The sequence below is a fragment of the Pelobates fuscus genome, chromosome 8 (assembly GCF_036172605.1).
Source record: "Pelobates fuscus isolate aPelFus1 chromosome 8, aPelFus1.pri, whole genome shotgun sequence".
NCBI classification, from domain to species: Eukaryota; Metazoa; Chordata; class Amphibia; order Anura; family Pelobatidae; genus Pelobates; species Pelobates fuscus.
The window spans coordinates 176,964,924-177,070,175 of record NC_086324.1 but is presented as its reverse complement, the minus strand read 5'-3'; the positions used below and the strand labels follow the sequence as shown (position 1 = coordinate 177,070,175).

The 105,252-nt window shown below is 43.6% G+C and overlaps 3 protein-coding genes across 5 annotated transcripts; 1 reads left to right on the top strand and 2 right to left on the bottom strand.

Annotated features, from left to right (window-relative positions):
- Positions 1-11,823: 11,823 nt before the first annotated feature.
- Positions 11,824-31,034, bottom strand: LOC134571065 (uncharacterized). 2 transcript variants are annotated; one of them, XM_063429113.1, is made up of 8 exons: positions 30,955-31,034; positions 28,692-28,751; positions 27,722-27,805; positions 25,949-26,035; positions 23,896-23,979; positions 16,079-16,168; positions 12,799-13,132; positions 11,824-12,416 (listed from the first exon to the last, which is right to left on the bottom strand). In XM_063429113.1, the coding sequence occupies exons 2-8, from the start codon at positions 28,710-28,712 to the stop codon at positions 12,229-12,231; spliced, it is 888 nt and encodes a 295-aa protein (XP_063285183.1). In that variant the 5' UTR covers positions 28,713-28,751; positions 30,955-31,034; the 3' UTR covers positions 11,824-12,228. The 2 variants fall into 2 exon arrangements, with proteins under 2 accessions (XP_063285183.1, XP_063285184.1); XM_063429114.1 differs by lacking the exon at positions 30,955-31,034 and adding an exon at positions 30,818-30,938.
- Positions 31,035-39,817: 8,783 nt separating this feature from the next.
- Positions 39,818-65,012, bottom strand: LOC134571064 (uncharacterized). Of its 2 annotated transcripts, XM_063429110.1 has the most exons (11): positions 64,896-65,012; positions 57,437-57,537; positions 56,469-56,497; positions 54,494-54,559; positions 49,747-49,824; positions 49,474-49,560; positions 48,001-48,072; positions 42,288-42,338; positions 41,187-41,463; positions 40,433-40,621; positions 39,818-39,967 (listed from the first exon to the last, which is right to left on the bottom strand). In XM_063429110.1, the coding sequence occupies exons 2-10, from the start codon at positions 57,456-57,458 to the stop codon at positions 40,434-40,436; spliced, it is 870 nt and encodes a 289-aa protein (XP_063285180.1). In that variant the 5' UTR covers positions 57,459-57,537; positions 64,896-65,012; the 3' UTR covers positions 39,818-39,967; position 40,433. The 2 variants fall into 2 exon arrangements, with proteins under 2 accessions (XP_063285180.1, XP_063285181.1); XM_063429111.1 differs by lacking the exon at positions 42,288-42,338.
- Positions 65,013-69,853: 4,841 nt separating this feature from the next.
- Positions 69,854-96,567, top strand: LOC134571063 (3-oxoacyl-[acyl-carrier-protein] reductase FabG-like). The gene is made up of 8 exons (XM_063429109.1): positions 69,854-69,891; positions 73,617-73,787; positions 75,177-75,355; positions 76,937-77,030; positions 93,274-93,343; positions 93,610-93,646; positions 95,720-95,783; positions 96,318-96,567. The coding sequence occupies exons 1-8, from the start codon at positions 69,871-69,873 to the stop codon at positions 96,474-96,476; spliced, it is 795 nt and encodes a 264-aa protein (XP_063285179.1). The 5' UTR covers positions 69,854-69,870; the 3' UTR covers positions 96,477-96,567.
- The last annotated feature ends 8,685 nt before the right edge of the window (positions 96,568-105,252 follow it).

The following is a 105,252-nucleotide window of genomic DNA, read 5'->3' as shown; positions in this document are numbered from 1 at the left end:
TGTTAGAAATGTGATTGAACAGCTTAATTTTGTTGAGTATGTGGATTTATGTTTGATTTGATTTGTAAAGAGTCGCGTTCTCTGTATTTTAAGCTGCCAAAAGAAGTAAAGATATTAAAATTTTAAAATTTATAAAATGAAAGACTCCGCAGGAAAATACTTTTGCTGTTTAGGTAATCGGTTTATATTTGGTGTTTATTATAATGGTGTTTGGTTTTTGAGTCATGTGATCAATTTTAATTTTTGTATCAGTACCTTGTTTTTTGCCTAAAGTTTTGTTAATCCTTCTTACAATCTTGTTTGTGTAGCTATTTTTCTATATAATCTGTAAGCTCTCCCAAATTAAAGCAGAAGTACAATTGGATTCACAAACTATTTATGTGTGTGTCCTATTGCTTCTCGAAGGAGCGCTCGAACTTACAATCTGGTTTCCCTTGAACGTATCGTTGGGTTATTTATCCATGTCACATCCCTGTTAGGTCCATGTTACATTTCTGTTTCATTCCTCTCACATCCTTGTTACGTCCCCATTTGTGAGGATATTTATGGGGTAATAAATATAAAAAATAATATTTTCATAAAAATTATTAAAAAATTATTTAATAATTTTTATTCTATCAAAAATGTATATTTTGGCACTGTTCCCCGAATAATGATATAAAGCTGAGAATTACCCACGATTTTAATCTTAGATCCTAGAGGAAGTTTCCCTAGAGGATTTAACTCCACAGTAATCACAAATTAATTATACAAATATAATTTATGGTGACAACAATAATAAAATAATATATGTAACACGCGTGACAATAATCAGTGAATATTTAGGTTTAACATAAGTATACAATATGGCAGTGGTTTAACACAACATAGACAGCTAAAAGCAACGGTTATATGCGCAGTTGTCAACAGTTTAAGATTTACGACAGGATACTCCACTTAGAAACTAAATTCACAGAGAAGACAGAACTCCACAGAAGTACACAGCAGTGCAGCATAAAGCAACAAAAACTTTGGCTGACAGTCAAATCTCACTGAATTAACTCTTCTACTGCTGACTACAATCCTCATAGGCAAGATATCCTTTTATATTGCAATTTTACAATTAAAGTAATGCTCATACCAGATCATTTGACCATTCCTCTCTCCATCCAATAAGAATAATTCTACCAGATTTTACGTTTGCAGAATTTTAACTTTCCTAAATAAGATTCACTATCTAATATCAGAACAAGTCAATACCTCTGGATAAAAAATTAGTATGCTAACATTTGGCAAATTTACTGTTAATATATCGTTATCTTTATTCCACCTGCGGGAATGGAATTTTTATAACCATATATTCCTTAGCTAATTATGATTTCTGATAATTGAAATTTGACCAAGATTTATCCAGATATATATTCCTGCTATTAGTAAAAACTAATTAATTTGATTAAATAAAACCAGCATAATTACCAGTTAGGTTGTAGATATGTCCCAGGAATTTTGAATGCAAGTATGATGACAATTGTGGAAAATAGAAACGTTTTCAGAGTTCTGAAGTTGTGATAGTTGGAAAAGATAATGAATTAGGTGTGTCCAAGAGAGTGTTTGAGAGTCTAGATGTGGGGGGCGGGGCCGGGCCGCCGAGCTGAGCGGTAGCCATCTTTGCCAGCTACAGCATGTAGCCCTTAAAAACAAATACCTGCCACAATTAGAGCCCACAAACAACAGTGAAATATCGACCGCAAGAGGGGTAGACCCCCAGGAATGAACGGAACCAGCTACCGATGCGCTCACGGCATACCCCGGGCACGGCAAGCCCTTGCGGCCTTGTGGCCTTGCGAGCAAGGAAGCACAACCTCGTGCCCATTACAACAGAAAGCCTCTATATCACGCCCGGAACTCAGGTAGGCGACATGTGCCCTTGAAATGACATGGAGAGACTTACATGCCCCTGGGAGTGACCACGCCAAGACACCCCAGCCTCTTTCGGTGACGGATCCGCGAATGCCTTCTTTCGGGTGCCCAGCGAGTTGGCGAGGAGCCTGACCCTCTGGATTTGGTGGTGGTCCGGAGGACTATGCCCCTGACTTTGTGAGCCCTGTGGGACCAGGATGCGTGGGCCCTCCGGCAGGCCGGTGGCTGGGGGGGTGCGCTCTGGCGCCATGTATGTGACCAGAACCAGTAGTGGCATGGTCGAGCTGGAGCTCCAAGGGGATTCGGGAGGAGCCGGGGAGGTGCAGGGGATGGATGGCCTGCGGATTCTACATGAAGGGGGTCTCCTGGACTGCCCATACCCCTGAGTGTCCATGGCACTTTGGAACTCTCCACCGACAGCCTGGAATCCGCCCTGGGCGATGTAATGCCATATACAGTGAAGTGACTCACTTTCTTATCCGATGCCTACGAAGAGCGGATGGACTACTATTTCTATTTTTAGTCTATGTCTCCAATGGAAAATTGAAAATTGATTTTAGTTCTCCCTTAATTTGTGTATAATGTGATAACAAGTGTATATTCACTATTTGGCATACTTTCAAGCACGCATCTGTGCATTAACAACATTCCAGAGCATGCCGATTACTGTTATTGTCTTTGTTAGTAAATTGCCGTTAACTAGCTAGATCACAGCATGTTGGGGTGGTCGGTAATATTTGCCTGTTCAGCCGCATAATATCTGACAGACGACTTATATATAGCGCCTTTTGTCATAATACATGCGGTATCGCCAACTTCTGATCCACAGCACGATAGACGAATACACGCTGCTTGCACTCATAGTATCCACAAGATACGTTAAGCTTAAAACCCCTAGCGCTTAAGTTTAGTCCAAGTAGCGCACGATTAATACCCGCAGGCCTGAACTTACCCGCGCTTTTATAGGATTTTACTATCTACCTTACAAGTTTGTATTTTTATATTTTTTACTTCACTTTTTACTTTAAAAAAATACATATATTTATTTATTTCTTTTTTATATACTTTTTTTTCTCCCCTTTCTCTCTTTCCCTCTTCCTTTTATAATTTAAATTTGTGTGTCTTGCAACGCCCAGCTGCGCGTGCATGGCACAAGGCCCTTTGGAGCACAGGGACACACTCCCACTGGTGCTTAACAGGGGACTTCGCGTAGGCCCATTTTTTTTATTACTTGTCTCCCCTTCCTGGAAGGCTGGGGCAATTTGTTTTTATTTTTCTTTTCTTATTTGACATAACTTTGCTGTGGTAATCTCTATGCTATTACTGATAAGCTGGATAAGCCTCTCTATGCATTAAGCCAGGGGACAGGCAGTGACAGACCTATCGGTCTCACTGCCACTGGTAACCTGGGCCATGTGTGACTACCATGATTTACATAATACCTATCAATTAATTCGTTGCCTATAGCCTTAGACTGGGGTCTGGAATACTGGCCCACTCTACTTTACGGTACTTAATGTAGAAATAGACATCTGTTGCTACATCTCAACATGCTGTTTTATTCTATTGTGCTACTATTGTCTGGCGAATGAACTCTGATCACACTTTAACCTATTGTTTCAACCTGCGATAAAATTAATTCTATCAACGCCAGACACGTTCGATACATACAGATACCTAATTAATATAACGCCTCGATTTTTTTCCTTCTTTATTTCTTTTTATTCCGGAAATCCAGACAGGCACAGGACACAATAGATAGTACAATCGAACAGTGTATCGGCACTATGGTTTGTTACAGTGATTGCATACATTCTTTACAGTAACGTTACATTATTATACGGTTATGCAGTTGTGTGTACATATTCGCTGCCTTCTGTGGGCCTCCAGCCAGTTTAGCCCCTACACCGTTAGACTTCTAGTTTGTTGGTTGCTGGCCCCCTAGCCTGTGTGTCGCTCCATACATGTAAGGTCTCTAGAGACTGCGGTAGCGTCACATATGGGTGCCTTTGGTCCCCTGTGGTGTGTCTGACTGTGTGGACCCCAGGTGTTTTTAGGGAAGTTCCAGCTTAGGGCTGGTTGTGAGGACTCCTATAGAGAGGAGAGAGAGAGAGAGGGGAAACTAGAGAAAGAATAGCGAGAGGAGGGTTAGTTTTAGGCATGTGTGGTATCATCGTGGGTCTTCGTGGGGCGGGGTGAGGGAGAGCGGGCAGTGGTGGTTGTCTCTGTGGGTTCTGCTATTTCAAGTGGTGTGATTGAAAAGGTTCCTGGTGTGGATACCGTATCCCTTTGTCACCTGGATGTTGCGTCTTGAGCCGCAGCACTTAGGTTCGTCTTCCCTTTCAACCATTCATTCCATTTTTCCCATGTATCTAGGTTTTTATTATGTCTATCAGAGCTCTCATGGGCCATCTTTTCGTACCGGCCATTGATAGATACCTGTTGTATCACTACGCCTATGGGAGGGGCAGTGGTGGATTTCCACTTCCTAGCTATAAGCAAGTTCGCTGATATCAATATGTGGAATGCCAGAGTCCCTTTTTGTTTTGGAGGAGGTTGGGGAATATGAACAGTAGGAAGAATTCCGCTGATTCCCATATCGGTTTGTGTATTACTTCCCCAATTAGCTTGGCGATCCTCGCCCAGAAGGGTTTGATTATCGGACATTCCCACCAGATATGTAACATTGTTCCTTTGTCAGTGTTGCATCTCCAACATTTGTCAAAGGTGTTTGGGAACATGTGCGCTAGCCTCGCTGGTATTAGGGACCATCTGGTGGCTATTTTCCTTATTAGTTCTACGTGGGAGTTGCATCTTGTGTATTTTTTGTGTATCTTAAAGGCCCCAGACCAGGCGGCGTCAGGTATCCTATGTCCTAGGTCTTCCTCCCAGTCTTTGATGTATTTAGGCATAGGGCGTCTATCATCCCTCAAAACTACTTCGTAGCAAGTCGTTATTACCTTTTTCTTTGGTAGTAGTCCTGCGCACATTTTTTCTATATTGGTCATGTTTTGTATTGTGGGTGGGTGGAGGGATCTTGTTTGGTTAGTGGTTTTTAGTAGGGCTTGTAGCTGTAGGTATGACAGGCCACTTATTTGGGGTGTGCTCAGCGGCAGGTTGAGTTGGGGGAAAGGGATCAAACCCTCTCCGCTCCATGCTTGGTGTAGAAAGTGTGCTCCCCTGCTCTCCCATCCCCTGCTGTCAAAGGTGGGAATGTAATATTTGAAGCATTTAATTGGAGTAGCTAACGACATTGGACTCCAGGAGGAGAACCTATCTTTTTTATTATCCCATGTCCTTAGCATTAGGGCTGTGGTGGGTAGCATGTTGTGCATTTGTGGTCTTAGGGGCTTAGGTATCCAAATTCGTTACTAATGTCTCCTGGGGAGAGTATCTTTTCATTTGTGTCTGAGTGTATATATGGAATTCTGGAGCGAGTTTGTAGTTCTTTTAGTGTGGAGGCTAGTTGTTTACCGGCTCTATTGCCTTGAGTGTAGTGGGAATGTTTCAGTTTTTTCAGCATGAAGCTGGTGCGGTGCAGGTGTACCTCTTGGATGTTGGATTGGCACTGCAGTATCTGTTTCTTAAGGTGTTTGGAGGGTTTTGTTTGATTTTGTTTATTTAATTGTTTGAGTTTTTTGCTCTATTCTAGGAGTTTAGCTTGGGAGGTTCTTTTTGTGTGGGCAGCCTGTTTTATAAAGAGGCCTCGTACTACTGCTTTGTGGGCTTGCCACAGTGTTTCTGTGGACATCGTGGGCGTCACATTAACATTAAAGTATTGGTCTATTTCTGCCTGCATGTTTTCTGCAAAGTGGGGAGTCTGGAGGAGCAATTTGTTGAGTCGCCATGGGGGTTTGTTTTTGAAGGCAAATTTATCTGCTATCGTGAGGATGACCGGAGCGTGGTCTGACCACTCGATGTTTCCAGTCTCGCATTCCGTGACCTGTGTTATTTGTGTGCCTTTTACGTAGTACCTATCTATTCTTGTGTAGCAGTTGTGTACAGATGAGTATTATGTGTATGCTCTGCCTGAGGGGTTTTTGGTCCTCCATACATCATAAAGATTGTAGGAGTGCAAAAGTGTGGTTAGTTGTTTGGCTAATTTCGATAGTGCTTTAATCGTATGGGTGTTTTGTCGGAGGTAGAGTCCAGTATTGGGTCTTGGATACAGTTGAAATCTCCCCCTAGGACAAGGAAACCTTTTTGTATTTTGTCGATTTTGGCTAGGATTTTAATTAAGAAGTCTCTTTGGTGGTCATTTGGGGCATATATGTTGCCTCTCGTGTACTTAACGTCGTTGATCAGGGCTATTATTATTAAGAATCGTCCCTTAGTGTCAGCTACTTTTTTGATTAAGGAGAAAGATACTTGGCCGCTGATAAGGGTGGACACCCCTTTGGATTTGGTATCTGAAGTAGCGTGGAATTGGTATGGGAATTGTTTTATGCCGAAGCGGCATGGGTCAGATTTGCGGAAGTGTGTCTCCTGCAAACATATAATGTCGCCCTGTAGCTGTCTTATTTCTTTGTAGAAAGCATGTCGTTTTGATGGGGTGTTCAACCCTTTAACATTATGTGAGATTATGCGCAGAGTGTATGTACAGTGTGGTGCGATAACATACCCGTATATCTGCGTGTTCCCCACCTCCCCTCACCCGTTGTACCTCCTGTGGAGAAAAGGGAAAGGAGAAAAGAAGATGAAAAGCTAGAAAAGGAAAGGTATCTTGTCGAGTGTCGCATAGGCGAACACTCAGGAATAACTCGTGGCTGTCCCCCATTGAGTTAAAATAAGTCGCCCTCCGGCAAACAGAGTTGGATTCGGCTGTACTGAGCTTGTCACCCAGTTCCCTTCGGGGTCAAGGTTAAGCTTTATGGGTTCGGGTACCCACGCTCCGTACAGGCGGATCTATGCACTTCTAGACATTGTGGGATGAACCCCAACTTGACATATAATATTTTAACACATGTAACAGGTATATAATATAACACATTGGTTTCCACTAACATGAGGATAGAAACATAAACAATCCCGACAGAAACTGCAAGGGTTTGCTGCTCGTTAAGACTAAGTCTCCCCTAACTTCCTCCCCTCGTCGCAACCTAGGTGGCAGGCCATGGGTGTTAATTTCGCCCTTTCCCTTGTCGTAAATCCCCCAGTGTAAGACCGTCCCCTTATTGTGGTCGTTACGTCTTAGATGTGTTCACACTGTTTTGTCGGAGTAATCGGGGTATAGCGCTGTTTGAGGGGGATTTTTAGGGTTCGTTCCCTGGCTTCAAATTGTCGGTTGAGAAGCCCCCTGGTGGTGGGAGGAGACCTCTCGTCTCTGGTCGTTGGGAGATCGGTGGCAGGGTTGGAGTGGGAGAGCTATGCTTGGGGCTTGTGCGTGTCCTACCGTGTTTGCCCCCCCCCACCCTCAGCTCCCGCTAACTCCCGTGGCCTTGCGCTACACTGTCACTCCAGTCTCTGAATCGGTCTAACAGAACCTGAGAGTGCGCCAGTCAGGTGTCTTGGGTAGTGCTTCTCTCTGTTGGTAGTCCCGGATAGAGTCTGTGGTTTCTTGTGTGGATTTGTGTCTTTTGGGATCATTTCTGCCAGGAGGTGATCTTAGCATGTGACAGCGTTGGGTAATGGATAGACCTTGTTTGATGCCGCTTGGTTTTGGCATAGTGGAGTTCATTAAGGTTTCTGTAACCACCTCAGCAGACCTGAGGAAGTTGATTGTAGCTGCCTGCGGTGTCCGCGGGGTCTGTGGCGTGGTTGTGCCTAGTCCTATGTGGAGACATTTGGGGAAGAAATTAAAGTCCGTGGAGATCTGTGAAGCATGGTAGGTAAAGACAGCAATAGCTTGCAGTGAGGTGTTGTTAGCGACGGTTAACGTTTCGCCCGTTTCCACTCAGGAGGTAGGGTGCTGAATGCTTGGGGTGCCGGTTGTATATTCCATTTGTTCAGGAGTTGTATGCCGTCGTCTGGGTTGAGCACCGCAGTGGCCTGTCCATTTCGTATGACTATCAGTTTGGTGGGGAAACCCCATCTGCATTGAATCTGGTGTTTTCTCAGGGCGGTTGTCACTGGGGTGAAGAGTCGCCGTGTGGCTAATGTTGCTGATCCCCATCAAATATCAGCGAATATTTGAATGTCTTTGTAGGCTTCAGCCAGAGATTTGTTTGTTCTGCTGGCTCTGAGTATCTCCTCCTTGATGTGGTGGTAGTGTGCGCGGAGTAGCACATCTCTGGGAGCAGATACTGGTGCTGCTCTTGCTTTGGCCACCCTGTGTATGCGGTCTAGGAGAAGCATTTGGGCGGGCAAGTCAGGACAGAGGTTCTGGAACAGGTTTGTGGCGAATGCTTGCAGATCTCCCACTGCCACAGATTCTGGAATGCCCCTGATTATTCCGGCGAGACCTGTCTTCGAGGTCTGCCAGTTTATTATCATGGGAGGATATGTGTGCTTCTAGTTGTTGAATTTTAGTGAGCATGGTGTTGTGTGCAGCCGCATGGGTTTCCAATTTGTTTTCTAGGTGCTCTGTCCTGTCTCCAATTGCTTGGATTTCTTTTTTCAGGTCAGATATGGATGTATGGAAATGTGCCATTAGCTTGTGTGATTGGGCATCCAGCATGTTTTGAAGGATTGCTGGGGTGACTTTTTCCTCTCCCTCTTGTGTGGTGGGTAAGGGGAGGCTGGAGTCCTGACTTTCCCCTGAGTCATTTTCGCCATCTTGGAGGCCTACCTAATCGGCCGACGGCTTTTGCTGGTTTCTTGTGGCGAAAAACGATGAGCGGTCGCCTTTCCCCTTTCCTTTGTGGTGTGACATGTTCCCTGCAGGGATTGTGCCTGGTTATATGAGGTGAGTGGTCAAGTTGGGCCGGTTTTTATCGTCGCCATGCACGGAGCTCCGGACTCACGCGGCCATCTTGGTCGGCGTTCGGCTCTGCCCCCTATAATGCCTCGATTTTAACGTGACACCTATGCATACTTAGACTAAGTTTCATGATACCGGCTTACGTAATATTTTATGTTATTAATTTACCATATAGAGTTAGTCCTTAGTGTTACACTTTTTACTCAGCAATACACCATATAATGGTACACGCTTTCAAGCTTAACTTAAGATGTACGACTTACTACGCTGTAGCAAGTTTGCAATATGCTCCCACAATGTTGTCCACTCTCCTTAAACCTCAATAAGTGTGCTGTTTGTGTCCCTTAGAGATAGAATGAAGCAAACGCCCTTTACACAACCCCATGCAAAAGCTAATCCTAGCCAGCTTGAACGTTATTCTATAGTAATCAAATATGCCCATCTAACTTGACAACACAATGTTCCTCATATCATAAAAAGCTTGAATAATGCCTTCACATGTTGATCTACAATAGGCACCTATCTCTTATTAGCAATTTGACCCAGACATGTTTGTTTAGCCTGTTTACTGTATACTTTAAAAATGTGCAGATTTATCGCATGCCATGTACAGATTCAACTTTTTGTGTTACCACGCATGTCGTTGCTGTCGTGGCACTACAAGTTAAAATGTATCCTACTATATGCACAACAAAAATAAAGAATTAAAAAAAAAAGAGAGTAGTGAGCCTTGAGCCTTGAGTCCAGTCCAAGAGTCAGAATATGTAAGTTACAGAGAGTTTGAGTGTGTCCAATGGTCCGAATGTTCCTCTTTTCCCTTTGTCCTTACTTTTTAAAACAGAAATTCTCTGCACGTCACTAGTTGATAGGACCAATAGGGAACTGTGGGTGTGTCTTCCCTACAGACTATAATTTAGATTTTGGTCAGTAGGTGGTGCAATTACATCACCAAAAATTCTTGTCAGGGGGTCCATTTACCTTTTTGTATAATAGGTTAACTAAATTGTGTGATGCGTTTGACGTAATTTTGTTGTCTTTTTATGGCCACTATATATCAAAGAACCTGTCAACTTCAAAGCATTTTCCCAGTCTGGGTGTCTGCAATTTCGGTCGTAAAATTAGATTTGACACCTCCTAACCTTAATTTCACCCTTTCTCTTACAATGGAACTAGTCATGTTCCGTTAATTTTTTTAGAAAGTAAAATTAATTACTTAGTGTTATTTGGTGTCTGTATGGTTTTCTTGTCTTGTTTATATAATTTGCATTCCTTAGCTGAGACTTGAATGAATAGAGTGATAGAGAGAGAAATCTTGTGTCTGTCTTAGCCTTGTAATACAAAAAATGGAGTCACCTCTGTTCTGAGGGTGACTGGCAGTATACACCTTTAATTTCTGTCTTAACACAAAATGTCTGCCAGTATAACTAAACTGACACATTCCAGCTGCTGCATGTTCTATCAGCTCAATCCTGGATACATTCTGTTTGTCCCATTATTCTTTCTGTAAGTACCTGATGTATCCCTAAATGTTAGCCTTGTTGTTACACAATAATAAACCATTCATTTATATTAAAGAAGCACCTTCTCCTTATTGTCTGAATAACAAGGATATAAAGATTTCACTCCTAGATAAAGGTGTATTGGCAGCTTGGAGCCATCATTTGTTCCACCACTAGCATCCCAGCTCAGGCACCAATTGTTATTGAAGAGGTAGGTAATTACCAGTGGTGCGTTCCTCCCCTCCAACAAAGCCCCAGACCCTGATGGTTTTCCAAATGTTTATTAGAGAAAATATATGGATATCTTAAGACCCAAACTGATTTTTGAACAAGCTAAAATCTCAAGAGAATGTTCCACTGGAGATATTGTTGGCAACTGTGGTTACTTCTCCGATGCTCAGCAAAGCACCGACTAGGTCAGAATTGTCTACTTATTTCATTATTGAACACTGATATTCCTTTAAGCAGTGTTGGAAAAAAATTGCCTTCCCGCAGAAATGTATACTTTTTTTGTAAAAGCTTTGTATAATCAACCTGTAGCCAACATTTTAAACTCTGGATTTTTATCAGACCTTATTTGATCAGATCCCATTTCACATGGAATAAGCCAGGTGTATTTATTGCTTGTATCATTGGAATATCTTTCTAATCGGTGTTCTGACAATAATTAATGATGGTGTAAGGAGGGTATAATTAACTGACCTCTCAATTAACAACTGAACAGCAACTTGCAGCCACAGCAGGAGGTGACAATTCCCCCATCTATGTACAAATACTTCCTATGGGTATCTCAGAATATCCTATTAATAGTAAATTATCAATAATTGATGTTCCCAAACTATAGTAAATCATGTCCATTCCTGGATAAGCATTGTATATCAACTTGGGTTTCCTCCATGCTGTTTGTAATATATATGATATACACAGTCACAAAGAGCAAAAAGACCCAATAGGCCAGACCCTTGTGACCCCCTAGAACTTGCCTGATTGTACAATAGGATAATCTGGCCTTGATCTAGTAAGAACAGATATCTATAAGCATATTGGCTCCCTTGGGAAATTTGGGGGCTTGGTTAGAGTCAGGTAGATTAGAGTTAATTTATCTGTGTAGCGTGCTGTTAGTGTAGGAGTGATTGGCAGTAGTACGGGAGTGTAATTTGCAGTCATCTGGTGGACCAGCTAAGGAAGCCCCCACTTTCCCTCTCTTTCTTTGTTTATAATTTGTCGTGGCCTTTTTGCGGGGATACGAGTCAGACTTCCTGTCAGTTAGACAGAGGGGTGGATATCGGTGGTAATTAAGTGAATGTTCAGGTTTTGGGGCAGAACTTATTGGTAAAAGATGTGGCATATGTTAAGAGAGTTATGTAAAGGAGTTATGATATGGTTTGGTGGTTTTTATGGTTTTGTTATTAACGGTTAACCCTTACCCCTTTTCACTAAAGATCATGGCCTTTCCCCAACATATTTGCTGGTGTTTGTTTTTAGTTATATATTATATGCACCATACAATTCCCAAGGCTATGGTATGGTTATAGCAAATGTTCAGGACAATAAACAAAGCAGTAATCCAGATAATTAGATGTTTATCTCTGCTATAACAAAGACAGGCATCGTGTTGGTCTAAGCATAGATTTATGTCAAACTTTATTCATTTAATTGTACATGTGGTCAAGCTCAGCTTCAAATAGGAAATCCAATAAAGGGGTCTTCGGAATGCAGGTGGGATTCAATGTCTTGTCCAAGCCATCACCAGTCATTATCATGGAAAGAGTTCATAATGAGTCACTTGTATTCACAATGATTATGAGACCCTGTTCCATCCGTTTTGGGTGTTTGTGAGATTATGGCTATGAATTTAGTGCACAATTGTTTAGACCCAATGTTTGAATATGTAAAAGTGTCCAAACGTTTCTAGAATAGATGAGACATTTGTATGCTTTTCTTTGTTTGTTACAACATATAAGTATAATGTTAGAAATGCTGTACTATTTGCACGACTTTCTCTGTCATCGTTTCATCGTTTCTCTTGTCTTCTCTGCTGAAGAGGAAGACGTCTCCGGCCAGCAAGTGGATACTGGGCTGATTCTGTAGGATGCTCTGCTTAGTATTAATACTGCTGTCATCCAGATCGTCAACCACCACAAAGACCTTCTTCTTCCCTAAATGATTAACAGTAACGAGAGCCAGTTAGCAGCCGGACATTACTGGGTGAGACAAATAAGCTTATCATACAAGATTGAAAAAACTGAAACATACGGCTAAAATATTCTGTAATGATTAGTAAGGGCTGCGTCACACTTAATAGAACAACTAAAAACTCAGAGGTTAAATATATATATAGTGTGTAAGCGCTCCTGATAAAAGTAAATATGTAACTTGAAGTGGTTCAGAGATCCAAGCAACCAGAGAGCTCAATAACCGGGCTCTCAACACAATACTGCCAGATAAGATGCCACTAGCAATAAAGAGTTTGATGGAAAAAAACAACTATTCCCTGCGCCAAGACAACACTACTCCGGGTCAGGGAAATAATATCCTTACCGCGTGTTCTTGCCATGAATTCCAGCTCCGTATCGTACAAAGAATCCGTCACATCAGTAATGTTGACGCGTCCCCGGGTTTTCGAATGGTATAATATGGCGATATGGCAGTTACTGACAGACTCTCTAAACGCCTGATGGTTTGTGTTTGAAATAAAGAAGGATTGGACTTTATATTTCTTTCCAAGCCTGCGAGTTAACCAGTTATACTCGTCCTCTGCAGATCTGGAGAATATCCCAATGGTGGTCGCCACATATTGTTGGGGTTGGAAACGTGAGTCAGGTGAGTCGGGTGGATTATGTGGGTCAGGTGAGTCCTGTGGGTCATCGTTAATCTAATATTAAACAGAAATTGCAATAAATCTCTTCAGAACGTTCTTTATTATTTAACCCCAACAGAATGAAAATATAGAAGAAGAATAAGAAAAAGTGCAAAAAAAAATAAGTTTGCTTTTAAAGTGGAATTCAGGAGTGAGAAATAAAGAGTTTAGTTATTTAAATATGTAAAAATTAGATAACAAGAAACCACCAGCTAAACGTTACTCTCATATTAAGCGTTGTAATAAAGCCTGTGTTTATTTTACTGGTTTATTCTTCAGCAATTTCATACTGTGACCTCATAGTGACAGCCATCATTACAGTGACCTTATAACAGCTCTGCAATTATTTCAACATCATTATTCCACTGCCTGCAATGGGACACAACGTTACTGCATGCGGCTCTTTACTGTCAGATTCACATGGCGTATCTCCTAAACTATGTGGAATGCTTTCAGCCAGTGGGAGTTACAATCCGCACTGCTCACATTCAGCCAGTGGGAGTTACAATCCGCACTGCTCACATTCAGCCAGTGGGAGTTACAATCCGCACTGTTCACGTTCAGCCAGTGGGAGTTACAATCCGCACTGCTCACATTCAGCCAGTGGGAGTTACAATCCGCACTGCTCACGTTCAGCCAGTGGGAGTTACAATCCACACCGCTCACATTCAGCCAGTGGGAGTTACAATCTGCACTGCTCACATTCAGCCAGTGGGAGTTACAATCCGCACTGCTCACGTTCAGCCAGTGGGAGCTACAATCCGCACTGCTCACGTTCAGCCATTGGGAGTTACAATCTGCACTGCTCACGTTCAGCCAGTGGGAGTTACAATCCGCACTGCTCACGTTCAGCCAGTGGGAGTTACAATTCGCACTGCTCACGTTCAGCCAGTGGGAGTTACAATCTGCACTGCTCACGTTCAGCCAATGGGAGTTACAATCCGCACTGCTCACGTTCAGCCAGTGGGAGTTACAATCCGCACTGCTCACGTTCAGCCAGTGGGAGTTACAATCCGCACTGCTCACGTTCAGCCAGTGGGAGTTAAAATCCTCACTGCTCACGTTCAGCCAGTGGGAGTTACAATCCGCACTGCTCACGTTCAGCCAGTGGGAGTTACAATCCGCACTGCTCACGTTCATCCAGTGGGAGTTACAATCCGCACTGCTCACGTTCAGCCAGTGGGAGTTACAATCCGCACTGCTCACGTTCATCCAGTGGGAGTTACAATCCACACCGCTCACATTCAGCCAGTGGGAGTTACAATCTGCACTGCTCACATTCAGCCAGTGGGAGTTACAATCCGCACTGCTCACGTTCAGCCAGTGGGAGCTACAATCCGCACTGCTCACGTTCAGCCAGTGGGAGTTACAATCTGCACTGCTCACGTTCAGCCAGTGGGAGTTACAATCCGCACTGCTCACGTTCCGCCAGTGGGAGTTACAATTCGCACTGCTCACGTTCAGCCAGTGGGAGTTACAATCTGCACTGCTCACGTTCAGCCAATGGGGGTTACAATCCGCACTGCTCACGTTCAGCCAGTGGGAGTTACAATCCGCACTGCTCACGTTCAGCCAGTGGGAGTTACAATCCGCACTGCACACGTTCAGCCAGTGGGAGTTAAAATCCGCACTGCTCACGTTCAGCCAGTGGGAGTTACAATCCGCACTGCTCACGTTCAGCCAGTGGGAGTTAAAATCCGCACTGCTCACGTTCAGCCAGTGGGAGTTACAATCCGCACTGCTCACGTTCAGCCAGTGGGAGTTAAAATCCGCACTGCTCACGTTCAGCCAGTGGGAGTTACAATCCGCACTGCTCACGTTCAGCCAGTGGGAGTTACAATCCGCACTGCTCACGTTCAGCCAGTGGGAGTTACAATCCGCACTGCTCACGTTCAGCCAGTGGGAGTTACAATCCGCACTGCTCACGTTCAGCCAGTGGGAGTTACAATCCGCGCTGCTCACGTTCAGCCAGTGGGAGTTACAATCCGCACTGCTCACGTTCAGCCAGTGGGAGATAAAATCTGCACTGCTCACGTTCAGCCAGTGGGAGTTAAAATCCGCACTGCTCACGTTCAGCCAGTGGGAGTTACAATCCGCACTGCTCACGTTCAGCCAGTGGGAGTTAAAATACGCACTGCTCACGTTCAGCTAGTGGGAGTTACAATCCGCACTGCTCACGTTCAGCCAGTGGGAGTTAAAATCCGCACTGCTCACGTTCAGCCAGTGGGAGTTACAATCCGCACTGCTCACGTTCAGCCAGTGGGAGTTACAATCCGCACTGCTCACGTTCATCCAGTGGGAGTTACAATCCGCACTGCTCACATTCAGCCAGTGGGAGTTACAATCCGCACTGCTCACGTTCAGCCAGTGGGAGTTACAATCCGCACTGCTCACGTTCAGCCAGTGGGAGTTACAATCCGCGCTGCTCACGTTCAGCCAGTGGGAGTTACAATCCGCACTGCTCACATTCAGCCAGTGGGAGTTAAAATCCGCACTGCTCACGTTCAGCCAGTGGCAGTTACAGTCCGCACTGCTCACGTTCAGCCAGGGGGAGTTACAATCTGCACTGCTCACGTTTAGCAAGTGGGAGTTAAAATCCGCACTGCTCACGTTCAGCCAGTGGGAGTTACAATCCGCACTGCTCACGTTCAGCCAGTGGGAGTTACAATCCGCACTGCTCACGTTCAGCCAGTGGGAGTTACAATCTGCACTGCTCACGTTCAGCCAGTGGGAGTTAAAATCCGCACTGCTCACGTTCAGCCAGTGGGAGTTACAATCCACACTGCTCACGTTCAGCCAGTGGGAGTTACAATCCGCACTGCTCACGTTCAGCCAGTGGGAGTTACAACCTGCGGCATTACAATTGAAGCACATGGAAAGCCTCAACCTGTGAGACATGAAGCCTCCAGGTCAATACGTGACTGCTTGAAATAGATTGAAATAGAAATGAACAATACTTACTGGAAGTCCTGGAGGCCTCGGATGGCTTGATCTTCGGTCACAAAGTAATTTTGTTATGGAAACACATGAGAGGCAAATCAGGGGAAACCCCTGTGGAAGGAACAAGAACATTGTAACACATTCCATATAATTAGACATTGACATCATTATGTTATTGTGATCCTATTAGAACACACATCAATATTACATAGGGTGAAAATGTCAGAATTCCACCTGGAATGGCAATTCTCCTATTTACTAAAGCGAATTCCGGTCGGAATTTCATGAACAGACTGAATCTGTATCATCAGGATTAAAACCGAATCCCACAATTTGGTACACAATTTGGAATATCTGCAAAGCACCGATTTTAATCATTACAAGCAGACAGCGAGCAAATAGTAAAAACAAACAAACAAACAAAAAAAAACCCTCTGTGCTGTCAGGGTTAATCATGTGATGACTGACCAGCACTTGGTAGCCAGTCACCACATTAAAATGTGTCAATATAGAGGTCAATATGGTGCCATATTACTATAAAGGACAATTTTATAACATGACAGGAGGCTTCATATTTGCTTAAATCTCTCTTTACTAGAACTCCACAGCAGCACATTAACAGAGAGATAAACACCAAAGACAAAAACATAAGGTATCTATATAAGGTTCCTCCTAAGCCACCATTTCCTCTTTCTTTGCTGCTCCGCGGACAGTACAGGTCAGAGTACCTCTGCCTCCTGGTTTTTCTAGGTGGCTGTGGGTTTTTTACATGTGACATTTTGAAATGCAAATTATTCATATGTGTATTTTATTCCTATGTATAATCTGTTCCTCCGTTTTTCTGTGAGGTATTTGAACTTTGTTTCTTTTCTTAGTCCCTTGTTTCATATTATTCAGCATTTATTTTCTAGTTTGAGTTTTTCCCCTTTGTTTTCCTGCTTGGTTTGCTTTACGGTCACCGGGAAGCGGTCTTCTGACCGCCTCCCTGCCGACCGTCGGGACCGCGGAGAAAGACTCCAGCGGTCCCTCGTGTGCCGTGCATTGATTCCCGCCTGCCGGCTTTGTCTGCCGAGCGGGAATCCCCTACCTGCTCCCCTGTCCATCCCTCGCCTCGCTCGCATCCTGGCTATACACGGGCGGCATGGGAAGGGTACAGGGAGCCTCTCTGTTGCCGCGGGTTGCGGCTTAACTGCGCCCTCTTCCCCGTGACCGCGTGGCCGGGTCCGGGGGTGCGCGGTTTTGTTTTCTGCTATGCCGGCCGCGTGTGCGCCCTTCTTTTAAGGGCGCAGGACACCACCTTTTTCTTTTCTTTTCTGTGTTAATATCTACTTGAGATTACAGTCTGTGATACACTTCTTACTAAAGCTAGTCAAATTATAGCTCAGTTCATTAACATATGATCTGTAGATTCTACTCAACCCTCAGAGTTGCAGGTTCAGTTCCCTGCAGGGTTATCTCACCCTTTCAGCTCTCACAATCGGAAGGGTTCATTGATAACAACTTCCACATGTTAACTATATATCTCTCAGGTGTGATTTGAGGTTTGCTATGTGCATGTGTTTTCCCTGTCTCACTGCATGTGGCAGTGCAATGCGTGTTTGCTTAGATCTCTGCTGATTGCAGTTGCTCTCTATGCATCGATTCTCTGCCCTTGCTGCTGACATCTGCATATTACCTACATTGGACCCTACTGGGGACACTATCCCTCACACTGTTCTGAGCTGGTTCTGGGGACCCTGGTACATCTCTACCCTACACGCTCCTGTGTCAAGATTTGCCTGCCTGTCATCCGTAAGGATTTACGTTTTGCCTCTATACACCTCTGGCCGGTGCTACCCGTGCCCAGATACTGGCCAGCTGTTGTCTGTGCCCCTATGATTGGCCTGCTTTGTCTGTGCCCCTTGATTGGCCAGCTTTGTCTGTGCCCCATGATTTGGCCTGCGTTGTCTGTGCCATTTTACGCATGCTACTGGCCTGCGGCTCCGCTCCTGGACCCCTGTTTGTTGAGCCGGCATGCGTATAATACTTGCCTCTGCCAACTATAGGGCTGCGGCCCTTGCTGCCTTGTAGTGATACCTGTTCTCTATCTCCTTAGGTGTCACATACCATCATCTCGGATATTATGGAGGCCTCTGCACAGGAGCAGAGTTTGCAGGCATTGTTTGATGCGGCGGGGTCCGCCTCTGTGGAGACAGCCCTGGCTAGGGCCCTCCCTCTATCACAACCGGACAGAGGCGCGAGTGGAACCCCCCGCTTGGCAGACGACTCGGCTGAGTCAAACTCTCATGGGAGAGAGCAGGCAAGTGCGCAAATGCGCTATTGGAAGGGCGAAGTCTCTAAACCATGCTCCCGGTAGGGCAAGGCTCTGGCGAAGCGACATGGTTCGAGGTTGTTAACCTCGCCGGCCTCGCGCCGCCGTCTATCGGGCGCAGGGGAGGAGGCCTCCTTGCTCCCCCCTATCATAGGCCGTACTGGATGAGTGGCGGGCAGACCAACTCCCTTCAATGGTAGAAGATGATTGGGACTAGGACCGTAGGTTTGGCCCAGGTTGGCGCTAGGAGGATGAAGACGCGCCGGGAACAGGGGCCCCCACGGTGGTGCCGGGAGACAACATCTTTCTAGATGCTAAAGGTGTACCTCTGTCTGACCCTCGCTCTATCTGGCACCCCAGGTCCTCATATTGGTCGCGGCCCGACCACTTAGCACAATTCGTGCGCTACTGGGTCCGTAGACCCCTGGAAAGGGAGGCCCGCGAGTAACTTCGGGCAGAATGCCCCTGGCCGTCCTGCCGGACAAGGTGGCGGGGGACCCGGATTTTGACCCCCTGGTGGCCTCGTACATGAATCGTACGTCTCGGGACCCCACGTACGGGGTCGAGCATCACCACCGCCCGGGGCAAGATGAACAGCCGGATAGGATGGGTCCTTTGTGCAGGATGTTGGCCCTGACGGACGGGGCCTGCACAGATGGTACGAGCCTGGACCCGGCCATCATGCGGGATTGGACACTACGCCCCAGTTGCCTTCTTGGCAATGCTAATGTGGTTCTGCACCAACCGCAGGTACACGGCTCTGTTCCGTATGGACACCAAGCTATCGGAACTAGGATCCGAAGAATTGGGCCCCCCTGGCAATAAGTCCTACTGTTCCGGGAACCTTTTCTTTAAGGAGCTAGAGAAACGCATCAATTTATTTGCTTCCCGGGATAAAGCACAGTCCTCTATACAGAAGGTGTTTCGCTCACTGTTATCCCGGCTGGTCTTCGGTCCCCACAGATCTCGTGGCCCATCCTCTTTTCCACCATACCAGCCCAGACCTCCCTGCACCCGAAGGGCGGGTAGAGGTCGTGGAGACCGTGCCGGAGGACGAGTGAGACTTTCTACGGGTGTGTACATCTCCTGCCACTTTCAATCCCCCTCTATTGCATACAGACAGATTGTTTCACTGCAGAGACAGGTGGCAGGAAGTGTCTTCAAATGCATGGGTCCATCAGTCGGTACGAGGCTATGTCATGGACTTCGCCTCCCCACCGACGCAGGTTGGACCTCCGAGTGTCTCCTTCATCGCGAGAGTTCAACGTTCCTTGATAGCTTCGGAGGTTTGGACTCTGCTCGCCTTTGGCGCTACCCAGCGAGCCCCGGATTTGGGGGGCTTCCTCAGCTTGTTTTTCTAATGAAGATGAAGTCGGGGGAGCTCCGCCCGGTGGTCGATTTTCGGGAATTGAACACCTTCGTTGTCTGCGACCGCTTCAAGTTGGAGGGCATTCATCTCCTTCGGTACCTTCCCCAGCCGGGGGACTTGTTTGTGTGACTGGACCTGAAGGATGCTTACCTCTCCGTCCTGGGGGACAAGAGTGGTCGCGGGTTGCTTCGCTTCACCTGGAATGGCACCCCTCGCCAATTCACATGCCTCCCGTTCGGTCTCAACTCGACCCCTTGGTGATTCATCGAGCTGCTGACGCCTGTGATCGCCCATTTCTGGTCGGAGGGCGTCCGTTTCCTGTTGTTTCTGAATGATTTGCTGGTCCTCTGTGAAGATCCCTCCAGGCTCAGATGTCACACACGTTCGGCGATCTCCTTCTTGGAGCTCCTGGGATTCGTAGTTCATCTGAAGAAATCATCTTTGGGACCTTCCCAGACGGTGGAGTTTTTTAGTGTCGGGGTCAATGCGACGGCATGCGTTCTCCGTCTGCCTTTGGCACCGGTGGCATCCGCCCAGGAGGTGATGAGAAGGATATTGAGGCAAGTTCGGTTTCCCCTTCAATTGTTTGCTCATGTGGTGGGCCTCCTCTCAGCCTCGATACAGGCAATAAACCCAGGCCCACTACATTACAGGACCTTGCAACGGCTGAAGACCCCTGTTATACGCATGTGACCTTCCTCAGACCGGATGGTTTTCTCAGTTCCCGGACGTGACAGCCGGACTGCGCTGGTGGCTTCTGCACATGGCCGCATGGAACGGCGAGGCGATATTCGGACCAACCCCGGATTTCGTGCTGGAATCGACTGCAAGCCTCTTAGACTCCCACATCACACTCTTTCCCAGTCAATCACATTTTCTTTTATCTGCCGTGGGAGTCAAACCTGACGACGGATTGGTTCTCCAGACATTGGAAGGATGCCAGCGACTAGGCGCTCTCTCGACCCATCTTCATCGTACTCGTGCGTCGCTAGGTTTTTGTTCATGGTGGGTGTATTCGCCTCAGGGACGACCATCGGATTTGGACGTGCTTTGGTTGGTTCCCGGATCCAGCGTGCGCGGTGGTGGTCGCGATTCGACAGGTGCGGTTGTTTTCTCAGGAAGCATAGGTGTTTCCTCCGTTCGCCTCTATCCTCCGGGTGTTACTTCTAGTTTGTGGTCGACGTTTGTCCTTAGTGTTGTTGGCTCCGCTATGGCGAGTTCGGTCGGGTTCACGGAGCTTCTGGATTTTTCCTGTCGGGATCCTCTTCTCTTACCGTCCTCTCGAATACTCCTCTTGGACTCTTTCGGGAGTGCCTGGTAGGTCGAGGCGTCGTCACTATCGGCCAGGGACCTTCTCTGGGATCCCTGAGCTCCCGGGATGAGGAGATGTTTACCTCTCAGCATGGATTTCATAGCGTCGTTGGTGCTTTGGACAGGATGCTGAACCCTTTTTCCGGCCCGTGACCTACTTGTTGAGTGTCTTGTCCCTCCTCGATGTTTTGGGACGGTTGTGCTGTCTGGTTCTTGTGCTTAGTCATTTATTTAGGTGGCGCCTGTTCCGTTTGGAGTTTTTTTCCCATCGGTCAGGACCCGCTGGTCTGCAGATTTCTACGTGGGATGAGGCTGGCACGTCCTCTGGCGCCTAAATACCCTTCCCTCTCGGAGGTAAGTATGGTTTTAGCGTTTTTCTTCGGGATTCGGCCGGAGTTTCTCCTCGGGACGTTTTTTTGTATGTGGCGGTCCGGTCCCGTGAGAAGTTTGTGCCAGTTTATTTTGGACCGTCGGACTTTGTTTCTTTTGCTTTGCTGTCGGAGCGTTAAAACAGCAAATATGAAGCCTCCTGTCATGCTATAAAATTGTAGATTATGCTAGCTTTAGTGTAACTATAATCTTAATTTTATTAATGACAGGAGGCGAATATTTCCCACCCAGTTTGGTTTCTCCCCCCCTTGTTTTGGATGGATTGCATTGATTGTATTTCTGTTGATTTGTCTGATTATCTGGGCTAGGTTTGGTAGTCTGGGGTGATGTTGTGGGAAGTGCATGTTATACTGTATTGACGGTCATTAGTATGGATTTCGTGTCTTTTTTCTGTCAGTACTGGATCGTGGGATTTATGTTTTATCAGTACATTTCGTTCACTAATCAGTGTTTTCGACTCTGTTTATTTCGTTTCAGTTTAATGGTTCGACTTCAGTTCATAGAATCGGCTGTTTGGCAGGATGAAGATCAAGTTCATCCATTATCCAAAGTTTTTCCAGATGGCATTCATTGTTATGTTGGAAATTTTTCTTTATTTAGTTATTGTCATTGTTGTGTATGTTACGTTGTCGCAGCGTGAAAGAGGAAATGGTGGCTTAGGAGGAGCCTTATATAGATACCTTATGTTTTTGTCTTTGGTGTTTATCTCTCTGTTAACGTGCTGCTGTGGAGTTCTAGTAAAGAGAGACTTAAGCAAATATTCGCCTCCTGTCATTAATAAAATTAAGATTATAGTTACACTAAAGCGAGTATAATCTACAATTTTAGTCTTCATATTCCCCACCTGCCATGCCCTGGGTGGGAACATATCTATTACACAGTAAACAGCCAGTGGTTGGACAGATATTGCTGCCCTGTCGCTATAAAGGGCCATGGGGATGGGACATAGAAACATAGAAACATAGAATGTGACGGCAGATAAGAACCATTCGGCCCATCTAGTCTGCCCAGTTTTCTAAATACTTTCATTAGTCCCTGGCCTTATCTTATAGTTAGGATAGCCTTATGCCTATCCCACGCATGCTTAAACTCCTTTACTGTGTTAACCTCCACCACTTCAGCTGGAAGGCTATTCCATGCATCCACTACCCTCTCAGTAAAGTAATACTTCCTGATATTATTTTTAAACCTTTGTCCCTCTAATTTAAGACTATGTCCTCTTGTTGTGGTAGTTTTTCTTCTTTTAAATATAGTCTCCACCTTTACTGTGTTGATTCCCTTTATGTATTTAAATGTTTCTATCATATCCCCCCTGTCTCGTCTTTCCTCCAAGCTATACATGTTAAGATCCTTTAACCTTTCATGGTAAGTTTTATCCTGCAATCCATGAACCAGTTTAGTAGCCCTTCTCTGAACTCTCTCTAAGGTATCAATATCCTTCTGAAGATACGGTCTCCAGTACTGCATACAATACTCCAAGTGAGGTCCCACCAGTGTTCTGTACAATGGCATGAGCACTTCCCTCTTTCTACTGCTAATACCTCTCCCTATACAACCACACATTCTGCAAAAAGAGTGAAGAGGAAACTGATTCCCTCCTATTCCCTCACCCATGGGCATCATTTATGACCAATAGGTGAAATGTGTGGTGGACACATCACTATGCATCCCCTGCCCTGCCAGGTGGGGGTTGTTAAATAAAAATATTGGGGTACCATAAGTGGGGTTTATTTATTAAACAGAGGGGAAGAAGTATCCAACTATCACTTACCTTTTAAAAAATTATAACCTGGGGGCACCTAATGCTCCCGACAACATCCCCAAGGGCAGTGGTGGGGGATAAAAATTAAATATGCAAGAGAGGTGGACATGCTACTGTTCACTCCCTCCACCACACACACATCAGTGGACTTATGATGATGGGTGTATTAAAAGTGAGAGGGCGGTGGACATACTTCCCCCCCCCCACCTCCCCCCCACCCCCACCCCCACCCCCAAACCCAAAGACCAAGTCAAACCCCCTGCAATACCTCACCCAATGGCTAGGAGTTCCCAAGCCCCTAGCTCCCCCAATCAAAAATTGCCTACCTACCCCCTCACACTGATACAGTGCGTTCATGGATATATTGGAAACACCCATTCGGGGGCCAGGATTAGCTGAGTAAACCTTTTTAAATTTTCAATGTGTTTCCTAAATCATAGAAAGTTCACATTAAGGTATAACTGACACTTTATTTAATTCTATCTCTTGGTTCCCTGTATAAATAAAAGTCTTACTAAAACATATCTATGATGAATAAAAGAGTCACCAAGGATTATGGGACTTGCAGTTAATGTATTTATTCATTTAAGTGTCGTTATATGTAAACAAAAGCATCAGGTGATGTACATTTCTTGCATGACCATAAAGTAATATTATTGCGTGGGTTAAGGAATTTCCTCTATAAATATACTCACATTTCCATGGTTGGCTTTGTAATAATATTGAACCGCAAGGTATAAATTAAGAGCGTATATGGCAGGCCATTTGTATCTGAGTATCTAAAACACAGAGAAAGATGCTTCAAATAGGTGTAACAGTATCACACTATTTATATACCTTTACATTTTCTATTCCAATTTACACATTATTTTCTAATGAATATTGCTCCATCAACTCATTATATTGAAGGGATTGCACTATATAACAAACGGGATTCAAACAGAAACAAAACATTATCCCTTATTCACTAAACTCTGACTGGGGAAAAAACATCCGGCCACATACAATGCCATTCGGACTGCACTGTTTTCATGCAGGCTGTGTCAGTCACAGCCAGGGGAGGGGAGGCTAGGGCTGCATATACAGAAACAAACGTTTTAACTCCTAAATGGCAGAGACCTGAGCAGCGAGACTGGGAGTTTGCCAAGGTGTTTAATACGGTTCCACACCATAGGTTAATGTTCAAACTAAAAGAATTGGTCTAGATGAATATTCTTGTTCTTGGGTAGAACATTGGCTTAAGGATAGAGTACAACGAGTTGTCATTAATAGTAAATTTTCAGGCTGGACTAAAGTGGTAAGTGGTGTCCCTCAGGGTTCTGTTTTGGGACCGCTTCTATTTAACATATTTATACATGATCTTGAAATGGGCATTGAAAGCCATGTTTTATTGTTTGCAGATGACACAAAACTTTGTAAAGTAATAAAATGTGAGCAGGATATTGCTTTGCTGCAGAGGGATTTGGATAGATTGGGGGACTGCGCACTAAAATGGCAGATGAAATTTAATGTTGAAAAAATGTAAAGTTATGCACTTCGGGGTCAAGAATGCACAAGCAATTTACACCCTAAATGGTAGTGAATTAGGGATAACCACACACGAGAAGGATTTGTGAATTGTTATAGACAACAAATTAGGCAGCAATATGCAATGTCAATCTGCCGTTGCTAAGGCCAGTGAGGTTTTGTCATGTATAAATAGGGGCATCAATTCTCAAAATGAGAATATCATTTTTATAAATCACTGGTAAGACCACATATTGAATATGCTATGCAATTTTGGGCACCTGTTCTGAAGAAGGATATCATGGCACTAGAAAAAGTGCAGAGGCGGGCTACAAAATTAATAAAAGAATGGAAGATTTTAGTTGTGAAGAAAGGGTAACAATTTTAAACCTGGTTAGTTTTAAAAAAATGACGCCTCAGATGGGACATGATAACATTATACAACTATATTTGTGGCCAATAAAAATAAAATTGTCTTGAAATCTATTCATAAACAGGACATACATAGGACACAAGATCACATATTTAGAGAGAAGAGAGGAGATTTAGTCTAAGGCAAAGGAACGTTTTTTTACTGTAAGAACAATAAGGATGTGGAATTCTCTGCATGAAGAGGTGGTTTATCAGAGTCTATACAGATGTTTAAACAGCAACTTGATACTTGCAGAAACATAATATTCCGGATACTCATTTTGAATTAGTGGGGTGATAGCTGTTAGAGCTAGCAGGTAATCTGACTGACATTCTGGGGTCAAGATGGACGTTTTTCTAGTTTGTAGCAAAATTGGAAGTGCTTCAAACTGGGCTTTTTGCCTTCTTTTGGATGAATCTTGATATGGTTTAGATGTCAGTCAGACTGTCTGATTTTTCTTGAGACTCACCATGGGAATATTCCCAAGCACCTTATGTGAATATTACTCAGAAACCCAAATATCACAGCAACCATGGTGATCTGGAAACGGCATGATGACCTCATATTCAAACAGCTAATCCGAAGGTCACCATGTGCTAGTGTTTCTTTAAGTAAATGGCTTTGTTCACGGGTGCACAATGTGATGCTTCGTCATCATGTTGTCTCATGTGTTGCTTCCTGCTGTCACCCATGAGACATAAAGCTTCTAGCCCAAAACCTGACTGCTCTCATATTATGCAGCCAATGGCTTATTCAGTCTGCTGCTAGCCCCGATGGCTCATCTCAGAAGAAGCACTGTCTAGATTGAAAAAGAAATGATCAATACTTACTGGAAGTCTTGGAGGTCTCGGAGATTTTGATCGGTCACTAAGTAATTTCAGCATGGAAAGAGATGTAAAGCAAATAAGGAGAGTATCCTGTGAATTGAAGAAGAACATTGTAACACATCCTGGATAATTCATCCCTAAAAGATCATCTGAGCTATATCTCCTGTCTAATTAATTATCTATTTAATGATCTATTGAATATCTTCCAAGATGATCCATGTTCAGGCCTCACCAAGATGAACAATGTCTGTCCGGTTTCCCCTCTGCACTGCATGCTTTTCATTCACTCGTTCGGGATATATCTTTATAACGGTATGTTTAATATAAATAGTTATTGACGTCACTATGTCCTGTGTTCCTATTAGAAATCACAGCATAATTTCCTCACCTTTACAGGGTATTCACTATAGTCCGGATTTTGTCTCAAAGGACAATATTCACTAAAAAAGGTCAAATTCTTGAATGGAATGGCAATTCTTATATTTACTAACGCCAATTCCTGTCGAACCAATTTTCGACTGATACATTACCCACCGGCTGCTAGCCCTGCAAAAAGAAAAAAGACACTCGGTGCTGAGAGGGTTAATCAAGAAGTAGCCTTAAAGAGTGTAAGGAAGCTTCGTATTCACCTGCCATGCTGAGTGTAGGGGCATATTTACTAAATAGTTTGCAGCCAATTACTAAAAACTAGTCAGAACGGCCTCGATCCATGGGGTGGGGCCTGCAAAATTACAGATGGGATCTGGTTGTTCTCGATCAGGTGATAACTATAAATTAATGTGTGGTGGACATGTCACTGTCTTCTCCAGTGCCCCACCGATGCAGGAAGCTATTAAATACATTTAAGAAAAATACAACAAAAAAAGGGATTACATCCTAATGTCCCCCAAACCCACAATTGGCCTGTTTGGGCTATTTATTTAGTATTGGCCTTGTCCACGCCTCCAAACAAAGAATGTGACGGCAGATAAGAACCATTCGGCCCATCTAGTCTGCCCAGTTTTCTAAATACTTTCATTAGTCCCTGGCCTTATCTTATAGTTAGGATAGCCTTATGCCTATCCCACGCATGCTTAAACTCCTTTACTGTGTTAACCTCTACCACTTCAGCTGGAAGGCTATTCCATGCATCCACTACCCTCTCAGTAAAGTAATACTTCCTGATATTATTTTTAAACCTTTGTCCTTCTAATTTTAGACTATGTCCTCTTGTTGTGGTAGTTTTTCTTCTTTTAAACATAGTCTCCTCCTTTACTGTGTTGATTCCCTTTATGTATTTAAATGTTTCTATCATATCCCCCTACAAATATAGGGCCAATTCCCCCTCATAACCCTCCCCCTCCTGGAGGCTAGGGATCCACAAATCACCTCGCTACCTCCCCAATAAAAAAATACCCTACCTACCCTGTCACCCTAATAATAGTGATGGTGGTCAATAAATCGAATACATGTAAGAGAAAAAATATAAAGTCTTCTAGAGTTATCTTTTCTTCAGCTCCAAAAGGCCAAAAATATAACCATCACATCCCAACGCAAGTATTAAAAATAAAATAAGACTGCATTGTTAAAAACAACAACATGTGACGCAGCAAAAAATACTTCCATGTAGGTCCATCGGGGGCTCATCACAGAGTGGACTTTCCACCGCTTTGATATCTCAGTAGTGCGCTTTGATTGGTTAGCGTGTAAACCAATCAGAGCACTCACACAGACAAATCTTAGCTCTCTTGAGACTTTCCATGGGAAATCGTGTGTTTCTTACAGAAATATACTCACATGTATGTGGTTGGGTTTGTAATAAGATTGAATTCCAAGGTATATATTTATACTGTGTATGACAGGCCATCTGTATCTGTATACCTAAAGACAGAGAAAAATGTTTCAAATATGTGTGACGGAATCACACCATCTAACTTTCTATTTTCTATTGCAATATGTGGATTATTTTGTTTTACCGAGTCCCAAATAATATTTCACCCATTAACTGAAGTGGTTATAGTGTTGGAGCAAGCCTCTTACCGAATGTAATTTTATGTGCGTGAGTAAGCGTGTATACTAATGATACCGTGATATACGCACCTTACGTGAAAACTAGTTACAAACATGAATAGTACGGCAATCACGGTGGCATGATGACCTCGTAAACAAAGCTGATCTAAAGGCCACCAGGAGCTCTGTAGCTGTAGGTAAATGGCTTTGTTTACGGGACACACAATGTGAAGCCCCACTTTGTTTGTCATGGTGTTGTCTCTGTGTTGTTGTCTTTATCACAGAGCCTGAGGGAGATCTCGGACCCCTGAGATGTTTGCTCCTAACTCATTGAAATGTATAAATTGTTTAGATATTTGGAGGCAAAATTATCTTATTACATTATATGCCTCTGAAAATACAGTTTGATATATCTCTATCTAGTATCAGTCAAGCTGCTTTTTAATCAGTACTGAGTATCTTTTGTAGGGAGAATTTGCCACAATGTGTGTGTCTGAAATCCCATTCTGCAGAAAATAAATCAACAATATGTTAACAGAAAGGAATATTCAGCTACAGATGGGACAGGGAAATTCTACTGAAGGTTCTGGAGAATTACAATTTTTTGGCTGAGATAAATGATTTGTAAATGCTCCGACTTTGTTAATTCTCCAGATCGGCCTAAAACATGCAATTCCCAGATACTTCCTCCGTAATTCCCAGTTCACTGAACCATTGTGTACATTCTTTGATGTTTACGTTTCCCCAATTATTTTACCGTGCTCAGATATTGACCCATCCTGAAGATTTGAAACTAGGGGACTGAATCACCATCAATCTGGAAGCAGAAAAAGAATGATAAAAATGTTATTTATTAGCACAATCCATACAATTGTCACTATCATGAAATCATATATTTCTAACCGAGTTTGTCTGGCAGTGTGTGTCAGTGTGCTACTGCCATTATGTATATACAAATTAAAACACACAATAAATTAAAATGATTAAAGTGCATATATAAAAACCTTCAAAGTTTACCTACAAATGTGTAATAATAGTAATAATAAAAGCACTAAAGTGCACTGTGTAAAAACACACTATTCTGTGTAACATTGTGCAAAATGTGCAGTGCTACCACAAGAACGTGCTAAAGCGATTGAATACTGTGCTCACACAGGAGTATTCCACTTATAATGCCATAGAGTCTCAATGTAAATTCTTATATTGGAAAATAAAAACGAGAAAACTCGTTGGGCAATATGTATGTAAGAAATAACATTATAAGTGAAATATGGGCACACTCACTAGTGGAGAGAGGTAAAGTCAGCTCTAAACTATAGTAACTCCATGCTGTGTATGAAGGCTGGAGACTGTGATGTAGATAAATAACTGAAATTCACAAACTGTTAAAACCAGCACGCAGGTAAGATCCCGCTGGGGCCACTCCGGATCAGCACCTCACTGGTCCTTTCATCATACATTTACTTGTATCTTTTGTGCCATTGTGTATTTGCCTGACAGTGTGTCTGGCTGTGAGTATCCTTATATGTTTTGACCTGTGTGTGTTTGAAATATATATCTGTGTGTGTGTCTGTTCATGTGTATCTGTGTCTGTGCACAAGCTATTCTGGGTCAGGGAGTTTGTGTGTGTGGAGGAAGTTACTTGTGTTGTGTTGTGTGTATAATCATTTTGCTGTGTGCTTGGTAATTGTGGAGGCGCTGTGTAACTGTGTGTGTGAGTCTAACTGTGTGTGTAAGACTGACTTCATGTGTGAGGCTGAGTGTCTGTGAGACTGACTGTGTGACTGAGTGTGACTGTGTGTGTGAGGCTGACTGCATGACAGTGTGACTGTGTGTGTGAGTCTGAATGTGTGTGTGAGGCTGACTGTGTGCGTGAGGCTGACTGCATGACAGAGTGTGACTGTGTGTGTGTGTATGTGTGTGTGTGTGTCTGACTGTGTGTATGAGGCTGACTGCATGACAGAGTGTGACTGTGTGTGTGACTGTGTGTGTGAGTCTGAATGTGTGTGTGAGGCTGACTGTGTGTGAGACTGACTGTGTGATTAAGTGTGACTGTGTGTGTGTGTCTGACTGTGTGTGTAAGACTGACTGCGTGTGTGAGGCTGAGTGTCTGTGAGACTGACTGTGTGACTGAGTGTGACTGTGTGTGTGTGACTGTGTGTATGACTGTGTGTGTGATACTGACTGTGTGTGAGTCTGAATGTGTGTGTGTGATACTGACTGTGTGTGAGTCTGAAGGTGTGTGTGTGAGGCTGACTGTGTGGGGGAGCTAACTCAGGAGGGGAACGGAGACTGTGGCAGGGTTTATGCACAGATGAATGTGGCAGGGTGACTATGGGGGGATGACTGTGACATGTCCCCCTTTAGATATTTAATTAGAACCCCCATTCACCCCATAACCATTCATTTGTGGAGGCCAGGGGGACACAAGGATGTACCTCCACACACTTTTTTAATACAGTTGCCCAACCCACTGGAAACATCACAGCATAGGGGTGGTAATAAACCTCCCTTAAACTAATGTGGGAGTCAAATTGACCACCCAAAACCTTTTATTAAAGAGTTACTTCAACCACCATAACCACTTCAGTGACTTGTGAGTTTGGATGTGAAATGCTGCACATATTGAGATATTAGCTACACCCCCTACACACATGACTTAGGCAAACCCCTCCTTCCCACTGTGTGCTTCCTCCTACCTCCTTCCGTTCTGTGAGTTTTGAACTTGGTGTTTAGTGAGTGCGCTGCATCTCGCATGTTATATGTAAATACTTTGCTTAATTAGAATTCCAATTATTTATATAGCACCGACATGTTCTGCGGTGCTGTACAATAGGTAAAGCAAGTCAAACAACTGATTCTAACAAAGCACGTTTGACGTACAGGAGCAGTATAAGAAGATCAGTTTATAAAGCACGCCCGTACAATGTATCAATGCATTCTTCCAATTAGAACATTTTGAAAGAAGCGATTAATATCCAGTTGCAGCTCGCACTGAGGTCACATTTACGCCATCTTACCCAAACTGTCTGCTCCTTCCCCGTTTCTCCCCTCTGTCCCTGAGCTCTGCTTCCTGGTTCTGTCTCCTCCTTTCAGCATGTCCAGCACAGTCAGAACGAAAGTGAAAGTGATTGTAACACGGAGAGGGGAACAATATACAGGCTCTGCTCGCAGTTTCATGTTTTTTAATTAGTGAACCCTTTTCAGTGGCCCTCCTCTGACAATGTAATGTCTAAATGTAGACGAGTATTTCCTGCAATTTCCTAAAACCGTCCGATGTTTAAATCTCTTGCCTTACTCGGGCCCCAATGCTTATATTTGAATGTGGACTATTTTGTCAGCAATTCCACATATGTATGACTTTTTCTCCAACAAATAATTGTGCCGTGTTTTTTTTTCTTCCATCAATAAACATTTTGCATTCTTCTAAAATGTACTAGGGTTCTAACGAGTGGACCCTAGAACATAGTTTGGATATCTGTAGAGATTGGTCTAAATACGATATAATGAAAACTAGAAAAGCTACAATTTCTGAGGAAATTGTGTGAAGTGTTCTTGCCTCCACCAGTAGTCTACAACTGGAGTGGGCGGAGTAACTGTTATTATTTATTTATATAGCACATTTAATTTCAACGTTGTTGCCCAAAGTGCTTCACAGTTACATTAAAACATACAGTTATAAAAACATTAGCAGGTGCAAAAGGCCCTGTCTATGACATCACTTGCTGCTGCAGCCTGGCACGGGCCAGAGTATTTTTGCGGTTGCCATCTTCAAACGGTCGTATTTTAAAAACTATAAATCCTACAGTGAAGAGCTTTATATTGTGAGAATCACAAGACCCATACCTACATTTCGATGTATAGTATGTCTCTGAGATATTAACAATGAAGGCACAGTCGCAGTTTAGAAAGTGCCCTTCAAATGTGAGCTTTGCAGAGTGGAGTTTCAATGAATGTCAATGGACTGCGTGAGTTGCAAACAAATGGTCATATTGTGAAAACGATATAATGAAAACTAGAAAAGCTACAATTTCTGAGGAAATTGTGTGAAGTGTTCTTGCCTCCACCAGTAGTCTACAACTGGAGTGGGCGGAGTAACTGTTATTATTTATTTATATAGCACATTTAATTTCAACGTTGTTGCCCAAAGTGCTTCACAGTTACATTAAAACATACAGTTATAAAAACATTAGCAGGTGCAAAAGGCCCTGTCTATGACATCACTTGCTGCTGCAGCCTGGCACGGGCCAGAGTATTTTTGCGGTTGCCATCTTCAAACGGTCGTATTTTAAAAACTATAAATCCTACAGTGAAGAGCTTTATATTGTGAGAATCACAAGACCCATACCTACATTTCGATGTATAGTATGTCTCTGAGATATTAACAATGAAGGCACAGTCGCAGTTTAGAAAGTGCCCTTCAAATGTGAGCTTTGCAGAGTGGAGTTTCAATGAATGTCAATGGACTGCGTGAGTTGCAAACAAATGGTCATATTGTGAAAACTATCAGGACTATGGCTCTAGCTTTGCCATTCATTCCTAAGGGACAAATTTCACCACAAGAACGACGATATTCCGTGAACCATTCGGCGAAACGTTCCACAAAGTAATAGCAATCCGATCGGGAACAATCTGCACGTTTTGGTATATTTTTGTCTATGTAGTGTAAAAACTGTGGGAGGAGTTAGGGTGGTAAATTTGGCTATAATAATAATAATAATAATAATATATATATGTGAGATAACATTAAGTGGTCTTGCTATGCAAGAACACTTAATACAAAATAGCTTTATTGAATAAACAAACTCCTAACTACTAATTAAACACATAAAAGTGAATCCCAGAGGGGAGCTGAAAAAAAGCTCAAATTGCCAAAATAGACCTGTGCAGCCATAAACAGTGGAAAGTATATGCCTAAGAAAGCTTGTGGCTCATCCCATCTAGAGGGTATCAAACCCTTCTAATAAGGCATAAATACAAATTTGCAGAATATCTTCTAAACAGGGTAACAAGGGATGGCCAGTATAACAACTTTAGCGCTTGCATAAGGATTGCAACAATTGCAAAAAAGAGAAAAAAACGCTCAAAATAAATGAAGGACTGGACTTGTGAATTGTGTACCCTGGTAGGGGTGTACACTGAGGATATACCAAATGAAATCTAGCTAAGTAAGCAAAATAGCGAAATCCTCAGTTTTCCACTGTTTATGGCTGCACAGGTCTATTTTGGCAATTTGAGCTTTTTTTCAGCTCCCCTCTGGGATTCACTTTTATGTGTTTAATTAGTAGTTAGGAGTTTGTTTATTCAATAAAGCTATTTTTTATTTTCATTATATCGTATTTAGACCAATCTCTGCAGATATCCAAACTATGTTCTAGGGTCTACTCGTTAGAACCCTAGTACATCCTTTTTTTCTTCTCTCAAGTTTATCAGGGTTACCCCCTATTTTGGATATCTGGTAGACACCACACATTCACCTTAATCGGGAGTTTGTGATTTTTTGTTTTCTATTCTTCTAAAATGAAATTTCTGTAAAAAAAAAAAAAAAAAAATGAACAATAAAATGTCACTTTATTGGATCACTTGGATACATAGCCGACATTTTTACATAGTTAAACATAATGATAGATTTTACGTTTTCCTGCATTCTATTTCACATTGATGAGATAATGACCCAATTTATCATTCAGTATTGCTGTGTGTAAATGTACTGGTTACTATCTCTGATTGCACAGCGCTGTAACATATGTTGGCACTTCTTCCAAACCAATAAAATAATCAATCAACAGCGTACAATGTACACAGCAAAAAACAAAACAGCAAGAACCTGCACAGGCCAAGTTTATCTTCTGAATATAATAATTTGGAGTCAAGCTGTCTCCGTCTGTTAAGATATCACTTCATAAGCCAGCAGTGCTTTCTTCATATTGTAATGTGAAATACCAGCAAAGCTTAGTAAATGTTAAAGGGACACTCAAGGCACCATAACAGTTTCACCTCGATCACGGATCCCGGATACCAGACAGTTTATACAATTTTCATATATATGGTATACAAGACGCCTGACTGCCCTCAGGAACCAACAAAAATTGAGCGAGTGCGTGTCTTAAGTAGGATATTAAAATTAAAAACTGATAATATTTTTGAAAAAGCTTTTCGAATTATTTTAGATTCAGGATAAACTTTTAAATATATCTGTTTATAAATATGGAAATATGAAAATATATACCGGTATCTAATAAAGAAAAAAATATCAATATATCAAACATATTAAAATCTTTATCAAATATTCGATAATTTAAGAAGCTTATGCAACGCTATGAAATCATGGCCTATATGCTTAAATGTCTTAATTAACTTTCTAGAAACTGGTATAACTTACTCCAATCATGTAAAGTGATATCACAGGACAAGTTGCTGCTGATTTGGACACGAGGATATAGTCAGATAATGACATTCCCTTTAGCAGAACTCACAAGTTACGACACAGAAACCAAAACACTGACATGTATTCCCTTATCCCACCGCATCGTAAGGATAACTCTTCATTCTCAGCCGTCATAAAATGATATCCTCCAAGAGGGTAGATCACGTGCAAGTTCATTAGACGGCCATATCTATAATGTAATAATTGATATGCTAGATATGACATATTTTGGTTGGTTATATATAATGTATGTCTAATGTAATAATTGATATGCTATATATGACATATGTATAATGTAATAATTGATATGCTAGATATGCCATATTTTGGTTGGTTATATATAATGTATGTATAATGTAATAATTGATATGCTAGATATGCCATATTTTGGTTGGTTATATATAATGTATGTCTAATGTAATAATTGATATGCTATATATGACATATGTATAATGTAATAATTGATATGCTAGATATGCCATATTTTGGTTGGTTATATATAATGTATGTCTAATGTAATAATTGATATGCTATATATGACATATGTATAATGTAATAATTGATATGCTAGATATGCCATATTTTGGTTGGTTATATATAATGTATGTCTAATGTAATAATTGATATGCTATATATATTACATATTTTGGTTGGTTATATATAATGTATGTATAATGTAATAATTGATATACTATATATGACATAGGAGGGAAGCGAGTTCCACAGGAACGGTGCAGCCCTCAAGAAATCTTGAAGGCGAGCATCAGAGGTGGGAGTACGGACAGAAGATAGACGTAAGTCTTCAGCAGATCGTAATATATAATGTATTATAATGTAATAATTGATATGCTATATATTACATATTTTGGTTTGCTATTGTGGTGAAAGTAACCTCGGCACTGGATTTTGGAGGGGCCTGTTTGCCAGCCTCATACCCTGGGACGATGGGCCCTGTGATAACCTATGTTGAAAAGTACTGTTTCTGCCCCTTGGACTTTTAACTGGAACAGATTCAAACATGTGGCGGCGGCCATCTTAAATTTTCCAGCAGTGTTTTGCCGTCGAGTGTATGGAACTGTTTTGGGCATGGGACCATGTGCACGGTGGGGCAAAAATAAGACTTCCAGGAAATTCCTGAATCCCTTAACCGATCTGGGTGATTTTTGGATGTGTTGTTCACCCAGATCAGGGCTCTTAGGGGATGTGACTTGTGTGGGGATATGTTGTATTTTGGGATACTTTTTGGGGTTTTGTAAAAATGTATGTTTTTCTGCTTAGAGTTAATTGAGTTAGTCCATTGTCTTTGTTTATTATATCACAGGCAGAGGGGAGGGATTGTGGGAGTGACTGTATGTAAAACTATGTTTTTATTGGCTGTGTGACTTTGTGTCCTGTGCCCCACAAGGTCCACATGGGTGGGAACCTTGTGGGGAAAACTGTATAAAATACAATAAACCCTCAGATCTGCTGAGTTCCTGTTTTACCCTCAAAAAAGAGCCTTGTCTCATGTGTGGGGGGGGAAAGGCTGCATCTACCCTGGGGATTGCTATATCACTATACTCCCCAGGGATTATAATCACTAAGCTCTTTTAAGAGCTTGTTCCTGTTACTCTCTCTTGGAGGAAAGGTTCACCCATTGGAAACTGGAGCCTTGTTGTAGGTCCAGGGTGGGTAGAGGACGGCGAGTTCCCAGCCAAGCTGTAACGCTGGATGTGGGGACTGCGGTGCTGATGGTGTCTGGTGGAGTGCTTGGAGTCCTTGGTGAGCACTAGGAGCATCCCTCGGCGGAGGTACCCAACCGGGGTACTGGAAGCTCTGTTACAGCTACATATAATGTATGGATAATGTAATAATTGATATACTATAAATTACATATTTTGGTTGGCTATGTATAATGTAATAATTGATATGCTATATATATTACATATTTTGGTTGTTATATATAATGTATGTATAATGTAATAATTGATATGCTATATATGACATATTTTGGTTGGCTATATTAATGTATTATTAACGTAATAATTGATATGCTAAATATTACATATATTGGTTGTTATATATTGGGTATGTATAATACAAAAATTGATATGCTATATATGACATATTTTGGTTGGCTATATATAATGTATGCATAATGTAATAATTGATTTGCTATATATCACATATTTTTGTTGGTGTCATGGAGTAACACTTCCGGGTTCGGCACTCAGCCGTGAGGAGCCGGACCCCGCCCCCCTCTGACACAGCTCTGACGGTATTTAGGGAGACTGGGCCAGAGGGAGGGGGCTTGGTGATTGATTGTTTGAGCTAACGTGTGAGCTGCCTCCGCGAGACCGCGGGCTCCACAGGCTCAGCTACTGGGAACTACTTCCACCAGACTTACCTCTCCACAAGCTGAGATAAACCGTTCCAGCCTTTGAGCAAATGCAAGGATTGCTGCATGCCATAAAGGATTACTGGAGAATGGATACTTTGCTACTTTACAAGTGGACCATATCTCTGAACTATTGGAGGACTACCCATATTAACCTTAAGTATATCTTTCAGCTATTTGTCCACAATATCATTTATTAATGAACTATCGCTTGTTTACTCTAATCTTCATTGCTACAAACTACTAATCTCATGAAGGACAACTCCCATCATGCTTATTCACTATGAACTGTTTCTTGCTTTGCAATTACATTCCGTGCTTCAAGTTACTAATCTCATGAAGGACAACTCCCATCATGCTTATTCACTACGAACTGTTCTTGCTTTGCAAATATCCCCAGCTACTTGATTATTGTTCCTATTGAAGATTAATCTCATGAACTTAAAGAATGTTACTTAATGCATTTCTGAAAAAATACTAAATAATTAACTTTGTGTTGTTGATTACTTGCCCTTCTTCCTATTGGATTATTGCCTAAATGCAATTCATTTAAGTTTAACACTTATTAAAACTTCGGTTGAATCAAGTTACCAGTGATTCTCTCTTTCTTAAAACTACAGTATTAATACTTAAGGATTCTCCATTTCTTCACTATTGTAATTAGAGATGTCGCGAACTGTCCGCCGAACTGTTCGTGAACAATAGCGTGTTCGTGGCGAACGAACATACACGATTTCCAGCCAATCAGCAGCAGACCCTCCCTCCCAGGATGTGTCTGCTGACTGTGAGGTTCCGGGCCAAAGTTCACTCAATGATGACGAATAGGTGGCGGACCGGAAATCGCGTATGTCCGTTCGCCGCGAACACGCTATTGTTCGATGGCGAACAGTTCGCGAACGGTTCGGTGGACAGTTCGCGACATCACTAATTGTAATTAGGGAGTTTACAAGCTGCAGTTGAGTTCCAACCCAAATCACCCCCAACAGTTGGTTATATATTTATATATATATATAAATAATATTTATTAATTGTAACGGCACGCCGGGTATAGAAGAGGTTAACGCTGCCAAGCTGTTCCCTTTCTCGAATACAAAGTCAGCTACCGAATACTCCTAAGCGCCGAACAGGAAACACACAAATAATGTCCCCAAGTACGAGACGAGGCTCTGTATTGAGGGTCAAGCAGGATCTGTTTAATGTTTGCTACATGCCAGCCTTTTATGCAGGTCTTCCAGCAAGGGACACTCCCATAGGAACCTTGTGGAAGACTGAGACAGTTTTGTACAGCAACCAATCACACACATTTACAGTAATAAGCACTCCCACATGAACATTACAACTCCTCCTTTCTATCCTGGAGATAATTGGGTTAAGTGCTAGAGGTAACTCAATTACCTCCAGGGATAGAGAATATCCTCCATTTTTATGAACAGTAAAAACACATAAAAAACACGTATCCCCAGATAGCTTAGATCTGAGCGCTCAATATAACCAAACAGCGCTCAAATCCCATACATGTAGTTGAATCGCCATGGAGCTAAAGTCTTGTACAGGGTGCTTTCGACGAAACGAATGAGCTCCATGCGATGGCTATCTGGGTAGTTCTGTTCGTGCATTGTCAATTTACCGACCAGCACAGCGTTCGCATGAACCTTGAACATAATGATGAAGGGTCGGTGATTTCAGCAGTGTTCATGGGAAGTAGTATCCGAAATTAGTTCCACGAGTTTTTTGACGAACACCGCTGGGCGTTCGACTGTCCAAGATGGCCGCCGCCATGTGTTTGTTCATACGAACGACGACCACCCAGCAGACTGTTCGGGAGTTGAAAGTGTCTGCGGTTAACCACAATGTTAATGAGGGCAGAAAGGTTAACGAGCAGCACACTTCCCTGCTGGGTGACCTGCCATTCGGTAGTTCATTCGTATTTAGGTGAATGAAAGCAGAACAACCGGCAAATACCGAGCAAACAGATGAAACTGTAATAATCCAAAGGCAGAGAGGTCTGCCACATTAATTAATGGATACAAGTGTAGAGTTTACTAAAAGATATAACAAAAAAATCAAGTAATGACATTACCTTGGATAGGCATACAGACATTAAGAGGAACGCAGACAGAATTCAGGGGGACCTCACTAGTAGTAGAACTTCTCCTAGTAAGGGTATGCCCAGACTTGTTTAATCAGCTTCGTGTAGGCAGCTAGAGATACCTAGATATATCCTCGATTTAAAAATTTTTGATACGCTTTTCAAATTATATATTTTTTTATATATTTTTTTAATTAAGGATTTAAAATACTTTTAAAAACATGTACCAATTAATGCTCCTTTCAGCCCAGTCACATCTGTTCCTGTCTACTTATAGGCGTCCTCCTTCCTCTCTCTATGGGTGTAGTGGAATAAAGGGAAAATATTACAAATTAATTCATAGCTATTACTTTATAACTGTAAAACATTTTATTAAATGAACTTGCATCACTTAACAGTTTCATTTTTAAACCTGCAATCAATTACTTTTAAGCTTTTATAAACCTTAAATAAACTTGGTCAGTTTCCATTGTGAGGCACACCTCTCAGCTTGGGGAATTTCTTCAGCAACCAACTTATCCACCCATCTCGGTTCCAGATCAGTCCAATAATAATAGAAACAGGGCATCATTGTTCAGCAGCAGGAGAGAGAAACCTGACACTGGTTCCTGCCCTGCACGATCACACTGGTCAAACTCCCTTTCACCCCTGTCAGGATTTTATGAGGTGTAAAGATCTTCCAACTGCACATGTGTAAATCTATTAGGAACACCCAATGCACTTTTCCAGCATTCCTAGGAATAGGACACTGATTGGCTATATCGGTGTTCTGCCAGGAAAGAATGTGGAAAAGAGAAGGTAAACGTACTGTATGGTATTACTATTTAGACGTAAGTGATAGTTTGGTGTTTGTGATCTTTCTCCAGTTTTCATGTTCCGGTTTTCAATTTTTTATTCTTCTTTGTAGCTACATTTTAAGTCATAATTTACAAGGGGTCAGTTATTACATGTTTAATTAATTTGCCAAAACAAACAGAAAAACACTTCAAATTATGAGATCAAAGGGTAACTTTATTACATAACTAAAAAGAGTTGTGAGAAGTAAATGCAGCATTCAGTCTGTTCATTACAGATCTTGGCAACTTCTGGAATGTCATCATTGAGACTGGAACCCTAGCTAACGTTCCGACACAATTCAGACTGCAAGAAAAAAAATACAATATGACATTAACCAGTTACTTTCAGTGTCCCCCCCCCCATATTTAATTATATGCTAACTGCTATTGTAGACCTCAAGGATTTTCAGGTGGATTCAGGCAAGGATTGGATAGAACTGGACCGCAAATAGGAAATGTATGGGTCAAGCTAGCTAATTAATGCTTCCTATCAATGTTTCTACTAAGAGTCTGATCAAAGTATAATAGAAATAGCTAATTGCTACCATAAGTAGTGATTGTAATCCTAGGTGGTTTCATTAAAGCATTTCGACCCTTGTTACAGTAAAAATAAAGTGGCATAATGTTGGTATAGTTCTAAAGCCCTCAACTATCATATTAAACCCTTGGTAAATTCAGTATTCAGTAAAATGACATGCTCTGCCTACTTTGCACCATATTGACTTCTAGTCATGCATTGATCATTCGATCAGAGAGGGTTTATGTTTACCTTATCGAATTAATGCAATTATAGGTTCCACTTTGTTCCACAGTTTCCCACTCTGCTTATCTGCACTTGTAAACAAGAACACATCCTTGGCTAAACGAGAAAGGCTTGGCTGGTGCTCCAAGATTCTGCACTTTGTTTCAAAACCACTGTCCTCCAGGTCATCGATCACCACCACCACTCGATTTTTACCTGCAGGACGGACACACAATCATATCATACACACAGACACTCCTTGTTATACTGACTACTGGATGTAAATAGGGAGAAGAAAATAAAAGTTACAATAGGCACTATGTACCCTCTAGCAAAAAATCCAAACCAAGTATTATTTTATCAAGCTATAATGTATCAGTATATTATTAATCTACCAGGTCTATCACAGTGAAGGGACAAAGCATTTATTTTGTGTCATATTTTGGATACAGAGCTGTTTGAACATATTTTTTGCCTTTGCATTGTAAACCAACAAATTTGGGGGCTAAATATTTAAATTAAAAAATAAAACCAGAAAGAGATGTCTTTGTTATTTTATTATTAATGGGGGCTCACCACAACCACTAGAGCACAAAGACCAGCACTCTCAGACAAGGAAGAGAGAGAACACAAAATGTTTGAGAAAAATTAAACTGTGGGATGGCACCTACAGGCTATTTACACTATAACCACTACCCAGAGCTGTAGAGCAAGTAATGCTTAGTCATGACACGTTATGATGATGTGTTAAGGAACAGAAATTGTGGGTGCTTTTTCTTACCTACAGAACGTGATAAATACTCTAACTCCTTGTCATAGAGAGAATCTTTTACATCAGTAATGTTCAGCCTCCCTCTCGTCTTCGAGTGATACAATATGGCGAATGTACAGCGAGAGGCTGCCTCGCGGAAGTTAGAGAAATTATTGTTGCTGATGAAGAATGGAGAGACATTTCCAGTTTTTTGTAGACTGTTAGTAAGCCAACAATATTCTTCTTCTCCCGATCTGGAGAATATCTTTGTCGTTGATGGAATCACAACTTGTTGTGGGTGATCAACCTGAAAGGAAACAGAAGGACAGACCTCAATTAAAATGTTCTTCTGGCATATCCTGAACATATCTCCTGCACCCAGAATTTGCCATCCTATGGGAGAATTCTTTTTACTGAGACTCTTCCCTGTATGATAATAGAATGGATGACATGAATATGTATCCATGTGGTAATACGTGTAGGTAAGGTAGGCTATATATTTTTAAAGGGACTAGTGGAAGAACATTTGCAGGAAGCAATTATTCTAAATTATTCATTAACTTTGTCTTCCTGCACATGGCCAGATCCTTCACTCCCAGCACTACAGGCAGCCGGTGTTATCCCACCGTATGTGGATAAGGCATTGGAACACATGAAGGAGCAGTGGAGGCAAAATGTGTGCTATTACATCCGCAGTGATTCTGTTATCAATTCAATCGGAATAACTGTTAGTTTTATAATTGTAGATCATTCATCACTCAAACATCTACAAAACAATACATCGCATTGGCTGGTCAGCATCTAACCAGACTATAAATAATATCATTAAAAAGGATGAATACATTTCAGGAACCAGTCAAATTATTGTCATATCCCTTCTTTTACAGCACATTTGTGGAGGTGGAGTCTTACAGTAGTATTAATTTTGCTTTGTCCTGGACTGACAGATAGAGTTTGATGATTATTTATTGCAGTCCCTGGGAATACGACCTTCTGTGCGGTAATATAGTCCTACCATGCCGTAAGACAGTCTGTACTAGCCACGTTATTAAAGATATACAAACATCTCCTAGTGCAGTCATAAATACATTCTGGCCCTGATCATCAACCATTTATAGTTAGGTGAATTACCATTTCAGGCGATAATTTGGACTCCGGGTCATTATGCTGCTCTTTTGAAACCTGACAAATTTAATACAATTCTGTTCAGTAGATTTAGAGGATCAAAAAATGAATAAATAAAACAATGCAGATATCTGTATATACAAAACACACACAGTGTCTCTCTAACGGAGTAGTGACGAATGTTCTGTCTGACTTCGAACATATTACACAGGTCAATCCCGGATTCCTTATATATATATTGATGGGATTGTTAGTGAGGCAGAAGGACATGGTCACGGAATGAAGTGTGAAGGACATCTGGAATATAGTTACTCATCCTCCGCTATCTAGGAATTGGTGTCATTCACTAAACAATGAGTTTGGTAAATTATCACACAGCCTGGAACATATAAATAGTTTGCCAGAGATAGTTTCCACTAATGACAATTGTGACGGTCTGAATAGGTATCATCGTCTAGTATTCCCTTACCCCAATAAAGTACTATCACCAATAATCCACAGAGTAAAATATCGCCAGTATCGCATAATAATCCACACATGAGCCAAAGCTTAATGTTGGAACAAGACTGGTTTAATGGAAGCAAGGGCATTCCATTTATACAACACCAGACTCCTCCTCTGAACCAGCGAGATAATTGAGTTTTAGAAACATACTAAACTCAATTATCTGCTGGCCAGAAAAGTTATCAATTTTCACAATTTTTAGAAATATACTTTATGCATATCAAAACGACATAAAACCATATCCCTGGGTAGCTGAGGATGACGTGAGTAAAATATCTCGAAAATCCGTTCGGCACGTTCCGAACGGCACCGTGTGAAAGTTTGACCGACTCGCCACGAGGTTGTATCCAACCAAGAGTTCAACAGAATTGTCAGCAAGAGCCGGTCTCCGTTCGGATGGATTTGCACGAAAACCGCCATTGATAGAGTAAAGATGATTCATGGAGAATGCTCCTCCCATTCGTCTGTTTGAAACTCCCGAATGCTGTTCTTCTATCGTATGTGGAAATAGTTTATATGGGACTTCCATAGAGGCCAGGTGTTCGTGCGAATGCCATGCCCAAAACATGCTAAGGCATTTATTATAATTTTTCTTTCCGTTTTTTCTTTCGATGAGCCCATGCCCAAAACAGTTCCAGGCACTCGACGACCAAGTCCCGCTGGCCGCGTTCGAGAGTTAAGATGGCCACCGTCCATTGTTCTCACATGCATTCGTATGCACGAAATGGCGGCCACCTAGGAGCATTCAATTAACTTGCGGTTTATGTAGTTACACAACATTCTATGTTCTAATTGGTACCCAGGGTGGTCTCTGTTCAGTAAAACAAATATTTTACTGAACAATGAAAAATAACAAAATGATCCAAGTAAATAAAACAGCACGGAGTGGAAACAACCAAACGGGTTGTGGGAAATCCTTCACAACAATATGTTTGGCTTTTAAAAGAGTTGGCTGAATACATTGTAGTCACCAGAACACAGTTTAAGGTACAATATACATCTTAATGTAGTTGTTCTGGTGAGTATAGCAAGTCCCTGCAGAGAAAAGGCAGTATTTACACTACAGCCTAGGAACACCTCCTAGGTGCTGTCACTCAGACTGGAGGTGCTTCCTGAATGTGTAGTGTTACGGTTGCCTCCAGGCTGGCTGGAAGTTGGGCCGTAGAAAGGATGCTCCTAGCGCTCACCAAAGGACCATCAGTACCGTAGCCACCATAAGCACTGCGGACTCCACGAACCACCGCTGCTGGGCTGGTATCTCGCCATCTGTTCTGCGCCCTGGACCTACGACCAGGCTCCAGGTTCCAATAGGCGAACCTCTTCCTTCTGTAGAGCGAAGCAGGATCAGGAACAAGAGCTCTTACAAGAGCTCAGTAGCTAAGGGAGTATGAAGAGCATAGCAATCCCTGTAGTGATTATAGCTGTCCCCTCCAAACGCGAGTCAAGGCTGCGAGTTAGAGGGTCAGAAGAGGTCTGAGATGCTGGAACACCCAGCCTGGCTTTTATTGAGGTTACATGCAAACAGGACACTCCCAGGGGGAGGCATAAAATCACCAATAACACATCTGGTGCAACCCACACATCCCCTCCCCTCAGATAAACAGTTAAACCAATTATTACATACAATAAAAATACAGTTTTCACACACATACTGTAACTTTAAAACCATACATTCAATTTCCATAAAAGTTACATATTCAGACTCAGCATACATCAAACATAAACACTTCCAAAAATCAGCCAAATCCCTCCAGTGGATCAAAAGTTAGCTGGAAGTCCTTTATGACCGACCGCAAGCACATTTCCTGCCCAAAACAGTTCCATGGATTTGGGCTGTGCGGTCGGTCAATTTCTGGCATAAAAACGGCTAAGTCCCATTCGAAGTGTGGCCGGTATTCGAAGTGTCGAAGTGGAGTTGATGTTAAGGGTTGGCGGTGTTCGAAGTTAAAATGGCCGCCGCCACGTGGTCCTTTGTCCGATGCCGGCCACTTCGACGACTTCGACAACTTTGGTAACTTTGGTAACTTCGACAGCTTCGACTGTGTCCGGAGTGTCATATACAAAAGTACCAATCCTTCCCCAAAGTATTTAAAGAGCTAGGGACAGTATAAAACAATCCACCTGCCAAAAAGTAGTTCTTAAAGGGTCAGTACATTATGGTAGCAGTCCATAAGCCCCAATTCAGTCCCTTAAAGGGCAATATCTCCCAGGGGCCATAGTCATAAGGAAGGAGGCTGGCAAATAGGCTTCTCCACAATCCAGGGAAGCAGGGCAATTTTCCATTTAAAGGGCCAGTTACAAATAGCAGTTTGTAACATGTAGCACCTACGTACATCATCTCCACACGCTGCATGGAGGCACTGAATGCTCCCCATAGAGATCCATTGATTAAATGAATATCTATTAGGAGATGCTGATTGGCACAGTGTTTTGACACAGGTGCACATTAGCCCCCCAATGCTTTCCTATGGAAAAGCACTGGATTGGCTAAGATCATCAATATTGAATATCTCAGCCATGGAGGCAGATCATGGGAGGGGGTCAGTGCCTGCGACCCCACACAGCACTGGAATAAAGGTAAGTTTTTACCATATTTAAGAGGGGCAAGGGGTGGCCAACAACTTAAATAGTGATTTAACACTAAAGGGTCAGAAATACACATTTGTATTCCTAACCTTAAAGTGTTCATTTAAATAAAGGAGTACTATAGGGTCAGAAACACAAACATGTATTCCTGACCTTATTGTGTAAAACCACCGTCCAACCCCCCTGCTCTCCCGCCCTCCGCCTCCCTAAATATAGCAAAACCAAAGTCTGCAGCTGCTGCCTCTGCCCCTGATCTGCCTGCTGACATCATCAGAATTCTTGATCTCAGCCAATCACAATGCTTTCCCATAGTTCCCCGGTATCAGGGGTTTCGTTTTGGTCAGCTTTGGGTGAAATATGCCGGTTTGTATAGCTTTATTGCCGATTATTTGCCGGAGCACTGCAAGCTTGCGACCGTTCTCCTCTCTGTGCAAGCCCCGCCCTCAGAACAGTCTTTTAAACATCAATAAGTCCAAATAGTGTTTTTAACTGGCAAAGTCTCACAGGGGCCATAGTCACATGGCAAGAGGCCAGCAATTAGACTTCTCCAGTGCCCAGTGGCGAGGTTAGATACGCCACACCCACTGTTACTGTCACTATACCTCACTGCCTCTAGCATGTAAACTCACTGAGCAGGCCCTTAATCCCTCTGTTACTGTGTCACTATACCCCACTCCCTCTAACATGTAAACTCACTGAGCAGGGCCCTCAATCCCTCTGTTACTGTGTCACTATACCCCACTCCCTCTAACATGTAAACTCATTGAGCAGGGCCCTCAATCGCTCTGGTACTGTGTCACTATACCCCACTCCCTCTAACATATAAACTCACTGAGCAGGCCCCTCAATCCCTCTGTTACTGTGTCACTATACCCCACTCCCTCTAACATGTAAACTCACTGAGCAGGCCCTTAATCCCTCTGTTACTGTGTCACTATACCCCACTCCCTCTAACATGTAAACTCACTGAGCAGGGCCCTCAATCCCTCTGTTACTGTGTCACTATACCCCACTCCGTCTAACATATAAACTCACTGAGCAGGCCCTCAATCCCTCTGTTACTGTCACTATACCCCACTCCCTCTAACATGTAAACTCACTGAGCAGGCCCTCAATCTCTCTGTTACTGTGTCACTATACCCCTCTCCCTCTAACATGTAAACTCACTGATCAGGGCCCTCAATCCCTCTGTTACTGTGTCACTATACCCCACTCCCTCTAACATGTAAACTCACTGAGCAGGCCCTCAATCCCTCTGTTACTGTGTCACTATACCCCACTCCCTCTAACATGTAAACTCACTGAGCAGGGCCTCAATCCCTCTGTTACTGTGTCACTATACCCCACTCCCTCTGGCATGTAAACTCACTGAGCAGGCCCTCAATCCCTCTGTTACTGTGTCACTATACCCCACTCCCTCTAACATGTAAACTCACTGAGCAGGGCCCTCAATCCCTCTGTTACTGTGTCACTATACCCCACTCCCTCTAACATGTAAACTCACCGAACAGGCCCTCAATCCCTCTGTTACTGTGTCACTATACCCCACTCCCTCTAACATGTAACCTCACTGAGCAGGCACTCAATCCCTCTGTTACTGTGTCACTATACCCCACTCCCTCTAACATGTAAACTCACTGAGCACGGCCCTCAATCCCTCTGTTACTGTGTCACTATACCCCACTCCCTCTAACATGTAAACTCACTGAGCAGGGCCCTCAATCCCTCTGTTACTGTGTCACTATACCCCACTCCCTCTGGCATGTAAACTCACTGAGCAGGCCCTCAATCCCTCTGTTACTGTGTCACTATACCCCACTCCCTCTAACATGTAAACTCACTGAACAGGCCCTCAATCCCTCTGTTACTGTGTCACTATACCCCACTCCCTCTAACATGTAAACTCACTGAGCAGGCCCTCAATCCCTCTGTTACTGTGTCACTATACCCCACGCCCTCTAACATGTAAACTTTCTGAGCAGACCCTCAATCCCTCTGTTACTGTGTCACTATACCCCCACTCCCTCTAACATGTAAACTCACTGAGCAGGCCCTCAATCCCTCTGTTACTGTCACTATACCCCCACTCCCTCTAACATGTACACTCACTGAGCAGGCCCTCAATCCCTCTGTTACTGTCACTATACCCCACTCCCTCTAACATGTAAACTCACTGAGCAGGGCCCTCAATCCCTCTGTTACTGTGTCACTATACCCCACTCCCTCTAGCATGTAAGCTCATTGAACAGGGCCCGTAATCCCTCTGTTCTTGTGCATCAAACTTGTCTGTTTACAATTACATGTTTGTTAGTCCACCCATTGTAAAGCGCTGCGGAATTTGTAATAATAATACAATTTTCTATTCTTGCAGCTCATGTTAGTAATTGATATCTTTCAATGTTTTAATACTGTTCGTAAAGTTCCCAAGTCACAACCTGCTATTTGGTAAATATGCCTCCCTGTTTCATATTGATTTAGAGAAGGCCGTCCTCCACAAATAGTTATTTGTTACATTTTGAGTGATTTTCATAGATTAGTCTTAGTGTTAACATAAGTTTGTGTGTTATTAGATCTGCTATGAGACTCTCCCCAGATAACATTGTCCTGGATTCTTTCCTGTGCTACTTACATCATTACTTGGAGTTTGGTAGCTGATTAGGAAACATGCCCCGGTCCCGACATGCAGCAGAATAAACATGAACTGAGTGAAGAGTAAGAGAAAGAGGATGTTATAACATGGCACAGGAGGAAAGACTATATCACAGACCCAAACTATGCATAGCTGGAAGAGTGGAGGTATATATAGCTATTATTGAGAAGGTAGAGAAATATCAAGGACTGAAAGAAGAGCTAGACAGGATGTGGAAAGGGAAGATACTAGTAGTCCCCGTTGTGATAGGAGCACTCGGGGCTGTGACTCCCAATATAAGGGATTCGCTTCAGCAGATTCCAGTTGGGACGTCTGAGATCGCTGTCCAGAAGATGCAGTTCTAGGAACAGCTAAGATAGAGAACCCTCAAACTCCCAGGCCCCTGAATGAGGTTATAAAGGTGAATGAAGTTGTACAGATGAATGAAGTTGTATAGATGAATGAAGTTGTATAGATGAATGAAGTTGTACAGATGAATGAAGTTGTACAGATGAATGAAGTTGTATAGATGAATGAGGTTATGGAGGTAATTGAGGTTGTATAGATGAATGAAGTTGTACAGATGAATGAAGTTGTACAGATGAATGAAGTTGTACAGATGAATGAAGTTGTATAGATGAATGAAGTTGTACAGATGAATGAAGTTGTATAGATGAATGAAGTTGTACAGATGAATGAAGTTGTATAGATGAATGAAGTTGTACAGATGAATGAAGTTGTATAGATGAATGAAGTTGTATAGATGAATGAAGTTGTATAGATGAATGAAGTTGTACAGATGAATGAAGTTGTACAGATGAATGAAGTTGTATAGATGAATGAAGTTGTATAGATGAATGAAGTTGTACAGATGAATGAAGTTGTACAGATGAATGAAGTTGTATAGATGAATGAGGTTATGGAGGTAATTGAGGTTGTATAGATGAATGAAGTTGTACAGATGAATGAAGTTGTACAGATGAATGAAGTTGTACAGATGAATGAAGTTGTATAGATGAATGAGGTTATGGAGGTAATTGAGGTTGTATAGGTGAATGAGGTTAAAGAGTTGAACGAGGTTGTATAGATGAATGAAGTTGTACAGATGAATGAAGTTGTACAGATGAATGAAGTTGTATAGATGAATGAGGTTATGGAGGTAATTGAGGTTGTATAGGTGAATGAGGTTAAAGAGTTGAACGAGGTTGTATAGATGAATGAAGTTGTACAGATGAATGAAGTTGTATAGATGAATGAAGTTGTATAGATGAATGAGGTTATGGAGGTAATTGAGGTTGTATAGGTGAATGAGGTTAAAGAGTTGAACGAGGTTGTATAGATGAATTAGGTTGTATAGATGAATGAAGTTGTAGAGGTTGTACATGTGAATGGATAAAGGTGAAGGATTACATATTTTAATGTTATTAGTCCATGCCATATCAGGCATTATTAGACATAGAGGGATGCACTTACATTGACAATAACATTTGTTTCAAGGATCCAGGTAACGATGTATGCTTCGATCCCAATCAATACTAGTGAAAGAACACACAGACTTCCCTGAAACAGATCAATGGTTAGATATTCGGATAACTATTCCTGGCAGAGATAGTAAGCACACAGCAGGGACTATTAAATAAAATCAAACACTCTGCTGGTTGGAAACATCATTGAGAATATTTTATGTTGTGTTTCAAAATTCTCTGTTTAGAAAATACAAAGCATTATGAAGGAGCAAACACTTACATTAGTGACCGAAGGGAGGCAGCAATAAATAATGATAAAGGCGCCTGAGACACTACAGACGATTATTATTGCAGAGACCTGTACAAAGATAGAGACAAGCTGATTAGAGTGTTACATCTGACATGTCCTATTCCAGACAACAATGGGGTACACTGACATTGTGGCAGGATTCTGAAATATATGATCATATACTGTAACTAAACTTAAATCTAGTGTTTTAAACGGTTTGTGAGTGCTGACATTGCTGTTTAGTGAGTGAGTGCGCTGGATGTTGTATTGATTGGCCCCAGCAGCTCCATTACAATGTATGCATGTTCAGAGGAGTGCCGTCCTAGTGTGTGCATGTGTGTGTGCGTATATCACCCATTGTACAGCGCTACAGAATTTGATGGCGCTAAATAAATAATAAAATAATAATAATATGTATATGTGTGTGATGTAGAATTATTAAAAACCTTTATTAAACCTGTATTGAATTTTTGTACTAAATCCATTTTAACTTCATTACATGACAAGATTTCCTAACAGCATTTAGAATATTGAATAAGAGAATGTATTTTCTAGAAGAATATGACTAACACCGGAATTATCAAATTCCTGTAATATGAAACAATGTATTTTATAGCTAGGCCATGGGAAAGCCGGCCTAATGAAATGTTCTTTCATAAAAAAGACCCTGAACCTGACCCCGAGTCTGACATCACTAACTACCCAAACCGGTGCCAAGTACTCAAAATGGCTAGCTGCCAGATTCCCCCTCCCATCGAGAGAGCCTCGTGCTAAAGAGCAATGGTGACTGAATCCTTGTCAGAAATTACGACATCCCATGATGGGAGGATGCCCCACTAGCCACTCAAATCCCTAAGCCAATTACTAATACAGATGGGAGGGCATTTAACTTACCACTTAATACATAGACCAATTAATGATGTTTATTTGTTGTTATCTTGATATTCAATGATGATGTAATTTTGCTCTTATAAGGGCTTGCAAGCCTGTTTTTTACCAGATGCCATTAAATTTTCTGAAGTTATTTTTAACCTGAACTGCATGTGTCAGTGTGAATTTACTTCTGCGTATACGCAATTTAATCATCTCAGATTTGGACAGGAACAGATAGTCATTCAAACATATTTGTTTGCTTAAAATAATCTATATCATGTGTGTGCGTATTTGTGTATGAAAAATTCCAATGGTTAACTGAAACATTGACATTGTTTGGAGTTTAACAAATAAAGAAGATGATTAGAATCCCTGGAGTGCTGGCATTTTTGCTATACTATGTATATGTGTGTGTGTTTATGAAGGTATATGTATATGAAGGTATATGTGTGTGTATGTATATGAAGGTATATGTGTGTAACCTCGCCACTGGTTTTTGGAGGGGCCTATATGCCAGCCTCCTACCCTGTGACTATGGCCCTATGGTGAACTGGGGGTTAAAGATACTGTTTATCCCTCTTGAACTTCTACTGGAACAGATTCAAACTTTTGAAGTGGCACTTCGGCTACAGTCGAAGTGGCCGCCATTCGAATACGTGGCGGCGGCCATCTTATTTGGTCGAACGCATTCAGCTGTGTTTTGTCGTCATGTTCATGGAACTCAAATCGGACACGCGACGGCACGAACACCGCTGAACAGTTACCTTCCAGGGAACTTTGACTATTCGAACGGGAGTTGAACGGCGTTCAGTGAGTCGAAACCCACGAACAAGAGACACACATTGACTATGTTCATTCACCTTTACGTTCCGTAATTCGAACGGTACTTCGACTGTTTAAAATAGACCGGCCACACAGCCTAATTGTCTGGAACTGTTTTGGGCATGAAACCATGCATGCGGTCGGTCAAAAAGAGACTTCCAGCTAACCCCTGAACCGATCTGGGTGATTTTTAAGTATGTTGTTCCCCCAGATCCGGGCTATCAGGGGATGTGTTGTGTTTTGGGGTACTTATGAGACTTTAAAAAAAATATATGTTTTTCTGCCTAAAGATAATTGACTTACATACTGTACTTTACTGTACAATGCAGAGGGGAGGGATTGTGTGCTGTGTGTGGGAGTGTTGTACATTGAATTACTGTTCTGACTGGTCTGTAAGCTTTGTGTCCCTCACAAGGTCCATGTGGGCGTATACCTTGCTTGGGGACTTGCATAAAAGCACAGCTGTGGCTTCCATTAAACAGACTTACTTCACCCTCAATCTAGAGTCTTGTCTCTTATTGGGGGAAACTGCTATAAAGCTATCACTGCTTGCTCTTGTAAGAGCTTCACAATTACACTCTCCAGGAGGAGAGGTTCACCCACTGGAAGCTGGAGTCTTGGCTAAGGTCCAGGGTGGGTGAAGGATGGTGAGACCCCAACCAAGCTGCGGTGGTGCGGTGCTTATGGTCCTCGGTGCCAGCGAGCAAGCGGTCCTTGGTGGAGGTACCTAGCTGGGGTACAGGGACCTCCATTACATGTGTATATGAAGGTATGTGTGTTTATGTATATGACGTTATATATATATGAAGGTATATGTGTGTGGGTATGTATGTATATGAAGGTATATGTGTGTTTGTGTATATGAAGGTATATGTGTGTATGTATATGACGTTATATATGTGTGTATATGAAGGTATACGTGTGTGTATGTATATGAAGGTATATGTGTGTGTGTGTGTGTGTGTGTGTGTGTGTATATGAAGGTATATGTATATGAAGATTATTGTGTGTAAATTTGATCTCATGCATATTTTGGATACTTGGATTTGAGTACATTTTTTAAGTCGGTTTTAACTTTTTTGTCTCCTCACTCTCTAATCTTTATACAGAAGATGTATCCTTATCAGATCTGTGTTGTTCTGATGTCTATTTAATCTTTGTATCACCACTCAACTGTGAATTATATGCGCATCTATCTCAGAAATGCTTTAAACTTGAGAAAGGGAGGATCTCCCGAAAGCTTGTCATTTCAAATTTCTGTTAGATAAAAAAAAAGTTATTACAAGAAACTGCAATACTTCATTATTTTGCAACCAGGTAAATTTGACATCTGGTTACCCAATGCATAGAAAGTGCATAACTGAACCCAATGCATAGAAAGTACATAACTGAACCCAATGCATAGAAAGTGCATAACTGAACCCAATGCATAGAAAGTACATAACTGAACCCAATGCATAGAAAGTACATAACTGAAGTAGAAATGTCCCATCCACAAGGGGAAAACTGGAGGAGACTGAAAATTTCCATAGTGAGAAACACCTAAATTGTACGTTTGTTATAGGAAGACATGGGAGGCCTGGCAAGTACAGGGCCGGGTTTACAATCTCTACTACCCCAAGGCCTGGTTCCTAATTGACCCTGGCCCTTTATATATATCTGTAACATTAAATATATATGTGGGTGGAGGTAGGCGACTATGTGTGAATGTAACAGTGTGTGTGTATAAGTAGGTGAGGTGGCTAGGAGAATATGACCGATTCAGGGTATGTGGCTAGATGGGTTCGAGTAGCAATGTGTGACTGAATGGAAGTAGGTAAATTATGTGTGCGGATGGTGGTTGTTAATGGGTAGGTAGTTATGTGACTTGGAGGTTAGGTGCAAGTGATTTAGAAGAGAGGTGAGGTTATGTTACAAGGTGAACCGGTGAAAGTAACTGGTGGTGTGTCTGTCTAAGTGGTGCTGAGTTCCCTAAATATAGCAAAATCTTAATTGTATTCCATTCTGCTGCTGCCCCTGCCCCTGATCTGCCTCCTTGGCTGACATCATCAGAAGTCTTGATCTCAGTCAATCATCACCGTCTATTTGCACTCCCTGCTATTTACTTCCCCCCAGTCATTCGTTCTTTTCTTGTTCCATTTGTTTAGTTGTTCGTTTCCCGAAACTGAGACCACCCCTGTGGCTAATTAGAACGTGGAACACCATGTAGCAATATGAAAACTGCAGACTAATTGAATGCTCCAAGGTGGCCACCATTTCGTGCATATGAATACATGTGGTGAGAACAATATATATTGCCACATTTTGCTGCACACACTCTACACAAACATATAGTGACACACTACACATATACAGACACACTTACTCTGTAATAATATGTGTGTGCATATACAACACTTGTTATATTTAAATGGTAAAGTTTGTTTTTTTTTCCATTAGGTTTAGTGGGAAGGAATTGGGGTTGGGGGACACTTGAAAATTCTGTGACTACAAACACTCATGATGTACTTTCGGCTCTGAGATTAGGGCATTGATAACAAAAACGTATTGTATTGGTAGTAATAAAGTCATGGGAAACAGAGTCTGTGTCTCTCTTATACATGCTAATCCAGCACACTGTATAGGTCAGGGGTAGGAAACCTTCGGCACTCCAGCTGTTGTGGACTACATTTCCCAGAATGTTCTTACAGCCATATTGCTGTCAAAGCATCATGGGATATATAGTCCACAACATCTGGAGTGCCGAAGGTGGCCTACCCCTGGTATAGATCATGCTGATAGAGGTTGCAGTGAGATATGATGTCACACCCCGGAACTCCAGCAGCTACATCTCCCAGACCCATATCGTGGATATTCCTTGAGCATGGGAACAAAAAAGCCAAATTATTTTTGTACTTGCACCCCCGGAAAAAGTTGTCAGCCCTCCCATAAAGGAGCTGCCCTCTGCTTTTAATTACAAATGTTTACATTTTTTTGCAAACTTTTTCCACATTACTCCGTACATTACCAGCACAATCTTGGAGACTGGCACAGTGATACTTACAAAAAACAGAGAGTATGGATACTCTTTGCTGTAGCTTGACAGGATATGGAAGACCAATGACCCAAACTGAAATATAAAAATAATTATTCTTCTTACAGAAAAACCAAACCAACAATTCTTCCCAATACCAGAATAATATCATGGAAAGAGAGAAAAATGAGTGCCCTTAAAATATAACTTTTAATAGTAATTCTAAAATCTAGTCTGGATATCCAAAATGGAAATTATATCCAAAAATGTAGTGATAAACCAAAGTATATACATTCTAATATACACAAGTATAACAATAAACCAACGTATTCCCATTCCACATGGGCTCAGTAAAGTAGCATTTTATAGTAACGAATCTATAGTAAGAATACAATGTAAAATAACTGCAACAGTTAGAAGAGATATTGGCAGACTAGATGGGCCGAATGGTTCTTATCTGCCGTCACATTCTATGTTTAGAAACATAGAAACATAGAATGTGACGGCAGATAAGAACCATTCGGCCCATCTAGTCTGCCCAGTTTTCTAAATACTTTCATTAGTCCCTGGCCTTATCTTATAGTTAGGATAGCCTTATGCCTATCCCACGCATGCTTAAACAAACTTGTTTCTATATTGTAACAAGCTATCTAAATAAAGCTGAAACAATAGTGAACTGGCATCTATTAATGCAAGTCAGAGGGTCCTGTTCAAACATTTGCAGGGACCTTGGTCTAGGACTATGTGCACAACGATATTTAACAACGCACATGGAATCTAATGGTCAGTTCACTATATCCATGATCGTAAGTGATGCAGAACACGGCTGCAGAAAGCACGGAGTGCAGCCTCTGTGGATAAATGATTCAATGCAGCCGCTCTTGCTGTGGGAATAGGTAAGCTATCTATTCAAAGTTTGAAGTAAAACTATCTGATAAGATGGCTCAATGTCAAATCCTCAGTATGTATAGCTCCATGCCCCAACCTAAAACCTTGGCGGTTAAACAAACTCGGGATCCTGAGACATAAGAATCCGTTCTTAGATCTCCTCTCCCGATAGCATACTTCAACTAGCAACGTGGCCTTTCACATTAGAGTCCGAGGAGGCGGTGGACCATTTACTTGCTGTTCAATGAGTTTCTGAACTGTGCCTTGGACCTTAGAGTGGCTGGAGTAGCTATTTATAGTGTGGCTTCTAAATCTGATAGCCACACCCGCAAAGCATGCACACATTTTTCTATCATAAAAGGGGGCGTAGTCACAACGCCTGGTGTTCAGACTGCTCTGGAAACTGATAAGAGTCATGAGAGAGATCACAGATTGTCGGAAGACCTCCAGCAGGGCATGTCCTAGGAACCCTGACAGGTAGTTAGAAGGAGAGGTATGGTCAAGAGATGGCTTTTTAAGGATGGGATTAACAACTGCATGCTTGAGGCAAAAGAGGAAGATGCCAATCAACAAAGATAGGTTTAAAACATTCTTTAGGCATGGGACCAGACTATTGGACAAGGTGAGAGGGCATGTGGTGGCGTGAGAGGATGGTAGGAGTTTAGAGACCTCTAGCTTAGAGACAGGGGGAAAGGAGTTCAAAGTGGAAAAAGGTACAGAATGGAAGTCCAGTATTGGAGAGGAGAAGGAAAGAGGGAGACTGCATTCCTAATTTAATTGATATGGTTAGTAAAGTGACATGCAGAATCACTAGCTATGAGGTTAGTTAATGGTGGGGTCGAAATGGGGCAAAGAAGGGAGTTAAAGGTATAAAAGAGGAGCTCCCGAGAGCATGTGGACATAAAATACCCGTTTTTGGCGAGTGGGAGGGCAGCAGTATATGAAACATGATTTTGTAATGTAGGAAGTCGGTGTGGTACGAGACTTTCTCCAGCAACTTCCTGCAGTACAGGAGCAGCATTGGAGATATTCCTGTCACCCCGGGTAAAATATAACATATGACATAAAATAACAACATCCCACACATTAGCATTTAGTATATAGCAAAGTTACTTACGTAGACAAAGAGAATCCCTTTGGAATAGTCTAAAATAGAAATAGGATACTGCTAATTATTTACATTCTGTGATTAACGCAAGAAATATTTCAAAGCGAAAACATTTAAAATATATATATATTTAACGTTTCACATTATTTTCCTAACATAGATTCTTTGTGTATGTCAGTGCTGCAGCAGAACGTGGGGTCATGTTTTGCACTCCCCTATAGTTATATTAATATAAAGTAATACGTATTGGGGTCCTTGAGACCTTAAAATGGAATTCGAGAAAGCTGCTCAGCTCACTGACAATGAATGAGGCATTTGGTTCTCTCTATTAAAATGAATAATATTACTCTGGGACCAGTGGATCCATGCACTACGGGGTCAAGGATGACCACATGGGGACCAGGAGATGGTCAGTCTACTGGGCCCGACGGGGATAATTCTACAAGATGGTTTACACCTTTACTGTATAGTCTTCTGCTCCCCTAAATGGCTAATGGGGCCAGGAAATTATACTACTTCTATGAGGTGTACTCCTATATGGAAAACAGCCCCTTTAATGCTAAATTGCCCAATTATCTCTTTACCAGTAATTACCAAATGGGGTCTAAAGGCAACCAATGTCCTGGTCCTTATTTAGCTCTCTTACTTCCCCCTCCCCCTATATTAGCATTTAATATAGTGAAGAGTCTATCAGGGTTATTCACTAGCATGAGAATTCAAAGTGAATTTGAAATTTAAGGCCAGATTAGCCAAACTATGAGTGTTGTTTACTTATAGAATATTTCCAATTTAGCTAAACCCCTAATAAAAATAAATAAATAAATTATAATTAAATTAATGATGTCTCCATTGTGGGTTTATCTACTAAACAGCGAGTGTCTCTTTAACACAAAGCAGGACTACAGACAAAGAATATCCCATTCTAATCACTGTCTATTGTGAATGGCTCTATTTACACATAAAGGGTTAACACGTACCATTAATCGTATTTTTAACCATGGTGGTCTGTTTCAACAAAAGAGAAATGACTGAATGTCTGATTTGTCTTCTCGATTAATCTGCCCTCGGATATCTGGACCTGCAAGACGGACACAAAGTAATGATACAAAACTTATCGAAGAAACATTTTATTTCTTTCCATAGAGAATCATAGTTAGATTGGAAGCTTATGGAACAACAGTATTTTATCTTTTAGAAAGTAACTCTTGAAGAACCAACTTCAGGACTGATTATTGTACAACAATACGATTATATCATTGACAGCTTATTGTATTATTATTATTATTATTATTATTACTATTATTATTATTATTACTATTATTATTATTATTATTATTATTATTATTATTATTATTATTTATAAAGTGCCAACAAATTCCGCTGCATTGTACAATGTGTGGACTGACATACACGTATTTGTAACCAGACAAGTTGGACGCACAGGAACAGAGGGATTGAGGCCCTGCTCAGTGAGTTTACATGTTAGAGGGAGTGGGGTATAGTGACACAGTAACAGAGGGATTGAGGGCCCTGCTCAGTGAGCTTACATGTTAGAGGGAGTGGGGTATAGTGACACAGTAACAGAGGGATTGAGGGCCCTGCTCAGTGAGTTTACATGTTAGAGGGAGTGGGGTATAGTGACACAGTAACAGAGGGATTGAGGGCCCTGCTCAGTGAGTTTACATGCTAGAGGGAGTGGGGTATAGTGACACAGTAACAGAGGGATTGAGGGCCTGCTCAGTGAGTTTACATGTTAGAGGGAGTGGGGTATAGTGACACAGTAACAGAGGGATTGAGGGCCCTGCTCAGTGAGTTTACATGTTAGAGGGAGTGGGGTATAGTGACACAGTAATAGAGGGATTGAGGGCCCTGCTCAGTGAGTTTACATGTTAGATGGAGTGGGGTATAGTGACACAGTAACAGAGGGATTGAGGGCCTGCTCAGTGAGCTTACATGTTAGAGGGAGTGGGGTATAGTGACACAGTAACAGAGGGATTGAGGGCCCTGCTCAGTGAGTTTACATGTTAGAGGGAGTGGGGTATAGTGACACAGTAACAGAGGGATTCAGGGCCCTGCTCAGTGAGTTTACATGTTAGAGGGAGTGGGGTATATTTACACAGTAACAGAGGGATTGAGTGCCTGCTCAGTGAGTTTACATGTTAGAGGGAGTGGGGTATAGTGACACAATAACAGAGGGATTGAGGGCCCTGTTCAGTGAGCTTACATGTTAGAGGGAGTGGGGTATAGTGACAGTAACAGAGGGATTGAGGTCCTGCTCAGTGAGTTTACATGTTAGAGGGAGTGGGGTATAGTGACACAGTAACAGAGGGATTGAGGGCCCTGCTCAGTGAGCTTACATGTTAGAGGGAGTGGGGTATAGTGACACAGTAACAGAGGGATTGAGGGCCCTGCTCAGTGAGTTTACATGTTAGAGGGAGTGGGGTATAGTGACACAGTAACAGAGGGATTGAGGGCCCTGCTCAGTGAGTTTACATGTTAGAGGGAGTGGGTATAGTGACACAGTAACAGAGGGATTGAGGGCCCTGCTCAGTGAGTTTACATGTTAGATGGAGTGGGGTATAGTGACACAGTAACAGAGGGATTGAGGGCCTGCTCAGTGAGCTTACATGTTAGAGGGAGTGGGGTATAGTGACACAGTAACAGAGGGATTGAGGGCCCTGCTCAGTGAGTTTACATGCTAGAGGGAGTGGGGTATAGTGACACAGTAACAGAGGGATTGAGGGCCTGCTCAGTGAGTTTACATGTTAGAGGGAGTGGGGTATAGTGACACAGTAACAGAGGGATTGAGGGCCCTGCTCAGTGAGTTTACATGTTAGAGGGAGTGGGGTATAGTGACACAGTAATAGAGGGATTGAGGGCCCTGCTCAGTGAGTTTACATGTTAGATGGAGTGGGGTATAGTGACACAGTAACAGAGGGATTGAGGGCCTGCTCAGTGAGCTTACATGTTAGAGGGAGTGGGGTATAGTGACACAGTAACAGAGGGATTGAGGGCCCTGCTCAGTGAGTTTACATGTTAGAGGGAGTGGGGTATAGTGACACAGTAACAGAGGGATTCAGGGCCCTGCTCAGTGAGTTTACATGTTAGAGGGAGTGGGGTATATTTACACAGTAACAGAGGGATTGAGTGCCTGCTCAGTGAGTTTACATGTTAGAGGGAGTGGGGTATAGTGACACAATAACAGAGGGATTGAGGGCCCTGTTCAGTGAGCTTACATGTTAGAGGGAGTGGGGTATAGTGACAGTAACAGAGGGATTGAGGGCCTGCTCAGTGAGTTTACATGTTAGAGGGAGTGGGGTATAGTGACACAGTAACAGAGGGATTGAGGGCCTGCTCAGCGAGTTTACATGTTAGAGGGAGTGGGGTATAGTGACACAGTAACAGAGGGATTCAGGGCCCTGCTCAGTGAGTTTACATGTTAGAGGGAGTGGGGTATATTTACACAGTAACAGAGGGATTGAGTGCCTGCTCAGTGAGTTTACATGTTAGAGGGAGTGGGGTATAGTGACACAGTAACAGAGGGATTGAGTGCCTGCTCAGTGAGCTTACATGTTAGAGGGAGTGGGGTATAGTGACACAGTAACAGAGGGATTGAGTGCCTGCTCAGTGAGTTTACATGTTAGAGGGAGTGGGGTATAGTGACACAGTAACAGAGGGATTGAGGGCCCTGCTCAGTGAGTTTACATGTTAGAGGGAGTGGGGTATAGTGACACAGTAACAGAGGGATTGAGGGCCTGCTCAGTGAGTTTACATGTTAGAGGGAGTGGGGTATAGTGACACAGTAACAGAGGGATTGAGGGCCTGCTCAGTGAGTTTACATGTTAGAGGGAGTGGGGCATAGTGACACAGTAACAGAGGGATTGAGGGCCTGCTCAGTGAGTTTACATGTTAGAGGGAGTGGGGTATAGTGACACAGTAACAGAGGGATTGAGGTCCCTGCTCAGTGAGTTTACATGTTAGAGGGAGTGGGATATAGTGACAGTAACAGAGGGATTGAGGGCCTGCTCAGTGAGTTTACATGTTAAAAGGAAGTGGGGTATAGTGACACAGTAACAGAGGGATTGAGGCCCTGCTCAGTGAGCTTACATGTTAGAGGGAGTGGGGTATAGTGACACAGTAACAGAGGGATTGAGGTCCCTGCTCAGTGAGTTTACATGTTAGAGGGAGTGGGGTATAGTGACACAGTAACAGAGGGATTGAGGGCCCTGCTCAGTGAGCTTACATGTTAGAGGGAGTGGGGTATAGTGACACAGTAACAGAGGGATTGAGTGCCTGCTCAGTGAGTTTACATGTTAGAGGGAGTGGGGTATAGTGACACAGTAACATAGGGATTGAGGGCCCTGCTCAGTGAGTTTACATGTTAGAGGGAGTGGGGTATAGTGACACACTAACAGAGGGATTGAGGGCCTGCTCAGTGAGTTTACATGTTAGAGGGAGTGGGGTATAGTGACACATTATCAGAGGGATTGAGGGCCTGCTCAGTGAGTTTACATGTTAGAGGGAGTGGGGTATAGTGACACAGTAACAGAGGGATTGAGGGCCTGCTCAGTGAGTTTACATGTTAGAGGGAGTGGGGTATAGTGACAGTAACAGAGGGATTGACGGCCTGCTCAGTGAGTTTACATGTTAGAGGGAGTGGGGTATAGTGACACAGAAACAGGGGGATTGAGGCCCTGCTCAGTGAGTATACATGCTAGAGGGAGTGGGGTATAGTGACACAGTAACAGAGGGATTGAGGGCCCTGCTCAGTGAGTTTACATGCTAGAGGGAGTGGGGTATAGTGACACTAACATAGGGATTGAGGGCCCTGCTCAGTGAGTTTACATGCTAGAGGGAGTGGGGTATAGTGACACAGTATCAGAGGGATTGAGGGCCTGCTCAGTGAGGCTGGGGAAGTTAAAGTAAAAAAAAAAAGTGTTAATGTGAGTGAGTATGTGTGTGTGTGTGTGTGTCAGTGAGTGTGTGTGTCTGTTAGTGAGTGTGAGTGTGTGTCTGTTAGTGTGTGAGTGTGTGTCTGTTAGTGTGTGTCTGTGTGTGTGTCTGTTAGTGTGTGTGTCTGTGTCAGTGAATGTGTGTGTAACACAGGGATTGAGGGCCCTGCTCAGTGAGTTTACATGTTAGAGGGAGTGGGGTATAGTGACACAGTAACACTCTGCCCTTCCACCACACACACTCTGCCCCCCCCCCCCTCCGCACACACTCTGCCCCCCCACACACTCTGCCCCCCCCCTCCGCACAAACTCTTTCCCCCCCTCCGCACACACTCTGCCCCCCCCTCCGCACACACTCTGCCCCCCCCCTCCGCCCACACTCTGCCCCCCACCCCCTCCGCACACACTTTGCCCCCCCTCCCCCTCCGCACACACTCTGCCCCCCCGGGCCCTCCGCACACACTCTGCCCCCCGCCCCCTCCGCACACACTCTGCCCCCCCCCGCCCCCTCCGCACACACTCTGCCCCCCCCTCCGCAGACACACTGCCCCCCCTCCGCACACACTCTGCCCCCCCCGCACACACTCTGCCCCCTGCCCCCTCCGCACACACTCTGCCCCCCCGCCCCCTCCGCACACACTCTGCCCCCCCTCCGCACACACTCTGCTCCCCCGCCCCCTCCGCACACACTCTGCCCCCCGCCTCCGCACACACTCTGCCCCCCCTCCGCACACACTCTGCCCCCCCGCCCCCTCCGCACACACTCTGCCCCCCCTCCGCACACACTCTGCCCCCCCCTGTCCCCCCGCCCCCTCCGCACACACTCTGCCCCCCCGCCCACTCCGCACACACTCTGCCCCCTCCGCACACACTCTGCCCCCCGCCCCCTCCGCACACACTCTGCCCCCCCGCCCCTCCGCACACACTCTGCCCCCCCTCCGACTCACTCTGCCCCCCCGCCCCCTCCGCACACACTCTGCCCCCCCGCCCCCTCCGCACACACTCTGCTCCCCCGCCCCCTCCGCACACACTCTGCCCCCCCTCCGTACACACTCTGCCCCCCCGCCCCCTCCGCACACACTCTGCCCCCCCGCCCCCTCCGCACACACTCTGCTCCCCCACCCCCTCCGCACACACTCTGCCCCCCCTCCGCACACACTCTGCCCCCCCGCCCCCTCCGCACACACTCTGCCCCCACCCCCTCCGCACACACTCTGCTCCCCCGCCCCCTCCGCACACACTCTGCCCCCCGCCCCCTCCGCACACACTCTGCCCCCCCCGCCCTCTCCGCACACACTCTGCCCCCCCCTCCGCACACACTCTGCCCCCCCCTCCGCACACACTCTGCCCCCCGCCCCCTCCGGACACACTCTGCTCCCCCGCCCCCTCCGCACACACTCTGCCCCCCCCTCCGCACACACTCTGCCCCCCCCTCCGCACACACTCTGCCCCCCCACCCCCTCCGCACACACTCTGCCCCCCGCCCCCTCCGCACACACTCTGCCCCCCCTCCGCACACACTCTGCCCCCCCTGCCCCCCCCCCCGCCCCCTCCGCACACACTCTGCCCCCCCGCCCCCTCCGCACACACTCTGCCCCCCCGCCCCCTACGCACACACTCTGCCCCCCCGCCCCCTCCGCACACACTCTGCCCCCCCGCCTCCTCCGCACACACTCTGCCCCCCCGCCCCTCCGCACACACTCTGCCCCCTGCCCTCTCCGCACACACTCTGCCCCCCCTCCGCACACACTCTGCCCCCCCGCCCCCTCCGCACACACTCTGCCCCAAGCCCCCTCCGCACACACTCTGCTCCCCCGTCCCCTCCGCACACACTCTGCCCCCCCCTCCGCACACACTCTGCCCCCCTCTGCACACACTCTGCCCCCCCACCCCCTCCGCACACACTCTGCCCCCCGCCCCCTCCGCACACACTCTGCCCCCCCTGCTCCCCCGCCCCTACGCACACACTCTGCCACCCGCCCCCTACGCACACACTCTGCCCCCCCGCCCCCTCCGCACACACTCTGCCCCCCGCCCCCTCCGCACACACTCTGCCCCCCGCCCCCTCCGCACACACTCTGCCCCCCCTCCGCACACACTCTGCCCCCCCTCCGCACACACTCTGCCCCCCGCCCCCTCCACACACACTCTGCCTCCCGCCCCCTCCGCACACACTCTGCCCCCCCTCCGCACACACTCTGCCCCCCCCACCCCCTCCGCACACACTCTGCCCCCCCTCCGCACACACTCTGCCCCCCGCCCCCTCCGCACACACTCTGCTCCCCCGCCCCCTCCACACACACTCTGCTCCCCCGCCCCCTCCGCACACACTCTGCCCCCCCGCCCCCTCCGCACACACTCTGCCCACCCGCCCCCTCCGCACACACTCTGCCCCCCGCCCCCTCCGCACACACTCTGCCGCCCCGCCCCTCCGCACACACTCTGCCCCCCCCTCCGCACACACTCTGCCCCCCCGCCCCCTCCGCACACACTCTGCTCCCCCGCCCCCTCCGCACACACTCTGCCCCCCCTCCGCACACACTCTGTCCCCCCCACCCCCTCCGCACACACTCTGCCCCCCCTCCGCACACACTAACCCTCCGCACACACTCTGCCCCCCCCGCCCCCTCCGCACACACTCTGCCCCCCCTCCGCACACACTCTGCCCCCCGCCCCCTCCGCACACACTCTGCCCCCCCCTCCGCACACACTAACCCTCCGCACACACTCTGCCCCCCCGCCCCCTCCGCACACACTCTGCCCCCCCTCCGCACTCACTCTGCCCCCCGCCCCCTCCGCACACACTCTACCCCCCCCTCCGCACACACTCTGCCCCCCCCTCCGCACACACTCTGCCCCCCCGCCCCCTCCGCACACACTCTGCCCCCCCTCCGCACACACTCTGCCCCCCGCCCCCTCCGCACACACTCTCCCCCCCCCTACGCACACACTCGGCCCCACCGCCCCTCCGCACACACTCTGCCCCCCGCCCCCTCCGCACACACTCTGCTCCCCCGCCCCCTCCGCACACACTCTGCCCCCCCCCTCCGCACACACTCTGCCCCCCCCTCCGCACACACTCTGCCCCCCCCCTCCGCACACACTCTGCCCCCCCCTCCGCACACACTCTGCTCTCTCTCTTTTTTCTGTCTCTGTGTCGCTCTCTCTCACACGATACCGTATTTCTCTCTCAGTGTGCTTGCTGTCTCTCTCACCGATACTGTATTTCTCTCGGGTTGTTTGCTCTCTCTCACCGATACCGTATTTCTCTCTCTCTCTCTCTCTCATACTGTATTGCTCCCTCTGTCTGTTTGCTCTCTCACTCTCACCAATACCGTGTTTCTCTCTCGGTGTGTTTGCTGTCTCTCTCACCAATACCATATTTCTCTCTTGGCCTGTTTGCTGTCTCTCTCTGTCGCTCTCTCTCACCGATACCGTATTTCTCTCTCAGTTTGTTTGCGCTCTCTCTCTTTTTACTCTGCACCTTTTTGCTGATCTTTCTCTAACCTTTGCTGTTGGTGTCTCTGGTCAGTCTTTCTTCCTCCGTTACTCTCTCCTTCTCTTGTTCTGTCTCCCCTCTGTCATCGCAATGTTGGCTGGAATACAAAGTATAGACAGTCAGAATGAAAGTGAAAGCTGTTCAGACAGGATGCTTTGTATGGGAGTTTCGCTCTGTGCAGAGCCGATAGAGAGACTATAACCACAAAAATTTCGCCTGCAGAGACCGGGTTAGAGGGATTATTCACTAAACAGTGACAGTGAAAAAACACGCAGAAAACAGAACATTTAACATTATTTTAACTGATCCATTCTAATCTCCTCTGTGTAGGAACAAAACCATACTACAACACACTATAAAACACACAGCTCTCTCCGACACTCTCTGTATAACACACAGCTCTCTCTCTCTCTCTGACACTCTCTATATAACACACAGCTCTCTCTCTCTCTCTGACACTCTCTATATAACACACAGCTCTCTCTCTCTCTGACACTCTCTATATAACACACAGCTCTCTCTCTCTGACACTCTCTGTATAACACACAGCTCTCTCTCTGACACTATCTGTATAACACACAGCTCTCTCTCTCTGACACTATCTGTATAACACACAGCTCTCCGACACTCTCTATATAACACACAGCTCTCTCTCTGACACTCTATATAATACACAGCTCTCGGACACTCTCTGTATCATACAGCTCTCTCTGACACTCTCTGTATAACACACAGCTCTCTCCGACACTCTCTGTATAACACACAGCTCTCTCTCTGACAATCTCTGTATAACACACAGCTCTCTCTCTGACAATCTCTGTATAACACACAGCTCTCTCTCTGACACTCTGTGTAACACACAGCTCTCTCTCTGACACTCTGTGTAACACACAGCTCTCTCACTCTGTATAACACACAGCTATTTCTCACTCTGTCCCTCTCTGTATAACACACAGCTATCTCTCACTCTGTATAACACACAGCTATCTCTCACTCTGTCCCTCTCAGTATAGCACACAGCTATCTCTCACTCAGTATAACACACAGCTATCTCTCACTCTGTCCCTCTCAGGATAACACACAGCTATCTCTCATCTGTCCCTCTCAGTATAACACACAGCTATCTCTCACTCTGTCCCTCTCAGTATAACACACAGCTATCTCTCACTCTGTCCCTCTCAGTATAACACACACAGCTATCTCTCACTCTGTATAAAACACGGATATCTCTCACTCTGTCCCTCTCAGTATAACACACAGCTATCTCTCACTCTGTATAACACACAGCTATCTCTCACTCTGTCCCTCTCAGTATAACACACAGCTATCTCTCACTCTGTCCCTCTCAGTATAACACACACAGCTATCTCTCACTCTGTCCCTCTCAGTATAACACACACAGCTATCTCTCACTCTGTCCCTCTCTGTATAACACACACAGCTATCTCTCACTCTGTCCCTCTCAGTATAACACACACAGCTATCTCTCACTCAGTATAACACACAGCTATCTCTCACTCTGTCCCTCTCAGTATAACACACACAGCTATCTCTCACTCAGTATAACACACACAGCTATCTCTCACTCTGTATAAAACACGGCTATCTCTCACTCTGTCCCTCTCAGTATAACACACAGCTATCTCTCACTCTGTATAACACACAGCTATCTCTCACTCTGTCCCTCTCAGTATAACACACAGCTATCTCTCACTCTGTCCCTCTCAGTATAACACACAGCTATCTCTCACTCTGTATAAACACACAGCTATCTCTCACTCTGTCCCTCTCAGTATAACACACAGCTATCTCTCACTCTGTCCCTCTCAGTATAACACACACAGCTATCTCTCACTCTGTCCCTCTCAGTATAACACACACAGCTATCTCTCACTCTGTCCCTCTCTGTATAACACACACAGCTATCTCTCACTCTGTCCCTCTCAGTATAACACACACAGCTATCTCTCACTCAGTATAACACACAGCTATCTCTCACTCTGTCCCTCTCAGTATAACACACACAGCTATCTCTCACTCAGTATAACACACACAGCTATCTCTCACTCTGTCCCTCTCTGTATAACACACAGCTATCTCTCACTCTGTCCCTCTCAGTATAACACACACAGCTATCTCTCACTCAGTATAACACACAAAGCTATCTCTCACTCTGTCCCTCTCAGTATAACACACACAGCTATCTCTCACTCAGTATAACACACACAGCTATCTCTCACTCTGTCCCTCTCTGTATAGCACACAGCTATCTCTCACTCAGTATAACACACAGCTATCTCTCACTCTGTCCCTCTCAGGATAACACACAGCTATCTCTCATCTGTCCCTCTCAGTATAACACACAGCTATCTCTCACTCTGTCCCTCTCAGTATAACACACAGCTATCTCTCACTCTGTCCCTCTCAGTATAACACACACAGCTATCTCTCACTCTGTATAAAACACGGCTATCTCTCACTCTGTCCCTCTCAGTATAACACACAGCTATCTCTCACTCTGTATAACACACAGCTATCTCTCACTCTGTCCCTCTCAGTATAACACACAGCTATCTCTCACTCTGTCCCTCTCAGTATAACACACACAGCTATCTCTCACTCTGTCCCTCTCAGTATAACACACACAGCTATCTCTCACTCTGTCCCTCTCTGTATAACACACACAGCTATCTCTCACTCTGTCCCTCTCAGTATAACACACACAGCTATCTCTCACTCAGTATAACACACAGCTATCTCTCACTCTGTCCCTCTCAGTATAACACACACAGCTATCTCTCACTCAGTATAACACACACAGCTATCTCTCACTCTGTATAACACACGGCTATCTCTCACTCTGTCCCTCTCAGTATAACACACAGCTATCTCTCACTCTGTATAACACACAGCTATCTCTCACTCTGTCCCTCTCAGTATAACACACAGCTATCTCTCACTCTGTCCCTCTCAGTATAACACACACAGCTATCTCTCACTCTGTCCCTCTCAGTATAACACACACAGCTATCTCTCACTCTGTCCCTCTCTGTATAACACACACAGCTATCTCTCACTCTGTCCCTCTCAGTATAACACACACAGCTATCTCTCACTCAGTATAACACACAGCTATCTCTCACTCTGTCCCTCTCAGTATAACACACACAGCTATCTCTCACTCAGTATAACACACACAGCTATCTCTCACTCTGTCCCTCTCTGTATAACACACAGCTATCTCTCACTCTGTCCCTCTCAGTATAACACACACAGCTATCTCTCACTCAGTATAACACACACAGCTATCTCTCACTCTGTCCCTCTCTGTATAACACACAGCTATCTCTCACTCTGTCCCTCTCAGTATAACACACACAGCTATCTCTCACTCAGTATAACACACACAGCTATCTCTCACTCTGTCCCTCTCTGTATAACACACAGCTATCTCTCACTCAGTATAACACACACAGCTATCTCTCACTCTGTCCCTCTCAGTATAACACACACAGCTATCTCTCACTCAGTATAACTCACAGCTATCTCTCACTCTGTCACTCTCAGTATAACACACAGCTATCTCTCACTCTGTCCCTCTCAGTATAGCACACAGCTATCTCTCACTCTGTCCCTCTCTGTATAACACACAGCTATCTCTCACTATGTCCCTCTCTGTATAACACACAGCTATCTCTCACTTTGTCCCTCTCAGTATAACACACAGCTATCTCTCACTCTGTCCCTCTCTGTATAACACACATCTATCTCTCACTCAGTATAACACACACAGCTATCTCTCACTCTGTCCCTCTCAGTATAACACACACAGCTATCTCTCACTCAGTATAACACACAGCTATCTCTCACTCTGTCACTCTCAGTATAACACACAGCTATCTCTCACTCTGTCCCTCTCAGTATAGCACACAGCTATCTCTCACTCTGTCCCTCTCTGTATAACACACAGCTATCTCTCACTCAGTATAACACACAGCTATCTCTCGCTCTGTCCCTCTCTGTATAACACACAGCTATCTCTCACTCTGTCCCTCTCAGTATAACACACACAGCTATCTCTCACTCAGTATAACACGCAGCTATCTCTCACTCTGTCACTCTCAGTATAACACACAGCTATCTCTCACTCTGTCCCTCTCAGTATAGCACACAGCTATCTCTCACTCTGTCCCTCTCTGTATAACACACAGCTATCTCTCACTCAGTATAACACACACAGCTATCTCTCACTCTGTCACTCTCAGTATAACACACAGCTATCTCTCACTCTGTCCCTCTCAGTATAGCACACAGCTATCTCTCACTCTGTCCCTCTCTGTATAACACACAGCTATCTCTCACTCAGTATAACACACAGCTATCTCTCGCTCTGTCCCTCTCTGTATAACACACAGCTATCTCTCACTCAGTATAACACACACAGCTATCTCTCACTCTGTCCCTCTCAGTATAACACACACAGCTATCTCTCACTCAGTATAACACACAGCTATCTCTCACTCTGTCCCTCTCAGTATAACACACACAGCTATCTCTCACTCAGTATAACACACAGCTATCTCTTACTCTGTCCCTCTCTGTATAACACACAGCTATCTCTCACTCTGTCCCTCTCTGTATAACACACAGCTATCTCTCACTCAGTATAACACACAGCTATCTCTCACTCAGTATAACACACAGCTATCTCTCACTCTGTCCCTCTCAGTATAACACAAAGCTATCTCTCACTCTGTCCCTCTCAGTATAACACACACAGCTATCTCTCACTCTGTCCCTCTCAGTATAACACACACAGCTATCTCTCACTCTGTCCCTCTCAGTATAACACACAGCTATCCCTCAGTAAGAGAGTTAGTGAGTTAGTGTGTTCACTGTACAAATTGTAAATAAAGTTGCAAAAAAAAAAAAACTGGACAAAGTCCTTCCCAAGCTAGAAATGGCAGAAAGTGGAGATCAGGTAATCAGTAACATTGTATCCAGTGATTCCATAGCTCAAATAGAGTGCACGCACAATGTTATTATTTTTATTATTGTTCTAATCAGTAACATTGTATCCAGTGATTCCATAGCTCAAATAGAGTGCACGCACATTGTTATTATTATTATTATTATTATTATTATTATTCTAATCAGTAACATTGTATCCAGTGATTCCATATCTCACATAGAGTGCACGCACATTGTTATTATTATTATTATTATTATTATTATTATTATTATTATCAGTAACATTGTATCCAATGATTCCATAGCTCACATAGAGAGCGCGCACATTGTTATTATTATTATTATTATTATTATTATCAGTAACATTGTATCCAGTTTTTCCATAGCTCACATAGAGAGCGCGCACATTGTTATTATTATTATTATTATTATTCTAATCAGTCACATTGTATCCAGTGTTTCCATAGCTCACATAGAGAGCACGCACATTGTTATTATTATTATTATTATTATTATTATTATTTTATTCCAATCAGTAACATTGTATCCAGTGTTTCCATAGTTCACATAGAGAGTGCACGCACAATGATAATAATAATAATAATAATAATAATAATAATAATAATAATAATAACATTGTGCGTGCACTCTCTATGTGAGCTATGGAAACACTGGATACAATGTTACTGATTAGAATAATAATATAATAATAATAATAATAATAATAATAATGTGCATGCACTCTATGTGAGCTATGGAAACACTGGATACAATGTTACTGATTATAATAATAATATAATAATAATAATATTATTATTTTATTCTAATCAGTAACATTGTATCCAGTGTTTCCATATCTCACATAGAGAGTGCACGCACAATGTTACTATTATTATTTTTACTATTATTATACTTGTTACGACACTCACCTCCAGGTAGATGAAGCCGCCGTTTAGTGAATAATCCCCTTCTCCAGAAATGCAGTTTTAATCCACTCCCGAACGGAGCATACGAACGCGGCAACTCCCGATCAGCAATTCAGTTGAACTCCTTCCACAGCTAGAAATAACGAAAAGTACTGTCCCAATAATAAATCCCTTCACAAACAAGACCAAGCTCCGTCTTGAAGGTCAAACAGGAATGTGTTTAATGGAGGCTACCTGCCCGGTATTTATGCGGGTCTCCACAAGGTGGACACTCCCCTAGGGGACCTACTGGGAGACTGTAAAACATATTGGACAGTAGCCAATCGCAGTGGCTTCAACATAAGCCCTTCCCATCTTACCCATAAATCCTTCTTCTCTATCCCGGAGATAATTAGGAAGAAACCTAATTATCTCCCAGGATAGAGACAATCGCCATTTTAAAATACAATAAGAAAAATACAGTAAAATACATAACTGAAGTAATACCGAATGAATATGGTTCGTGTAACGTATCCCCAAATAGCCTGGATCTGAGTGCATATTTCTACCGAATAGCGCTCAGATCCGATGTACCTAGTTCAATCACCATGGAGTCAAAGTCTTTCACAAGTCCTTCGGTATACGAATGACTCCATGCGACGGCTATCTGGGTAAAGTCCATACAAAAGTTAGAATCTCCCGAACTGACCGGTGTTCGTACGCCTCGACGAAATAGAAGGCGGGCGGCGACTTCCAGCGGTGTTCAGTAGATAAAGTGTCAGTTTTTAGTTCCATAGGATTTGCCCTGAACACCGCTGATTCTCCTCGTGTCCCAAAATGGCCGCCGCCTCGTGGTCGGTATACGAACGACGACCCCCCTTACGAATGAAATGGAGAGGTGTCTGCGGTTAACCGCAACGTTCTAATTGGGGCCATTAGGTTAACCAGCAGCACACTCCTCTCCTGGGTTGCCGTTTGTTCGGTAGTTTCAATCAGTATTCCAGCATCATACGAACAGGGGCATACGGACAGGAAATCCAGCGAAATTAAGGCAGACGAACCAGCAATATAAGTCTACACAGATGGATCTGTCACAATACTAATCAGTAATATTGTATCCAGGGTTTCCATAGCTCACATAGAGAGCGCACACACAATGTTGTTATTATTATTATTATTATTATTATTATTATTATTATACTAATCAGTAACATTGTATCCAGTGTTTCCATAGCTCATAGAGAGCGCGCACATTGTTATTATTATTATTATTAATATTATTATTATTTTATTCTAATCAGTAACATTGTATCCAGTGTTTCCATAGCTCACATAGAGAGTGCACGCACAATGTTATTATTATTATTATTATTATTATTATTATTATTATTATCAGTAACATTGTATCCAGTGTTTCCATAGCTCACATAGAGAGCGCACGCACATTGTTATTATTATTATTATTATTGTTCTAATCAGTCACATTGTATCCAGTGTTTCCATAGCTCACAGAGAGTGCACGCACATTGTTATTATTATTATTATTATTATTATTATTATTGTTCTAATCAGTAACATTGTATCCAGTGTTTCCATAGCTCACATAGAGAGCGCACGCACATTGTTATTATTATGTGACTCTAATGGGTATTCCATATGCTATCTATAGGTATGTATGGCGAGTTTCCCATCTGGACGGTTATTGGGAGTGGGATACCTTTGATCCCTATCGGGAACCTTAAGTTATGAGAGATAGGGTATCTTGGTGATAAGCCTGGAGATATGTTGGGGAGGTGGGCTATTTTCTTCCACACATTTATCGTGGCATCAATAGTGTGGTGAGGAGGTGTAGGATAGTCCATGGAGCTCGTGTAAGTCCATGGTAGGGCTTCCAAGGGGGTATGTGATATTGCCTGTTCTATGGTGACCCACCTTTTGGTAGGAGGTTGACATGACCACTCTATTATTGTTGCCAAGTGTATAGCGTAATAATAGTGGAGAACGTCTGGTAGTCCCACTCCCCCTCGTTGTTTGGGTTGTGTGAGTATATGGTAGGCAATACGGGGTCTTTTTCCAGCCCATATGTATCTAGTAAAGATCGTTTTAATAGTGTTGAAAAAGACAGATAGCAGGGCCGGATCTCCACAGGCCTGTCCAAATGATTTTGCGGACCTTATACGGCCCGCGGACTGGACTTTCCCCACCCCTCCTCTATATGGACACTCTGAGTGACCTCGAATTCAATGTCCGTGTCTCCGAAGATGACCACCCGATCTTTATCTCTTTCCCCAATTTACACCCTGTCTTTCCTTCGTGTATCTTGAATGCCATCAAATTTACTTTAAATTAAAGGGACACTCCTCTGCCCAAAATACAAAATAAATAAATCACTGTTTAGAAGATAAATGATAAATGAAGACATGCATGCATTTAATTACGTACTCTTTCATTGGAGTTATATCTAAAAATGCTTACAAAACCTGCAGTTCTACTGTCTGCAGCCTTTGCAAACCCTCCCCTTCCAACCCCTGCCAATACTTTCTGTGTCTGTCCAATCACAGACTCCCAATGCAGCTCAATGAGAAGTCTTTGCAAGGCAGATGCTCTGGTCAATTTCTGCCTCTTGAGTTTATCTCTACTGAGCTAATCAAACCAGGATGTAACCAGACCGGGTGTTTGGAAGTGCAACAAGGTAAATTTTTTAAAGTGTCTATTGAAATCTGCATTTTTTGTAAAATACTAATCTTTTATAATATCTAGAAGTGGAACTGGTATTGAGAATGCCATACAAATGTCACTAATTAATATGAAGTGATTTCTCTCGTTTCAGATTGTTTCTCTGAGGGGTAAAGTGTGTTTAGTGACGGGAGCCAGCTCAGGGATTGGAGCCGGAACTGCACTGCTATTTGCACGTCTAGGGGCCCGTCTGGCCCTAAATGGGAGGAATGAGGAAAAGCTGAAGGAAACGGCAAATGCCTGTGAGCAGCTCAGCGATCAGAAGGTTTGACGCCTAAACTCTCCTTCTGTCCTGAATCTTTGACTTAATAATAATAATAAGCTGTGGCCTAATAATAATAATAATAATAATATTAATCTGTGACTTAATAATAATAAAATAATAATAATAATAATAATAATCAGTGACTCAATAATATTAATAATAATAATAATAATAATAATCTGTGAGTTAATAATACAAACATAGTAATCAGTGACTCCATAATATTAATAATAATATGAATATGTGACTTAATAATAATAAAAATAATAATAATAATAATAATAATCAGTGACTCAATAATATTAATAATAATAATAAAAATAATAATAATAATAATAATAATAATCAGTGACTCAATAATATTAATCTGTGACTTAATAATAATAATATTAATCTCTGACTTAATAATACTAATAATAATAATAAGCTGTGGCCTAATAATAATAATAATATTAATCTGTGACTTAATACTAATAAAATAATAATAATAATATGTGAGTTAATAATACAAACATAATAATCAGTGACTCCATAATATTAATAATAATATGAATATGTGACTTAATAATAATAATAATAATAATAATAATAACAATAATAATAATAATCATAATCATAAGTGACTTAATCATAATAATACTAATATTAATATGTGAATTAATAATAATAAGTGACTTAATAATAATATTAATAATAATATTAATCTGTGACTTAATAATAAAAATAATAATCAGTGACTCCATAATATTAATAATAATATTAATATGTGACTTAATAATAATAATAGTAATATAATATGAATTATTATTAGTATTAATAATAATCTGTAAAATAATAATAATAATAATAATAATAATAATAATAATAATAAGTGACGTAATAATAGTATCATTCATGGGTTTATAAAATTGAGGTCTTATGGAAATTAATTTACTTTATTGAAGGATCATTTCAGGCTTTTGTTTCCTGTGATAAAGGATGAACAGTGTACGTTTCTCTGAATAATAGTTGTGGTTTATAAGTCTCCTGAATATGAATGTAAATTGTTGGGGGCTAGTAAAAGGCACTGTGAGAGAGGTAAGGTGGGTTCACGTTACAGCCACGTACACTGTAAAAGCATTGTTGGGTAACTGTAAAGCAAAGCCACAAGACTGTTAGACACAGTAACTCTGTATTCAAAGGTGAGGATCCTGCATACACAGCAACCCATGCCCCATCTACCATTTACCCTTGAGGTTCTTAGCACCCTGTTCCAGTATTTAGGTGCTTTAGACGAGGGTGCAGAACAGGTATTACAGCGAGATGTTTTATATAGAATTAGAGACCCGTTCGGGTTATAAATAGAATAAATTGCTCCTGACACATTCATTCTCCTTGTCGACCACACAGCCCTTGCTGGTCTCTGGAGATCTGGTTGATGAAACTGTGGTACGCCGTGTGGTGGAGGAGACCGTTGCATACTTTGGGCAGTTGGACGTGCTGGTGAACAGTGGTGGAATCTTAACCATGGGTACAATAGAAAACACAACCCTGGATGACTTTGACCGAGTGATGAATATCAACGTAAGGTGAGATATCAACCCAATCTGGAAAATTAATGAAATGCTATAAAAATAAAAAATTAAGATAAAACGAAAATAGCAAAAAGGTTAAAGGGTGCTCTGTGCATCATAACTACACCATTTATTCTACTGGTTATGGGGCAAGGACACTGCTGTCCCATTGCCAGAACAGTCCTTTTCTGGATTAATCAATACATCTCTGCATAAACCCAATCCCTCTCAGTTTACAGTCCGAGTCCCAGAATGGCGACTTATGACCTGCTTTTAGTGTACTATCCACAGGTAAGGTAAGTTCCAGTAGGTGATATTATGTGTAGACCTACCTAGCCCTGATAACCAACACAACACACAGAGCTTAGACACTCTTTAAGCTGATTTTATGGGACTTTCTGTTTTCAGCCTATTTATTCCTTTCAAATATTTTTTATTGAAATTGTTTTTTTTACTATATAAAAAGAATAATTAACAAAATGATGCAATGAATGTATAACACGAGATACGATAAGTGAACATATAGTAAGACAGGATGCAACTGGCTTAATAAGAACACATATAGTATTGGGAATATTTATATATCGTTCCATGTTGTATCCTAGAGCAAAGTAACTCGTTCCATGAACTGAAAAGGCAATAAGTGCATTGTACAAGAAACATCAAAAATGTAACCTAGGGGGGAGGGGAGGAATGTCCATCGTATGTCACATGTCATTGCTCCAATAATGAAAGCCATCATTAGAACTGGTAGTTATGGTCTCGGTGTGTCATAATAAATATGAGAAACAGTGAATGCAGACATGTGAAGTCGTCTGTCATTCCTTCAATCAAAGAGGTGGTTGCTTTAGTTTTAGAAAATAAAGAATATGAGTTAGCCATCCGACAACCTTTGAAATTGCTGGAACCTCTTGGGTATTACTGGGATGAATGGGAAAACGAAGTAAAAAGGGGACATTTGATTTAACTCCATGGGTTATTTGTAAAGAGCCCCTTACTTAATCCAATATATTCGTTGGTCTACCCATTCCACGATTGTCCCCATTCGACTTTGGTTCCTCTTTTTATTTGTTCACACTTTTATCACTTTCAATGTATAAAAAATAGGAGCAAAGTGATAATAATAAATGCTCCTCGCCTGTCAGAGTGGCGATTTTCAGAGAGAGATAACCACAGTCTTAATTTGTCTTTTAAGGAATAAAAAAGTCTTTCAAATTATAAATATGTCTTTTTTTCCTACTAATATTACACATTTGTCTTATTCTATGAATGTAATTGTAAAATTATCAGAAAACAGGAGGCAAAACTGGGGGAGAAATGTCAAATGATGACAATATTGATCGTTTCAGTGCATTGCAGAACGTGACCGTTTAATAAATAAGAAAATTACACATGTGCCCAAAAATATTACAAATATGAAAATGTTTCTATCTAGTCCCGTTTTATTCCGTTTCCTACAGAGAATATTTTATAAAGTCTGCATTATGTCTCCAGGATCTGTAGGATCTGACGCTGTGCTAAACCTGTGTGTAATATGTTTTTCTGACTATAATACAGAGAGGATACAATGCTCCTTGTTTCTTGCCTGTATTACAGAGCGATGTTCTATCTCACTCACTTGGCTGTGCCACATCTTATCCAGACCAAGGGCAGCATTGTCAACGTATCTAGCGTCAACGGACAGAGGTCGGTAAGTACACATTTATTAGGACGCCTGTTATGAATGATTGGATGGATTTGTGAAGTGAATGATGGGCTGGTGCGTTCATTTTCAGATGAAAGTGAATGTGAAGAAATTAGCCTGTTATTTCGGTACTTTGACATATTTTCAGTTTGGTAGTTGAAACTACTGAACACTGACCAGCCCCCTGTCCCATTAACTTCAAAGAGAACGGTGACTTAAGTGCTCTCCTTCGTATAGTCGAACGCGCACGTGCTGGTGAAAACGGCGGCCCTTTTGTTCGCAAGGAAGGAGGCAGCGGGACTTGGTCCTCGAGTGTATGGAACTAAAATCGGACACTCGACTTCCCGAACACCGGTCAAACTTTGCGAACACCTGCTTCCTTTCCCCTACCAGCTGCTCGAGAGTTTTGTTCCCATGAACTAAGGGAACAAACACTACTATGAGCCAGGGTGTACTGTTCGTTGATTTGTTTCCAAACTGTCCGAAAAAGACCGACCGCACAATCCAAACTCATGGAACTATTTCTGGGCAAGAGCCTTGTGTGCGGTCGGTCAAACTAACACCTCCATGAAACTCCTAAACCCCTGAACTGATCTGGGTGATTTTTGGATATAAAAACATACAAAAATTGGGTAAAATGGCGCTAAACGATATGCAATTACAAGATAAAACAATAAATCTCAGTGTGTCTAAAAAACAAACCAGTGTTTTAGTCACTCTTAAAACACTTACATGTACAAAATTGGATAAAAGAAGAGGAGGTTTTGCGCACACGATGGATGAGTAATAATATAATCTGGCACATAAACAGCTATCATAGGGCAATATATTAAAACCAGTATATAGTATAAAAAGTAACTTGGAGCACTCACACTTTAGAGAGCCATATAAGTTGGCTCTCTACTGTAAAGGCATGTAGAATACTTCCAGAACGATGCTGTATAAAAGCTGGTCCCCCAGGAACGGATATCAAATTTCGTCTGGTTGAAATTAGGAACCAAAATAAACTTAATAGTAAAATACTTAATTGGAAATAAAAGCTGAACAAGCACAACGCATTTCGACCACTCTCTTGGTCTTCCTCAGGTGCAATAATGATATGTATCAGTAACTTGCTTATATATCTAATACAAAATTACAAAATTCCGAACACATGTATAAAAATACAAAACCCACCTCTCAATACCATATATGGGAGTTCTGGTTTTCCCTCCCAATATGGAGTCCTTTTCCCATATAGTCTGTAGAAGTCGACCTTCTTATGATGGCCGTGCTATCCAGATGTTTACTGACGGTCACGTAACTTCCGGTATTCAGGCCGATACGTCATTTCTGTTTTACGTCATCTGAAAGCGTAATTTCCGTTTTTCGGCACTAGTGTAAAATACTTCCGGTATCATGTTAAAAAGACATCATTTCCAGTTCTCATCATCAACAGGGAGTGCAGAATTATTAGGCAAGTTGTATTTTTGAGGATTAATTTTATTATTGAACAACAACCATATTCTCAATGAACCCAAAAAAATAAAAAAAAATATTCAGCTTTGATTAATATCAAAGCTGAATATTTTTGGAAGTAGTTTTTAGTTTGTTTTTAGTTATAGCTATTTTAGGGGGATATCTGTGTGTGCAGGTGACTATTACTGTGCATAATTATTAGGCAATTTAACAAAAAACAAATATATACCCATTTCAATTATTTATTTTTACCAGTGAAACCAATATAACATCTCAACATTCACAAATATACATTTCTGACATTCAAAAACATAACAAAAACAAATCAGTGACCAATATAGCCACCTTTCTTTGCAAGGACACTCAAAAGCCTGCCATCCATGGATTCTGTCAGTGTTTTGATCTGTTCACCATCAACATTGCGTGCAGCAGCAACCACAGCCTCCCAGACACTGTTCAGAGAGGTGTACTGTTTTCCCTCCTTGTAAATCTCACATTTGATGATGGACCACAGGTTCTCAATGGGGTTCAGATCAGGTGAACAAGGAGGCCATGTCATTAGATTTTCTTCTTTTATACCCTTTCTTGCCAGCCACGCTGTGGAGTACTTGGACGCGTGTGATGGAGCATTGTCCTGCATGAAAATCATGTTTTTCTTGAAGGATGCAGACTTCTTCCTGTACCACTGCTTGAAGAAGGTGTCTTCCAGAAACTGGGAGTTGAGCTTGACTCCATCCTCAACCCGAAAAGGCCCCACAAGCTCATCTTTGATGATACCAGCCCAAACCAGTACTCCACCTCCACCTTGCTGGCGTCTGAGTCGGACTGGAGCTCTCTGCCCTTTACCAATCCATCCATCTGGCCCATCAAGACTCACTCTCATTTCATCAGTCCATAAAACCTAAGAAAAATCAGTCTTGAGATATTTCTTGGCCCAGTCTTGACGTTTCAGCTTGTGTGTCTTGTTCAGTGGTGGTCGTCTTTCAGCCTTTCTTACCTTGGCCATGTCTCTGAGTATTGCACACCTTGTGCTTTCGGGCACTCCAGTGATGTTGCAGCTCTGAAATATGGCCAAACTGGTGGCAAGTGGCATCTTGGCAGCTGCACGCTTGACTTTTCTCAGTTCATGGGCAGTTATTTTGCGCCTTGGTTTCTCCACACGCTTCTTGCGACCCTGTTGACTATTTTGAATGAAACGCTTGATTGTTCGATGATCACGCTTCAGAAGCTTTGCAATTTTAAGAGTGCTGCATCCCTCTGCAAGATATCTCACTATTTTTTACTTTTCTGAGCCTGTCAAGTCCTTCTTTTGACCCATTTTGCCAAAGGAAAGGAGGTTGCCTAATAATTATGCACACCTGATATGGGGTGTTGATGTCATTAGACCACACCCCTTCTCATTACAGAGATGCACATCACCTAATATGCTTAATTGGTAGTAGGCTTTCGAGCCTATACAGCTTGGAGTAAGACAACATGCATAAAGAGGATGATGTGGTCAAAATACTCATTTGCCTAATAATTCTGCACGCAGTGTAAATGACGGGTGGGATGATTGTTCTTTCTTGCAATACAATTGGCTGTTTGTATTAAATTCATAAAAAAGTCAAAATATTGCTCAAATGAACACCAAAAAAAAAGGAGAAAAAAACTAAGAGATAAATAAAATGTTTTAGTAAATAAAAACATAATTTAATACCTAAAACTTATTCTAAATATATAAATATATATTAAAATTTGCTTCAAATTCCTGGCACCTCTAAAAATAAATTTCGGCCTATCTCCCAGAAATTCTTTAATATCGTGCTCTTGTTGGAGAATATGCCAATTTTTATTGATAGTCTTTTTAAGAAAACCTGTATTGCTTGAATAATTAAAAATAAAGGGAATTTGGTTTGATTTTAATGTCTCCTTTTTTTCTTTATATTTAAGCAAATCAGGTCTTATAGTGTCATTAACAGTTTTTAAACTATTTACAAGTTCATCCTCTTTATAACCTTTTTGTAAAAATTGTTTTTTTTCAGAAATTCCGATTGTTCGTTAAAATCTGTTTGTTCTGTGCAATTACGCTTCAACCGTAAAAATTGACCTTTTGGTATATCCCGTAGCCAAGGATCATGATGACAACTTTTTGTATCAATAAAACTGTTAATATGAACTTGTTTAAAAAAAATTCTAGTTTTGACCTGATTATTAGAGAAAAAAATATTAAGATCTAAAAAAATCTATTGAGGTAGAATTAATATATTTAGTTAATTTAATCCCCCAATCATTGAGATTAAGATAATTAAAATCAGTCTCTGTTCCTTTCCATACCATAAAAACATCATCTATAACCTTTTATAAGGGACCAAGTTTGCCCCAAATTCATGTCCTTGGTATACAAAAGTCCTCTCCCAAAATGACATGAATAAATTAGCGTAACTTGGGGCAAACTTGGTCCCCATAGCTGTGCCGCGAATTTGAAGATAAAAATCATTTTGAAACATAAAAAAAAAAATCAGAGTAAATTTTAATAATAAAACTTACCTCCGTTCCAGCGCTGAGCTCCCTGCTAGGCCACGCCCCCTTTTCGTCAAACTGACGAAATCGCAGGGCTCAATAGGACGCTTCTCCCTGAGAAGCATCATCGCGATGTGGTGCGCATGCGCGGTTTCGCGCTGCACCAATCGCATTCTTCATAGAGCGGCATTGAATGCCTCCCTATGAAGAAACTCAGCGCTCAACCGCGCATGTGCGCGGAATGTGCGTTCGCGAGCTGAGCTGTCTGACCATCCATTCCCATCATCCATCCATTCCCATCATCCATATCCATACCCATCATCCATCCATATCATCCATATCCATCCCCATCATCCATCCATTCCCATCATCCATCCATATCCATCCCCATCAGCCATATCCATCCATCCACTCCCATCATCCATCCATCCCTATCATCCATCCATCCCTATCATCCATCCATCCATCCTCTCCCACTCACCCTCAGTCACCCACCCACACTCACTAAATAAGTTTACTTACAGTTTGAATCCTCCTCTTTGGTCTTCAGCCTTTTCAGACCTGTCAGCTGAAGCCACTCCCACGCAGTGCTGACACAGGATACAAAGCGCGTTCACAGTCTGAAGTATTCGCCCATGCGTGAATACGTCAGACGTGAGGCCTTTTTAGCCTCTGAACTCGGAAGTCCCTCTGGTGGCCGTCTGATTGACTGCAACAAGAGGTGTTCCAAGCTTCCAATGTAAACACTGCATTTTCTCAGAAAATACAGTGCTTACAAGAAAAAGGCTCCGGGTAGCTGTAGCACTCACCTGAACAACCTCATTAAGCTGAAGTTGTTCAGGTGACTACAGTGTCCCTTTAAGGAGATTTCACTAAACGATGATATACATATTGTTATAACCAGCAGATAAGTTTAACCATTGCTGCTATTTACTAATCACGTATAATAATTACTACCGCCATCATGTAGGGAAAATCAATTCCAACTGCCATTCATTTTTCTCTGAAGATTAATTGATCCTGGAAACCGATTAATATATAAGAGGACTTTATTATTGAAAATACTTTTTCTTGCAAACAAGTTCTTTGCATTCTGCTTTCTTTTTTCATTAATGCAATTCTGGAAGAAAGAGACTATTTGTTTTGAACTGATTCTATAAGAGATAATAAAACCTCCTTCGAAATTACATTGGAAGTCCTCCTTATTCTTAATACTGCGGTTGTTTTCCACAATTCTCGGTATAAAGATAATTGATTCATAACATAAACAGAATGTTACAAAAAGCGACATAATAATGGCACTGACTAAGCAATGATACACATTGTGCCGAGTTTACTATATACATATTTACAATCCGATTTGTGTTTTTGATCTCATTTTGTAAATTAATTAATTGTACAGTTTGAATATTTATTTGTGGATTGGAATTCTCGTTTTTGGGAACTCCCTTTTTATCCCTTTTATAAATGTTTGTTTTAATTTTATACAAATATTAAGAAAAACTATTTGAAAGGAATGTTTCACATGTTGGTGACATCTTTCTTCAGAGATAATGAAATTCCAATTTCTCCTTTATCACAATGTTACACACATTCACTGCATTAACCATGTATTCGCCTCAATTTAGGATTTTCAAATAATTTAAGATTTTTAGATAAACTTTTAAAATATATATATTTTAAAAAATTAAAAGATCAAAAAAAGTTATAATAGAAAAAAATAAGTATATTAAAGTAAAAAATGGAAATATTTACATATTTTTTCAAATATTAACTCATGTGAAAGGTTATACAAAAATATAAAATCACGGCCATGGTGCCATCATTAACAAAGCTCTAAGAGCAGAACTACCAAGTCTGAATAGCTGAAACCTAACAGATTGGAGGTACTTTTTTTCCACTTGGGCTCAGAATTTACAATTATGTAATAAATTCTCTGTTAAGCCAATACATTCATAGGCGTGTGCACGGGGTGTGCCGGGTGTGCCTGGGCACACCTTAATTCCCGTGGACCGCACTATGTGCCTCCCTTCGTGGTCCGGTGAGGGAGATCTAAGTCAGTGAGGGAGGCAGGAGAGGACCTGGGGACTGGCAACGCTCAGATCTCGCGAGAGTGAACTCTAGCCCAGCAGGCTGCGGGGGGATATCAGGGAGGGGGGATATCAGCTAAACGGTCCCCCCACCCCACACAATACACACATACAGCACCTTTACACACACATACAGCACCCTTACACACATACAGCACCCTTACAGCACCCTTACACACACAGCACCCTTACACACACATCACCCTTACATACACAGCACCCTTACACACACAGCACCCTTACACATACACATACACATACACACTAACCTTACACATACACACTAACATCACACACACATACATCACCCTTACACACATACAGCACCCTTACACACAAAGCACCCTTACACACACAGCACCCTTACATACACAGCGCCCTTACACATACACACTAACATCACACACACATACATCACCCTTACACACATACAGCACCCTTACACACATACAGCACCCTTACATACACAGCGCCCTTACACATACACACTAACATCACACACACATACATCACCCTTACACACATACAGCACCCTTACACACAAAGCACCCTTACACACACAGCACCCTTACATACACAGCGCCCTTACACATACACACTAACATCACACACACATACATCACCCTTACACACATACAGCACCCTTACACACAAAGCACCCTTACACACACAGCACCCTTACATACACAGCGCCCTTACACATACACACTAACATCACACACACATACATCACCCTTACACACATACAGCACCCTTACACACATACAGCACCCTTACATACACAGCGCCCTTACACATACACACTAACATCACACACACATACATCACCCTTACACACATACAGCACCCTTACACACAAAGCACCCTTACACACACAGCACCCTTACATACACAGCGCCCTTACACATACACACTAACATCACACACACATACATCACCCTTACACACATACAGCACCCTTACACACAAAGCACCCTTACATACACAGCACCCTTACACACACAGTACCCTTACACACACAGTACCCTTACACATACACACTAATATCACACACACATACAGCGCCCTCACACACACACAGCACCTTCACACACACACACACAGCACCTTCACACACACATAGCGCCCGCACACACATACAGCACCCTCACACAACAGTGTGTGTGTGTGGTGTGTATATATATATATATGTGTGTGTTTGTGCTTTAGGGTGCACACACTTATACAATAGGCTGCGCACACCCATAGGATAATTACAAGGACCCTCTACAGTTATCACAAACAAGCCATCTTTGCTGCAGGTAATGTTTTAACACATAAAAGGGATATTCTGTAGCCAATTATTCTGTTTTGCTATTTTGTTTTATTTTGTTAAACAGAGCTGATATAAAATCTTTGTTTTATTTTCAGTTTGGTTTTTTTTGCCTCACAGGGTATTTTCCTTGGCTTTTTGCACCCTTAATGTGGGTAATATGATAATGATTCCTTTTGATTAGTTTTATTACCAGTGCAAGTATAGTTTCATCGTCCTTGGTAGGAAATAGGAGCAACACAGGTTGACTGTTTCTATGCCTTAAGCTGAATATTCAATTCCACTATATAAACCTTCCATGTGCTAATTTCAGCTGTCCGTGGTGTCAGTCCCAGCAGTTTAATAACTAACCCTTGGCAAGCAACGTTCATGCTAACTCTCTATCTTACTGATAGTTGAAGATTCTAGTCACTGTGTCCCATGATGACCCCATGGTGTTCAGCAATGACAGTCACACTGTGTCCAGTCCCATGGTATCCAGCACTGACAGTCACACTGCGTCCGGTCCCATGGTATCCAGCAATGACAGTCACACTGTGTCCGGTCCCATGGGGCAATGACAGTCACACTATGTCCGGTCCCATGGTATCCAGCAATGACAGTCACACTGTGTCCGGTCCCATGGTATCCAGCACTGACAGTCACACTGCGTCCGGTCCCATGGTATCCAGCAATGACAGTCACACTGTGTCCGGTCCCATGGGGCAATGACAGTCACACTATGTCTGGTCCCATGGTATCCAGCAATGACAGTCACACTGTGTCCGGTCCCATGGTATCCAGCAATGACAGTTGTAACGGATCCACTGGCACCCCGACTGGTTACCTCCGTTAATGGATGCTCCTAGCGCTTCCAGAGGACTCCAAGCACTCCACCAGACACCATAAGCACCGCAGGCTGCAGCTATCTCCCTTCAGAATGAAGCAGGAACAAGCTCTTACAAGAGCTCAGTGATTATAGCAAGGGAATATGCCTAGCATAGCAATCCCTTATAGCAGATTCCCCCAATAAGAGACAGGACTCAAGTTGAGGGTAAAAATAGAACTCTCTGGCTGCTAGCTTGCAGCCCTTTTTATTAGGTGCTCCCATGAAGGGGAGGGACACACACAGTAACGTACATTAACCAATCACACAATAGTTACATCCCACACATAGCCCTCCCCTCTACCTGTAAACTAATTATCTGTACACACAGTAAAATACAATTATCATAGGCAGGGAAAATACAGTTTTTACACAACATTCATAACTCCCAAAATATACATCACATTCGCATAAAAATACATATTCACAATCAATCCATTCAGGGGAACAACATACTCAAAAATCATACGAATTGGACCAGGAGTTCAAAAGTTAGTACAAATGTGCATTTGACCTTCTGGAAGCATGGTTTTACAGGGCCTTCTATCCTGGAGACAATGGGGGGAAGTAATCCAATTATCCAGGACTAGAGGCAGACTCCATTAACCACATGGTTGCAAAACTACATAAAACACTTTAAAATACATAAAGTCACATTTTACACATAACACACAGACATTTCACATATCCCCAGATAGCTCAGGTCTGAGTGCACATTATTAGGTGAATGGCACTCAGACCAACCGAATACAGTTTAATCGCCATGGAGCCAAAGTCTTTAATCACACGAATAGGCTCCATGGCATAGCTATCTGGGTTACCACAGCTCACACAGGGCAAGTACCAAATGACCCCACTGTATTTAAAGGGCCAGAATGAGTGACATACACTCTGGTATGGCCGAATACTGTTTTTAAAGGGCCCAATCTCCCAGGGCCATAGTCCAAAGGCAGCAGGCGGGCAGCCAGGCTTCTCCAATGCAATGTGGCGAGATTGCTCTCGTCACATCTCTCCCCTTTTCCAAACAGACTAACAGGGTATCTGACCTCTTGCCGGTCAGTGCCCTTGTTAGTCCAGCAGCCCACCCACAAAACAGAAACAGCAATACAGCCCACCCACAATAACTGGTTACTACACCTGGGTAGAGGAGAAATTTGTCCATGTTCAGGTGCCTCACCATGGCTGTGTGGGGGACTGGTAGGCTGCCTTGGTGGGTTGCTGAGTGGGCAGAGACCAGCGGTACTCTGCCCTGATGCCAGCACTACCACGGAAGTAGTCTGGTTGAAGCCTGGTTGCTGGAGACCGACTGTCTCCCCTTTAGCTGCACTGCTCTGCTGCTGGAGACCGACTGTCTCCCCTTTGGCTAAACAGCCCTGTCGTGGGGGGGCAGGACCGACCATCCCTACCCCCTGTGTGGTAAGTGCAGAGACCACGGTCCCATCTGCACCGGTGGGGGGCTTACAGTCTCCCCCTGGTACATTAAGCTGCCGCTGGGGATAGGGGGTAACAGGCTCCTCTCCCAATAGAACACTCTGCCGCTGGGGAAAGGAGACTGGGCTCTCTATTCCCTGCACATTACGGATCCGCCGCTGGGGAGAGGTGGTAGCAAGCTCCTCTCCCATACATACTTTCCGCCTTTGTGGAGGGAGACCGACTGTCTCTCCTCCCAATACAGTGTCCTGCTGCTGGGGAAAGGAGACTGGGCTCTCTATTCCCTGCTGGACACTCTGCCGCTGGGGAGAGGAGACTGGGCTCTCTATTCCCTGCACATTATGGATCCGCCGCTGGGGAGAGGTGGTAGCAAGCTCCTCTCCCATACATACTTTCCGCCTTTGTGGAGGGAGACCGACTGTCTCTCCTCCCAATACGGTGTCCTGCTGCTGGGGGGGGAGGTCGATGCTCTCCACTTTCTGTAACTCCAGCTCTAGTTGGGGATCTGGGCCGGGTGCCCAGCATCCCTGTAGGGCCGGTGGAGAAACCTCGGTCCCATCTCCACCGGCCACTTCGGTTTCTTCCTCGTCCCACTCTACCTGTGGCTGTAGTTTCTCCCAACGTGCCCACTGGCCTTCCCTCAACGCCCTGTGTTGTAGGTTCCGGGTCACCATGTCCCACACGAACCGCACGTATTTCTCCTCTGGATTGGGTCCGTAAAACTTCAGGTGCAACCCTACCATCGTGCCAAACTCTAGTACGGAGTAGCTATACGCCATGCTTGCTGTAGCCACTGCTGGTTCCATTATGTTGCTGAAGATAGGGACGCTGCACAACTCCACACGTTACCGGTGTCTCTGAGCTGCTTCTCCTCGCACTAGGACGCCTGCCATCCCACCGCTTGCCACCAATGTTACGGACCGTTTCAGCATAAAAGGGGAAAAATCCGTTTAGGCTATAATCCCCTTTTCACAAAAAGGCACAGCTACTGTAAAAGCACCAAAACTCACGAATTCGGATATAAATGAATGCACCAAACTCCCGAACTGCATACCAGGGAATAAGGTAGCACTCCAGCTGGAACCTCACGAATAGCTGCTAGCAGACGAACAGGAAAAGCAGACATCAGCTTACACTCCTAGCAGTCAATCTCCAGCAGCATACAGTGAATCCCCCCAAGAACGAGACAAGGCTCCGTGTTGAAGGTCAAGCAGTGGTCTGTTTATTCAGGGCTACCTGCCCCTGTATTTATGCAGGTCTCCCACCTGGTGGACACTCCCCTAGGGGACCAGATGGAAGACTGTAACAGCAGACAGACATGTATCACTTTCGTACACACAGCCACAATACTTTCCCACCATGTATCTTGGTTTCCTCCTCCCTGCCCTGGAGATAATTAATGAAGTAATTCAATTATCTCCTAGGACAAAGGCCAGACTCCATTATGCACATGGTGACACAGAAACAGACTATCACTTTAAAATACATACAGACACATTTTATACATAAAACACAGACATGTAACATATCCCCAGATAGCTCAGGTCTGGGTGCACATTATTAGGTGAATGGCACCCAGATCACACAAATACATTTTAATTGCCATGGAGCTAAAGTCTTTAATTATACGAACAGGCTCCATGGCAGGCTATCTGGGTTACTACAGTTCACATAAAACATAAACTACCGAATTTCCCTGCATTCACCAAATCCATACGAATTAGAACCAGGGGCTGGAGGTTCAGCGGTGCCTGCACGGAAAAGTGTCCGATTATGGTGCATGAAAGCCGGGCAGAAAAGTGCTGGCTGCCCGGGGGGCTACAGAACAGCGCCACCTAGCGGCCGCTAAGTGTAACAGCGGCCACACAGTTAACAAGCAATTAAGCTGCGGTTAACCGCAGCTTCAGGGAGGTAAATGGAGGGCACTCTCCAGCTTCTGGGTGGCCAATTAACAACGCCGGCCGGCTTCCCACGGCTCTGGGGAGGTTGGTGAACGGCTGTTTGTTCGGTAGATGAACTGCTGTGGAGAAAGGGAGAAATAAATCCCTCTGCACAGTAAAATTAACCCTTTAGCTGCCGGTCCATAATCCAAAGGCAGCAGGCGGGCAACCAGGCTCCTCCAATACAATGTGGCGAGATTGGTTTCGTCACAACAGTCACACTGTGTCCGGTCCCATGATGTCGAGCAATGACAGTCACACTGTGTCCGGTCCCTTCTATCCAGCACTGACAGTCACACTGTGTCTGGTCCAATGACGTCGAGCAATGACAGTCACACTGTGTCTGGTCCCATGATGTCGAGCAATGACAGTCACACTGTGTCCAGTCCCTTCTATCCAGCACTGACAGTCACCCTGTGTCTGGTCCCATGACTTCGAGCAATGACAGTCACACTGTGTCTGGTCCCATGACGTCGAGCAATGACAGTCACACTGTGTCTGGTCCCATGACGTCCAGCAATGACAGTCACACTGTGTCCGGTCCCATGGTATCCAGTAATGACAGTCACACTGTGTCTGGTCCCATGACGTCCAGCAATGACAGTCACACTGTGTCCTGTCCCATGACGTCGAGCAATGACAGTCACACTGTGTCCGGTCCCATGACATCCAGCAATGACAGTCACACTGTGTCCGCTCCCATGACGCCCAGTAATGACAGTCACACTGTGTCTGGTCCCATGACGTTGAGCAATGACAGTCACACTGTGTCTGGTCCCATGACGTCCAGCAATAACAGTCACACTGTGTCTGGTCCCATGACCTTGAGCAATAACAGTCACACTGTGTCTGGTCCCATGACCTTGAGCAATGACAGTCACACTGTGTCTGGTCCCATGGTATCCAGCAATGACAGTCACACTGTGTCTGGTCCCATGGTATCCAGCAATGACAGTCACACTGTGTCCGGTCCCATGGCGTCCAGCAATGACAGTCACACTGTGTCTGGTCCCATGACGTCCAGCACTGACATTCACACTGTGTCTGGTCCCATGGTATCCAGCAATGACAGTCACACTGTGTCCAGTCCCATGGTATCCAGCAATGACAGTCACACTGTGTCTGGTCCCATGGCACCCAGCAATGACAGTCACACTGTGTCTGGTCCCATGGTATCCAGCAATGACAGTCACACTGTGTCCGGTCCCATGGTATCCAGCAATGACAGTCACACTGTGTCAGGTCCCATGGTATCCAGCACTGACAGTCACACTGTGTCTGGTCCCATGACGTCGAGCAATGACAGTCACACTGTGTCTGGTCCCATGACATCCAGCAATGACAGTTACACTGTGTCCGGTCCCATGACGCCCAGTAATGACAGTCACACTGTGTCTGGTCCCATGACGTTGAGCAATGACAGTCACACTGTGTCTGGTCCCATGACCTTGAGCAATGACAGTCACACTGTGTCTGGTCCCATGACGTTGAGCAATGACAGTCACACTGTGTCTGGTCCCATGGTACCCAGCAATGACAGTCACACTGTGTCTGGACTCTGGTCCCATGGTATCCAGCAATGACAGTCACACTGTGTCCGGTCCCATGGCGTCCATCAATGACAGTCACACTCTGTGTCTGCAGGGCCGGTGCTTCCTATAAGGCGAACTAGGCAGCCGCCTAGGGCGCCATATAGGAGGGGGCGCCCTGCGCCCCCATCGCCGGCCCTTTAAATGTTGCAGCCGCCTGAGCGCTCTACAGAGAGCACTCAGGCGCCTGCCGCACTGCCTCACCTCCCCTGTAGCGTGGCCGAGCTCCTCTCCGGTCTGCGACCCGGCCGGACTGACAGAAAGTGCACACTCAGGTACAGGAAACTGAAACTCCTGTACCGCGGACCGGAGAGGAGCTCGGCCACGCTACAGGAAGGGGAGGAGAGGTTAGGAGGAGAGGGAAGGTGGGGGAGTAATTAGGAAACAAAGGAGGGGGGAGTAAGAAGAATACAAGGGAGGGGGGAGTAAGAAGAAGACAAGTGGAGGGGGGAAGTAAGAAGAAGACAAGTGGAGGGGGCTAAGAAGGGGGGAGGGGGAGTATGAAGAGGGGTGGGGGGAGTAAGAAGAAGAGGGGTGGGGGGAGTAAGAAGAAGGGGGGGAGTAAGAAGAAGAGGGGAGGGGGGAGTAAGAAGAAGAGGGGGGGGAGTAAGAAGAAAGGGGGAAAGGGGAGTAAGAAGAAGACAAGTGGAGGGGAGTAGTAAGAAGAAGAGGGGAGGGGGGAGTAAGAAGAAGAGGGGAGGGGGGAGTAAGAAGAAGATGGCAGGGGGGAGTAAGAAGAAAGGGGGAGGGGGGAGTAAGAATAAAGGGGGGTAAGAAGAAGAGGGGAGGGGGGGAGTAAGAAGAACACAGGGACGGGGAGTAAGAAGAACACAGGGAGGGGGGTGAGGTGAGAAGAACACAGGGAGTGAGAAGAACACAGGGAGTGAGAAGAACACAGGTAGAGGGGGTGAGGATAAGTGGAGATGAGGAGAAGGGGAGGTGAGGAAAACACAGGGAGGGTGGGTGGGTGTGAGAAGAGACCCCCAGGGGAGGGTGGGGGGAGAGGAGAGACTACTAAGGGGCAGGGGAGAGCTCTAAGGGACAGAAGGGAGAGCTCTTTCACACTACACGCACACACACACAATGCATCCCTATACATACACAGAAACACACAATGCATCCCTTACACACACATGCAAACACACACACACACACACACACTGCTTCTCTTACATACACACAGAAACATTGCATTTCTTACACACACTCAATGCACACACTTACAGACACACACCTTGCATCCCTTATGCATACGAGCAGATTCACACAATGGATCCCTTACACACAACCACAAACACACACTGCTTCCACTACACACAAACACACTGCATCACCTACAAAAACTGGTATGCCTATACACTACATTCCATAAGCACACACATTAGATCCTCTACAATAACACATAAAACATCCCCTACACGCTACACTCCCTGTGAGCGAATTTAATGGGTGGAACATATAGGTGGACTTATGGGTGGGCCTTATGGGAATACTCACCATCAGGCCCAGGGGCCCAGACCTTGAGCTGCTTCCTGTTCTCCCAGAACATTGATTTTTGTGACCGCAGTTACAAACAGCCTCCAGAGATCCGGTTCTACACCAGACCAGTGGGGCGAAACTGCAGCCAGTGCCCATCACCATCTTCATCTGGTTGTAAGTAGGCAATCTAGTATATTATTAGTGACACTAATCTCTAATTAACCTCACATTAAAGGGACACTATAGTCCCCAGAACCACTGCAGCTTAATGAAGTGGTTCCGGTGTCTATAGCGTGTCCCTGCAGGCTTTTTAATGTAAACACAGTGTGCAGCACTGGCGTTAGTTCATATGGCAGATTGTGGGCATTGTGATGTCACATGGGGGGCGGCAAATTTTTCTTTTGCCTAGGGCGGCAAAAATCCTTGCACCGGCCCTGTGTGTCTGGTCCCATGACGTCCAGCACTGACAGTCACACTGTGTCTGGTCCCATGGTATCCAGCAATGACAGTCACACTGTGTCCGGTCCCATGGTATCCAGCAATGACAGTCACACTGTGTCCGGTCCCATGGTATCCAGCAATGACAGTCACACTGTGTCCGGTCCCATGGTATCCAGCAATGACAGTCACACTGTGTCTGGTCCCATGACGTCGAGCACTGACAGTCACACTGTGTCTGGTCCCATGACGTCCAGCAATGACAGTCACACTGTGTCCGGTCCCATGGTATCCAGCAATGACAGTCACACTGTGTCTGGTCCCATGACATCCAGCAATGACAGTCACACTGTGTCTGGTCCCATAATGTTGAGCAACGACAGTCACACTGTGTCTGGTCCCATGACGTCCAGCAATGACAGTCACACTGTGTCTGGTCCCATGACCTTGAGCAATGACAGTCACACTGTGTCTGGTCCCATGACGTTGAGCAATGACAGTCACACTGTGTCTGGTCCCATGGTATCCAGCAATGACAGTCACACTGTGTCCGGTCCCATGGCGTCCAGCAATGACAGTCACACTGTGTCCGGTCCCATGACGTCCAGCACTGACAGTCACACTGTGTCTGGTCCCATGGTATCCAGCAATGACAGTCACACTGTGTCCGGTCCCATGGTATCCAGCAACGACAGTCACACTGTGTCCGGTCCCATGGCGTCCAGCAATGACAGTCACACTGTGTCCGGTCCCATGACGTCCAGCACTGACAGTCACACTGTGTCTGGTCCCATGGTATCCAGCAATGACAGTCACACTGTGTCTGGTCCCATGGCACCCAGCACTGACAGTCACACTGTGTCCGGTCCCATGACGTCCAGCACTGACAGTCACACTGTGTCCGGTCCCATGGTATCCAGCACTGACAGTCACACTGTGTCCGGTCCCATGGTATCCAGCAATGACAGTCACACTATGTCCGGTCCCATGATGTCGAGCAATGACAGTCACACTGTGTCTGGTCCCATGACGTCGAGCAATGACAGTCACACTGTGTCTGGTCCCATGACGTCCAGCAATGACAGTCACACTGTGTATAACATCCCATCTTCAGCTAAAAACAATCTCTACTTTCTCTCTTTCAGTTTCCTGGAGTCATGGCCTATTGTATGTCCAAATCTGCTGTGGATCAGATGACCAGATGTGCAGCGCTGGGTAACATCGCTTATTAGCCAATATTTCTCTAATTTCTAAAGATCTGTCATCATCGAGAAATTTTTTTATGGCTTCATCATGGGTTTTCCAATATACCTATCACTGTATCTGAGAATATAGCGTGCTCTATAGTGGGGTATAATGTATTATATATATTAATATTCTGTATACAGCGTTCTTTATAGTGTATTATATATATTAATATTCTGTATACAGCGTGCTTTATAGTGTATTATATATCATTGAGTTGTGTTTCTTATTGTTAGAGTTGGCCAGTAAGCAGGTTCGAGTTAATGCTGTTTGGTAAGTGTTTTTCCATTACTTTAGTTTTCTTATAGAATGTAAACCAGTTAACTTTCCTTACAATACATTACTGATATGTATCAAGCTTGCTATCTGTATATTGTATAAATAGATACTTTGTATCTGTGTGGGCAGAGGGCAATGCCATCCATTACTGATATGTATCAAGCTTGCTATCTGTATATCGATAGATACTTTGTATCTGTATGGGCAGAGGGCAATACCATCCATTACTGATATGTATCAAGCTTGCTATCTGTATATCAATAGACACTTTGTATCTGTATGGGACAGGGCAATACCATCCATTACTGATATGTATCAAGCTTGCTATCTGTATATTGTATAAATAGATACTTTGTATCTGTATGGGCAGAGGGCAATACCATCCATTACTGATATGTATCAAGCTTGCTATCTGTATATCGATAGACACTTTGTATCTGTGTGGGCAGAGGGCAATGCCATCCATTACTGATATGTATCAAGCTTGCTATCTGTATATCGATAGACACTTTGTATCTGTATGGGAGAGGGCAATACCATCCATTACTGATATGTATCAAGCTTGCTATCTGTATATCGATAGACACTTTGTATCTGTGTGGGCAGAGGGCAATGCCATCCATTACTGATATGTATCAAGCTTGCTATCTGTATATCGATAGACACTTTGTATCTGTATGGGAGAGGGCAATACCATCCATTACTGATATGTATCAAGCTTGCTATCTGTATATCGATAGATACTTTGTGTCTGTGTGGGCAGAGGGCAATGCCATCCATTACTGATATGTATCAAGCTTGCTATCTGTATATCGATAGACACTTTGTATCTGTGTGGGCAGAGGGCAATGCCATCCATTACTGATATGTATCAAGCTTGCTATCTGTATATCGTATAAATAGATACTTCGATCTGTGTGGGCAGAGGATAATACCATCCATTACTGATATGTATCAAGCTTGCTATCTGTATATCGATAGACACTTTGTATCTGTATGGGCAGAGGGCAATACCATCCATTACTGATATGTATCAAGCTTGCTATCTGTATATCGATAGACACTTTGTATCTGTATGGGAGAGGGCAATACCATCCATTACTGATATGTATCAAGCTTGCTATCTGTATATCGATAGACACTTTGTATCTGTGTGGGCAGAGGGCAATGCCATCCATTACTGATATGTATCAAGCTTGCTATCTGTATATCGTATAAATAGATACTTCGATCTGTGTGGGCAGAGGATAATACCATCCATTACTGATATGTATCAAGCTTGCTATCTGTATATCGATAGACACTTTGTATCTGTGTGGGCAGAGGGCAATACCATCCATTACTGATATGTATCAAGCTTGCTATCTGTATATCGATAGATACTTTGTATCTGTATGGGAGAGGGCAATACCATACTATTTGTTTGTGACTACAACTTTGTAACAACTGAGAATTTGATTTGTTTGCTTGTTTAAACGATAGTGGATCCATTTTTGATTTACCGCAGCTATATTTAATATTTTCACATCTTTATTATTTTTGTAGAGTAAATCTTTTTGTACTATTCTTGTGAATATTAACACATTTCACATTTTATGTTTTGATTATTCAATAAAGTAGATTTCGATTTTAGTTCTTCCTTTTGAAGCATTTCCCACCCTTGCGACGCCCCCCCCTATTTTAGGGCGAATGCTTTCAGTGCTTACAGTGCAAGTGACAGAGTGCTTGTGTTTCCCAGTGCTGCTGGTTAACTGTAGGACACGTGTTAACAAACATTTCAGTTGAACTACCCTGTGTCAATGTTTGTAGACTGATAAAGACTAGTTCATCTGAAACGTTCCAGAAAGCGAGTAGCACCTTGTTGCACGAGTATCCTGCTGTGCTTGTTTGGTGCTATTTTGGTTGATTTTTTAAATCTTTTATTATTTTTTCCCCTCTCCATGTTTACTTGATTTATTTCTGAACTGCATTATAGATCCAGGTTTTCTTTCTTTCCCCTTACCGGTGATTTCGGGTTAGAATGTCTGAATTGAGTGCTTTATATCAGGTCACTGTGTTTCCTTTTAGCCCCGGGGTGATTATAACGGATGTCCATCGCAGAGCAGGTCTAAACGACGAGCAATACGCACAGGTACTATCTTTACTCATCATATATTCCTGACTTCTGCAATGAGCCGTACTTTGAGTATATGTCACTTTATTACATTGTACAATCGTAGCTCTACAGAAAGAGTGGACACTGTTTGTAAAGTAGATTCAATCTCCTGATTGATATCTGTTCAGGGATCGACTTTCTCTTTGTACATAAGGAAATATTCTCTGTCTGCGGTCAATCTATCAGGGAGAGGGGGCAAATCGATTATTCTGGGATCCTGTGTAATGCCTGCTTTTGTAAATTCCTACACTATTCTGCATCTGAATGCCCCTTATATTAAACAACAACAATCGACATCTGTACTTCATTTACATTTTTTTCTTATTTATAAATAAAAGTCTGTTTTGTGAATTGACGATTTCCCCCATTTTATTTGCTGTGCATATAGTTGTTAAAATACATTTTACAGGCTGATTGTGATTGCTGTGGCCACTGTAATGTTATAGATAGAGATCGCGCACTATGCTCTTTCCTCCAACTAATTCTTTGTTTAACCCTTTTCTTTACCAGTTCCTACAGCGCACCCAGCACACGCACGCCCTGGGACGCCCAGGAACTGTGGATGAAGTTGCCCGCATGATTGCATTCCTTGCTTCAGACGCTGCCTCCTTCATTACAGGGGTAACTGTCCCCGTGGATGGAGGGCGCCATGCAATGTGTCCACGCTGATTTACAATGCTGACTGAAAGCTACACTAGACTGCCGGCTATCCTTTATACAATCATTAATAAGAACCATGTAGATTGGTGGCACGTAGAATGGTGGCTCGTAGAATGGTGGCTCGTAGTATGGTGGCATGTAGAATGGTGATCAGTGACGGAGAGCAGAACTATGTCAGAGATCCTTTTGAAGGATTTATGAATACGTATAATAAAATTGTAAAGTTTTTTCTTATGGTGGTAATATTCTTATATCAATGTCTATATCATGAACATCTCAAATAACTAAGGTGATCAAGCAGCATGACTGCAATGGAAAGCACTCACGGGCTAATCACTAAAGTCCCATTGGTTCGGTTCGACAGAAGTAAACACATGCAGCCGAGTACGGGGCCCATCAGGCTGCAAAATCCAGACATTGCTTACAATATTCAGCAATATCCAGATATTGCAATTCAGGCACCGAATGGGCCTAAACTTAGTCTGGAATTATCCTGAATGAATGCCGCTGGATGGCTGAAAACCAGACCCAAATGCTTAAATTCCAGGGCTTATTTTTTTAGAGGGGGTGGCAAGGGGATTGGGGACCTGGAACGATGCACAATGCCACAAATGTAGTGGTATACAATGGCATGTCCACCCCCCCCCCCCCTTTCAGTATAATTATTAGAGCCCTGACCCACCGCTAATGGGTGGGCTATTTATTTATTTATAAAATATTTTACCAGGATGGATACATTGAGATTTCGCTTGTTTTTAAGTATGTCCTGGGTCCACAAAACATTGCATTGTGACAATAGGGTACAATATAATATATATGTATATATATATATATACATACACACAGATATAAATGTAACACATAACAGGTAATACATATATCAAACCATGACAGGAGCATTCTGTGCTGAGGTATATTGCCATAGATCTCTTAAAGGATTTTAGATTGAATGAAGATTTGACTGTGTCCCTGAGGTTATTCCACAATTGCGGTGCTCTGTAGGAAAATGAGAATCGCACCACTTTTTTTTGTATTGTGGTATGCTAAATAAAGTGCTGGTACTGGATTGGAGGTTATAGGTGTAACAGATTCCTGTTCCTAAATTACTACCTTTCATTGCCTGGATCGGTATACGAACCTCACTGAACAGATTGCCCCATTTGGGTTTGTGTACCGAACACATGAACCACCCAGAACAGTCATGTGCCGCTCGTTAAACCACTTGACCTCACTAACACTTTCACAAACTGCAATCACTTCAACATTCTAAGTGGACGGCTGGGTGGACGTCGTACGTACAAACGAACACGAGGCGGTGGCCATCTTGTTTTTTTTTTGGTCGTCGAGTGTATGGAACTATTATCGGACACGCGATGGTGTGAACACTGCTGGAACATCCAATTCCACCTATGTTCGTTTCCATTCGTCTGGGAGGAGCAGCGTTCGGGTGGAGCATACCCACGAACAAGATACCCGGGATGAGTGTATATGCACGAACAGTTTATTCACCTATATTGTTATATTCTGGAACTCTTTTGGGCAGGCACCTCGTGTGCGGTCCGTCTAAACTATACCCCGGTGGCGATTTGGCTACGTTTGGGGATCTGAGCGCTTTTCGGATATGTTGGGCGCTCAGATCCAGGCCATCCAGGGATATAGTACTTGATGGGGTACCTCACTGTTAAAGTGGTGTTTTGGGGGGTTATTCCTATGAATATCCTGGACCTGAGAGTTAATATAGTTATGTTGTGTACTTTCTGTCTGTCCGCTCTCAGGTCCAGTGGGGAATGCCCCTGTAAAATGTTATTGCATAAGGATTCACATAAAAGGCTGTGTGTGGTCCCATTAAAACCAGTCCATCTTCACCCTAAACACAGAGCCTCATCTTATGATTGTAGGGAAACGCTATACCAGCTATACCTGCTTTATTTCCCGCTTGGATATCTACTTGGGAATGCTATAGCACTACTCACACTAGGGGGAAAGGACATCTCTGGTGGTGGAAAACCATCTTCTCTCGGGATGGCCATCACAGTAGGTATGGGATGAGGACATTAAGGATTATTGAAAGAGCCCCCCCCTGCTGCCAATGTGTTGGGTTTTAGTGACACTAGCCCCCTCTCCCCTTTAATATTATATTTCAAACCCCAACCCTTCATCTATAGGTAGGGGCCAGGGTGGGTACATTCGGACCCAACCAGTTGTATTATATGTTTAGTGCCTCCACCCACCATCTATAAATTGTTACAGTGGAATAATGGAGAGGATATGAGATGTTGGTAAGGTAGCATGCTAGCTTAGGCGGTATGTGTACTGTCACATGGTTAAAGCGGCACTGTCATGCCGAACTTACCTTTCCTCAATCTCTTCCTCTTCTCACCCTCTCTCGGGATCTGTTATTCATTTCTTCCATTCTTCTTTAGTTTTCTTTAAAATCACAAGACAAAGTAGGGACTCTGTCTTATGGAGGATTCCTCCGCTTGACCAGCTCTGACCAGCGGAGGAGCAAAGTGTGCTTCATTTCCGCTGGTCAGAGCAATTTTCCCATGATCCCTAGCTTTCCTCCCAGTTCCCACAATGCTTCCTGTCAGTATTGCCAAACGTCCTGTCACTTAGACAGAACGCCGGCAAAACTGCCGAATTGCATCCTAACAGAATGAGCACTGTTTCTCCATTGGTGTTAGGATGCAATTCGGTACTTTGTTCGTATCGGAATTTCATTCTAATGAATGAAACTCCGATCCTATTCATTGCTGTGGCTGCATCTTGCAGCCGCTTAGTAGATAACTCCCTAATTCCCACGGTATTAGGGAGTTATCTACTAAAAGGCTGAAAGACCTAAATTGGTCTTTCAGCCAAATTTACTAACACCAAGTAAAAATGACTTGGAATTAGTAAATAATATGCCCCTACTCGCTATACCGCGAGTAGGGGCATGTCTAGTAAGCAGTGAGCAGCCTGTGGCTGCTCACTGTAGAAAAAAAAAAAAAAAATATCGCCCCCCACCCCTAAATGACGGGTGGGGGCCGTTAAGTAAAATAAGGGAGGGAGACCTATTGTCCCCCCCCCCCCCGGCCCCCACCCCTGAGCGGTGGGTGGGGGCCATAAAGATAATGAGGGGGGGGACCTACTGTCCTCCCACCTGGCCCCCACCCCTGGCCGGCGGGTGGGGGCCATAATAGTAATAGGGGGGGGGGACCTACTGTCCTCCCCCCCCCCCGGCCCCCACCCCTGGGCGGCGGGTGGGGGCCATCATAGTAATAAGGGGGGGGGGGAACCTACTGCCCCCCCCGACCCCCACCCCTGGGCGGCGGGTGGGGGCACTAAGTAAATCCCCCCCCCCATCAAGGTGACTAGGGGTGCCCAAGCCCCTAGTCACCCACCCCCCACCCAAATAAAAAATGCCCCTACCTACCTCCCTCACCCTAAAAAAATAAAATTGCTAACCTGTAAAGTAAAATTAAACTTACCATTCGACGTCTTCTTTTTTCTAAAATCTTCATTTTTCAGCCCCAAAAAAGGCCAAATAAAAAACCATCATAGCCGTCGAACTAAAAATTAAATAAAAAACCCGAGCGCAAAAAAAAAAAAAACCCGACGAAAAAGAAAAAACCCGAGCGCACAAAAAAATAATCCATCTTCACCCATGGAGGGCTCCGCGCAGACTGAGCTCCGCAGGGCGGGGCAAGGCTTATAAAGCCTTGCCCCGCCCTGCAATTAGCCTAAGAACACTCTGATTGGTGGGTTTAAGCCAATCAGAGTGCTCTTTGTCATTTTACAAGCGTGGGAAAGTTCTTTGGAATTTTCCCACGCTTGTAAAATGACACAGAGCACTGTGATTGGATGGCTTGAAATCCATCCAATCACAGTGCTCTGTGTCATTTTACAAGCGTGGGAAAATTCTTTGGAACTTTCCCACGCTTGTAAAATGACACAGAGCACTGTGATTGGATGGCTTGAAATCCATCCAATCACAGTGCTCTGTGTCATTTTACAAGCGTGGGAAAGTTCTTTGGAATTTTCCCACGCTTGTAAAATGACACAGAGCACTGTGATTGGATGGCTTGAAATCCATCCAATCACAGTGCTCTGTGTCATTTTACAAGCGTGGGAAAGTTCTTTGGAATTTTCCCACGCTTGTAAAATGACACAGAGCACTGTGATTGGATGGCTTGAAATCCATCCAATCACAGTGCTCTGTGTCATTTTACAAGCGTGGGAAAGTTCCAAAGAATTTTCCCACGCTTGTAAAATGACACAGAGCACTGTGATTGGATGGATTTCAAGCCATCCAATCACAGTGCTCTGTGTCATTTTACAAGCGTGGGAAAGTTCCAAAGAATTTTCCCACGCTTGTAAAATGACACAGAGCACTGTGATTGGATGGATTTCAAGCCATCCAATCACAGTGCTCTGTGTCATTTTACAAGCGTGGGAAAGTTCCAAAGAACTTTCCCACGCTTGTAAAATGACAAAGAGCACTCTGATTGGCTTAAACCCACCAATCAGAGTGTTCTTAGGCTAATTGCAGGGCGGGGCAAGGCTTTATAAGCCTTGCCCAGCCCTGCGGAGCTCAGTCTGCGCGGAGCCCTCCATGGGTGAAGATGGATTATTTTTTTTGTGCGCTCGGGTTTTTTCTTTTTCGTCAGGTTTTTTTTTTTGCGCTCGGGTTTTTTATTTTATTTTTAGTTCGACGGCTATGATGGTTTTTTATTTGGCCTTTTTTGGGGCTGAAAAATGAAGATTTTAGAAAATAGAAGACGTCGAATGGTAAGTTTAATTTTACTTTACAGGTTAGCAATTTTATTCCCCCCTCACTATTTTTTAGGGTGAGGGGGGTAGGTAGGGGCATTTTTTATTTGGGTGGGGGGTGGGTGACTAGGGGCTTGGGCACCCCTAGTCACCTTGATGGGGGGGGGGGGGGGATTTACTTAGTGCCCCCACCCGCCGCCCAGGGGTGGGGGCGGGGGGAGGACAGTAGGTCCCCCCCCATTATCGTTATGGCCCCCACCCGCCGCCCAGGGGTGGGGGCCGGGGGGGGGGGGAGGACAGTAGATCCCCCCCCCATATTACTATTATGGCTCCCACCCGCCGCCCAGGGGTGGGGGCCGGGGGGGAGGACAGTAGGTCCCCCCCCCCCTTGTTACTGTTATGGCCGCCGCCCAGGGGTGGGGGCCGGGGGGGGAGGACAGTAGGTCCCGTCCCCCCCCCCTTATTACTATTATGGCCCCCACCCGCCGCCCAGGGGTGGGGGCCGGGGGGTGGAGGACAGTAGGTCCCCCCCCCCTTATTACTATTATGGCCCCCACCCGCCGCCCAGGGGTGGGGGCCGGGGGGTGGAGGACAGTAGGTCCCCCCCCCCCTTATTACTATTATGGCCCCCACCCGCCGCCCAGGGGTGGGGGCCGGGGGGGGGAGGACAGTAGGTCCCGTCCCCCCCCCCTTATTACTATTATGGCCCCCACCCGCCGCCCAGGGGTGGGGGCCGGGGGGTGGAGGACAGTAGGTCCCCCCCCCCTTATTACTATTATGGCCCCCACCCGCCGGCCAGGGGTGGGGGCCGGGGGGGAGGACAGTAGGTCCCCCCTCATTCCCATTATGGCCCCCACCCGCCGTCCAGGGGTGGGGGCCGGTGGGGGAGGACAGTAGGTCCCCCGTCCCCCCCTTATTACCCTTTTTTTTTTTTTTTTTTTTTTTACAGTGAGCAGCCACAGGCTGCTCACTGTTTAGTGGACATGCCCCTACTCGCGATATAGCGAGTAGGGGCATTGGGGAGATTTGAATCTCCCTTGTGCTATTATGGGGGTCATATTGACCCCCATAGAGTGAGGGGAGGACCTGGGGGGCTAATGAAGTGGTGAGGAGCACTGCTCCCTGCCGCTTCTGTCTTTACATATTACAAGGAGGGAGCTGCGTGCCGGTAGCTCCCTCCTTGTAATAAACCGAACAAACAAACGAACACTGATACTCAGTGATACACAGTGTTAGTTTGTTCGTCTGATTTTTTCTATTCATTCATTCGTCTGTCTGATGAATGAATGAATGGGTGAAATTCCCGTTCGCATGTCCAGGTGTTTCACTGGGCATGTGCGGGAATCTCACAGTCTGTGTAGTGTGGGCAGATGACGTGTCCCACAGGGACTTCACCTACCCACACAAAGATGGCGGCGCCCTGAATATAGATCGGGGCAGAAAATAAAGAATAAAAAATAGGTAATGTGGGGGGCATAGGGGCATTTGGGGATGACTAGGGGGCCGATTGGATGTAGTTGAGGCGGGAGGGGGGTTAAAAAAAAAACGGAATTCGGCATGACAGTGCCGCTTTAAAGGTCCTCTCTCTCTCCTGAAATCCTGAGTTACGGTATATACACAGTCTGTGTCCCTGTGCTCTCATATTCACAGTGTACATAACAGGAGATCCATCCTCTTTGTGCATTTTACCCAATTACCTAATTTTCAAGGATATCATTCTTGGCTTCTCTTGTTAGCAATATAACTTGAGGGAGTCACTAAGATTGTTATCAGAATGGGTCCTCTCTTACAACTTGTTTCATTCACTCTAACAGACCGCTCTGATTAAACTTAAAACCACCCATGGTAAGTTATAACATTCATCTTTATCTAGTCACTGAGATTGCTGCCAAATAACTGGTTTGTTGTCTCTAAACATTTTCATGTAGTTACTAAAACTCCATATGCCAACATACATTCATTAACACATTCTCAATAACCTTGTATTTTTATTAACACTATAAATATTTCATACCATTTAAGTAGTTATTCCATAATTAAATAATAATAAACAGATCCATTCATAGAGAAACACGCAGTAAGGTGGATCCTGCTCAAAGGAGCTTGCAATCTATAGGAAGCATTGGGCAGGTACTCTATAGGTAAACATCTATGTGTTCCCATATTGACTTAGCCAGGGATGACGTTTAAATGTAACCAAACAAATAATATTTGTGAAGTAAAAGTAGGTTGGAAATTTGAGATAAGACAGACTGTTGAATACATGTTATATGAAGCGAGAATGGACAAGCCAGTATAAGTAGAGAAATTAGTCACTCTGCTTCAATCAAGGAATCAATTACTATGGAGTTTAGAGGTCTGGAGACTTGGGGAATGTCTAGCTGATCATGGAGAAATTAAATACTGAGCACAGATTAAGGATAAAGAGGTAGAAATAATATTTGCTGTAGGAGAAGATAGTCTACTGAGTGAAAACGAGGAGGTCGAGAGGAATCTGGTGGTTTCATAGCAGGTAGGTGAAGTAACACACCAAGCTGCACTCACCAAGGATGAAACTGAGCATTTCACACAAGAGAATGGAGGAGGAAGCCAAGCCGGATTCTATTGAAAAAAAGGAGAACGTTGTTGATAGCAATATTGATAAGAGTCAAACAGCTAGAGATTGTGGTATGATCCTCTTTAGGGAAAACAAAGGAGATAGACTGAAAAATCAAGATGTATAATCCCTACGTTACCTCCCTTATTGTTACCAGATTTGGAAGTGTTGGTCAGCTAGATACAACCAACACAGTCACAGAATAGTGAGGTATGGGTAGCAGTGGGAAACAGCTTACAGTGAGTGCCCAGAAAATAAGGAACTAGAGATGAAGAGACCATAGATGGCTGTTGATCTCAGTATGTTGTGGGTAGTGGTGTCAGAGTACACAGATAAATGTGAAAGAGAGAATTAGGAGAACTCCGTCCACAAGGTCGACGATTAACACAGAATATTAATAAAAAGTCTATGGTGAGGTGACCCTTATTCATTAGAAACTACTGATTTATATCTTCACATATAACTCGGTAACTATTTAACAACTTGACTTTATCACTACGTTAGATGTTCCTCTGTCATTCAACTAATATTATGGTACTATAGTTATCACTGTTATTATTATGTTACAATATTATCATGTTATTTTATGATGGATAGTGTTATATCATTCAGTATTGTATTCTCTGACAACGTGATTCTGTTATTATACTATTGTTTTATTTTATTGTATATTACAGAGTCATTCTCTTACTATATTATATGTTACAAGGTAATCTGTTTCTATAACATTATCATACTATATTACTCTGTCACTATATTATATATAACAATTTCATATTACATTGATACAATTCATTCTGTCACAGTATTATTCTGTTACTATATTACGGTGTTACAATTCATTCTGTCGCAGTATTATTCTGTTACTATATTACCGTGATACGATTCATTCTGTCACTGTATTATTCTGTTACTATATTACGGTGTTACGATTCATTCTGTCACAGTATTATTCTGTTACTATATTAAGGTGTTACAATTCATTCTGTCGCAGTATTATTCTGTTACTATATTACCGTGATACGATTCATTCTGTCACTGTATTATTCTGTTACTATATTACGGTGTTACGATTCATTCTGTCACAGTATTATTCTGTTACTATATTACGGTGTTACAATTCATTCTGTCCCTGTATTATTCTGTTACTATATTACGGTGATATGATTCATTCTGTCACTGTATTATTCTGTTACTATATTACGGTGTTACGATTCATTCTGTCACAGTATTATTCTGTTACTATATTACGGTGTTACGATTCATTCTGTCACTGTATTATTCTGTTATTATATTACGGTGATACGATTCATTCTGTCACAGTATTATTCTGTTACTATATTACGGTGTTATGATTCATTCTGTCACTGTATTATTCTGTTATTATATTACGGTGATATGATTCATTCTGTCACAGTATTATTATGTTACTATATT

Bases quoted from the DNA above. Each gene is read 5' to 3' on its own strand.
- LOC134571065 (XM_063429113.1), bottom strand. From the start codon at position 28,712: ATGGGTCAATATCTGAGCACG. The intron at 27,806-28,691 runs GTAAAATAATTG...CTCTGTCTTTAG, and splicing joins TGGGTCAATATCTGAGCACG to GTATACAGATACAGATGGCC. The intron at 13,133-16,078 runs GTAAGTATTGTT...GTTTAATATTAG, and splicing joins CGAGGCCTCCAGGACTTCCA to ATTAACGATGACCCACAGGA.
- LOC134571064 (XM_063429110.1), bottom strand. From the start codon at position 57,458: ATGGTTAAAAATACGATTAATG. The intron at 54,560-56,468 runs GTAAGTAACTTT...TTTATATTTCAG, and splicing joins AAGGGATTCTCTTTGTCTAC to TTTGGGTCATTGGTCTTCCA. The intron at 48,073-49,473 runs GTAAGTGCATCC...CTCTTCACTCAG, and splicing joins AAACAAATGTTATTGTCAAT to TTCATGTTTATTCTGCTGCA.
- LOC134571063 (XM_063429109.1), top strand. From the start codon at position 69,871: ATGGCAGAAAGTGGAGATCAG. The intron at 77,031-93,273 runs GTAAGTACACAT...TCTCTCTTTCAG, and splicing joins GCGTCAACGGACAGAGGTCG to TTTCCTGGAGTCATGGCCTA. The intron at 93,344-93,609 runs GTAACATCGCTT...TCTTATTGTTAG, and splicing joins GACCAGATGTGCAGCGCTGG to AGTTGGCCAGTAAGCAGGTT.